The sequence below is a fragment of the Neopsephotus bourkii genome, unplaced genomic scaffold, assembly GCF_033783945.1.
Source record: "Neopsephotus bourkii isolate Nb327-2 ecotype Australia unplaced genomic scaffold, CSIRO-AGI_Nbou_v1 NB_1542, whole genome shotgun sequence".
NCBI lineage: Eukaryota > Metazoa > Chordata > Aves > Psittaciformes > Psittacidae > Neopsephotus > Neopsephotus bourkii.
The window spans coordinates 515,810-659,299 of record NW_026902018.1 but is presented as its reverse complement, the minus strand read 5'-3'; the positions used below and the strand labels follow the sequence as shown (position 1 = coordinate 659,299).

General features: G+C 49.9%; 1 protein-coding gene across 2 annotated transcripts; it reads right to left on the bottom strand.

Annotated features, from left to right (window-relative positions):
• Positions 1–48,607: 48,607 nt before the first annotated feature.
• RTN4R (reticulon 4 receptor) lies at positions 48,608–122,208 on the bottom strand. Of its 2 annotated transcripts, none has more exons than XM_061370461.1 (2): positions 121,589–122,208; positions 48,608–50,639 (listed from the first exon to the last, which is right to left on the bottom strand). In XM_061370461.1, the coding sequence occupies exons 1-2, from the start codon at positions 121,608–121,610 to the stop codon at positions 49,207–49,209; spliced, it is 1,455 nt and encodes a 484-aa protein (XP_061226445.1). In that variant the 5' UTR covers positions 121,611–122,208; the 3' UTR covers positions 48,608–49,206. The 2 variants fall into 2 exon arrangements, with proteins under 2 accessions (XP_061226445.1, XP_061226444.1); XM_061370460.1 differs by lacking the exon at positions 121,589–122,208 and adding an exon at positions 50,995–51,208.
• Between the last annotated feature and the right edge of the window lie 21,282 nt (positions 122,209–143,490).

Sequence of the window (143,490 nt, the reverse complement as noted above, 5' to 3'; positions counted from 1 at the left end):
ACTGAAGCATACAGTGGATTGCCAGATCATTTGGTATCATTCTTGCTCTGTGTGACTTTCACCCAGAACAAATTGCTGCTTGACATGACAGTCATTTAACAAAAGAGGTTTCCTTTCATTCACAGTGATAGAGCTAAATAATTGTTCATCATTGAAGTGTCTTATTTCCTCTTATTCCTGTCTTCCTCTTGCTCACCAAAGAGGCTCATGCTGCCCATCTTCTGGCCCTCCTCACTCCCTCTCAATCTCATTGATACCCTTGTTGATATCCCTGCTGTTTTCCCAGCAAGGCACCAGGCACCAACTTCTTATTCTCCACCAAGAACGTTATTACTTTTTCTGATGCTTCTTCTTTCATCTATTAGACCCCTTTTGACCAAAAAGCATTTTTATGGAAAAGTTACATCTTAAATGGCAAGGTTGTAATTGAAGGAGTATCAAACCTTAGCCTACCAGTGTTGTGAAGAGCAATCTGAAAATAGCCAAAGAAATCTCCCTGAACCTTAGAGGACCTGTGATTTTTAATGGTGTACATTAAATAACCTTCTCAATGCCAGAGGCTTCAGGAGTTGTGATTTCTGCAATAGCTAGCTTAGAACACGGTATTTTTCCTGGGATTTGTGGGAATAACTGTGTGTTTTATTTGACAGCAGCTGTTATTTACATGTAGCTTTATGATGAGGTGGAGGCATTCAAGGAGCTAGAGAAGTATCCTGGAAAATGCTTCACCTCCTGGAAGCCTTCCCCTGAGCACCTTGGCTTGTGAATTACATTGCTCTACTGATACTGTTCTGTCTTAAACCAGCTCATGCTGTGTCTCCTCCCAGGTGAGCATGAGCAGATGACCAGGGTCAAAGATTCCTTTCTCATAAAATGATGCCTAGTGGGTAAGTTTAGCAGCATTAGGGCAAAAGATAAAGAAAAAGTCTGAGGGGATCCAGCCTGTAGAGACCCTAAATCTGTATCCTGGTGCAGGCAGGAAGAATGAGGGTGGTGCAGCCATCCTGGATTTCCACATCCTCTACCCCAACACCATCTTATGGAAAAGTTACCATTTGCTCCTGGGTGCCTTTCGGAGGGTTGCTCCTTCAAGTTATGCAATTAATTAATGTTGCTATAAGCTGAATTAGAGAGGTCTTATTTTATTGCTTCATTACTGGTGAAGAGGTAACAAGAGTCCCATTAATTTGGTTGCAACCAGGGCCATGTCATCCCCCATACTCCCCAAGCCATTCCATCCAGCTATCATCAATACTGCCAAAGAAGTCCATCACCCGCAGCATTCCCAGTGTGCCAAGAGTTCATTAAAATTAACATCATCTCATTACAGCCACCATCAGCTGTGCAAAGGCCTCAGTTCCTATAAGCTTATGGTACAGTTGACCTGGGCTTCCAGAACTTAATGTACTGCCTTTATCTGCCGCTGTTTAACATAATCCTTAGCTGCCATGGGACAGAGCAGCTCAGACTCTCTGCAGTGTGGCAGCCTCTTCCATCATGTCTCCAAACACAGCATTCATTTAATACTTCTGCTTGTTTTACTCCATCATTGCTGGTTTCATCACTGCTGTCTGCAGCAGGATTTGGTTCATTGCCAGACCTACTTTTGGTCCTGATAGATTTATTTTTACTCTTTCATGGATTTTTCTGTGTTAGGCTGGGAGCTGCTGCTATCCGATAACCATCTTTAGCCTTCGTTAGCTATAGCTGAACTCTTAATATTAATTCATCATTGTTAACGTCAGGTCCATTCTTCCTAGTTGATAGTGAAGTATTAGTAATAACAGTAATATCACTTATGATTACTAGTGTTACATATCGCTTTTTATCCCCCAGCCTTAGCAGAAGGGTTTTGCAGTGTTCAGGCCAGAATGCAGGGGTTTATCCTGTGATTCACAGTGCACATTGAAACAAAAGGTAATGTCTCAAGTGCTCAAATTTCCTGACTTTCAAACATCAGAGAGTATGTGGGAATAACGTCAAACCTTCCTTCTGCTGTTCCATGCGACCAGTGGCTCCCTGAGGGATTCATTCTGCCTTAGCTGCTGTTTTCCTTGGGAACATCATTTTTCTGTGTTTGTTTTTTGTTGGGGGTTGGTTTTTCTTTGGTTGGTTGGTTGGGTTTTTTCCTTTTTTATCAAACCTACAATTTACACAATTATTCTTTTTTCTTGCTCCTGGCAGCATTTCATGATGTTACATTTCTTAGAGAAGTGCAAACAAACAAACAAAACCTTGTTTAAACTATGAAAGAAAGCCTCATTAACCTACATAGAGAGCAACCAGCCAACTCAGGGATAAAACTGTCCTAGTTTAGGTGTAAACATCAGGGGAAACAACCCCTAAACCTGTTAGAAACAAAACAGGCTTTTTCATATTCCTAGGTGTTGGTGAGCAGGACAGAGGCAGGGAATGAAACAACAGCTGGCTTATAGGTGGCTGCTGGGAGCAATGAGTGTTTCAGCCCCAGGGATCTGGGTGTAGGATGCTTGGGGAGAGCTGTTGTGGCCACTCAGCCCATTCCCCTTGTCCCTGCAGGACCATAAGGAGCCAGAAGCAGCTGGCCGGGGGGAGTGGTGGGACACCCATTTGGGTTATGGGCAACCTGATGTAGTTGAAGATGTCCCTGCTCATTCCAGGGGGTTGGACTAGATGACTCTGAAGGTCTCTTCCAATTCTAACTGTTCTATGGTTCTACGATTTTCTTGGAAACAGATCAGCTTCACCCAGTTTCTATGAGTTAACTCTGAAAGGCATTATTACCAGCACAATCCTCAGTGAGATGCAGAGGACATACAGTACTGGGCTAGCTACCTCGGCCAGTGCAACTATAACAATGATCTCAGGAATTAACACACCATTCTTCTGAAGACCCTTCAGAGAGCCCAAATCTAGATGGCGATACCCTCAGAAAGGAAGTGCCAATCCTATTACACATGTGCAGAACACTCTGTAGGGTGTGGGCCAATGTAGTTTCCATAGCAAGATTATTTGGACCATGACACTGATCTCCACGCCCCCAAACATCATCCATTCTGAGTCTGTTTACTGTCAAACTTCCCAGACAATGCCCTTCTCTGAGAAGATACCACATGATACCTCTCAAATGAATGTACTCAGCTGGGGAAGCTGGAGTGCATGCTCATAATCATTTTTCTAGCACATTTTTGCCTTCCCGTGGCTAGTTTGTCAACCAACCTCACAAACACAGCTTTATGATGGAGCTTTACCAGGAAAACTCTTTGATACATATTCATAGCAGATTCTTGGCTTATCTCTGAGCAGCATTCACACATGCTGCTTCCTTGAGCTGCCACTCTTTTTTTAATGCTTAACATATAAAAGTTTAATCACAAAATTGTTTAATGTTTGTTTCTTATGAAAAGCATTATTATTGCTCAAGAAAATTCTCTAGAGGTTCTTCATATATACGATGCTGCTTGACGCGTGTTGAATTTAGATCAAGCGTGCTGAGATGCAGCACTGCTTAGCTACTGCTTGCCAGGGCTTCCCAAGGTCAAATATTAGGTGAAAAGTTATTGATGGGACAATAACATGAGCCAGAGGAACTGTGTGCATCTTCTGGCACAGGTATTTCCTTCTTAACAATAATGACTAGGATGCGGGGCTTCTGTGGCCAGAGAAGGCATTCCATCCTCTTCTGGATCCCAAAGAACAGCTCAGCCAAGGAATAAGCCCTTGAGTAGTTAGGACAGAGTAGAGAACAGCCACAGGAGCCTGTCTGCTGGGAGGCAATTACTGACTGGAGTCAGAGCGGGCTCAGGCAGCAAAGTGCTGCTCATTGCACCCGGTTAAGGGCAGTATTTGCCTTCACTGATGTTCACCGCTGCCCTCCCTCCTGGAAACCCAGCAGGCTGATGCATAGGAAGACCTTTCCTTGTATTTCTAGGGAAATACAGCAGCCTGGTGGCTGCTGCTAGAACTGCTGCGGTGGCCCGAGGGCAGGAGCGAGCAGCAGGAGGAGGCTGGAGCAACACGGGAGGTCACATCAGCCCCCGGGGTCTAAGAAACACAGGGAAGGGACACATCCTGGGCATGTCTAATGTGGATATGGGATTTATTGCTGCAGTGCAGAGAAGCCAGATTATAGAAGGTATCTAACACCCCTCTGAAGGGCTCCCAGCGCTGCTGAGTGTGCCCAGCTCTATGTGGCTGCATGTTCTGTGCATGCCTAAAACCTTGCACCTTCAGAAGGAGGGATGGTTGCTGAGGATTGCCAACATGAGCAAACCTTGTCTTAGCCAGCAGCAATGTCATTAGATAGAGGCAAAACCCAGCCAGGCCTATCATGATAGAGGAAAGAAAGGCAGGAAAAGATTACTCATGCTGCAGTGGTTAGGATGCTCTGAGGTCCAGGATGAAAACTTCCAATTGTGGGTCAAATTAAAAGAGAATCTGGAGAGGGGAAAAACTCTCTTGTAACAGCACTAACATGTTTCCATGCCTCTGCCTGAAATAGTGCTGAGAGACACCAAAGTACTCTGGGGCTTGCTACAGAGAGCTGTGTGGTTATAGAGCCCTTGGAGAGATCTAGATAAACTTTTCCATTTACCCACAGAATTGCTGCCCCCATAAGATAGGGACAAGGACACATGACTTATGAGGAGAGACTGAGGTGCTTTGTTCTGGCAAAGAGCAGGAGGCTAGGGGAAGGCATGATAAAAACCTTTGCTTGAAAAGGAGTCATAAGGATGATGCAGGCAATTTCTTTGGCAACAGAGCAATGGATAATGGCCACAGATTGCACTATAAGAGGTTTAGAATAGACACTGGGAAAGAATTGTTCCCTAGGATGGTGGTGATTCCTAAGGGCAAGAGGTTTGTTGTCAGGAAAGGTGGCCCTGAGGAGACAAAACATCATGGGGAGTGTGACGCACATTTCACCTCTTCTCCCAGCTCTGGCATTAATTTCTGATGTCAGCAGTTGCTCCTCCACTCATTTGGGCTGCCCAGATGCGGAGGGTTGGTGATGGCAGGGGAAGTGCTCTCAGCAGCACTTGTTTTGCATAACATCCTGGAAACGAAGAAGGACAAACAACCCGCAGGGCAATATCTGATTTGGTGCTGCCACCAACCCAAAGTGCTGCTCCACGCCTGAACGCAGTCTACAGAGTGCCCTGGTGCTCCGCAGACACACGGTCTGATAGCAGCTCACATTCTGGTTTCTTCTCCCATTTTCTTCCTGCTGGAGGTGTCTCGGCCCCATTTCTCGCATGGACTGGGCAGTTGCTGCTCTCCAGGTGCCCATCTGTCTCCTGCTTGCAGTAGCGAGCCCATGGCACCCAGCCCCTTCTTTCTGGTCACCTTCAGAAGGATGGCATGCAGGCCATAAAAAAAAGGCTGAGTTAAATTAATTGTCATATTACAAACACACTCTGAGAGCTTAAAAAAGGGGGTGGGAGACAAAGTGTTAATAATAAAGCAAGTTACACATATTTAGCAGCAAACTAGCTGTTTCTTGACACCTTGTTGGGTGGTGGTACTACACTGCTGTCTGCTGCAGAAGTCTGGAGCGGGACTTCACAGTGTTCAACCACCGATCCCAGCATCTCAGCCACAGAACAGCTCTAATGAAAATGCCCTTTCAAAGGGCAAATGGAACCAAGTTCCTGAGAGGAGTCAGGTCAAAGGCACTGCTCCATAGCAGGAGATGTGTTGCATAATTCCTGTCAAGTCATTGCCCTCCTCCTCCTTCCCATCTGCTTCCCCACTGCCTCTGCCTCTGTCCTCTGCACACCCTATGCTCTCACCGCAGCACAATGCCCAGAATCCCCCAGCCTCCCTCCCCCAGGGCTCCCATATGCAATGCTCATTTGATTACTATGTATGTGACCTCTCCTGTCCTCAAGCTATTTGTGTGCCTTGGTTGAAGGGTAGGCTCAGGAGGGAGTTCCTGCCAGGCATCTGTGACCTTTCTTGTGGCCTGAGCTTTAAGACATTAAAAAGTAAAGCATTCCTTGCTAATGAGCTGGTCCTGGGCTTGAAGAACAAGTCATTTCTCCTCCTCTTGCCTCCCTGTCCCTCAACACCCAACCAACAGTGGCTGAGCTGTGCTGAGTTGCTGTGTGTTAGCATGGTGCCACGAGCAAGGGCTGGTGCAGATTCCAGTCCAGGTGCCCTGTGGCACAGTGCACAGGTTGGTAAAAGGCTAAAAGCCTCAGCAGACCACTTGAAAAGTCTGTTTTTTTTGCTGTCAGATGATAGCTGATGAGTCTCAGACCTTCCAACACAGAATGGTTGGGATGTCAGGGCACCTCCATGTTACTGTGAAGGGCAGGAGGCAGGAGAACTGGGCTGGCTGCAGAGCTGACCTTGTGGAAGAACTCAAATGCTTCATCTTCCTTGTGACTCTTCCTGAGGATTTTACCCTGATGTAAACAAACTAAGCCCTTCAAGAAGTGAAGGGCAAGCAATAGGGACCTTTGAGGGTGCTGAAAGTCATTTATGAAGCACGATGAGTCACTCTGTGATTTGTGGCTTCCCAAAGTATTTGTGTTGTAGTGCTGTATGCCCAAGTACATCTCTCAGGCCAGCTCTGTGGGCATGTTTTCGGATGTCCTTTTCAGACCTGAAGTAAACAGTAGCCATTCAGTCACCAAATCCCAAAAGATTTCCCAAATTGACAAATGCAGCAATTCACTTGTAGCATCTGTCAGGCGAGAGCCCTGTAATGACTGCACCATAATCCTAATGTCAAGTAGAGCAAGAACTACATAGGCTGTGATGGTTAAAGGATCTGGATGTAATAGACAACACGGGGCTTTACCGACACACACAACTCTACCATATGTTCCTTTTTGCTAGGACACTGCTCCTCAGCCTCCTTTAAAATGTGTGGAATCTCCAAAGGCCACAGTGTGGACCAGAAAGGCAGTCATCTGTATGTTTTTTCTCCCACCAAAACCCATGTAACTAGGTCCAGCCCAAGGAATTAGGAGGAGCAGGTGGGACCCATGGCCAATACCAAGCTATTGAGAGAGGTCTCAAGAGGAGAGGATGCTGTCTCATCAGTTGCCAGGAGAAGCATCTCCATCCCAGGGAGCTGTGAACTTTACATGGCTCATCACCTGTGGCACAGTCTGGCTGCAGCTTTGCTGCCCATGGAAGACCCCTACAATCTTCATGCAGATGCTAAGCAAAAGCTGTAACTAGAAAACCCACTGAAGGGAAGCCTGCAGCACTTCTCCTTGCAGAGGCGGAAAGAGACCATATTCAGCTATCTTTTCCAGCTGCTGGGAGCCAAGTATACCTCCTGCCTCCTCCTTGCTGTCAGCACCTAGGAAATGCCTTGATTTCAGTCATTGCTAGAATGTTTTTTTATCTTTGACTTGCTCTTCCAAGTTGATGCCTCTTAAATGTTTGCATTTTCTGGGGTTCTCCAGTATTGAAGACAAAACTCAGGGCTCCTGGCAACGTGTTCACCAAGCTGCCGCAAGGTTTTCTCTGTGGTACAAGGGTACCACAATACACTGGTAGATGTGACATTTTCATTGCAGAGGCAGAGATGTCCAGAAAATAGCACATACTGTAGAACTACTGGGTCCCCAGTGCTGGTGAATGTGTGGTTAAGGTGCCTCATCCGCCACCACACATGTGCTAACTGCTATCTTTACTTCTTCAGCCATGATCTAGTTTTGATTTAGGAGACATCTGCCAAATGGAATCACAGACTGGTTTGAGTTGAAGAGACCTTAAAGCTCATCCAGGGCCAACCTCCTGCCATAGGCAGGGTCATCTTCCACAAGCAGTGATTGCTCCAAGCCCCGTCAAACTTGGCCTTGATGGAGAACTTTCATGGATGGCTGCAGATTTATTTCCCAGAGATCACCTTCTAAGTTAAAAGATGCTCTGGGTACCACACCTTGAAGATCTGAGGGTGGCTGTATCCAAATTCTTCAAGCCCCTCTCAATACTCAGTACAGATCTGCAACATAATCTCTTTGCTCCTGTGCAAAAACCCCAACAATCTGGCCTTTTGCTGCTGAACAGTCTTGAGCCAAGACCTTGGAAGGAGGTTAGGGAAAAGCCCTTGTTTGCCTGGAAATGCCCCTTCTGCCTCCTCTTAACCACTTTCTGCACTTCCTCTTGCTTCTGCTGCTGGGCGAATCCATTTTATTAACAGCTCTTCATAAAGCTTGGCAGCGTTTGAAAGACTGCAATGTTTGCCTCTGAATATCAATAAGCAGTCTCCTTTCCATCCTAGGGAAGGTTTGAAGGAAGCGGGAGTGAAGCTCTGAGGATCAGTGATCAATGCCAGCCCCATGGGGAGCCCGGGTTTAGGAGATTTGATATTGAAATATTAACTGAATTCCCGCCCAGAGTGGGCTGAGCGGGAGCTCTCAGCTGCTGGGAATGTAAAGCACTTGGTCTCCAGTCACGACAAGCACCAGCAGCATCCCAGGGGCATCTCCTCCCACCCTCTCCTTGATGCCAGCACCCGCGGCCTTGGCCAGATGGGCCTGCAAAGCATAGGAACAGGTCTTGTTGTCCCACTCAGCCTGGTTTTTACATGCAAAATGTTGGCAAAATTGGAGGTGAAATAGCTTTTCCTTCTGCAACGGAGAGCAGCATGGATTTAGGCAATGGCCAGCTTGGTTTCAGGTTATTGTTGCTTGGGCTTAGCTCCAAGAGCCTAGCAGGGCTTAGGAGGGTGATGGTGGCAGAAGCGGGGATGGGCAGGGATTTGTACTAAGTTGTTTTTTGATGCAGTGTGTATTTGATTGGTTGGTTTTAGAAAAGACCATTTCATCCATTTTATCTTTTCTTTTTCCTTTCTTTTCAATGAAATAATCATACAAAAAGCTGCTCTGGTCCAGGCGCAAACTTCCAAGAAGTGAGTGACAGAATCACAACATGTTGCCTGGTGCTTGGGGCATTGACATGGGACTCAAGGGACATAAATTCTAGCTCTCCAGAAAGGACAAGAGCGCAGAGCTTCTACTACATGGCAAATCCCCTGCTCGAGATGCTTGCTTTGTAGGCTGCCCCCAGCTCTGAGCACATTGGGTTTGACCTAAGATCCCATCCCAGACCTTGGCAATCTTCCCAGCTGAGCTTTAATGGAGATTTTCCTGCAAGACATTTCACTTTTGACAAAAATAAACAACTAAGGCTGGCAAAAAATACTTTAGCAAATTCCCCAATCAGGCTCTTGGCTGTCTCCATCCCATCCAAAATCTGCTGCTGTTCCTGCAAATAAAGCCTGCAGGCATCCTCCTTTGGCTAGCTACAGAGCTGCTCGTGCCTGTACTTCTAAATGGATAGAGCTATAGCAATTAGGCATCTGGTTTTTGTGGGTGGCCAGCACCCCTGGGCTGCTGCGGGTAAGGATGTCCTGCTAAGCCTCTCTGCAAAGGAATGATCTGAGCTTATTCCTGCACTGCAGAGACTACTTGGCCAAGAGGGAGCAACAACTTAGAGGTGATGGGGAAGGTCACTTAGAAGGAGCCCCTTGCCTGAGGGAGATCCTGTGGGGCAGCAAATAGACTGTCCTTGCTCACCTCTGTCTGAATACTCGCTGCCATGCAGGTGCTGCTCTCCTGGTCTGAAGGGTTCTGGCAACAGAGGAAGCAGGAACAGATGACACAGGACCAGTAACATAAGCGGCACTGCTACAGTGGTGTAAGTCCTTAGAGAGCCAGGGATTAGGAGCTACAGGTACCAGCTTGGTTTCCAGTGTCACAAACACATCTGCAGGGATGCTTCAGGTCATGTCAGATCAAACCATGACCTGCTCCCCCTTGTGCCCAGGACAGAGATACACAGCATGATCTCCTGTGCCAGTTGTCTGTGTCAAGTGGAATAATCCCAGTGTCCCACTCAGAGCAGTTCCAGGGCTACATGCCTCTGCTGGAACACTGGTATGGCATCAGTGGGATGTGGCACTTCTTGCTTTGCCTGTGTTACTAGCACCACACTGCAGAGGTGCTGTGAAAGCCCGATGCCTCTTCCTTTCCAGCTATTTGTTTTCTTTCTGAGTTTTCCTCATGTCAGACAATGGAAATCAATGCAGGCAGGTTTGCTCTTGCTGCGAGCTGCTGCCTCATTCAGTCCCTTCAAGCTCCAAATTGTGGTTTCCTATGCAAAGCTGAAAAGATTTACTCCTCTATGGGGAACTCCTTACACTGGACTTTAACCTGACTATGGTGGAGCCCTTTCCTGACATCCAAGGAGTAAAAATAAAGATAGCAAGAGCAATTCAGAGACCCTGAAAGCACCGAGAGGGAAAGGGTGAAGTGCCAAAGTGCTGTCATTTAAAATAGAAAAATGCCTCAGGGAGGATCAAGAAATGGAGAAGATAAACATGGAAATACCCAGACAGAGATATGGAGAACACAGTAGAGAAAAGAAAGTAGAAAACACAGAGAAGAGTATTTCCAGTCTTGTTATCAAGGGCTGGAACATGAGCAGGACTGTGGGCACATTTGGATTTGCAATGCTCAGTGATGGGCAGAACTCCTTTGTGCTTCCTGATTCACCCAGCATCCGACAGAAGAACTTCAACACTTCCTTCTGCCACCTTCTGTTGCTGCTGCTCACCCAATGGAACAGTACAGCTGATGGCAGCATTCTGAAGGTCACTTTTCTGAGGAATTGAACCAGGCTTTGTCAGACAGGCTTATGCTGACCTGAGTCCCCACCAGCAGCACAAAAAGGCATCTATCAGCAAAGGTTTGGCCAACTGTATTTGGATAAGGACACAGCAGCAGTGTTCTGCTTCCCCTTCTCTCTCCATGTTTGTCCTGCTCCTCATCTAGAGGATGCACAACTCCAGCTCCACCATCAACAAAGCAGGGAGATCAATGCCTTGCACAGTCAGGTGAGGAACCTCCCTGCACAACATGGTTTCCCCTAGGTTTTGGAATGGCTGAAGCATGCCCTGTGTTCTCCCTGTTTCTAAGAACAGTCAGCATGAAGAAACATCAAAGGGGACTTTCCAGCCTGCATTTCCTAAAACACAGCACTAGGCAACAGTGGAGGGGAGCTGGAGCTATTAAATATGCATCACCTTGCAGATCACAAAGTAGCACTTAGCCATCCTCTAATTAAAAGGCAGCTGCTTCCTAATAGAGTGGAAAAAGCTTGCTAGAAAACACTAGATTTTCCCTGCTTGATGGATGATAGATGAGGAGCCCTTTATCTCATTCCAGTCCAGCTCAGAGACATCAAAGGGATCCTTCAGCCTTCTTCAGCCTCCTGGCAGTGCTGCTGAGGGTCTCTGCCCAAGAGACCCTCTAATGAGGCAAACAATTGGGATGTCACTTGATTCGCTAAGCCAGTACTGAAAAGGTTAATGTAGAGAATAGGTGGAAGCTCTTTTGGACATCCATGCCAGCTACAGAGCTGCTTCCTGCGCTGAAGAGCTTAGAATGAATAAAAGAAATGTTGTTGCACTGAATCAGTCCCTCCAGCGATGAGCTCTGGCTTCCCACTGCTTATTTTCATTAATTAATTACATTTGTATTCATGGAACATGTGAGTGTCCCAATCATGGTCCAAGATCCCTCTATGCTGGGGCCTGAACAAAATGAGACAGTTCCTTCCCCAAAGAGCTTCAAGTATGGAAAAACATGAGAGGAGATGAGTGAAGCCAGTGAGCCACAGGGTGCAGTGAGATTGTTGGGCTTGGACAAGGCTGCAGTCTGATCATATTTTGGGGAACCAGTGCAGTATTGCATGACAGTGTGATGCCAAAGGTGCCTTTTGCATCGTTCCCGTGTGCCTGGGATAAAGAAAGCCCAGCTGGATTCTCGAAGTCATATTCCTCTAGAGGACAGTGGCTCAGATGTGGAAGGGAGCGCTTCCCACCAGGCTCAGCACCCTCTTTTTTCCTCAGTGCAGGAAGCAGATGGTGAAGAGGTACGAGCTCTCAGGACCTTGTCACCTCAGGGCTGATCCTCGTTGCCCCGCTTCGAGGAGCCTCCCAAAGGACAGAGCAGGTTTGAACCCCTGAGAGGGGGAGCTGCATACAGGTTCTCATGCTCAGCACTATCCTCTATGGCATTGTAGGATCAAAGAGACACTGACTCACAGTCAGCAAGATGCAGATTGCATGTTAAGTGGCTGCATGCAGCTCCCAAATGAAGCTTCCTCTTAACAAGAACGGAGTCATTAGGGATGAGCCAGTTATTTATGCTACAGAAGAACAGAGGCGATGCTGAGATAATATTCAGAGGTGCTTCCCATCTAGCAATAATGAATCAGAGCCTCTTCCTGCTTTTGCCCCAGTTCCCAGCACCTAACCAAGAACCTTTCCTGGTGGCCAGTGGAGCTAATGTGCCCCCCTGCACTCTTCCACCAGCCATGAAACAATGCCTAAAAACCAGGCATATGAAGACAGGGATAGGGAGGGGGAAGAAAAAAATCAGCCTTGAATCATACATATTTTTTATGTGACAAATTAAAAAGCAAATAAACTCTGGATCCATTTCAAAGCCAATGGGATGAAAAGAATTTGCAGTCTTTTTTTCCTGCCTTTATATTTATACCATTTCAGCTAAATCAAGGAATAAATTCTGCCCAGTATCTCCCAGCACCACAGAGCCTTCACCGGGTAATCACAGGCACCCAGGAGTGTGGATGGTACTTAAGGTAAAGCACAGCTAAATGCTTTGCCGGAGAGAGGCCTGAGCTTGTTAGTAGATCTCAGATAGTAGCACTCTATGGGAAGCAGAGAGGGCTACAGTGATTTTTGCATAATCCCTCCCAAGGATGTGAGATACTAAATGTGCAAATATTTGTCAAAGGTAAACAGAGAGAAAAGGTTTACTTAAGATGAAATAATGCACAGTGAGGAGCCGTCCTGAAATGAGCTTAAGAGGGAAAACATGCATGGATTAGAGCCTGCTTCAGAGATCAGCTCCAAGGAGCAAGGCTGGGATCTCATAATCTGCAGCACTCAGCCCCGATGGGGATCCCATGTGGAATATGCTGTATTTCTCTGGTAGCTCCTGTGGTGTCCTGGGAAGCCCTCTCCTCTTTCACATGGGGGTGTTCTCACCTGGGCAGATGCAGTAAAATGAGAAGCCAGTTCTCCTGTCTCCCTGTAGAAGCTCCCCAGTTCACAGAACTGGCCAAACAAGCACACAACCCCTGCTTGTGCAGACAGCAGGGCACTGGGAGATGATGCCCTTGGCACATCATGTCATCACCTTATGACAGGAAGGAACAGTGCTAAATTCCCAGATCAAAACAACCTTTCTGATTGGTAATAGCAATCTGATGCACATCCCTTTGCTTTCCACATGTAGGTGAGCTTGCACCAGGTTCCCTTTTACCCTTCCCACCAGGTTAGGCATCAGATACACTCAATGCTCTCACAGCAGTAACCCAGGATGCACCATGTGTATCTTGATCAGCTTCCCTGCACCCAGAGGCAGGAGGAAAGATGCGGAATTCATGAGCAACCTTTTTGTTTTTCCTCTGTGAACTGTTTTCAACATTTAGAAATCATTTGAATATTATGCAAATTGAAGTGACTTGGCTTCTAAATATCATGAAAAATGCCCACTCTGGCAGTCTTTGCCATATGGAAATTACCTCTGCTCAGATGTTGTGAAATAAATCACCATTAAGGGAAGGATGGATTGGCCAAAAGTGAACAGCTGACATGCCAGAGGCGAGGTCTGTGGTTAACTCATTCAGTCTGCAGCACCCCCCAAGGACACATCCTGCTCTGGGGCACCACAGGGTGCTCCCACTGCAGAAGAGCACTGCTCCACCATGGGCAGGCAGCTTTCCTCCGTGCCTTCCAGACTGCCAGTTCACAGACAGGTCGTAGGAAATTGCTGTTTCATTTCCATTTCAGCAAACAGTGTGTCTTCAGCTTGGGATGCTTGGGATATGATTCATCTGGAACTGGGAAACCAGCTGATGTACTGGGCACCAAGTCAGGCTCTTCAGGAAACAGAGAGATGGTGATGGTTGGACTGCAGGCTGGCATCATGAACACAGATGATAATCACTGTCAGCCCCACACCATTTATGCATCCATCCATCCGTCCATCCGTCCATCCCTGCATCCATCCATCCATCCATCCATCCCTGCATCCATCCATCCATCCATCCATCCATCCATCCATCCATCCATCCTCCCATCCCTCCCTCCCTCCCTCCCTCCCTCCACAATTGCAAACATGCAGAGGGACATTGCCCATGGCCAGGACCTGGCAGGGTAAATGAGACCCATGAGTGTGGATGCAGATGGAAGTGGTAATAGCTACCAGGAAATTGGGAGAGAGTGCACAGGAACTCATGGGTCGCCATTCGCATGAATCAAGGCAGGAGCAGGAGAAATGTGGCCAGTTTGGTGCAACTGCTTCCAAACACAGTGGAAAAAACCCTGTTAGAAGACACTAGATTTTCCTTGAATGATGTGGAAAGCAGAGAAGATGGGAAGGCAGAAGAGGAGCCTTGAGGCCCTTTCCTATGGAAAGGGGTGGAGGATCCATACCATGGGGCTACCCAGAGCAGGTCCTGGAGCGGGGTGGTGGGAAGCATGTGGTAAGTGAAGCCACTTGTGTGTTTACTTTATCAGAGAGAATAAATACATCTGATACTATGTTCAGCCTGTCTGCATTCAAAGTAAACATTCTAGGACTAATCTACTGCAGAAGTAATTAACTCTCTCAGCTCTATAGATCCATTAAGGAAATCTTCCACAAGCTCATAAGGATTCTAGTTGTTCAGACATGGGTAAAAGCTGTGTTATTTACACGTGTGGGATGGAACCGTCAGCTCAGTCTGCATGTAGTGAGTGAGCTATAAACAAAATGAAACCCCATCACAGGTCACAGGTCCTGGCTTGGTTCTGCTTTGCTGAAACTGCCCGAAGGACTTTGGGCTTGGGTAAGCTGTATCTGAACCCAGGTGACAAGGAGGAGGTTTAGGGTTTTCAAGGGTAAGAGAGGTTTGGATGGAGAGCCAGCCCTTCTTCAGGGGCTACCTAACTCTGGAAGAACCCCTGGTAAAACACGGCAGCAACAACTCAGGACCTCATCAGACAAGTGATGGATGGGCAGATTGCAGTGCTACAACCGTGCAGTGCTGTTAACACTGCCTGTGTCCCGGCTGCAGTCAGATAGATGGAAATAAAGGTGGAGCAGTGAGCAGGGCTCAATGTATCCCAGGATGGGCTAGCAGCAGTGGGCAAGCCAGGGTGCCCTATAGCTGCAGTAGCTGGTCTCAGTGCTGCCACTGAGGTGCAAATGCAATGGCCAATGCTCAAGGCAGCACGGAGGCTTTCCTCCAGGGCTGGCAAACCCGTTTGAAGTCAGAAAGTGCTCAATAAATGCCGGGGATTATCAAGCAGGTATTTCTGTGCTCATTTGCTAGTGAAAAGCTTTGCATTCCCCTGTAACTGGAAACCCCTTTGATGCAGAGGACAACAGCGATTCTCTGCTTCATTAAACCCCATTATAAACATCCGCCTGCTCTGCTTAGAAGCTGGCTACAACTGAAATTCAGCCTGCCCAAGCCATCAGTGGATCTGAACTCCCACCTTCCCCCTCCCCTGCCCCCCAGTCCTGAGCTCTGTGCTCTGCAGCACCGTTTTAGGGGTTAAAGCAGGGCAGGAGCCTCCCTGAGGAGCACAATGAGCCAGATGCTTCCCCCTCCTGACAAGCAGCAGGACGCTAAGCTGACTGCAGGCACCGAATCAGAAATTGTCATTCTGCTGCTCTGCATCCCATGGGAGCTCCGTTCCCTGTGGCACAGGCTGGGTGGAAAGAGCCCTTCCCGACCCAGGGACTGCAGAGAAAGAAAGGGCTGCAAAGACGCAGGAGGAGGGGACCTCTGGAGTCCGTTTCCTTTCCCTTTTCTGCCCCCACAACATCCAGCAGGCAATACTGCCTTGTAAGGCAGAATTTCTGATGCACTGGGAAGGGGAACGGTTTATTTCGAGGGTTCCAGCAATGGTGTGAAATTCAGATCTCATTCAACAGCAGCTGACTAGCTCAAGTATTAATTGATTTGGCTGCGAGGTTCCCTCATGTCCCCTCGCTGCCTTTCCCTGCTCCTTTGCACGATGTGCCATAATTACTGTGTACAGAAACTGTCCCAGTACTCCAGAACCTCCCCTGCTCCTTTCACTAGCAGGTTCCTCTCCTTTATGACTCACCTGTGCCTTCAATGCTGTACCTGTCTTCCCTGTCCCTTTCTGCTGCTCACCTGAGGTGCCATCTCTGCCTTGCATCTCCCGTTTTGTCTGGAGAGTCTTGGCCTTTTCTCTCCCATGGCTGGAGCTGTTGGAGCGAGTGCAGAGGAGGCCATGGAGATGCTGCGAGGGCTGGAGCAGCTCTGCTCTGGAGCCAGGCTGAGAGAGCTGGGCTGGGGCAGCCTGGAGAAGAGAAGGCTCCTGAAGGGGAGACCTTAGAGCAGCTCCAGTGCCTAAAGGGGCTGCAGGAAACCTGGAGAGGGGCTTGGGACAAGGGATGTAGGGACAGGCCAAGGGGAATGGCTTGAACCTGCCCGAGGGGAGACTGAGCTGAGCTCTTAGGCAGAAGCCTCCCTGTGAGGGTGCTGAGGCGCTGGCACAGGGTGCCCAGAGAAGCTGTGGCTGCCCCATCCCTGGCAGTGTTCAAGGCCAGGTTGGACACAGGGGCTTGGAGCAAGCTGCTCCAGTGGAAGGGGTCCCTGCCCGTGACAGGGGTTGGAGCTGGAGGAGCTTTAAGGTCCCTTCCAGCCCAAACCAAGCTGTGTCTGTGATAACTGTATGAAGCTCCACTGATGCTGGAGCACTGAGAGAGGCCCTAGGGTTGTGCACAGGGTGCCAAGCACCTGTCAAACACCCCATTGTACACTCACACAGCCCACACCCGATGCTAGAGCATGGATGTGGCCTCAGCCTTGCCATGTGCAGGCTTGGCCTCCTGCTCTCATGAGGAGGAGCTGTGGGAGACCCGCCACTGTGTGTGAGTCCACCAGGACTTGCCTGGCACAACGGGTCTCTGGGGCTCTTGGGCTTTTAAGCATTAGCAACCTTATAGAAAAATACAGCCTAAAGAGGTGGAAACAACTGGGGAAATACTGCTCTCAGTGCTGGCTGAGTGATGGGTTTCCTTTGAATGAAAATGCCGATGGAAAGTGATTTTAATGTTTCCCTGAGCATTTTCCATTCTTCATTTCAAAATTAAAAAGAGGGGTTTATCTGAAATGTTTCTGTTACAATTCAAAGTCTGCACAAGGAGAAACTTGGGGGAAAAAAAGTAGTTTAGTGAAAAATATTCAATTCTCAATCAAAATACAGCTTAACAGGGGAAATACGAACCAGCTGTAACAGTATTGGATCAGGAGGGAAACAGCTGCAGATAGAATCTTATTTCTTGGAGCTGACTTTTCACTGAAGCTCTCAAGTTTTATCTACATGATTTTGTGTGCCCACAGGAACCAGGTAACTTCAGAAATCAATGCACTTTATTCAAGAATCCAACTTCCCCTCCAGAAACAGTTGGGGCAGCAAATGTTTGCCTTTCTCTCCACATTTCAAGTGACATCCTCTTCCCCTCTGCCTAGATCCACCTCCTGCACATCACAGAGACTGCTGTTGAATCTGCTCTGGAATACCTGTGGTCCCTGCAGAGGTCATTAAGCAGTTCTTGGTTTTTATCCCCTCCCAGCTGTTTTCTTTTCTTTTTCCTTCTTTTCCTTTCTGAGCATGACGAAAGTGTTCCCTGGGTGGACTGAAGCTAGGACTGAACATGGACTTCCCATACTTCCTGGGACTTGGAACAAGAATGAGTACAATAGTGTCCCCTAACTGTTGATCATTATCAAATTAGTTGCATATGAATGGAACAGGCTTAAAGGATCTGTTTTTTATATAAATCTCTGGGCACTGTTCTGTAATAATTGATGGCATGTTATAAATGTTTAATTGGCATGGCTTTATGATGGTGCATTACAACGCATGAGCTGTGATAGTTATTCCAAGTGAATAACTGTTAAACGTCAGACTGCTTTACCGTATGGACACCACCAAGAGAGCTGCATAAAGAGGTTTCAGGCTTTTGAAAGTTTTCCCTGATCTGTGCATCTGAGTCTGTTCCTATTCTAGCACCCAGGGTGAATTTCCAAGGACAACAAGGCAATGGACAAAGATGTCCTCAGCAGTCTATACGAAGAGTGCACGTGGATTCTCCACATGCAGCATTTCATGTTTCCTTAACATCAAAGAGACTGCTCATTTCTTAATTTGAGTTTTTATGAGAGCAAAATCATGCCCACTTTGTGATGAAAAAGGGAGATAGATGGTGCTGAGATGATACTGCCACTTCCATGCTGCCACCAAAGACTTTACAAAGGAACCCTCCTGAAGGCAAAGATCTGGTCAGCTGCAAAGCCCTTGCCCTGAGCAGAGGGTTTTGGCTTCAGACTTCATGTACGGGGGCTCCAATGCAAATTTATAATTGGAGAATTAGGTGCCGCATGAGCAAAAAGCAAATAGTAAATGCCTGTTTCACCAGGCCTTAAAAGCACTGGAGAGGTGGATTCATATAAAAGATAATGAACCATGGTATATTTGTTACAAAGCTAAGCAGCTAATCTGACATCCTCATGAAGCGACTGCTGTTTGCTACTGCTGCTGACGGGGTAATGTGCTGTGTTTGCTAATGAGATTCTGTATCAGAGTGTTTACCAGAAATCCTTTCAGCACAAGTCTAATTTGAATGAGTTTCAGTCCCTGCAAGACCCTGCCTGCCAGTAGAAGTAGTAGCTTCTACTGAGTATACTGTACTACATACTACTATAGGTACTGTGTGGTGCCACGTGCCCCAGCCATGCACGAGGACCATGTTGCTACACGGCTTACAACGATAACAGCACTGGAAACATCACAGTTTGAACATCTCAGAACCATAGTGCTGGGGTTTGCCCTCTATCTTTGATTGCACTGACTGACACAGCCACTTTGAGGCTTGGAAAGATAAGTCTCTTGTATTTGGAATGTTGCTCCCCTGAGCTGAAGGACTGCCATTTCCACATGAGCATAACCTCTCACCTGATACACTGGATGGATATGCCTGTAAGACCTGTTGGTGATGGAGCCAAAGTGAGAACATGACTAATTCCAGAAAACTTTGAATTTGCTTGCTTTGCCTTCAAGAAACACATATCCATATTCATGCAGCTGAACCACAGAAAGGGTCCTCCTAGACTGCATGGACTCCAGGGCTGCCACATGGCTGTATCCTGTTTAGCTGATCCTGCTTGAAGGAAGACTGGTGACTTATCTCTCAAGATCCTTTGGCTATGAAGAATGGTCCTGGATGATCCAGATACACTTGTCATTACTGGAGCCATCTCCAGGTAACGGGCTGGATCCTATCTCCAGTGCTTGTGTCTCTATGGAAGTTTGGATTTGCCATACGGTAACTCCCAGCACCTCTGTAAACAAAGAGATAAAAAGAATAACATTAGTTCTACTGCAATGTTCTTAAAGTGAGACAACAGAAAGGCACAGGGCCTTCAGGGTGCAAATGCTCCTTGGGTGTTCCAGTTCATACTGCTGTGCTCCTTGCTCCTGTCAGGGTTCACTGACACACCACCCCGTGTCTCAAAGATTGTTCTGAGTCCAGGTGGTCTTAGAAAAGAGATAGTGCAAAAGAAGCCAAGAAATAAAAGGAGCAGCGGTTCAAACTATTTCTACAACTGATGGTTTCTGTGGATGTATTAATCTGATTTGTTTAGTTCCATCAGGAGAGGAGGTACTTACAAACTGCATGCTTGTTGCAACACTCCTTGGTGGGAATTTATGGGAACTCATCCTCTCCCTCTTCGGAAGTTTATCCCGTTTTAACCATGGGGTGGAGAGAAGCGGCAGGAACCTTGTATTTCTCTCACCTCAGTCTCGCCTTTTCCAGGTCACTGGGGGGGTTCAGTTGTTTCCTCGGGCCGTGCAGAGGCGCTTTTCTCTGCCAGGAGTTGCTCTTTCAGCGCTAACTGCACGTAGCTCGCCTCATTCTTCTCTTTGTCTCACTGCTCTTTTAGGTTGAGCACCGGGTCCCGCAGGGCTCCGACCGGGGCTGGTGGAGTTTGCGCGCACCGAGATTCTCTGTTTGCTGCTGTTCTCCATCCTCACTGCAGCAGCCGAGCTGCGCCCAGCGCGGCACAGACGATCCATTCCCCCTTCCCGGCCTTTCGCAGGGCGCTTGTTCGCTCTCTTTCACTGTGCAGATCGGGCCCATGGCTCTGGGCCCCTCTGCCCCTGGCAGAGAGCAGCGAGCCTTCTCTCTGTAACAGAGCACACAGCTGAGGCACAGCTTCACTGCTGCTCATTCCCAATGGGACAATCGGCTCAGGGAGGCAGCACGTTCTGCTCCTACAAAACCCAGCCCTTAAGGCTCCGAGAGGCTCACAGGTAACACCTCACACTTAACGGGACAGTGCGGTACTTTTCACGGGATGCTGCCTGTGAGGCCAATTTAATGTCGGACTGGGATCAATCAGTTTGTTTAGTACAAACAGGCAATTCTTATAAAAAGGGAAATTATTGTAAAAAAGGGATAGCGATGGGACAGATCGGGAAAAGGATGGAAATTAAGCAAGAATTTGGGGTACAGAGAGAGAGATACCGTGGATCCAGTCGCATCCTAGGGGTCTGTGGTCCTTGTCGGAGGTGGTGGAAGTCCACCAGGGTCTGTAGTCGGTATCAGAGCAGTGCCCCAGGAGTCTGCAGTAGTCATCGGAGGTTGGTGTCCACGTGGAGGTGTCCTCCTGGAGTTGTCCCCTTGAAGGTGTGCTTTGGGTGATGCCTTTTTTCCCCCTTTTATAACGAGTTGGGGCAGTACCCCTGTTCTTAATGTCACATACTATATGTTCCTGGCCTTGCAGCCAGCTCTTCAACTGCAGCAATTCCTGGGATAATGAGCAGGAATTCCTCACACAAATCCTTGTGATAATGGAGGGAAGAGTCTTATCTCAGCTCCCCCCACCCCATCTCTGAGACAATGGATTTGTGGAGTCTGATTTTGTTCAGTCTCTCACAGCTCCTTACACTCATCAAGTGCCCTTTGCTTCCTGATGACCAGAGTGCGCTAATACCTCCATAGCTATGTCAAGCTGTTTGACCACCATGGGCTATTTTAGAGCTTGCCATTGTACTGATGTGGAAAGGATTCATTTCCCCATGTGCTTTCTTTTGTCTTTATCAACAGTGGTATGTCCCTTATAACTTCCTGACTTCTATTTTGTTGAATACTGCTCCCTAACAGCTAGTTTCGGATTTGGCTGTTGTCAGTAACAGCACATCATATGGAAATGATGTCTCCTTTTGGTTTGTTCGCTTTTCAGGTAGTTTAGGAACATTATACACCTGAACCTCAGCACAGACCTTTGGGGAACACTGCCAGCAACTGATTTCATTTATTTCTGCTCTTTATTCCCCTCCTTTAACCTATGATATGTTCCCTCCTATGCCAAGGCAGTGAGTTCTTGAGGAGCTCCTAATGAGAACGCGTGCAGGATGCATTTGGGAAACCCATGTGCTGTGTATCAAGCTGGTTCACCCTTCTCTAAGTGCTTGTCAATTCCTTCAAAGAGCTCAGACAAATGTCTGAAGCATTTCTTTCCACTGCACATCCATAACTATTAATTTATTCTGCATTCCAGCTTTTTCCAGCTGTCCCAGTACAGAAGCCAGACTCACAGCTCTGTTGTGCCCCAGCTTCCCCAGGAGTTCACTTGAAAATCTGGCATTTCATTTGCCACCTCTTATTCCTTTGGTACTGGGGCCAATTTAAGCAATGGGTTACAAGCCACAGTGCACAGCTCAGCAATTTCATATCTGAGCTCGTTTATAATGCTCGTGTGACCAGCAGCTGGTCCTAACTGTCTGTCATTATTCACTTTATCGACTCTAAAATCCTCCTCACTGACACTTCAGTCGAACGCTGTTCCTCTGACTTGTCCTTCCCACCACCCAGAAGGCCCCAGTGAAGGACTGTTTCCATATTCCAGTGCAAGGAACTAACAGGGATTTTCTGCTATCCATTTACCTTAATGAACACTTCTCCAGACTTTGGTCACCTCTTACTTCCTCCAGGTCTTCAGCAGGTTTCCTGAAGGCCTCTCCTTCTCAGCACTGTTAGCTGCCAAAGGACTGAGCAGAACTGAGGATTAGAGAAAGATTTTTCTGCCTTTACTTTTTCCAGATGAGCCCAAGTAATATGATGACCCACTGAGGAGCTGCATGAAAATAGTTCCTTCAATCTGGCCTTTGCAGCCAGCTGGGACACCCTCAATCAGCCGTGCATGAAGGAAGCAGGCTTATATCATCTGCTTATATTTCCTACCAGTCCTTAGTGACCAGGCTTGGAAATGAAGCAGACAGAAAATAGGAGCTTTCTAGAGAGTTTAAGAAGTCCTATGGAGTTGTCTATTAGTCTTGAAACTTTTTCCCCATACATTCAAATAAGCTCTGGGGGTAAAATGTAATTCTTCCCCTAATGCTACCTGTTCCCCTTGGGGTCAGTCCTGTGACCAGTCCCTTACTGCAGAGCCTGGAGTTATCTATGAACCCAAAATAGACATTTTCCCAGCCTCAAAGTGGTGTGTATAATTCATTCAGGTGCAGCTTGGCTATGGGACACTGAGTAGGGGAGTACAGTGGGAGTACAGCTTTTAAGCACTATGTATGCACCCCGATCTCCATGATGCCATAGCATGCTTGGACCTCCTCTCCCTCATGGCATCTCTAGAAATGGCCAAAATCCTTCAAAGGCTGGGAGATCTCTCCTCTCCACCAGACTGCATTTAACACACAACTCCTTTTCTACCCAAGACCATGCCTTTCTGGTGCACAAAAGTCTGTAACCCACAATAACTATTATTAGAGGAGCTCTCTGCACCAGTTTATGAGCATTGAGGAGAAATGTCCACTGCTCACTGCTTGCATGACAGTGATTTCATGCTCTATTCCACGCGAACCCCTCTGGACCTGGGTGCTGAGCACACTATGCAAATGCCTTGAATAAAGGGTTTGGATTGGTATGAGCAGGGAGCTGCAACGGCCACCCCATACCGGCATCACATGGATAGCCATTACTCAGGCTTCTCATTAATGTTTAATGAAGACTGATGCTTACTGAATTGTAACTAGAAAGAGGGCACCTGGATTATTAAAGACACTGTCCTGAGCCTTCAGCCTGCTCCATTTCGAAGGAGACTGCTGGGGGGAGTGGGTGACAACAGCAGAGGTAGACAAGGGGAGAATCTCCCCACCTTGCAATCACACACATGCACACATGCTCCAACACACACACACCCTTCTGGATGTGATCAACAGCAAAGTTAGGAGCTTGTGGAAGTCCTCATGGCACAAAGCAGCACCATGCGGAAACCCGGCATCAGCATGATACACATGTACCAGGATGCTCTCAGTGGAAACCACAGTCTGAAGGTCTGGCCATAAAAGCTGTATCTAACCCTTTTCCAGGCAGAGCTGCAAAACCAGGACATCTGTTTTGTTCTCTGACATGTTTTGCAGCGCTCACTCTGAACTGAACGATGCTTTGGCCAAAAGCAGCTTTATCTCTCCACACAGGTCACAGGTGCCCTGTAACAGAACTGAAGCAAAATGTCCTAACACTGGGGAGCTGAGCCTCCGCTGCAGACCTGAGAGCATTTGCCACCCTGTTGGTAAATGAAGCTTTTTGTCTCTCTTCATTTTGTCCCAGAAGGGTGAGAAGGGCCCTTTGGTAGGGGATGAGGGGATATTTGCAGAGTGGTGCTGAGGAATGTGTCAGTGCCTTCACCCCCCGGGTTTCCAAAGCCAGATTTTTTTGCTACCACATCAATTTAATAGTGGGGATAAACTTCCCTTCCTGAGTTACACACCACCAGCACCTCCCCCCCACAGCATTTATTCCTCTGGACAAAATTGACATCCCCCAGCTTAATAAAAGAAACAGAGCATTAAACGCAGCCCCAGCAGCGTGAGAACCTTCACACGAATTCCAAAATGTCACTTTGGAAGTTAGCACTTCATCTTTTTTAGCTGCGAAGGGTAAAGATCCTCCTCGATGCAAATTAGCACTGCAGCAAAGATGCCAAAGCTTCTTTTCCTCCCCCAGCCGTGGTAAGATACAAGATTGCGGCAGGCTGAAGCTCTGGCAGCTTTCCCTCCCCTCCTCTTTCTAAAACAAACATTAAATTATGAAAATAAATGTAAAAAATCCCTTCTGCCGCCACAATCTGGGTGTTACAGATCAAATGGACCGGAGTCGGAATATAGAAAATCAAAAGGTTACAGAGAAATATCAGCTCTTCGTCCTTCATTTCACAGCCTTTAAATCAGTATTAAAATGATTGCGTTAAGAAGGCAGAATATTAGAGAAGGAATTGGCTGAAATTTAGTAGAAATCCTTTTAGTCAGTAAAAATGCAAATGTGTTAACAATAAAAATGGTTTGCAAATCCATACTTGTTTTGCAGCTTGGCATTTATTAAGGACACTCGGGCAATGTCACATTCTTTGGTTTCCAATCCTGTTGCTTTTTAGAGTTTGAGATGAACTGAAAAAGAAAAAAGGTATTTCCAGTTTTAAATTGAAATGTTTGTGGTTTGACAAACAGATTTTCACCTTACCCCCCAAAATTGTTCTTTGAATTTCTGGTTTTCAAAATATTTCAGGTTCAGTTTTGCTTTAGCTTGGAATTAAATTGGATCCCATGAAAAAATCTGGGTCTTTACATAAGCAGAGGTAAAGTTTTCACCAGAACCATTCCTTTTTATCTTCTAGCTCTTGGATTTGCATCCTAATTTGAGGGATCTTTTAACTTTTATTGCTAGAATATGGTTTAGTAAATATTTAGTAAGAAACCAGTCAGGATTTCTTCTTTTCCTTTCTTCTTTCAAGGAAGAAGTCCTTTTGGGATGAGATCTGCAGTAGTCATTGCTGGGAACTCAAGGACACATGTAGGGGCATTCTCCATACACTCAGCTACTTAGTCCTGTTAAAAGCCTTTGCCACACTGGAAAAATGTCATGTTTAATATTTCCTCATGTGCTCCCGATTGTACCTCACCAAGTTCCCAGCATCTTACTGCTCTCATCATGCTCATGTTGCTATACTCCCTCCCCAAATACACTCACCATCTCCATGTGATTGGGACAGTTGTGATGATCCAGCATTCCACTGGGACATCCTTTCTTCTAAGATTCATGGTGTGAAGAGTAGTCCAAGTGGAAAATAGGAGAATTCAGAGGTCTTGAAGAATAAAGGCAAATACTTTTAGTGCTGAAGGACATGGAAGGTGATGGACACACTGTGAGACAAAAGTATGTGGAAGCACTATGCTGTGATGCTATACAGTGATGGAGACCACTACAACCAGTGTGTACTTCACAGCAGAAGGCAAATGGACACCCCTTTTTACAAAGAGTCACATGGAAATGATGAGGGGTGATGGGCACAAGTCACTCCTGGGGAGATTCTGACTGGACACAAGAGGAATTTATTGTGGAAAAAGGCTAAAACGAGTATTTCCCTTTCCCAGGAGCAGAGGACCCTTATTCATGCTCCCAATTCTCCTGACAAACCAGGGCTTCCAGGCATAAAACCTCACAGTTTTATACAGTTTAGGTGCATGCAGCCAAGCTAGAGAGAAACACAGCTTTAAGTATGCAAGTCACTGCTTTTGCCTACTTAGATATTTCCCTGATAGCAAGATTGATGGCTTGCTGGCAGAGAAGATTTCCCACTGTTGACCATAATGGGACTTTAGATGATTCCTCAGATGGAGACATCTCAGTCTGCATCAATGTTCAAGCAGATGAATCCTAACAATCCCAGTCACTGACACATGCGTGTACACCAGGAAGGAGCACTCTGCCTCACCTAGTTCACGGCTCAGCGTTCTGCATGAGTTCAGGAGGATAAGGTCCTATCCTTCTTGCCCCATAGCCCAATCTAGGTTGCGTCCTTCCAGCCTACAGCTTGCTTTTGAGTCACAGGAATGCTGGGCTCCCACCCCAGCTCCAACGTAAGCGAGGTGAGCGTCTATGGAGTAAAATTCCCCCCTCCTGTAAACCAGATTAAAAACAACTCCCCTAAGACAAAATACTTCCCTTCCTGGGAGAGAAGGTACTTCATTGGGCATTTTGACCCAACAGGAACTGTTTTACTTTACAAAATGCTCTGCAAAGTTGTGGGTTTCAGTCAACCTCAAACAATTATTTTTTTCTGGATCACTGGCCAGATCAGGAAAACAATTACTTGCACATCTCTGTCTGTGACAATCAGACAAGGCAGCCTTGCCCTCCGTCTGCAGAAGCAGCAGAAGGAGGTGAAAGATCTGAGCCATCACTATCATACATGCAGTGTTGGCAGCGATTGCCTTCTGGGGCCTAGAAAAACAAGTGGTTTTACAGGAAGCGGTAAAGTTAATTATTTCTTGAGCTCCTTTCCCTGGAGCGCTGAGGATGGGATGGGATTCAGAGCACGTGGCTTGGAGCTTCACGGGAAAGTGTGCTTTGGTGCAGAGGGTACTGAAGCAAACCCACGGCACATCATTGATGCTTCCAGGAAAGTGAGTGCAACCCTCAGAGCAGGCCTGAACTGAGAGCCCAGCATCAATAGAATTAAGGGCTGCTCCCAATTACACTTAGTACAGTTGTGATCTAATACTACTGATTCTGCCCCAAAGCTGTTGATGATTAAATATTTGCAGTTTCTTAGAGACACCCTCATGATTTGTTTTACTACATGCACTGGAGCACAGATCTGCTTTTGTTGCTGCAATTTCTTTTAGTACACCTAAATCAGAGAAATTGAGAACACAGGAAGCAAACACACTGAAAGTTCAGGGTAGGATAGGAGAAATGTTTTACAAGGCTGCTAGTGCAGGTTCACTTCTTTCTATTAGATCTTACAACCCTCCTTCATGTGGGAGGATTCACAATTGCAGACAGCACAGATGATGTGCTGTGCCAGTTCAAGCCACCGATCACCTGCAAAGTGATGATCAGGGCTGTAGATGTGAAGCAGGGTTCATGGGAAGTGTGTTTTCTTGTTCACTGGTCTTTGCTGGGTTGACTTCCATTGTGGTTTCCACTATGTCCTTTGCAGTCTTTGGTGCAATTTTTTTCTCCATGGAAAGGGACAATGTGTGGAAGCAAATTAACTCTTGGAAGGGCAGGACTGACACCAGCAATCTTGATCTTCTTTTGCCCTTGGCTTTTCTATCTAGGATCAGGAACTAATTTGTCATGGTTTGTGCAATAACGCACAGGCAGCATGCTGCACCCAGTGAAGATGGAATATTTGGGACTTGGAGTAAAAGTATACCCATGCAGGCCACAACGCTGTTTGACTTTACTATTTCTGCCTGAAATGTGAATTTACAGCTTAGCATATCCTCCCTCTTTGAGCAGGCTGAAAGATTAGGGTTCACCAAGGCAACACCCAAGAAAACATGGGTGTTAGACATGCCTCTGACTCTAACAAAGGAGTATGTATCCTAAATTTCAGTCCTAAAATGCCATCTCAGGCTGCTGCCTATAAAATCTGCTGCTTTGGACTTCGTGCAGCTGCAAAGCACTGATTTTTTTATGGAAGATCCAGCCCTTCCAACCTGGTCCCCACAGTGCACAGCTTCAGTGTGTCTAATTTTTGACTGGTTCTAGCAAACAGTCCAGCACTTCTTAAATAGCAACATTATCATCAATTGCAGCCTGTGCGTCATCTGCAGACGCAGTCTTCCATGCCTGCAATTTCCTACCTCTGGATCTTGATTTGTCCTTATCTGCAAAATTAGACACTGTTTTGCTATCAGTGATCTGCACCTTATGGCTGGATTTTTATGCTGTGACTATTATTCATAAACTTCAATTTAATAAACTGAAAGATGGAGCCCTTTCTGTTTGTCACAGGCAGGTTTTCCAAGACTTGACTCATCCTTGCAATTCTTTGTCTACCTTTTCCAGATTAACAATGTGGGTATCAGATATCGATACAGTAGTTTATGTTGCTCTCCCTGATACTGTATGCAGAAATCACACTGCCTCTTTCTATCCAGTTAGCATTTCCCTATGAATGAATTTTTTGGCTCATGTTCACCATCCCAGTTTCCTTATCTTGGAGTGAGCTTCCATTAGGTGGTTAGCTCAGATGATCTCCAAGCCATTTGTGGGGTTATGGCTTTAACATTTCTCATATCACAAGTATGATGTGTGCTGTTTGAGCCTTGATTTAAGTCCCTGCATGGGTTAAGATGTGCATTGTTCACCTGAGCCTGCCTTATGGGATTTGCCCTTGACAACTGACCTGCCATTTCTCAAGTTTTTTGAAGACTACTGTACATCATTCCAGCTCCTGTTGAATGGTCTGGGGATGAAGACAGACCAGACCCCACCAGAGCAGCTGAGAGGAGAGGGTGGTGGGCAGCTTACTCTGCTGGGACTGGGCAGCGTGCATGGTGGTTTCCTACCTGGTATGGCCAAAGATTTGCCATGTGGCACTACTCCAACAGGGGAAGCAAGTAGCTTCCTCACCACCTTCCTCATCAAGACTTTGAGCAAACCAGTCTAGTGGAAGGTGGGCACATGGCAGTGGGTTGGAACTGGAGGAGCTTTAAGGTCCCTTCCAACAGAAACTCTTCTATGATTCTATTATTCCATGATCCCACTATTTTAAGTGGTTTCTGTGTGCTCAGAGTTTTTCTCTCTGCTGCAGTTTTTCTCTGTGCTGCCCTATGTTTTCCTCCACTGCCCTGTGTTTTCCAACATCAGTGAAGTGTGGCTTTTGTCAGTATACTTGATTCTTCCCTTGTCAGTGGAGAAGAGCAAGTCACAGAGCATCTGGCCAGTTTACTGCTGCTTCCCAGGCTTTTGGAGGAAGACTGAGCCAGTTGACAGCTAAAAATTTACACCCAGCCCCTGGTGCTGCAATCTGGTGCCTGTGGAGCTCACAGAGAGCTACTCTCTTCCTATAATAAACCTATCAGAGCCTCAGTGTGGGCTCTCCCTGCTCTTCACCCAAACAAGGGTGGACAGGGCTGTTGTGTTTATCACACCACTGTGCAGGTGTGAGATTTGGATGCTGTACAGAAAATACATCCAGCAGCTGAAGGAAGATGCACCAGAGGAATTTCTAGCTTTGCTCTGAACGGGGTAGAAAGACAGGCTGTGCAGCAAAAACATTTTGCAGCTTGCTGAGTGCATCACCATTGGGGTATGATTAATGAAGGCGCAGCTGCAATGGGGCAGACACGTGGCTCAGATGGACACAGAAACACCTCAGCAGTACCAAGGAGTGCATGTTAGCCAGGCCTTTTGAATTACCACTTGCAAAAAGGCAACGATAGAGCAGCTACTTGGTGGAAGGCTTGTGCAGAAACAACTGCACTGGGAAGGAAAAAGCACCCAGGGTGAATAGTGCAGCAGCAGGGCAGTGCTGCTCTGTTCAGCTGCAGGGCACCCGTCACAGCAGCACCACCACTGCCAAAACCATCTCTCAAGGTCAGAACCAAGCTTGAATAGTATTTTAGTAAAAGTTCAGTCACATTAGGAAAGAAATATACTGACTGCGGAAAGAAATAGGAGCTAATTGGTTTGCAAAAGACCCCATAGCCAAGGCCAGAAACCCAACATGTGCCCCTGATGGGTGAGCTATGGATGAAACAGCAGCTATAGACACAATCCCAGCAGTTCTTCACTCATATTAGGGCTCCTCCTGCCTGCCATTTGCCAGTGGAGACCAGTGAATGAAGTGGTTGCACTTCCTTGTTATAAATTCATAACCAGAGGGGACTATTATGCTGATCTTTTCTGATCTCCTGCTGATCACAGAGCAATAGCCATGCAGCCCCGGTATTATGGCTGAAGAACAGATGGTACAGCAAGATGTTAAATCTTCACCTAAATCTGCACAGAATCCTCTACGTTTAAAGGCTGTGGGATAAACTTGTGCTTTGCTAGGGAAGAGCTAATCCCCTGCCACCCTTTGCTATGTTGAAGGGCCCTTGCTCTGTGCCCAAGAAGCCTCATGGAGTTCCATCAGTGCTGGCACAGGTAGGCTTTGCACTGTGCTCTACTGAGCCTGGTAGAGATGCCCCAATACCCTTGTGGTTTGTATGGCCAGGAGTATTTTGCAGTGTGCAGAATGATACCATTATCACTGGGATTATCCCATGATTTCCAAGCACTCCTGGAAGTAGTGGCTTTCTGCTACCCATCCCTCCAAACACAAATAATGTATCATAAGCATTTCTAATTCACATGAATAATTTATGCAAAGTAATAAGTTCCTGATACCAATAAACAGAATAAATACAACTCCCAGAGACCACATTATGAACTGGAATTCATTTTTACACAGATATAAAACTGTTATGATCAAGTAAGGGGAGGAATAATCTCCATCAATATCACTTCCTTATTTCTTCATTGTTTTATTTGCACAGTGCTATGTCTCGGTATAGCACACAATCCATCCAGCTGTCCTGGGGATGCCTAAGAAGCTATTCCAGCAGGTATTATATTAATCATTTCTCATCACTAGACAGACATTGTTGGGAGGCATTTCTTCTTTTGCTTGCAACATTAGATCACTTCTAGCAACAAGCAGAGTAAGATCTAAACATATTTCCCCCTGCAGATACTGAGACACAGTGTCTTATTTGTAAAACACATATTTTCACTGTTAATTCCATACTGGCATTCACTGCAAAGACATAAAATGCCATTATTGGACACAAGGAGCAAGTCTGAATTCAGGAACTACAAGTCAGTGGGAACACTCCATGTCATGTCTTATTTGTTTCGATGTTTGCAGGTATTTTTTGTTCCATTCAGGTCTAGATCATCTTTTCCCATTACTTCCCAGCTTCTACCATTTTATCATTCACTAAAGGATTTGAGAGCTCAACAGAAGCATTTTGATGCACTATTTACTTAGCAGTGTTACTTTTATGGCTGTATGCTCTGGGCAGCCCTAATATCCTACTTTTCATGTAGCAACCATTTCCTTAGAACGGATGGGAAGGAATCCTTTATTGGACAACTACTGGTTTTCCTCATTGTTTATCTGATTTTCTAAACTGCTCCACAGCTCTGAAGAGCACATTTTTGACAGAAATTTGGGATTGTCAGTAAATAGTTAAAAAAATCTTGATTTAATACTTCACAGCTTTTCAGACTTAGCTGGCTGCATTACAGCAAGGACAATATTCAACTGCATTTCCTAAGCAGCACAAATTAGCTCCCTCAGTAGGAATCTCTCTCATGCTCAGCATGGAAAACATCATGTCCCTTCAAAGGGGAAACCTACCTCTGCAACTCTTAATTGCGACTGTTAATTGTTGGGCTGGAAGTGCTGCCTGGCTACAGGTGGGAACTGAAGATGATAAAGGGAAGATGAGAAGAGAACAAAGGCAGCAGTCAAGTGCAAAGCCTGTGTGCTCTGGGGGACAAAGTCATGGGGACAGGCAGCATGGGGACCTAGCACAGCCTTGGTAGAAGGGCCAGAGTTTGAAAGGCAGCAGGTTAGAGCTGAGTTTGGAGGCAGAGGGTAGGCTCAGCCTAAAGCACCCATGGGGTTGTGCTCCTCTGGGTCCGTGGTGCTTTCTTCTCACACCTTAAAGCAGCCAAGCCTGGGATCTGCTACACAAGTGGGGATCACAGGAGGGTGAGGAAGGCGCAGTTTGGGGTCTAGCCACACCGGATCCAGTACCAGGAAGAACATTGCAGGGCATGCACAGAGCTGCAGGCTCAGCTGTGCAGACCCAACCATGCTGCCTAGCTGTGGGTGCAGGCAGGGAATTCTGCATGGGTTGCACCCAGGCCACCCTTCCAAGGGTTTGATGTGGTGCAATGATGAAAGCTGCAATGCCAGGGCAGGATTTTATTGGCAAGAAAGGATGTCATAGCAATAATCTCAGATACCTATCAAGGAACCTTGATCGTACAGGTGCTGGGAATAAATCTCACTTGGTTTCTCTCCATCGCTCTTTTGATGAAATCTTTCAGCAGAGAAAAGTGGTTCAGGGAAAGAGTAACACTGAAACCACTGAGCAAATTAAGGAGGTCTCTGATTGTTTGTTCAGCTACTGTATTTTCAGGAAGAAATCTCTTTACAATTACTTTTATATGAAGAATTTATTTTCCCAGAGTCTGTGATATTCCCTCTTACTTGATCTTTGTCCATTTCAAAAACTTGGGCAAATGGAAGAGCCATTTGAAAAGGCAAACCTTTGTTTTTAATTAGTCATGATTGCACAGAGAAAGCTACCCTCGGAAAAGGTTTGATGTTATCAGATGGCAGGAGCTGGGAAGCTGGTATCCATGTGGGAGAAGCTGAGTTTTCTCCATTCTCACAGGTGTTTGGTGGTCAAAGAGAAGAAAATCCACACACTGAACTAAATGCCCTCTTGGAGTATTGTGGAGAAATTTTGTTTCTTAAGCATTCTGCTTAAAAATAGAATGAAAAAGTAATCGAAAATCAGTGTCAGTCCTTCAAAAGCCATTTCCTTCAGAGAAACACTGGCTCCTGAATGAAAAAAGATACTGATTTGAGGATTTTTTTCATGCTACTCCAATTAACACCATCCAGGCAAATACTCTTCTTTTGAGTATAGGACAAATCTAACCAAATCCACACACACTGATTTGATCACATTCTTTGAATCTGGATCTTTCCTGCCCTCTAGCAGACCTACTGTGACTATTTAAAAACCCCAATGGCAGTTTTCCTGGGCAAAGTCTATTTATGACCCACCTCAACACAGAAGGCATATTCTTCTTGTTTTGCCAAGGTGAGCAGCTCCAGAAGGGATGCTTCAAGGCACAGCATCTGGGAGCCTCCATCCTGAGGAGGACGGGAGGCTGCAGCGCAGGACTTGGAGTGTAGAAAGTGCCTCCACTGGTCTCTTGGGGAGAGGGTGCACAATGGACAGGGCTGCTCTAGGCACAAACAACCTTTATGCAGAGGAAGTTCTGCAAGGAGCAGCTCAGACCGGGATAGATACCTTTAATTTCTCAGCTTTTCACCCACCCTCTGAGGATATCAGTGCTCTGTTGCCCATGCACATCCATTCTAAGTGCAGGGTGTGAAGAGGGGACGGTCACTGCCTCTGGTGTGAGCATCACGCACACAGTCCCTTCCGGGATTTGGTCTGTGCCAGAATTCAAAGCAGCTTTTTTCTTGCTCCACGAAAGCATGATCAAAGCTTCCCTCCCTTGAGCTGATTCCAGCAATATTCCTCATCAAAAAGCAAGGGAAAAAAACCCCAAACCACAACATATTTGCCTGTGGTTGTCTTCCAAATAAATCCCCCTATCTCAGGCGGCTTGGGGATGCTGTCTCATCCCCAGTCAGCATCGGTGCTGCTGGTAAGATTCTGCTTTTCTCGTTGTCACCTTTGGATAAAATCCCCCTATTGTAGGTGTTTACATCTACTTATTTTCCTTCTGATCTCAGGATTCCTATAATGTTTCAGCTCCCTCTTTAGCTGTATCATTAGTTCTGCACTGATCACTGAGAAAAGCCTTTTTGCAGAGCTTTGCCTCTGAAGCCAGCCCAGCACTGGTGCCCCAGTGAGAGCATTTCCACCTTCCTCTCCTCTGGCCTCAGCTCCCTTTATTTATCTTATGGCTTGCAAAAGATCTCAAAGGCTGCTTTATTAAGCAACCTTTGTGGCAGTGGCTGTAGCCAGACCGTTTCTCCTGTATATTAGAGTAGTCTGCATGGACAGGTCTTGTAAAACATGACATTTCTACTCAAGCTTTCCTTCCAGAGGCACTTGCACTGTTTTCTTCCCAGGCATCCCACTGCCACTGGCCTGTGCTGAAGGCCTGTATCCATGACGGTAAATGGCAGTGTCTTTCCATCCATGTGCTGATCATGCAGAGTGGAGATCCAGCTCTAACCTCAAACCTAAGCACATTGTGCTTGATGGCACCTGAACTCCCTCATGGGATATTTATAACCTCCCCCAGAGCAGAAGCAGGTTTAAAACATACCTGCAAAACTGGGGTATACGGGTGTCCTGGTGCACAGCTTCAGCCAGGGATGCTCTTGCTCCCAAGCCATTTAATGCAAGAAAGCTGAGACAAAATAAACTGTCCAAAAGCCTCCAAAGCTACAGTGGCTGCAGCCAAGCTGAGACAGAAACTCTGAGTCCAGAATGTGTTGTGGTCCTCAACCCTGTTCCAAATGAAGCATCATGATGCTCAGGAAGGTGGCAGTAATCCCACAGCATCAATATTCCTTGGGACTCACTAAGCAGAGAGTCTCAAAGGAAGGACATCTTTCCACCAGTCTCATCAGTGTCTTATATAGAACTTAAAATTACCTTCTCTACCCTGTCCTCAATCCTTTTAAATCCTACCTCCATTTGCTGGCCTGGGAATGACGGCCAGCACCTCACCTCCTGCAGATCCCTGTCAGGGCTGGTGCCTTCAACAGCTCATGTCTGCCCTGTGCAGAAACTGCTAACACTCATCTGCCTGTGTGAAAACACATTTTAATTGAGCAGCCCCACTCAGCCAGGAACTTGGCTAAGCCTGGAAAGCCACCTGCTTTTCCCTGTACGTGCCACTCTCCTGTCCTGATGTCATCTGCAAATTTCAGATTTATTTTTGGATAATTGATATAATGTTGGAAAGTACACAGGTTTCACCATTTCCTTGAGATCCCCACACAAACGTCCCCATTCAGTGACAGTTTTGTGTTGATTCCTAGCGTTTCGTAATCTGTTGTCACTTCCCAAGCCATTTAACATGGACTAGGTAATGTCCAATACTAATGTTTAAAACCAGAATATGATGTCAGATCCTTTGCAAAAGCCTTTTATGGGTTATATGTGTCAGCTCCATGCTGAGAGAGGCTTCAGTGCCATGAAACCCAGCTATTTTGACAGTGTGCCTTGCTTTGTTCACCCCATTACACAATGATCCCAGAACCTTGTGACAAAACAGCACAGAAGCAAAATTCAGATCTCAAGGTCCAGGACCCTTTGTCCAAAGGGGAATTCACTCTACCCTGAGGGCTGGCCCTGCTGACACAGAGCTCTTGTATTCTGTATATGATGTATTCTGTATACGATAGGACAAGGGAGAATTGGGTAAAACTTAAACAGGGGAGACTGAGCTGAGCTCTTAGGCAGAAGCTCTCCCCTGTGAGGGTGCTGAGGCGCTGGCACAGGGTGCCCAGAGAAGCTGTGGCTGCCCCATCCCTGGCAGTGTTCAAGGCCAGGTTGGACACAGGGGCTTGGAGCAAGCTGCTCCAGTGGAAGGGGTCCCTGCCCGTGGCAGGGGCTGGAGCTGGAGGAGCTTTAAGGTCCCTTCCAACCAAAAACAGTCCATGATTTCCAGTCACTGCTCCTCTGGAAGGAAGTCTTGTGGTACTCCTGGCATAGGAAAACCTTGCTGCAAGATTTTGGCGTGCTCCCGTTGTTTTTTTTGGCATGCCCCATGATGCTGCAAGCACAGTGAATGGGCTATCCACAGGGAAAGGGGGAAGGAGCTCTGCAGGGACCATGCTCAGCTGTTACCCTGCTCTCCAGGGTAGTTCTAGCTCTATCCCTGACAGTGCTCAGCATCAAGCGATGCCTGATGCATCCCTGCATCCCTCCATCCCTGCAGTGCCCTGCTGGGTATCTCCGCTCTCACTGTCCTGCCCACCCCAGGAGGGATGAAGGCAGCTCTGATGGTCTCCCTCTGGCAGCCTCATCTGGGCTCATGGCAATTAATTCTCCCTGCTGTCCACTGGCTCTTCAGAGGTGTAAACACGGGGCTGTAGGAGCACTTGGCAGCAGCCCAGGAGGAGCTCAATGTGTCAGGATGCAACAGGCACTTGCAGCGGGGATTTTTATCTTCCTTTTTTTTTATCACCAAGCTGAGCTGCAAACAAACCTTTAATTAATTCCTCCACAAAGTTCTGCTGAGCTTGTGGCCTCCAATCTTCTGGGAGGCTCATTAACCTGATCCTCTCCCTCCCTGCTCCTTGCTCAAGACTGGCAGTTTTCACTTGTTGAATCTTAATGCCTTTCACTGGTGTAACAATCTGCTCTTGTTCACCAGACGCCTCTCGCCCCCAGTGCACAGGCTCCGGTTCTTTTTTGCTTATATGAGCTCATGCTACAGCTGCTTAAAAAACGACAAAGCTCACACTTCTTTGCAGGAAAAACTGACTTTCTGCAGAACTTCCCCTCAGCTCTGGGGAAGGAACCATCAGGAATATCAGTTTTCCACTAAAATCGTCAGTTTTCAACAACGGATGTTGGGGTTTTTTTCCCTCTGTGAAAGCTGAAGTGCTCTGAACATATTCCCGTTTCAGTGTTTTCAGTAAAAACTGGTGGAGAAAGAAACCAAACCGCTATCTGCACAGATGTACTCGGGCAAAATGGGCAACAGCCCCTTTTATTTACTGGGGAGGACTGTTCCGTGCAGCTCCATCTTGATCAAAAGCCCATTGGTTTCAGGCAAGAGGCACCCAGGTTGTCTTCAACGTGCATCTCCAGCCCTGAAAATATTCCCTGATTGAAAAAGAGAAGCTCATAGAAGTAACTGAGATGTTTTGGAGACTGCTTTTAGTCCTCTTCTGACTTAGCTCCCCAGGGTTAATGCAGGAGCAAGGAGCTTTCTGGATGGCCCCGGGCAGCTGGGCAACCTAAAGGGGCTGCAGGAAACCTGGAGAGGGGCTTGGGACAAGGGCCTGTAGGGACAGGCCAAGGGGAATGGCTTGAACCTGCCCGAGGGGAGACTGAGCTGAGCTCTTAGGCAGAAGCTCTTCCCTGTGAGGGTGCTGAGGCGCTGGCACAGGGTGCCCAGAGAAGCTGTGGCTGCCCCATCCCTGGCAGTGCTCAAGGCCAGGTTGGACACAGGGGCTTGGAGCAAGCTGCTTCAGTGGAAGGGGTCCCTGCCCGTGGCAGGGGTTGGAGCTGGAGGAGCTTTAAGGTCCCTTCCAGCACAAACCAGGCTGGGATTCTGGGATTTCTCAGCAAGCCCACGTACACACACAGTGCAAGAAGGAGCAGAGGGGTGCCCTGGGACCTTTCTTTGCCTCTAGCATTCCTCTCCCCTGGCTGGTGAGATCACTTTCCTGAGGGACAGATTCAGAGGAGGGACCCAACCTGCATTCCTCACTTTGCTGGGAGGAAATGGGATGGCCTCTGCCTGATCCTCCTGGGTACCAGTGCTTAAGTGCAGGCTGCTATTTCCAAGCTTTTAATTCTACTCTAGAAACCTGAAATAGAATCAGTAGAACAGATTTTGGTTTGGGGTTTTTTTGCATTGAACACAGTTTTCCCTCTTTTCAGCCCTCCTGAGGAACAAAACAAAAAGCAGAATACCACTGATATTTCTGTTGGGTCCAAACTCTTTTGCCTACTTTATACCTCACAGATTACTTACATGTTGGTACCATTTACACCACTCTCATTAGAGATATTCTGGCAGTTTGCTGCTCTGACAAGCCAAATCCCATGTGTGTTTTGGGTGGATCCCAGGGCAGCAGCACCACATTCTGCTCTCCCACTGCCCTGCTCTCCAAGCACTGGGGAAAAGCTCTGCCTCCAATGCTGTTAAAACAATCTGCCTATTTTACAACAGTCTTGAGAATATTCAGGACCAGCTGGGAAGCACTCGGATACCATAGCAATAAGCACCAGGCCATTTATAGCTTGTATTCAGAGCAGGGCTGGGTGAAACAGGCCACACATTAAACAGTGCCTGTGGAAAGGAGAACAGAGGCTCCAACCAGGTTCAGTGAGGTGAGGCCGTGTGGTAAAGCCATGAGATCATTCAGTTCATGATCCGAAGGCATGCTTGCAAGGAGTCTGCTGCAAGCCTGCACGTGGAGGCAGCTCTGGTCTTCCTGCCTCTATAGCATTTGATGGAGCATCACCCTATTGCAAGGTCACTCTTCAAACCAGGCTTTCCAGCTACCGCTGCCCATCTTGTGTGGGGGAAATGAGCATCTCTAAAATTGTCTCAAACCTGCTGACTGCCACTGGTGGTGATATAAGAGGCTAAATGCAAAGAAGCAGCCAAATATAAATGATTATCAGTTTTCAGCCTTATTCGGGAAAGATGCCGATTGATGCTCATTTAAGGATTTAAATTCTCTGCATATTATTTGATGAGCCGTGGACAAACATGCAGCAGTTTGTGTTCAAATCCCTCTTCTGTTACCACCCTTTAAGGACACCTGGGACATCCTACCCACTCAGAGCCTCCCTTTCTCCCACTGAGTAATTGCAACGTAGGGCTGAGCCCTTCTTGGAGGCACTGAGGTCTGGAAGTACTGCGCAGGAACTCTGCCTTTCTTCATAACTCCTGTGACACGGGGCTCTGGTGATTGCCAGCCCCTCTACTTTGGCAGGGTTTTGTTGTTGCTGGTTATGGCAAAGGGTAGAAAAGGTCTCAAGGGTCCTAACAAAACATCCTGCCAGCACAGCAGCATGGTCCCAGGGCTCAGGGTACAAACACCCTTCCAGAGACTGGTCCCCATGCCCTGGTGGACCTCCTACAGCTGCAATAGCATTCGGGCTTTGTGCCCACAGGCAGCCTGCCGCCCCCCCTTCCTAAAACAGGAGACAGCACCTCCAAGTGCAAGTGCCCAGATCTGCAGTGGGCTCACACAAGGCAAAACAGACCCGGAGGAGGGAAGAGGGGGAGGACAGACTTAAAATAAGGCTGCTGGGGAAAGTGAAAAAGGGAAAAACCCACCTCACACCCTCTGAAACTTGAAAATGTGTGAGCTGCTCTGAGGCTGCAGGGATGACAAAGAAGGAGCTCCAGGGAATGGGTCTAGGGAGGGGGCCTTTGTTGAAATGAGGAAGCCCCATCTAACAGCACCACTTTGCAAAGGCCCTGCAAGGGTGAAGAGGGATGCCTGTTATCCCATCACAGCATATTAGTGTTCTTTGTTTCTATATTATTATCCTCCTGTTGCTAGAGCCATTAAAGACTGGCTCTAAATAGCTCGGTGTGGTGATTTGCTAATTGAGTTAACTTGGCTGCAGCAGCTGAAGGATGTGGTTTGTGATTAGATAAGACCATTGCCCCTTTCAAAATGAACAACCCATTAAGAGGGTTTTCTAGGTCACACTACACTGCTCAGCACAGCACTTTGCCAAGCACTGTGCAGCCCAGGGCCTGTGGCCCCAGCCAAGGCAGACAGTCATTACAGCTAATGAAGGTCTGTGCTTCCCTTCCTTTGGAGGATGTAAGGAGCTTGAGAAAAACCCAGGCCCTTCTCCAAGCTGGAATCAGTTCCTTCTGCCTCCAAGCGCAGGGAAGACCACCTCAGGCTGCTTGGACTTTCCAGGTCCTGCTGCACAGGCAGTGAGAGGGGTCCCCATGCACCCAGGGAAGGCACGCACTCAGATATCCCCACAAGATGAAGCCCTGCTTGTAGACCTCAGTTCAGAGTGGAACAACGCTGTGCCATGATGGTCTTTCAGGTCAAATCCCTGCATTTCCTGCTGCTGTTCCACCCCCAGACCTGCCAATACCATGCTGACCCTGGCCAAGCCTCTTGTTCCAGAAGCAGCAAATGAGACTCTTCCTCACTAGGACACATCTCAGATGTATCTTCCAAGCTGTGGAGAGCCAGCCCAGACTCTCAGTGAGGATCTGGAGCTACAGTCTGTTTCAGTTGTGCTGCAGTTGTGCACAGAGCACCTGGGATGCCCATGGAAGAGTGGATGGAGTTGGTGGATCTCATTGCTCTTCCATGCACATGGCTATAGCTTCAGGTGAGCTAGCTCTTGGGTGTACATGGGGGCCAGCCCCCTTGGTTGTCCACAGCAGCTGGCACTGCTGAGCATTTATCTCAGCTTTGTTGGGACTTCCCTTGGCAGGAAGGCTGCATGGGGCTGAGTCGCAGAGCCAGCAACGCAACCTGAAACAAGCTGTGTGATGCTGTGGTCCCACCAAACCTCAAGAGCTGCATCACTCCATAGAAAGAGTCAGCCCAAAGGGAAAATCAGATGGTAGCATGCAGAGATCTATGTTCATGTAGAGATCCCTGCTTTCTCAGACCCTTGTGTCCTCCAGCTCAGGCTAACACAAAGAGTTTGAGGCAAACCCTACATTTCTAACATCCCTGAACTCAATACAAAGGGATTCTTCTTTCCTCAGTATTGCTGGGGTTTTCACCTTTGCCTGCACTCTTATCCCAAAGGAGCAGCCAAGAGAACTGGAGGGAACAGGCACGGGGGAAAGCAAAGGTAGAAAAGGATCAGGGATAAACTGTGAGAAAAGACCACTGCAGCCATTTCCTGGAGCCACCAAAGCGCTTTCAACCATAGAGATGCACCTGAGAAGACCTCCCATGGGTGACCAGCCCCTGTGTCATGCCTGCCTGTGTCTGCATTGCTCCACAGTGGTCGTGGCAGCGCAATGTGCCCAGCTCAAAGCACAGAGGGGAGCTGCACCAGATCAGAGGAGACAAAGCTGCTGCCCCTGCAGCTCGAGCACCGGCCAAGCGGCTGTTCTGGAACATGAAATAAAACCCCATTTAACAAGGACCTGAAAGTTTTCACCAAGTGAAATGGTCTCGGATGGAGCCTGGTTCCCCCCTGTCAGCCGAGAGCTTCAATTGGCAGCCAGACGAGTACCTGTCAGGGCTGGGCTGGAGTCATTAGCGAGATCAGAGTCCTGGCAGAGCAGCGGGAGGCTGGACTAGATGACCTAATTTGCGTCCCTTCCAGCTCAGAAAGGTCTGTGATGTATTTTTAATGAAGCACACACAATAAACTGCTAACATAATATTAGAGGCTCACTTCAAAGCTGGAACGGGCAGGGAAATCAAGGTGAAAGTTTCTGTGAATTCATCATTACGATGTGTCACTCATCTTCACTATGACAATCCCTGGGCACATCAGATGCTTCCTTTCCAGTCTTTGGTACAACGGCTGGAGCCCGCTCTCCTCCTCGTGTTTTTTTCAAGCAAATCAGAAATAACCTGGGAAGTATCAAGCTCTACTCGACACCCCCCATTGGTACATGCATTGTTGCAGCCCCACAAAAGGTTTTGCAAGCAGCAAAATTCCATGACTCTGAAGAAGGCTGAGGTCATACCTTTGACAAGCTTCGGGCCACCTGGGCTGCCTTTTGTTCTGCTGGCTGCTTCTCATTGTACAGCTGGTGTCTGTGAGGTTTAACGATTCCATGAGATCTTCTAGGGAGCTGGAAGAGCAGGGCTGCTCCCTCAGGGAAGGCAAGCCAGGAGCTGAGTGCGATCCCACAGCTGGAAGGGGCCCCACCAGCCACAGGCTGCCCCACGGCACCTGAGTGAGGGAACAAGAGCAAGAGATGGCGGCCAGGTCCAGCCCAGGGTCCACATCATAAGGCAACAGCAATGAGGCAAGTCCAAGGTGAAGCCAGAAAATGGATCCACAGGTCAGGAACAGGTTCAGTGACCACCACACAGGTCTATAGCGAGGTGACAGTTCCAAGGTCAAGCCATGAAGTCAGCCCTCAGTGAGGGTTCAGATCAGCAGGGCTCCGTAGCCAGACAGAGACATGACTATGGCCAAGCTGTAGAGCAGTGCTCCTCCAGCATGACTCCAACAGGGGCTGAAGGCACCAGGCTGAACATACACAGAGCTCCTGGGCCCACAGACTGGGTGGAGACACCAAACAAGGCTGGTCAGGACCATTAGGACCCATTATTTAACTTGGAGCCCTGGCAACATGTATGAGCTTTTCCAGAAATAGAGAAACACACAGTGGAAAATGGGATGTCTGTGTACCAGTTTTCTCCTTTCCAGAACTATTAAGCCACTGTGGCAAAAGAAAACAGACATTTTCCCCACAAACACCCATTCCTTCTGGGATGGCCCATGTTTTATCCAGTGGCTGGATATAATCTCTTAGGTTCTTTAAAGACCACAGCTCTAGTAGAGATAAATAATATATTCCAATGGTGGAAACATATCAGAAGCTGAAGGCAGTGCCTCTGACTGCACCTCAACATTCCTGACCTCTCCAGCTTACAAAACCTGACCAAGATCAAACTGGTCAAGGATCAAAGAACCTCTCAGCTCCAACCAAGCCAACAACACTGCAAGAACTTACCCACGTGGAGTCTGGAGGACCTTGGTATTGAACCCCTTTCGTGAGATGCCACTGCAGGAAACACACCTAAAAGTGACGGACAACTTCAAAACATACATAGTAAACATCCCACCCCTGATTCACAAATCACATGCACATTTGAATGCATTCCAAGACCTCCTTTTTGGGGAGACTTTAAGTTGCTTTCCCTTCATAGACTCATAGACTGGTTTGGGATGGAAAGCACCTTAAAGCTCCTCCAGCTCCAACCCCTGCCACGGGCAGGGACATCTTCCACTGCAGCAGCTTGCTCCAAGCCCCTGTGTCCAACCTGGCCTTGAACACTGCCAGGGATGGGGCAGCCACAGCTTCTCTGGGCACCCTGTGCCAGCGCCTCAGCACCCTCACAGGGAAGAGCTTCTGCCTAAGAGCTCAGCTCAATCTCCCCTCGGGCAGGTTCAAGCCATTCCCCTTGGCCTGTCCCTACAGGCCCTTGTCCCAAGCCCCTCTCCAGGTTTCCTTCAGCCCCTTTAGGCACTGGAGCTGCTCTAAGGTCTCCCCTTCAGGAGCCTTCTCTTCTCCAGGCTGCACCACTCAGCTGTCTCAGCCTGGCTCCATAGGAGAAGACAAGCTTCTTCAATACCCTTTGTCCTCACAGCCTCATCCTCACAGCCTCAGCAAGCTGTCTCTGACAGCAAGGGAGAGTCAATGAGGAGAGAAAAGGATTTAGCAAAATACAGAATTTAATAGTCCTGCCTGGAAAACTTGTTAGAATTTCCACTTTTACCGCCCAAAGCAAATGGGAACATTTAGTCTTTGCATCTTGAAATCAACTTGAAATTTGGGTGAATGACTGACACGGCTGGTTGAGGAGCGTGCCTGTTACCCAGCCTCGCTGCATCTTGTCTCAGTCTCTAATTGTCATGCAGAAAGGGACTGAGCCTTCCAGGTAAGCTGGTGTTAATTTCACTGTGGGGCGGAGGGGAGGATGGAGACAGCTAATGAATGAGAAGCAGTGATTGATTCCTGTCTCGGTGTCAGGACACTGAACGGCTGTTTGTCAAGAAACAAGGAAATGTCACTGGGATTTGTAAGCGCTTGTAACTATTACATAAAGCACTTTGAGTACGAAGCACATAAGATAACTTTCCGATGCTGCTGCTCTGAGAGAGTGTTAATACAACCACTGGCTCTTCTTGACATTTCTACAAACAACTAATAAATATTCCATGGGAGCGGCTGCTCCTGCTGCCGCTGTTGTTGTGGTTTGAATGGAAATACCAGGGGAGAAAAGAGCAGCTCTGCCCTTATTTAGCAAGCGTGCAACCAAATAAGAGTCCTCAGCCAGCCCACACTAGGGCTTTGCTCCACTGAAAACACAAAGCAGCTGAGTATCCTGCCCTTCTCCTGCTGAAGGAGAAGCTTGGATGTGTGTGAAGACCCAGAGGTTAAATGACTCACCCGAGGTTTCATATTGTGCATGTGACACTGGTGGAGGTTGCAGCTCAGCCAGAGCTGTCTCTGTTGCTTCATCCCAAGGCTCAAAGGCTAAACAGAGTTCCTCAAGCAGGCCAAGGCATTGGTGGGCAGGCTGATTTCAGAGGGTATCAATGTGGGAGCTCCGTATGTATTTGGAGACTGTCCGTGTTGGGTGCTGTAAAGAAAGATGCTGTACCACTCCTCCCAAACACAGACATGCTGGTGCATAACATGCCCTGCTCCCAGGCAATGGGGTGGATCACACAGCAGATGTGGTGAGAGATGCTGCTGTGTTCCTGGGCCACGTTGTCCATGCCAGGAAACTCCCGGTCCTGCTCTTGAGGTGCTGGATCCAACTGCACTAGAGAAGCTTGTGCAGAAAGCAGAGCAGGATCTCACAGCCCAGGCAGCAGCAGCCGCACATGCAGTGAGTTGCAGGAGTGTTGGTTAAAACCCCACTGACCACAACCAGCCAATAGCTGCATTTTCAGTGTTTTAAATTGTTAGCTACCTCCTCCCATGGAAAAGTCCAGTACTTCCACCTCGTCCCAGATTCTGCAGTTGTTCCCTTTCTGCTTTAAATCCAAGTAATAATACTCAAACCCAGCCACAGAACAACAATTACAAGTAGGAGCCAGCCACAACCACACCACCACAAAGGAGCTGAGCCATGAGCAAACTGCTGCCAACAGCCCCGACCCACAAATAAACCACTGCAGATGGACCCTGACACAAGTAAACCACCGCAGATGGAGCCACCCACCACTGAAACGCTGCGAAGGAGCCCAGCCTGTGACTCATCCGAGCTGTGTTGGTGCTGTGAGGACTGCGGCAGCCTATCAAAAGCTATGATTTCATCCCAAAAGACGTTACTGTTTTTATGCCTGGTGACAGCTGGGCCTTTTTGGTAGCTGCTGACCTAGAACAAGTCTCTCAGCCTGCACTGAAGGTGGGTCATTTAAAGATCTGAAGTGCCTCATCGTTCAGTGAGTGGGCAGTGGATACCTTTATTTTCATTGTGTGTCTTTGCCAAGTCTCCATTATCCCTATTTATAGATGCCCTGGGAAATATTCCACTAAGTCTTACCCGCATTTACCCATCCAATGCCCTAGTTATGGCACAAAATAAGGGGTCTTTAATTGGTGTTTCTGTCCTGAGCCATATTCAGATGTCTGGGCTTGGCTTTATAGGGAAAGTCTCTGCATAATTTCACAGGTCCTTTTCCCTCACCGTGGTTTTACCCAGGGTTCATGTTATCTCCAGAGCTTCCCACCAGCCAGCATGATACCATGGTCCAATATCATCCCTGAGAAACATTTGCTTCTCTTGCCTGATTCCTGTTTTTCTGCCTACCCCCACTCCCAGTGACTCTGTGTGTGGGGGTTTATCCTTTTCTGAGTTTGAGAAGGAAGCAGAGCAGCAATAGCTCTTCTTCCTCACTGTCTAATGACAGGGAACTAATCCAGAAGCACAGCTTTGAATTAGAAAGCCTTCCAGACTTTATTATTTCTATGCATCATGCTTGTTTGTAGCAAAACTCAGCAGCTCAGATAATCTGCTCCGTATCAGTGCAGAGATGTGGGAACGCCACTTGTTCACAAGTTTATGAGAGCCTGTTTGGAAGAAGAGATCTCATCCCTGTGGAGTCACAGGTTGGGCATTTGCCCTATGATCTGTGGGGAAAGGATGGGACAGAGATGTCATTTGCCTACAACCCAGGGCCAGGGTTACAAGCAGACAGGTACCACTGGTACCTGTGTACCTGGTTACAAGCAGCAAGTACCACTGCCAAAGCAGGTTCCAGTAATTGACACAGCTCTCAGCACTGCCCTGGGTCTTAAGAGCTTTGATGTTTCTCCACTTCTCAGAGGAGGAGTGGGGACACTTCAGCCTCAGGTGAGAAAAGCTCGGAAACATGGTCTCCAAACCAGTATGAAGCCAAGCAGAATGCAGAAGAGCTTTGTTAAGAAGTCCCATATACTTAAACTGATTTCACTCTAGGGACCTGAGTATTGTACTCTAGCAGCTGGAGAGTCAGTGATTCGGAGGACCAGCTTGGAAATGGGCCCCTCCACAGCAGAAATACAGTCCCATCTCCCTGCCATCTGCAGGAGGATGGGAAGAAGGAGGGAGAGAGCAGAATATACTTGACATGATAAGGAAGGGAATAATCATCTCCTTGGCTAGCACAGAGCCTGGCAGTGCTTAAAGGTGGACCTGAAAACTTGGAAGAGTATTTCTCTTTTGGTACTGTTCCTGCTTATTGCGAGCACAAGTGTGGAGCTGGCAGCAACTGAAAAGTGTGGATCTGTGGAGGCAAATGCCATTAGGGAAGTAAGCTTGAACACAATGCGTTTCCAGCACTTGAAGGCCTTTATTTTTATCACATCTTCAAGAGGAGGCATTGCATTATCCAAGTGGTGTAAAAGCGGAGAGGACACCATGAGCAGAGTTGTGCAGCTCTGTAATGGTGAGTCCATTCTTCCCAGGACAGTCTGGACTGCATCCCTCATCCATCCAGAGCTGTCCTGGCTTCTTTGTTTATTTGATTTCACTCCTGGCATCAAGGACATGAGCAGAAAATTGACTGTGACTTTCACAGTGAGAAGAGAGAGAAAGTATCATGAGATGGGGAAAAGTCAACAAGGTCCTGAGTGCTGCTGTGTAAATTCCGTTCAACTCAGTGATGACTGAGTGTAAAACAGATCTTCTAGGGATATCTGGAAGGTTTGTTCCAACTCCAGCAAAGCACAGAGGAGATGTGAAACTGCCTTCCTTTGAAGTTGTCAAACCCCCCCTATCCTCACCAACACCACAGTTCACCCTTTGCCTCTTCAGAGTTCCAACAGGTGTTCCTGCTGTCCACCGAATCCCTTTCTTCAGTTATTTGTCATTCAAATGGCCTTCTGATGCCTGTAAACACAGGAATTGGCATCTGGACAGCAGGAAATCTAGGAAATTAGCACAAGGGACTCCTCTGGGCTTGTGGCCAATAAACAGTCCAAGGAGCCACTGAAAGCACAGCAGAGTCAAGCTTTAGAAAGCAGGAAGAGTGTCACTGTGTTGGCATAAAGCAACTCCTAGTCCATTCAGGATAAGTGACAGTAATGCACTAGTCTGCTTTGTGTTAACCACAGGGAGTATCAAAGCCAAAGCCAAACTCCCCTTGATACTGATTTGGGTATAGGCAAGCCCAGATCTTAGGTCTGCTCAGGGCCCATTTAGTTGTTTCAGGAAATGCCACAACACACAGCTCTATTCTTTTTTCTTTCTCTTTTCAATCTTTTGTCCAGGTTCATCCTGGATTTTACACATCTGATTTTCTCATAAGCATTTTGACCACAAGGCTTGCTGACTGCTGTATAAGAGAGGCATGGGTATGCCCTGAGATCATGACCAGATGGGGAGTTATCACAGCTGCCCATTACAGCATGAGGAAATTCTCCTTCTGGCTTTTCTATGGGCTTGGAGTGGTGCTGACCCCGTGGCCAAACCAGGCTGAGTTGCTCTCTGCTACTGTGGTTCAGCTTCAGGTGTTTGAATCCCTCAAGGGTTTGAATGATGCTTTTTGGGTGAGTAGGAGGTGCCAGGGTCTTCTTTGGCCATGCAGGATCCCAGATAATCCTCCACCACTGGCATGAAGGGAATAAATCCCAGCAAGTGTTAGAGAAAGCAGCTGGTAATGTGCTGATCACTAACCTGTCTTTACAGATAAGTATGCACTTAAACTGGACACGCACGCAGGCATTAGAACAGTCAAGGCTGTCTAGCTTACCAAGACACTTAAGAATCCCAGCAGGACACTGTATTTGCACCAAAATATGCCTGGCTCCTGTGCAGAGGCTGATGCTGATTGTGGAGCTGGAATAACAGCACTCAGATTTGCTGGGATCCCAGGGCTGTGAGGCATGGCATCTCCTGCCCAGCCATAGGGCTGGTGCTGACAGATCAGTCTCCATCTCAATGCCAAGAGTGAACTGTTCACTAGTACAGGTCTATGCCACATCTTTTTGGCAGCTCGTGGTGGATTTGGAAGAGACATCACAAATGCACCAGTTTGGGCATTGCCATCCGTGTCATTCACACAGGTGGAAACTGGGTGTAGCAGAGACACAAAGTACCCCATGAAGTTATCGCAGGTGAGCCTCAGATACTGCTATGTTGTCTGCTCAACCTGCGACAGCACAGTCTTCCCGAGACACGAGCCATCCAACAAGCAACCTCCCCTGCTTCTGCCCATGGTTACTGTTCCCTTCTCATCAACCATCAAGCCCAGAGCAAGGCTGGCACTAAGTCATAGCCCTGTTGGCATCCTTCACTCCTGGCTTGGAGATGGTGCCTCCCTCTTCCACTTGTGGTTATTCTATGAAGCTGAGAACCAGTGCTATGAACCTCAAGGGTGGCCAGGGCTGCCTGGAGCCCCTCAGCCTTGACTTGCACACACAGTTCTCTAGCACATATTCCCAGGACATTGGGACCATGATACTGCTCTTGCTTTTCTCTAGCCTCCATTACATGCCACCTGCATGTGACAGGCTGGTCTTGCATGCACCGACCTCAATATCTCAATAATCTTCCTGAAGAGAGAAGCACAGAAGAAAATCTACAGGCCAGGAGTTGCGTGTTTGGGGAGATGCACCCTATTTCATAATACAAAGCCTGAAGTGCTGCTCTGATCTGGAGCTACCTTCTACTTCATTAATCACAGAGCTGAATCTAGTTATCTGTGCATATCAGATGAAAAATGGCCCTGCCTAACTTGTTGGGATTGCTCATTAACGTTCTTCTACCTGCAGCCTGGAGTCCTCAGTTCCAAGGGGCTGGGCTATTATCTCTTGCTATTCTGAGCATCCTGAAATATGAATGACGTCGGGTGAATGCGTGCAACAGTTCGAAGGGGAACAGGAGCATTAGCAGAGCATGTTTCAAGCAAGGAAAACCTTTGCTGGCACCAGTTAAAGGTTGCATAACCACACCGAGTATGTCTTATTTATTACTGTCGTGTTAAATGCTCAACCTGCCCTCGGATCACAGATTACTTGGCATCCTGTGACTGTTCCAGCTCTGTGGCCGGTTAGTGAACTTCATCTCTTGCAGATGACAACCATTTAGGAAAAAGAAATCTTTATTTTATATTTTTTTTGTATACTTGTACACAAGTAAAATAAAATGCATATCTATATATACTGCAATCTTGTGGAGAAAAAGGCAGCATTCTTTAACAAATGCTGCCCGTAAACATGGCGTGATGGAATGAATACAGAAAAACTGCAATATTCATAAACATAGGATTAAAACAGCATCAAATTCATTACCTCTGCAAATGGGAACCTGCAGTATTGTTCAGTGAGATGTCAAGTTACAAACAGATTTTAGACATTCTTTTCAGAGCATTTCTTACACTTTTTTTTTTTTCCCTGTAAATAAACCGTATTTCTTTACCATCTGCTGTAGCAAAAGCTGCTTTGGGGCAAGTGCAGTTCCGAAGACCAAAGGTATAATTCACAGGTTTTAGGACAAATAAATTATGTACATCTTGGTGTTTGTCTTTGTTTTTGATTTGTGGTTTTTGTTATAAAGGCATCCAGTTAAGTTTTGTGTAACAAAGCTCTCTCAGGGTGGATGGTAGTTCTGCTTTTGTCTGCAACGTTTACGGAGGTCAGCAAAAGTCTCATATTAAAGTGTCATCAACCCAGGAAAAGAGTTTTAGCAGAATAACAGTAAGCTCCACACCAAGGGGGGGATCAAAAGGCTTAGACTGAGCTGTAACGTGGAGCTGTTTCCTGGCTGGGTGAGGCGGCACTGGGCCTTTGATCTGTTCTTTTTAGAGCAGCCCTGCCTCTTTTTGGTTGGGACTGTGGAAGGTTCAATAGGCTCTGGAAATTCTGGTCTCAACTTGGTCAATGGAGGGTCTACAATGCTGGGGAAGGTCCCAAAGGGGGAATCATTTATCTGCTTGTTGCTGCCATTTTTGGAACGGTCCGTCTCAACGTACTTGGTTTTGGACATGTTCTCCTTATCCTTGAGAGGGTTGTTTGAGGATGGCCGGCTGCTGTGGGAAGAAGGACCTGCCTTGCCTTTAGCTTCATAAATAAAAGACTTATCTGTTTCTGGATGGCAGCACTTGGAGGAGCCATCATGGGAACCGAGAGGGGGGATCCCAGTTGGCAGTTTACCAGATCTGGTCTTAGTGCTAAAAACACTTGTTCGTATCTGGTTGTAGGAGTCAACGATGCATCCTTCCAGGTCAGCGCTCTGCAGCCTCTTGAGGTCTCTCCCTGCCAGGCGGGGGGGAAGGTGGCACTCGAGCTCTGAAGATGATCCTTTAAACTGCTTAAACCAATTCCAGAGCGAGCGAGCCTGGCAGTCACAGATCCACTGGTTGCCGTTCAAGCGCAGGTACTGAAGGGACACCAGGGGAGCCATGGTTTCCCCTGTCAGCACGGTCAGGTTGTTGTTAAACAAATACAAGGTCATCACTTTCCCAAGGTCATGAAAAGACCGGTGGTGAACCAGGCTGACCCTGTTCTGGTGCAGCAGCAGCCGGTCAAGGTTGATTAGCCCTCGAAAGACGTTCTCTGACAAGCTCTTAATTTTGTTACCATGCAAAAACAGGTAGGTGAGGTTTGCAAGATCAATGAAGGTGTCATCCAGCAGATTCTGAAGTTTATTATCCTGAAGGTAGAGATACTGCAAGGAGAACAACCCTCTAAAAAGCCCTGTGGAGAGCTCCAGGAGCCCACAGCGATCCAGGTGTAAGGTGTGGAGGTGAACAAGACCCCGGAAAGTGACAGGGTTGATAGATTTCAGGTTCGTGTTGTCACTGAGATCCAACTCCTCCAGTTTGCTGAGCCCATAGAAGGCTCCAGGCTCAATTAGGCTGATGTTGTTGGAGTGGATCCAGAGAATTGTCATGTTGCGGCAGGAGGTGAAGCTGGTGGATCTCACAAGGGTTATCTTGTTGTTGTGCAAGAAGATGCGCTGGCTCTGGATGGGTATCTCCACGGGGATTGCTGTCAGTCCTTGCTGCTGACAACTTATTGTAATCTTCGGTTCACTGTAGCACACACACGCCCCGGGGCAAGACTCCACTTCTGACTGGATGTTCAAGCAAAGCACCAAAATCAGCAGTTTGCTTCCTAAAGAGTAACAAAAATAGTATGCAAATTAAGCAGGGTTATGGGAGAACGCTTTTCTTTGCAACTAATAGATGAGCCTGAAAACCACCCTTCTAAGTGCATTGCCGCTAACCACAAACAACATATGCCAGCGGAGCCAAACAATTAAAATGCAGAATTAAAAATGCTCTATCACTCAACACAAGAGATAAAATCAGTACACGCTTGTAGTGGCAAAGTCTGAGCACTTCTCAGCCTTTCACTCTTGCACTCAGGCCTCTGACTTCAGTGGCGAAAGAGAGCCACCATCATTATGTAATTTGCATCATGGGTCCTGGATGCACATCTAACATATGGCCTATTCCAAAGAGCTTACCTCTGAGCAAAGGAGCTGTCTTCAAGGGGGACGTTTGTCTCTGCCACAGGCACATTTAGAACAGTTCAGCTTATAGGAAAGCATCTGCCCAGCTGTGGCTGATGCCTGCAGCCACAGGGTTGTACTAAGCAGCTCTGCATCCCATTCAAGCAGTGCCACCAGCTCCTTCCTTTTCCAGATCATTGGACAACTCTCCAAACCAAGCAGGTGTCTCCAGATTGCACCCAAAATGTGAGATGGAAACCTGTCTTTTGCGACTTTCCGGAACAATTCAGGACTGATCTAGTCTTCCTGCAAGGAATAACTGTGAAAGGTTTCCGGAATAACTGTGAAAGGTTTCCCGAATAACTTAGAGGTCAACCTGCCTGTAGAGGTCTCAGGTACGAGCATCCTTTCCTTCTCTTGGTCAAACCTTTATGCCACATATTCTTCCTTCCATTCCTCTCTCCTCTTTTTAATCCTTTCAATCTGTGCAGCCACTGAGGAAGAGGAGAAAACAACATGTTTTTCCACAGAGGGCAGTGCTGCTGTTGGAGGAGATCACACTCAGTGTTTGGTTCAGGGATTCCTCAAAGGCTGCAAAGCACAAGTAGTTTCCATGTGCCCGAAGCATGCAGGCAGCCCACTGGGGTCGAAGAGCCCTGGAGAGGAACATTTTCCATGGTGATGATCACCTGCTTCCCCAGGAGCGGGGCTGCATAGGAATCACAAGAAAGCATTTTGATTCACCACATTCACCAGCCCCATCCGGGATGCTGGAGAAGGGACAGAGATGGGCAGAGGCTGTGCACCAGCATCTTCTGAAAGGGAACCTGGAGGGAACCTCCATCTGAGACACCTGCACAAGGACCTGTTTCCTACCCATGGAGGGGAAGGCAGGAAGAAAAGCAGCTTCAGCAGTGCTTTACCAGCAATTAACAGCAAGTAATTACATTGCTTCCTCTAAACCGCAGACAGGAGCTAAAATGAATGGGCGGCAACAGCAGCAGCAGGAGGCTCCATTTGTGAAATACCACATGTGAGCAGGGACACGTGTGTCTCCTTCCCATCTCATCACAGTATCTCTGGCAAAAAGAGCACGTTCCTCCAGCCCAGGAACCACAGCAGCTTCCCCTCTTTGCTCATGTGGGAGGTTGTTCTCTTCCTTGAGAGACTGAGAATACTGTTCAGGCATGCTGATGCCTTGTTACACCTTCAGGTAAAAGAGTGGAGTTCAAAAAGACAGGCGGAAAAGGACAATGATGCAGAATGGGATAAACTGGGGAGACTGGAGAGAGCCTGATTGCATCCAGCCGTGTGTACACTGTGCAGCACATGCGGCCAGATCCTGCAGACAAGAAGCTGCATCTCATGGAAAAGCCTAAAAGGCAATTGCATTGCTAATGAAACCACATCATCTCTGCACCGAAATAGCAACTTCCAACCCCAGTGATAACGGATTAAACCTCACCAAACTTTTTACTGAAGCAAGAACAAAAGGTATTGGAGAAGCCAAGGATGGAAAGTCGCTTTTCTGCAATATGCGATCCCAGGTCTGAGCTTCATTCTAGTCAAAATAATTCACTGTGTGCAGCTAATAAATCTGTGGTGATCCAACAGTCCAATATAAGCGGGAGACTTCTATATCTCATAGTCCACATGGGAGAAAAAATAACAGCTCAGCACACAGAGATAATTCGAGCCTGATATTATTAGCTGCTGAGCAACCCTGGAAGGCAGTGTGTTGAGTGCAGTATTATGACACATCCTGGCTGGCATGTCATGTTTTGACATATCACGTCCCATTGTATGGAGCAAAGTAACACGAGACAACTGAAATTCCCTGCTGGAGACATGTCACACCAAGAGGAGCCTCCTGGGAAATCAAAACAATGCTGGCAACCCTCTGTCCTGCACGATTTCTCTCCAACTGATAACGAAAACCTGTAGCCAGAGAAATAGGACTTCCTGCAGCCTCTTTCTCCAGTGTCATGATTCAGATGATGGGGGCCGGGGTGGCACCGGAGCAATGGGATTCACCTCACTATGCAACTGCACTCAGAAGCAGAGACCACTGCAAGCTCCATGGCTTTTCCCAGCTGAACCTCCCTGCCCTGGCCATATCACAGCAGCTACAGCCTGCAGACCAGATGCATCTACATGCCTTATAACTATGTGATACGCTCACAGTGGAGTGAATGCAAAGAACCATTCCTGTGCTAGAGGAATCATGATGACAACACTCGTGTTCCAGCACCAGCCAGGGGAGGCAAGTGCATAATAATTATGTATATACACGGGGAGAGAAAGAGAGAACACAAAGCAGTTGGCTGAGAAGAAGCCGCGCATATAGATACTACCCTGCCCTGTGCCACCCCCTCCTGACAGCCATGCCCCTGCATCCTCTGCATCACTTCATTGCTGTGCTCCAACCATTCACCACCAGCCCTTTCCTATGGACAGAGCAAGGTCCTGTCCCAGCTCCTGAATGTGTGCAGGGCTCGAGGCACGCTACAGCACCTCCCCAGCACAGAGGAGCAGAAGGAAAGGGGCAAATCCTGCTCCACTCTGAGACATAGATTTTCTGCTGCTGCTGCTGTCTCTGAGGCTGCTGGGAGCTGTGAGTCAGTGGCACTGATAGCCAGCTGCCAGCCGAGCAGCACAGGGAAATTAATTACAGGCAGGGCTGGCCTGTGTGCTTTAATTAGGGACCTGGTGTTCACGAGCTGCTCAGATTAGCTCCTTCCACAGGAGACAGTTACTGCCAATCATCCTGCAAAGCCTCTTTCCAGTTAGTTTCCTGCTGTGCAGCTCAAGCATGTTCTGACTGATCCATAACAAGGCTCAGCACCCAGCAGTCATCAGAGGGTTCCCAGCTGGCTCAGGACCTCAATCACAAGCAGGAATGGGTGCAGTGCACAGACAGCCTTGGGAAGGCAAGGTGACCCAGGACAGGTGCCAAGTGGCCACTTTAGGACAGGGATGAGCAGAAGGCAGGGTCCTGGGACAGAAAGGTTGCTAAGACCTGGCATCAAACCATGTTAACACAGACACGGTTTTAGGATGGTTTGCACTGCAGCAGAGCTTCTTCCTATCTGCATGGAATATACACCCGTATTTTCACTTTCACCCTACACCAAGCCCTGCAAGGTTGAGATAGGTCAATGGTATCACTGCCCCGTGCCCCTGGAGCTGGAGCCCATCAGTTGGAAACAGGAACCTGTTTTGGGGCCCACTGTCACAGAATCATAGAATTGTTTGGATTCATCCAGCTCCAGCCTCCTGCTGGGACCCCTTCCACTGGAGCAGCTTGCTCCAAGCCCCTGTGTCCAACCTGGCCTTGAGCACTGCCAGGGATGGGGCAGCCACAGCTTCTCTGGGCACCCTGTGCCAGCACCTCAGCACCCTCACAGGGAAGAGCTTCTGCCTAAGAGCTCAGCTCAGTCTCCCCTCTGGCAGGTTCAAGCCATTACAGCCAGATGCCACAGAGCAAAGCACAGAACCAAGCCCCTTTATGCTGCAGCATGGTGTGGAGCATCACTTCACTGAGCCTTCTGCTCTAGCACAAAGCTGGGGCTATAACACAATGGAAGGAGCTGGAGCACTGATCTGGTGACTGTATTGCACATATGTGTGCAACCGGACACCCCCACACCCATGAACTGGGCACCCAGGTACAAAACCAGGTGCTCCGTCTTCTTCCATTGTCCTCCTCACCTCCTCTTGTTCCTCCCCTTTTCTGATGACCTCTTCCTTTTCATTATTGTTTCCTCCTTTACAACCACCACGTCACAGGGCTCATCCAGCTGAGGTGAAAGCAGCACCCAGACAACCCAGTCCATTCCCAGAGGGGCTGGGGCACATCCTGGCTGTGCCCAGAGCCTTTATAATGTCCTGTGCACCATGCAGGAGCTTGTTTCCCTTGGCAAAAAGCAGAGAGGAAGGATGAAGCCCTTGAGAGGGTGGTCAGCTAAAGATCACACAGAGATAGCTTAAAACTGGCCAGAAATAGCACAAATGTCATGGGCTCCTGCTCCTCTTGGGAAGCACCAATAATCCATGATGCTGAGGGCTCCAAGCATCAGGGTGCTGCCCCGAGTGGAGAGCTCAATGCCCTGGTTTGAGCAATAATCCAGAGGACCTGTGCAGAAAGAGCCAAGCTCCTCCACAGTCTGGTTGGCAGAAGCAAACAACATCCCTTGTTTTCCTGAAGTCGTGGATCATCCCTGGCTGTGGGCTCCTTCCCTCTGCAGCCAAAACACTCCCTGTAAGTACATGCCAACCCTTCTCCCAGCGGGGAGCTGCAGCATCCTTCCATCAGATAGATCCACCCGGAGCTCTGCATACACAGTGTTCTCTACCACCACTGCTGGATGACTGATGCCAGACCCTCCACTCCCTGAAAAAGGGTCCTGGTGTGACACCCATTCCCTTCTTTCCCAAACAAGAAGCCATCCCACCCCTTCCAGAATATGATTAAACCTTAACTGCATAGTTCCCGTCAAAAGCAAAAGATGAAAGAAAACCCCGTACCTGGAACCTTCAGTCCCTCCAAAACTTTGGCTTTGAGTTTAGCATTTATTCCTCCAGAGCTTTCTTAAAAGCCAGAAACCTCCTTCAGTCAAACTGCCGCACTTCCCCTTTGCCATCTCAGAAGTGTTATGACTCATGGAACTGGGAAGCAATTAAAGTGGGTCCATTATCTGTCTTTCCACTGGTCCCCTGTGCGATCGCATTGTCAAACATGGCAATTAGAAAGAAAAGGCTCTGGGGGCCTCTAATAGATGCTTTGCAAACTTTGTAAGAGGCCAAAACAAAATGCAATTTTCAGCAGTTTGCAGAGCCGTGGCCTTTCTCTGCTGTTCTGCACTTGTCTCGATTGATTTGGAGATATTATAATGTGCCTTTCCTACAGTGGAGGGTCAATAATAATTTGAATTCTCTCCTGGTTGGACATAAAGGGAGCACTTTACAATACAAGGCATTTTGCTGATGCACACAGCATTCTGCCTTTGTTTATAGTACAGAGAGACTCGAGCTGCTTAATTCCCTGTTCTGAATGGGTATCGTTTGAAATTCAGCACATGGCTTCGGAAGACACTCTGCAAAGCAGCTTCAGTGTCTGCTGTTTTATCCTGTGACCAAAGGTGGGTCTGTGTGTGTGTGCGCCTGTGCGTGCCAAAAGGAAGAGGGTAGCACTTCTATGCATTTCAAGTCAAAGGAGAATTGAGAGGTGAAAGAGAAAGGAGAACTGGTTTGGATTAGTACCACCCCAGGTGGAGTTTCTCTCCCTTCTCCTGCCTTCTGCCTTCTTCTGTAGCAGAGAGGAAGGATGGCTCGTGATGGTGCAGCTGGAGTGGCGCTAAGAGTGAGGAGGAGAGGAGTGATGCTCTGTCACCACACAGGCATCTGGGAGAATCAACCACTGTTACAGCTCTGGGGAACTGAGGACCCAGAGCAGGTATGAACAGAGAAGGTCCCAGCTGAGGAGAACACCCCAAGATGTCACTGCAGCAAGGGACTGCAGCTCCATGTCTGTTCTGGGGCACACTCCAGGCTCAGGTGACTGGGTCAGCAGCTCATGGGCTGGAGCCCCGAGTCCTGGCTCACACCAGAACACCTCCACCTTGTTCCAGTGTCAAATCCCAGCTGCCTAAAAACAGGCGGCTAATTCCATCTGGGGGTCTGAGGTGCCAACAGGAGTGCTGGCAGTTGACACAGCTCCTCCAGCAGACCTGTGCTCCTCTGGCAGCTGAAGTTTGCTCTGGTATAAATCACAGACTGGTTGAGTTGGCCTTTTCTACAGGAATAGTCCATGTTTTTCCTTTAAGTTCATAGGTTTTTCCCTTTGAAAGGTCAGAAGCTTTTCCCTTCCAGCTATGCAATAGATAGTTGGAAACAGGATAGATGGAAAACATGCAGATTTATTACATCTTACACGAGAACAGCTGAAAATTCTGCCTCTGCCGATAGAATTGCCAGAGTTTTAGTCCCACTAGGTGAGGTGGCAGAGCACAGAGCTGGCAAGAGCACTCACTGAAGAATGGCCTAGGATATCCATAAGGTTTTCTTATGCCTATCCATAAGAAACAGTGATAACTAGGTCAGCTTTTTAATGCCTAATAACCTCATATCAAAGATTCAAGCAAAGTTTATTCCTCTTTTTATGTAAACCATTTTAAGGAGCATCTTTAGGCTGTGTGGATAGGTAGGGATTACCAAGGCCTTGTTTCTGTGAGCTACTGCTGCAGCTTGGCTGCTGGATCAGGAAGATGTCACTGCTTACAACCAGCTCACATTTTAAGACTTGGGCACAACTGTGAACTATGGTAATATTTCTGCTTGAAAGAAAGTGGATATTTGGGCACATGATTTGTTGCAGCGAGGGGTTTCACGGTAAAATTCATAACCACAGACTAGATGGCAGATGCAATTCAGCATTTATAAATACAAAGTAATGTATCCTGGCAAACAGCCCAGAGCCTTACCTAAACAAATAACATGAGCTATTGCCACTCAGCAAAGTGATCCTGGGCACTTTGTGGAGGGCTCTCTGAAAAGCTCAGCCTGATGCTGAATGATAACAGGCACAGTGCAGGAGCTGCAAGGGACAGAGCAGGACATCTGAACCTCTCTGCATGAGTCCATGCTGCAGCTGCATCCCAAGTATCATCCTCCCTCCTCTACCATGAAGAGGATCTGGAAAAGATGCTGAGAAGTACAGCAGAAGTGTCTAGAGCAGCTTCCATACAATGACCTAGGGCTTGGAGAAAACCTGCTAGAGTTGAAAGAAGGTTCCATAGTCTGTCGTAGAGACAGGGACATTCTGCTGCAGGCAGGTCTTGCATCATCACTGTTTGCCTGGGGCGTGGGGACTATGCCAGGGCAATGTTCCCACCGTTTAATTTTGCCTTTCCTTAAGCATCTGCTTCTGACCCATGCTGGACCAGCCCAAATGGTCCCTTGTCCGACCCCCTGCAGCTTTCCCACATTCCTCTGTTATAACAAGGGCTTTTCTTTTCCTCATTCCCTGGCCTCACAGGGCATTACTAGGCTATAATAATTCATATTAGTGTTATTGTTATACAGGGACCTAATGACTCCACTATTTAAATCCCTTGATATTTTCTCCTATGAAGGTTTCTTGTGACCTTTTCTTTGAGCTGCTCTCACACCTCCATGGCTTGCAGCAAGCCTTTGAAATTCAGCAGGAGGAAAACCCTCTGGCTACAGAAGAGAGAGGGGCTTTTTATTATTAAATTCATATTCAAATTGCCTGAAATGTAAACCCTTAACTATCACCTTTTCCTTTCTCTCCCCGATGTTGCTGAGGGAAATGCTGGCAAAGCACCAGCAATATAACCCTGCCCAAATGTTGTTAGGCTAAATCCATGCTGTTGCCAAAATACTGGGAGCGCTGGAGAGCCCCTGGCAGGGATGGGGCTGGGAGCTGCTTTGGCACGTGCCCATGAATGGATGGAGCTGCCCTGCTTCAGGTTTGTGCTGCACTCAGCTCACATAACGAGTCGTGTAGCTCAGCCTGAAGCACTGCTGAAGAAGCAGCATTCAAAGCCCTCTGGAGGTTTGTGAGGGTGGATTCTAAGCGTTGCACATGACATAACTCGCTTTTACCTTCTTCCCTTAAAAATATCCTCACAATATTAAGTCCAAAAATCACATTAAGGGAGCATGATTTAGGTGGAAAAGATGAATGGCCAGAAGTTCGGAAATGTCGCATGTATTGCCTCCATTCCCTGCCTGGATGCATCACGGAAATAACCTTTCATTTCTGACCACATACGATATTTTTTCTGCTGAAATCCTGTGTTGTTTGTGGTAGAGGCTGGATATACCAAAGAGTAGGGCTATTTGATAATGTACTGCCACAGGGACTGAAGAGCATCACAGTACCAAAGGTTAATGGAACTGGATGTAGTACCAGAACAAGTGGCCATACTTATAGAAGTTAGGGGTTAGGTTCAGATGCCTAAACGTTCTGCATGCTGGGCAGCATTCAGAGGAACATGAGCAGCAGGTTAGGGAAGGGCTTCTCCCCCTCTACTGAGCTCTGGGGAGAAGCCCCCCTGAAGTTCTCAGATCTTAGGCAGAAGCTCTTCCCTGTGAGGGTGCTGAGGCACTGGCAGAGGGTGCCCAGAGAAGCTGTGGCTGCCCCATCCCTGGCAGTGCTCAAGGCCAGGTTGGACACAGGGGCTTGGAGCAAGCTGCTCCAGTGGAAGGGGTCCCTGCCCGTGGCAGGGGGCTGGGACTGGATGAGCTTTAAGGTCCCTTCCAACTCAAAGCATTCCATGACTCTATGATCATTTGTGATACTGTCACCATTCAATCCTCATACTGTGAAGAAAGAGGTGGGAAGATACACACCGTGAATCACAGCTAGCTCCTACAGAAGTTAGTATTATCTGTGCCTTATCTGTAAAACATCAGGGACAAACAGGTCCCCAGAGGAGGTAAACTTTGGTTCCTGAGATGACTTAGATCTTCTGTGGAGCCCAAAGGAATGCTTTGAAACACCATTACGAAGAACAGTTTCCTGCATATCCAGCCCTGGCACTGGTGACAGCACCGAGTGCGAGTGACTCATAGAAAGGAGAGGTAAAGCTCCAGATGGCATTTACACCTGCTCCCCCAGCCATCTGGGACTGCACCCCACCTCGCAGCTGCAGTCCCACCAACACATCACCAGCACTGCAAGTGCCCCGTTGCACCAGGCAGCGTTCTGCTTGGTTTCCCTCTACAATGGCACTTGTCTCAGCTTTTGCTTCCAGACCCAGCACCTGCAGATGATGTGGAGTGGAGGAGTGAAGCCCAGGAAAGAGCCTGGGAGGAAACGCTGCTCCAGTAGTTTCCCGTGACCTCAGTCTGGCTGTCTGCATGGACGCAGACAACCCTTGCAGCTCAAGGAACAGCTCAGGAGCTAACGCCCCAGGCAACACAACCAGGATGGGGAGAGCGAGAACATTTTAATTTCAACTTTAGACACAAGGTCTTTTTCAAGGAGCAGCCAGAAGTGAAGACATGAGAGTAGACACATCACTGAAGATCCTATTCCTCTACCCTGCTCACCACATGATGCTCTCCTTTCTGAACCTGGATGACCAGAGCTCTCTAACCACCCCTTGAGTTGTCACCCTGAGCATTGGAATAGCAGAAAAGTAAGGTCTCTACCATGAAGCTGCCTTACAGCAAGCTCTGTGGTGCTGACAAAGGGCACTTCCCAGTGCTCTCCTGGACTCCTGACCCTTCCCTGCAGGCAGTGGGACAGAGCCCAGCCTAAGATCCCCTCTGCCTCCTTTCCGCTGTCTCTCCTGGCACCCCTCCCAGCAGCCTGGCATGCATCCCCTCCACGTTCCCGTGGCTCATCCTTTCATTCCCTGATAAAAGCTGGGACTGATCTTTAATAAGTGTGCAAATTCAACTGCCGCTGTCTCTATCGAGTGCCGGCTTTGTCTCCATTGCAGTTTCGGCATTAGACATGCTTGCCTGCCCTTCTGCAGCAATCTCATCCGCTCTCAGCAGATAAGACACAAACATCCACGACTCTATAAACACGTTTTTCTGAGCTGTGCAGCCTCTATGAAGCTAAGCCAGGATACAATAGGACACTGGTGATACACTCTGCTGTTTGCATGGAAGTCAGGAAGCGAGCAATGGGGAAAAGATCCCAGCCTGCAGCTGAAGCAAAGCTTGAGCCTCAGTGAAGGCAGCAGCCCCTCGTGCCTGGCTGAGCTGCCCACGTCTCTTACAACACCCACCTTGGGTTCGGACATCCCATAGTTCACCACCAAGGATTTGCACCAGGTCTCCATGCCAAAAGCCCTTGGTTCAACTCCCAGCCTTTGGGTCTCATTACAGCCAGAGCAGATTACAGCGCCTTCCTGCTTTTTAATCAAGGTAGATGCAAACTCCCTATTCAGACTCTGCCTTCCCCTCCTTATTCGGAGATCGTGTTCATCCATTTCACCACTACAGGGCATTAAATGTTCATAATCACCTGTTACCCAGTATGGCCCTTAAATCAATTTTAGAGCTGCTGCCCTCGAGCCGGCAGTCTCCCAGCCTGACGAGTGGCCTACATTCCACACTCGGAGATGGATGAGAGAGCATTTAGCTGTATTAAAATTCATGTTGCTTCAGTGTTACCAGTCTACCAAGCAATTGCCATTGCTCTGCATTAGAGGCTTGCCTTTATCATTATTTATCATGGCCAAATTTGAGTCGGCTGCAAACTTTGCAGGCAACTAATTTACAGATGTTTTCCGGATCATTTATGAAACATGTGAAATACACTGGGGTGAAAGCTGAGTCCTGCACAGCCACCATGCACGCAGCTTGCTCAGCAGTGATGCTCCAACAACAGTCACATTCTGAGAGTGTTTATCTGCCTGTTTCTTAATCCATCTAATATAATAGCTCTCCATTGATTCTATAGACAGTATATTTTCAACCAAGTAGATCAAGTGCCCAAACTAAGTCTAAATATATTATGAAAATCCAGATACATGAGCAGAAACTGTTGGGATTTTGGTCCACATCCAATACACAGAGATGTTAGTCCATGCCTGAGGCTTGTTGGCATTGTGGCAATATGATTAATAAATAATAGTGACAGCAGTATCTTTAAAAACACTATCAGAAAAAATTGAGAACTCAACAGGGTTCAAGAATACTTTCTGGGAAAGCTACCCATTGAAATTAATGGTATTTCTATGCCTTTGATCTGTAGCTTTGTTAACATTTCCTTTTTCTCCCGCAGCACTGAGATCGACCCGAGCAGCCTCTCCTCACCTCCTGGGCTTTCCCACATGCTGATTTAAAGCAGTGATGGGCACTGGCTTTCCCTGTCTCTGGGACTCCCCTGGTTTTCAGATGTTGAAAACCGATTGGGACCTTGTCATCTAATTCTGACAGCGCTCCCATGTGCACTCCTTATGAAGCAGCATGCACGTCCACCTATGGCTGGATTACAGTCACTCTCCATAAACCACTCCTGACGGATGGGGTCTCACCTCAGCTGGGCATCCCTCTCTGGAGATGCTACTTCACAGCCTCCACAGGCAAGTTGCTTAAGGATCATTCAGAGAAAACAAAGGATTCCCTTAGCACTGACTCTGACAGACTCGTTTTTCTCCAGGATCACTCTAGTTAATACCATTCTACCACTGCCCTGTCAAACCAAACTTCCCTTTAGTCTTCCACAGCAGGCAAGGTAAGCACTGGTGTCCCACTGCTGGCCTTGTCTGAGAAAGGGATGTTGTAGCAACACATTTTACTTCAGCCCCTGAAGCATCTTATTTAATTAAAAGAACCAAACCATGAAGCTTATTAGAAGGCAATCTTCATCCTATAGCGTGGACCTGCAGATCTCTACAGGGACACAAACCTCACACCCTGCCATTCAGCCACTCCATGCAGAGCAGTCTTAGTGCAGCAGGACTAATTTCCCCTAAGTGGCTATTAATATTTCATGGCACTAAGTGAACTTTTTTCCATTTCATTTGCTATCTTTATTTGTTTAATTCACCCCCTTCAGCACTGGATGGACCAGCTGCTGATTTGGGGGAAATATGAATCAAGTTACCAGAGGAATTATATTAAAGTGAAAAAGGCAAGAGATTCATCAGATTATGAATAGAAAAATACATCAGAATCACAAACATGCACCTGGGAAGCTCAGTGCTGCAGAATAACCCTGAAGTTCAGAGCAATAATATCAGGCATCAAAATGGCACCTGATAGGAAATACACACATTTACAAGCAGAATATCCCACTTCCTGCAGCCTGGAAAAAGCTCATCCCAACACATTCACTGTTACTTTCGTTCGGATTCCTCACACTTGATGCAAACCAAGGAAAGAGAGGAGTAAATCTTGAGGATTTGAAGACACAAAAAAAATCACTCCTCATTTTCTGCTGCTCTCTTTTCCCTGCCAAAGTGAAAGCAAACTCTTTTCTCTAGGGAAATAGCTTGTGCAACTTCTGACAGGAGCAAGGACAAGGAAAACAAGCCCTGACAGTTCCAGCAGGCACTATCCAGACCACGTGGTTCAAAACTGGGTTTTGTGCCAGCTTTGGCATACAAACCCCTTCAGTACTGTCACATCCCAAAGCCAGAACTCCACAGAAACTGCCCTACAAACCACCTCACCCCAGCAAACCCCCTCCAGCCTCGGGTTAGGATCAGGCTGGGGATTGCACATGGGGAAACCACAAATGCTTCAGAGTAAAGCTAGGAATGTTGGTCCGTGCTTTTCTTATCCATGGCAGGGGTTGGAACCGGATGATGACCTTTAAGGTCCCCTTCAACTAAACCATTCTGTGATTCCATGATTCCAATGACGTTGTTTTTGCCTTCCCTCCCCTGGGGATTTTTTTCTTTAGAGATGTAGCATTAAGCAAACTGAGACAATTTCACCTTGATTCCATAGACCAAAAGGCTCCTGCATTACAACCTTCATCCTCATGGAAACCTATTTCTACCCAGGATTTAGATACTACTAGCTCTGCTTCAGCATCCTCAGCCCCTGGCTTATTACTTTCCTTTATGATGTTACTGGGGTGACATCCCTTCACCCCACCTTTTTCTGAGAAACCATCCCAAACATCTTCCTCTGTTGGACAGCTTGGTGAAACCAGCACCACGCAGCAGTGCATGTAACAAGCTGCAGCAGCCTGACACACCAAGCAACTGAAGAAAGCACGTAGAGCAAATCAGGCTGACAGCAAAGTAAACTGTGGACAAATTCTTCACTGAGTGATAAAATGCCAGCTCAAGGAAGGGCGTCTTCCAGTGCTTCGAGGACCAAGCCTATGCTGTTAGCAGAGGAGGACAATCTCTGCTTGACTTCACACCACTTCTATCCTGACCTCTGCTGCTGTGTATACCCAGCAGCTTAGCACTTCTGCCTAAGAGCTCAGCTCAGTCTCCCCTCGGGCAGGTTCAAGCCATTCCCCTTGGCCTGTCCCTACAGGCCCTTGTCCCAAGCCCCTCTCCAGGTTTCCTGCAGCCCCTTTAGGCACTGGAGCTGCTCTAAGGTCTCCCCTTCAGGAGCCTTCTCTTCTCCAGGCTGCCCCAGCCCAGCTCTCTCAGCCTGGCTCCAGAGCAGAGCTGCTCCAGCCCTCGCAGCATCCCCATGGCCTCCTCTGCACTCGCTCCAACAGCTCCACGTCCCTCTTGTGCTGCTGCCCCAGAGCTGGATCAGGGCTTCCACAGCACCTTCTGGATATTAATTCTTCCCAGGTGATAGCATCCTTTGCTGAAGCCACTCTGTGTCCCTCATCCTTAAGATAATGCTTTCTGAATCCCTAAATCCCCTTTTTTATAAAAATATTCCATCTCTTTTCCTGGCAGCCTAGAGATCACCTTATGTTTTTTCCATTCCCAGATGTATGGTTTGACATTTGCTAATGTTAAAATCCAGCAGCTATTTCTTTCTCCTCTCCTCTTATGTGTTTAAATCCTGCTGAAGGTGATGCATGCCTCTTAGCCCTCCTGTTATTGCTGGTGCCCAGAGGCTATTATCAGGCAACCGGCTAATCCTGGATTTGGAACATCCCTCTGGGGTTTCCAGTGACGGGGTAGGAGGGTCGTCTGCTGGCTGGGTTTGTTTAAAATCACTGCCTGAACTGATATCAAACAAGTTCAATGTCCTCCCGTTCATCTACCCTAGGACTCTGGCCAGTTCCCACAGCACAGCATCCCCCTATCTCCATCTGGCATGAGCCAGCTTGTGCCCAGGCAGCCAAGAAGCCCCCAGCATCCTGGCCTGGATCAGCACCAGTGCAGCAGCAGGGCCAGGGCAGGGATTGTGCCCCTGTGCTGGGCACTGGTGAGGCTGCACCTCGAATCCTGTGTTCAGCTCTGGGCCCCTCACTGCAAGAGAGACATTGAGGGGCTGGAGCGGGGCCAGAGAAGGGCACTGGGGCTGGTGCAGGGCCTGGAGCCCAAGTGTGATGGGGAAGGGCTGAGGGACCTGGGGGGTTCAGATGGAGAAGAGAAGGCTCAGGGGGGATCTGATGGCTGCCTCCAACTGCCTGACAGGAGGATGGAGCCAGGAGGGGCTGGGCTCTGCTCCCAAGGAACAAGGGATGGGACAAGAGGAACCGGCCTCAAGCTGCACCAGGGCAGGTTTAGATGGAGCTGAGGAACAATTCCTGCCCCAGAGGGTGCTCAGGCATTGGAACAGGCTGCCCAGGGCAGGGCTGCAGGCACCGGCCCTGCAAGTGTTCACACCCCGTGGAGAAGAGGCCTCAGTGCCATGGGGCAGTGGTGGCCTTGGCAGTGCTGGGAAGGGTTGGACTGGATGAGCTTAAAGGGCTTTTCCAGCCTGGTGGGTTCCATGATTCCATGATTCTATGACTCCATGATCCCATGATTCTAGGGTGAGTGAACCAGCCACAGTGGCCGGTTGCTGGGGCAAGGGTAGCAGCTCTTGAACTCAGCCACCTGCGAAGCTGACGGCACATAAATTCCCTTGCCTCCCTACCAGCTTGAGGGTGCACTCTTCCATCTCCATGTGCTGATGGACCTCAGCATGCAGGTGTTTGCTTGGCCAGCTGATTATGGAGAGGCTTTCAGCAGTGCCTGTTGCTGTACAATTGTTTCATCCATAAGCCCAATGTGGTGAGAAACTTTGTTGTATCCCCCCAACATCTGACCTGAGGCAGAGACCTGCACCTTTACCTCCAATTGGCTGGGCAAGGCAGGCAGATGGACAGCACACACCACAGCATCAACCACCTCACTCCTGACACGTTCCATGTAACAGCAACTCATACTGGATTGGAGGAACAACTACTACCGGCTGAAAGATCCCAGTTGAAGCTTAATGTTAACTGGTTGATATATGGAGAGGAGGATGTGTGCCGTGATAGGCCATTGGGACCGCTATTAGACCCAGACTCATTAGGCACTCTCATTAATGATCTAGATGAGAATGGGAGAAAATAGCAGGTTAATTAAATTTGCCCCTACTGAGCTGGAGAAGCTTTCAGCATTAGTGGGGAGAGATAAATGACAGGGAGGGCTGTGGAAAAAAAGAAGTCAGATTGATAAAGGCTTGAGAAATGCAGCTACTTCTGGGGAAAATGATCAGCCTTCCAACTAATCAGTGCGAAGGGAAAGACTATAGACAAAAGAGCCATATCTGAGGAGCTGCCAGAGAGCTGCAAGATGATGGCTGATAATGAGAGAAGGGAAGGTGGCTTACTTGGGAGTGAATTTTTACTCTGTGCTTGCATTGTTGAACCTTTGATCTGGTTTGGGGCTCCTGGAGGCTATCAGAAAGAATACAGTTGTTATTATTGATCGCCACTACAACAGCTCGTAAGTTCTTATGCTCTTCTTTATCCAAAACACCAAGAAATTTATGGAAGTAGCAAGAGAAAGACCATTATCCAGAGGTGGACTTGGGGGACTAGCTCTGTGCACAGGCTGAAATGTCTTAATTGCATGTCCTAAGGGCTGTAGAATCCCAGAAAAATACAGAAGGAAGCAGACTAGCACCGTAAATTAACTGAGCTGAAGGAGGAGCAACTGCCCTTCTAAGGACTGGAGCAAGGCTCATCCGCAAGGAGATATGGGAAGACCACAGGGGAAAGCATGTTGTCTGTCCTCTCTATTTCATATCTGAGCTTCAGAAATGAGCTGTGCAATGACCGGCTACCCCATGTGGTCAGGTTGGTACGCATGTGAAGCCAGAGCCGCAGAAAGCCAGTGAACCAAACACATGCCAGGGCAACCCCAGGTGGGTTAAACAGAACCAGAAAGTTTGGGACAAAATAGTTCCAGCCCCATTTCTGTATTAGGGTGGAACAGAGCATCTAGATGTAAAACCATCACTCAGACCAGCACAGGATCACAGGTCAGTGCTAATGGGCCTCCATTTTGTCATCCTTATGCAAGGAAAGGACATTCAGTGCTCCACAAAAAGGGTTCTTTTTAGGAGAAAATGTTTGGAGAAAAAGGGATATCAAAGCATCACCTTTTAGAGGTACAAATACTCCCAGGCCATGACAGATGGATAAAAGTCCCTCACCCCAGCTCTGCTCCACACGAGTCGGAACTTCACAGGAATCTGTAACTTAAACCAGCTGCAGTCCGAGTGGTCCATGAAATGACAGCAATGAAAGTCAGGTCCCATGACACACACACTCCAGTGGGGAAGCAACTGTGAGACAAAGCTCTTTGAGAAAGAGGGAGACTAAGTGTACTTAAAACCATCTCTAAAGGGAGTAACTTCAAACAAGAGTGAGATATTCAAGGCAAACGTGGAAGTCTGACCGCTTAAAACATCTACTGAAGAGCAGAGACAAGGCAACATGGCAAAAAAAGTGAAGGCTTCCTAGGAGTATTAATGCACAAAACCAAAGCAATTCCTTCAACGCTGGCAAAATAATTTGTGCGTGTCGGCAGGGGCAGACCCCAGCTTCCAAAACAATGGGAGCTTTTATGGCTGGAGGGGAGTTCAGCCATTCCTGAGGACTGGAACAGTACAGAAGCCCATTGCTGAAAGACATTTACAAGAGACTGAGATGAAAATCTAAATGAGAGAGCTGAAAAGCACTTGCAACATGGGACACAAGATTTTTGCTAAGATGCTTGTAAGCTTTGGTGCATCTGACACTTTCACAGCCTTGGCATACTAATAAATGGGTGATGTAGGGTACTAAGTTAAAACAATAAATATAGCTATAAATAAATGGTGATCAGCTACAGACCACTCATTTGAATCCGGATTATTAAACACTGATCAGATCACATCCAGACACAAGCAATTCAGCAAAGGAGACCAAGGAAAACCAAGAGGCATGAAATCAGCGTTTCTAATTTATGAGCTAGTTATACACCACCTAATCTGAGAGAAGAAATCCTCAGGATAATAGGGATAGACCAAAGGCTTCAATTTAGTTCTGTGTTGGTGAATATGGAAGACACTGAGAACGTGTGGTACTTTAACGTACAAATTTGGTTTGTGATGGAACAGAAGATCCCACGCAGCCTTCCACCCCAGTGACATATCCTCTAAAGGAGCACATTATCACCCCTGGCTCTTCTGCATTTGCTTCACTCACCCTGCTTGTAATAGTCGGCTGAACCTCAATGTAAATTTTCCATCAATCACCCTGTCTCTGTGGACTAGCTGAAATAACACACAATGGTGAGGAAAGGTATCAGAGCTTTGGCTAAGATCATCAGGAACATTTGCATGAAGGAACAACCTTTAAGAGAAATGGTCTGAGCTGAACTTCAACTGAAGTCACTGACCCATTATCCTCAAAAGAAAGTACAAATAGGCTGACATTTTAGAGCATGGATTCTCCAGTGACTCTGACATTAGAAAGAAAAAACAGCTTTAAACTGCAAGAAGCATTTATAACAACTCCAGAAATCCAGGCTGACTGGAAATAATCAGTGTCATCCTAGTCAGATTCACAGCACTGCTGTGCCAGTCTGGACACTGGACAAAACAAGTTAAAAGAAGGTGGCCAAACACAACACTTTCTGAGCAAAAACAGATGTTGATGGACTGCCTACCTAAGTAAAAATGAAGACTTAAATTGGGATAGAATAGGATTATTGAATGGTTTAGGTTAGAAGGGACCTTAAAGATCACCTCGTTTCAAACCCCCCTTGCCATGGGATATGCTTGCTAAAAAAGAATATTATACTTTTCAACCACCTTCAACACCATGAGTTAGGGGACAAATCAGAGAGAGATGCCAGGAAAATAGAAAGACTATTTGGGTGGAAAGCCTGTTCCAATGCTTGACAACCCTGTCCTCTTCTTCTCCCTCAGGATCCTTACACTGCTGGCTGCATCTGGGCCCAGAAACATACATTGCAGAGCACCATCCCCTGAGCTACAGTACATCACTTGAGTAACTGTTGAAAGCCAGGAAGCCAGGCAGCATGGACCATGGGGCTTTCAACTCAGTCTTGGCTCCTAAATCTCTCTCTATCCTGATGGCAGAAGCACAGGCAGGAAGGTCTGGTTGGATGGGGCTTGGAGCAACCTGCTCTAGTGGAAGGTGTTCCTGCTCATGGCAGGGGATTGGGACTGGAGGAGCTTTAAGGTCCCTTCCAGCCCAAACCAGTCTGTAATTCTATGAATTATTTGGAGTTCGTTCTTTGCTGGCCTGATTTTCAGAGCTATCCCAACCCCAGAGCTGCAGGTGGTGCCAACAGGATTGACAGGAGCTCATTTATGCCTGCACTTGTAGTCAGAGCTGCAAGGCAGGGGTGCTTCCTGCACAAGGATGCCTTGAAGACCCAATAGCAGCCTGGGTGCTGCAGCCTTGCATGTCACCGTGCCATAGAAGCATACTCTCCCTCACCCAACGCTGAAGAAACCTATGGGATTCAGAGTTCACGACTTTTCATGTTCACTGAATACCAAGAAGCTCTAAGATTGCACATGCCACATCCCCTAACAGCAGGAATATCTGCTCTGCCCATTATAAAGTGGGGTCATATAGCTCAGCACACTGCAGGCAGGGGGTTGTGCTGGTAGAGTGACTGGGTGAGGCACCAAAGGTGGCAGGCTTCATGTTGAGAAGTAAGTAACAGATGCTTGAGGGAACAGAGCCCCAGAGGGGAAGGTCATCGAGGATTTCCCAACCTTTTCCCCTAAGATAGCCCCTAAGAGCTGCCACACAACTGTGCAATATGATTGCTACAGCAACCTCTGCCCTGGGCTGAACTCCAGTCCTTGCTCCACTTTCTGCACCCATCAAGGCCCCAGCCTCACTCAAAAACCAAAACCACCCTCATATTTTGGGGAGGGATGACATTTTGTCACGACTCCTTCGCACTAACGTCACAGACAAAACAGGAGGGAACTCTGAAATGCTTTAAAGCTTCCTTCAAAGAAGGAAGTCAAAACTTTACCTGTGGTTTCCTTGACAGAATATGACCCACACGATGACTTCCCTGAGTGAGATTATAGAACTGTCACTGCCACTACACAACACAGATCAGGACAATGACTTGTCCTCACATTAAATGGAGGTTGCTGTGATCCCATTGCTCCCCTCACTTCAACAGCTTAGGAAAGACAAGGAGAGGAAGAGCAAGGGGCAGGAGTTCCACCTCAGCCATAACCTGCTTGCCAAAGGCAGGGAGATGTGTAGGCACTCACGCACTGCAAGGCTTGATAACATTTAGGATTTCATCACTGATCTTACGAAATTTAGTGAAAGTTCTGCAGTTCCAGCTTTTGCACCCAAGATTTCAGCACAGCTTCCTTCCTAGTGCTACTTCTGTTCTTTTGCCTGGCAAAGAAGGTGAAAACGCTAACTCATCTATCTCCCAAAATCTCCTAAAGGAGGTGAATGAAATGTTCCATGCTGTGTTCTCTGAGAATTCCCTTCCCTATTCAAAGCTGAGGTTTGTAGCTGCTGTTTGCAAACACAGCGGATGAGGCTCAATGAAAGCTCAATGACAAGCTCACAAATCACAGCACCCCCCTGAAGAGAGTGACATCCCTTTCCCAAGCCATTTACCATGATCTTCTGATTTGGGCTGGCCTCCCTGTGGCTTCAAGCAGGGTAGCATGGAAAGAGCTTGTGGAGGTCCCCAAACCAGCCAGAGACTGAGTACACCCTGTCCTCAGGCTGAAAAACAGTTCACAAAAGCAAGCTTGAAAAGAGGGAGCAGAACACACGACGATCATACTGAAGTAGATGGTTTGAAAGGGCAGCAGGGAGGGAGGAAGGTGCTGACAACCTGCACTCACAGACTCTGCTCAAGGAAGCGTGGCAGAGGCTTTTGCTTAGCCTGACCTGTGGGTTTTGATTTAAAGGGCTGTGCCTTCTGGAGTCCAGATGACCAATAAGTGCTCGTTGCTTTTAAGAAGGCCCTTGTGCCTTGCAATAATTCACCACTGATTGCCTACATTTCCTTAAAAGAGCTCATTTAGAGTTGATTTAAGTACTCCTGGGGAGGGCAGGCAGGTGGGGGGGTTGCAGTGATTTACAGACCTGGTGTCACCTGTGGAAGCAGGACAGGCTCTCCTGCCTGCAGCAGCAATGGGGACTGGCTGGAGGGTTGCTGTGGGGCCAGGGACCCCCCAGAAAAGGTCTTGGAGATGATCCATGGCAGCCATAAATCTCAGGAAATCCTGTTTCACTCTCTTCAAGGGCCAGCTCCAATGCAAGCATGGATTTGGTCACACCAACAAATCTCAGATATGAACTTATATTTGCAGTTGTGTTTCACTATTCTAATTCTGGGGAGGGGATCCAACCAGTCTGGTCTACAGACTCAATTCAGCTGAGGAAGTGGAAGTGTTAAAGAGAAACATCATGCTCTGGACTCCATCGTCTGTAAAGAGTACAAAGATTATTAGGTTTAGTCAAATAAATGACGCTGGACAACCAGCTCAGATGTTCACATCCATACGGGCTGCTCTGCCTTTGTTTGAAGTAACACCTCTGCAAGGACCTTCAGTGAGAACTTGTGTGGACACTGAGCACAGTAGGTTTTGTCCTGCTAGATGCCTTGCTGCTTTACAGACCCTCCTCTCTGCTATCTCCTCCTGGCTCTGCAGATACCTGCTCAGACACGGACACTCTTGGAAGCAGAGGCAGGCAGCTCAGTAATGTGTGTAGGCAAATACCCAGTGGCTTCCTCCATTGCTGATCATTGCACAGCATCTCTGCTGCAAGTGCCCTGCAGGACTGCCCTGCTTTTCATTCTCACCCACAGCCCGCTGCAGAGCACAGTCATCCCCAGGGGCCGAAGGGCAGGTCCCTGCAAAGCTCTGTCTCCTGAGAAGTAGAAAAGCAGAATAATCCAGAAGAGTGCGAACTTTTAACTACACATATCCTTGTTTGTAAGTGCGCTGCCTCTTTAAAACACTGTGGGTTATATTTCTATACACTCCTTTCTGTCAGAACTGAAAATGAAGAAAAATAAAGAATAGGATTAGAAAGGAAGAAAAGGATCCATTTAGAAATAAGCAGAATGCTGAGCTTTATGATGTGCTTTCTTCGCTGTGCTGAGTACCCCTCTCCATTACTGCCCTCCCAGACTGAGAGCAAGGCCAACCAAGCAGGGAGTTAGTTGCCCCAGCTAGGTGCAGAAGAGGTTCAGTGCTTCTCACATGTTCATTGTTTCCAACCCAGAAGCCTTGTCTTTGATTCCTCGCTGGATGAGGACTGGAGAGCTGTCATAACAAGGACTGGTTTCCATAGCAAACCCAGTGGTTTCAGATGGAGAGGCTCAGCCCTGCATTCACTAGAGCTGAAAAGAAAAGCATTTATTCCCCCATAAGCATGAAGGACAGGGAGAAGTCTACTGCCATGTGTGGTTTATATTTCATGAGCTTCCTCAAAGCAGAAATAGCCTGCTAGTGAGTGCCTGCTGGCAGCTTTCTCCCTCTAATTCAATGCACGAGTTGAAGCCTTTGCGATTCCGAGCTGAGTCTTGTTCCCTATTTATCAGGCTGCTGGTTTCATGCAGTATCCAAGGGTCAGCAGTGGGCCAGGCTGTGCCACAGAAGGTTGACATGCTGCTCCTGGACCACGTGCATTGCTGAGAAGCAGAGATAGAAAGCAGCACAAGGGCAAAACTGAACTGAAGGCACCACAACCTCAACAGACAGCACAGGAGGATGAGACAGAGGGGCGGTGGACATGAGATGTAGATGACCAAGAGTGCTGCATCCAATAGCAGGCAGGAAAAGAGAAAGCAATGCCAGGGATACATGGGATTAAGATCCAGATTCTGGAAAGCACCTGGGGAGGTGTTGGGCGTTGCCAAGGCCAAAAAAGATGCCAGCCCATGGATGAAGAGTGGGCACCCTCATCATCATCAGAGCTATTCTCAGCTCTGCTCTGCATCACCCTGCCTGATGGTGGAGCTGGTGCTCCATGCTCCCAGGGAAGCTGAACCTGTACCCTCAGTATTTTACAGTCCTACAACTATGACAGCAGAGGGGTCATGCTAACCCTCCAGCATCTCTGTTTCTCATGTGAAGCTATTTGAACAGAGGCGTGCCCACGTTCCGGACTTTAGCTGCATGACTGCATGGAAAACGGTGGAAAGGCCACGTGAAAGGACACTTTCCACATTCAGCACCCCATGCAGAAGTCCATGTGATACACTAGCACTAAAACAGCATGAATCCAAACGGGTGAGTTATTTCATCTTTTTCCACAGCCATCATGACTACAAAACCATGTTCGAGATTAAACCCGTGCTCGCAGAGGCAGGGTTCCCAACAAAGGGAAGGTGTTACAGAAGGCTGGGTGGGAAAACTTGTTCAGGTGACAAAGGAGAGGGAGAGAGCAATGTTGCCAAGGGCAGCAAGGGTTACAGAAAGCAAGAGAAATGATTTCTCTGTTTCTCTGTGACAAGGGATCCACAGCTCACTTCACACAAGCACTGTGCAAGTCAGTCACTGCAGACTCATCTGCAAGGGAATGGAAAGAGCTGGAGGCCACAAAGACATCTTTGCCTGCACTGGGGCCAGAGCCATGCTCCTGGGGCACAGGAGAATTGATTCTTTTCTGGACTGGTCTTTTGCTTGCAGGAGAAGAGGGATCACCTCCCCACCCCTGACCTGGAGCAGTGAAGGGGTTTGCCTGTAGTGTCCTTCATCAGCACTCATGCAAGTGCTGCATGGAGTGGTGCATCCCTGTCCTCCAGAATGAGTTATTACATCTATGCAGAGCAGACAATGCAGGCACTTGTTTCTCCTCCAGATGGAGAGATCTGCGTTTGCAGTGGACATTAAATTCATAGCAAAGAAGGAAAGAAAAACCTTGCTGCAGCCATAAACTTCCTTCCCTCATCTGTGTGCACACAGTGCTTGCGGGACAGTAGAAGAGACACTGTCCAGCCCATAAGAGACTGGGGCTGTCCTCTTAGGTCTCACCTTTCTCATTGCAACACTAAGGGAAGGACAAGCAGAAAATGCACCAAAGTGTTTGTAAATGTGCTGGCAAATGTCATCTCAACAGCAGAGCATCCCTCCCATTGCCTGCTGCTTCTTCCTGGTTACAGAATGAACACCCCCTGTCCCAGGACAGGGCTGAGCATTCTGCAGGTAGAAGGGAACAGTATTTCCCAGCATGGTGCTGGCAGCCTGTGGCCTTGTGCCCAGCTGCATTGTGGAGTCTGTCAGCTCCATCCTTGCCTCTGCTCTGTCACATTCCCTTTCCTGGGGGAGGCAAGAACAGGAGCCTCCCTGTTGTGCAGCCATGTGCCCTCTGCCATGGGCAGGAACAGTGCCCAATGCCTTGGTGCAGGAGGAGACTTCCAAACCCGTTTGCAGATGCCCATTGGCTAAGGGGAGGCAATAAAGGAGGGGAAAAGCTCTTTTATGTATTAATTACATGTCAACTCGTTTGCTCTAGAACTACCCCGGGAGCACATGAAGAATTACTGAATTAATTAGAGAATGAATGACCCCTAACTCATAACAGCAGCCTCCCAGCTTCAGCAGCCATTTGTTAATAGCAATGAAAAGCACCAGATTTCATTACAGAACATAACAATGGAGAAATCCCTTGTTCCAGGCCTTCAGTATTCCCCTGACAGAGCACAGGATAGTTATTGTCCCATTGAAATCAGCAAGGGTTGCTGTGTAATGCTCCTAGCATCTCACCCATTTGATTTGGGGACCAAGATCTTTTTCCTCTAGCTGCAATGTCTGTAGCATGCTGTCGATACAGCACATCAGAGCAATGACCAGGGGCAGCTTTCGCTCTTCTGCAGCTCTTCCCAAGCCAGAGCCCCAGCAGCCTGTGCATTCTTAATTGACAGAATTAGGAAGCTTATTTGAAGAGTACTTGAGTCCTCAGAGTCTAATTTCCTGCTGTATAAATAATACATCTGCAACAGCAGTCCCCGAGAAAAGGAAATAAATAAATAAGAATAAAGCATGAGAAGCCCAGATGAATATTCTGGCTTCCATCACACTGTGAGGATCCTTCATCCTTCACAGAGGTTTTTCACAATAGCCCCCAACTGCATTGTACCATTTCTCACCTCATCCGCTTTAACAAGGGGATAGGACCTGGAAATTACAGGCGCGGGCCTGGCTGTTGCAGGCGTGATCACACCTTTTGATGAGCACAGCGAGGGGCTCTCCCATCTCGCAGCGGGAAGCCTTCAGCTGTGTACCCATTGAAGCCCACCACCAGCAGCACCAGCTCCCCCAGCCCTGACCAAAGGCAGCCATAGGGCCCAGGATAGTGAAGCACTGTGAATGTCCTGCCCAGGTCAGCCCCATCACTGCCTTTCCCCCCCATGGCAGCCCGAGGCTGACACAGCCCCAGGAGATGGAATAGCAAGTGCTTATGTTATTAAAAGCCATGTTGCTGAACATACATATTCATGGGTGGGGAGAGGATGAGAAATGCGCAGAGCATCTGCAGTTTTGGCAGATCGCAACTTTTTAGGGCTGAGCTATGGGAAGTTGCTGGGTAGAGGAATAAAAGAGAGAAGCCTCGTTGCAAGGGCTCTTCGAGCAGAACATGGCTTAGTTCTTAAACGTTTGGTTGAGGCTTGGAGCAAGATGCTCTAGTGGCTGGTGTCCCTGCCCATGGCAGGGGGTTGGAACTGAATGAGATTTAAGGTGCCTTCCAGCCCTGACACCTAGATTCTCTGATTGACTCAGCACTTGGGACCTTTGCATTTTGATTTCAAGTGTGCTTCACCCCCCCTTTACTCTGCAGGCATTGCTGAGAGATACAGGCAAAGCAGCTGCATCTCTGCCCATACTTCCTGGGCAGGACTGGGCTCCTGGTTCTGTGGATGCCACCAGCAGGGAGCCATCACAGCCATGGGCTGGGGAAGGAGCTGCAGCATTTGTGTGTTCACAAAGTAGTTTGACTATCTGCAGGGCTCACACAGACCGAGAAGCAAACAGACCTCTGAGAGGCTAAAAGGAATTGAGAAGGAGAGCTCCAGGACTTCATTGGAAGTGTTTTCACAGCACAAATATTTGTATTCCTTTGATGTGGGATTTACAAGCACACACTCGACTCCAACAGGGAGAGCCTGCAAATATGAGAGAGGTTTCTATGTACACACCACTTGCTCCTGCCTTTGTCTCTCTGGCTTTCTCCCTTGTGTTACCTGTTATTTCTTGTGTGCCTGAGTCAGGGAGAAGGGGGTTCTGGCATCAAGCTGGTTAACTGGTACTCTCACCAGGAGAAGGGGAGCACACAGGAGAGCTTGGGGTGGGGAAGCCCTTTGCTTCCCCAAGTACTTGGGGCTGGAGGGGTAGTGTAGCCTGTCCCATGCAAAGCCCTAATGTCCCAAGCAGGGGCAGAGGTACCATTTCCTTCAGCTCACATTTCTTCCCTCCAGGCAGTTCCATTGTGTCAAGGGAATTCCCTTGTTCTCACCTGATGGGCAGAGTGAAAAGAAGGGCTGTGGCAAATGGAGTTGTTCCTTTCCCCACGCTCTGCCTCAGAGGACCACAGCATCGTCTCCGCCTCAGAGAGATGAAATCTGGAGCAAACACAGCAGACAAAGGGGCCCGTTTGAAACAGCGCTGCCAATAAATAATTCATGGGAGAGAAGTGGTGATTCTCAGGGGAGCCAGCGCGGGGATCTGTGAATCTGGATGAGTTTGCAGTGCTTTAATTATGCAAATTGACAAATGTCTCTACACTGAGAAATTCTGCTAGTCCTGCAAAAGAGCAAGAGCTGGAAAACAGCAAGAATTTCCCAAGGCCGCGTGCCCAGCCAGCTGCCAGCCACAGCTGGCAGGGGAATCTCACCGAGGCCCCTGTGGAGGTACCTCCAATGCTTTAAAGGGCAACCAGTCAGACCCCCCATGCAGAAGGCAGAGCGCAGTGCCTCGACAGCTTCACCACATCTACATAGCCATGGCCTCAGCCCTAGCTCCAAACCTGCACCAGGCACTCTTTGCTCCCAGGATGACCGGTGTCAGGGAGTGGGAATGAACAGCCAGCTCAGGGCTGCTGCAGGATGACAAATGATGAGCTAACATCAGGTAAGATTGGCACAGGGTGCCCAGAGAAGCTGTGGCTGCCCCATCCCTGGCAGTGTTCAAGGCCAGGTTGGACACAGGGGCTTGGAGCAAGCTGCTCCAGTGGAAGGGGTCCCTGCCTGTGGCAGGGGTTGGAGCTGGAGGAGCTTTAAGGTCCCCTCCAACACAAACCAGCCTGCGATCCTGTGACCTTCAGCAAGGACAGCTGGGGATCCCCGTAAGATCTTTCCTACCAATGAGCTCAGCTGCAATAAAGGCAAAGGCTTGTATGGGGAGATACAGCCTCTGCCCCCCAAAACACGAGGAGTAATATGGAACACGTTCTCTCACATCTCTCAGAAATTGCTGCTTGCTCCTCTGTTGCTGTCTCATGGCTGCAGATAAGGCGCTGGGCTCCCCCATGCTGGCCCTGAGCCCTGCATCTGCAGAGCCAAACACCCAAAGGATGGAGGACCTGCAGTCTTCTGCTGAGGAATGCTCATCTATGCCTGGCAAGTACGTAGGGGGTATCATAGAATCACAGAATGGTTTGGGTTGGAAGGGACCTTAAAGCTCCTCCAGCTCCAACCCCTGCCACAGGCAGGGACCCCTTCCACTGGAGCAGCTTGCTCCAAGCCCCTGTGTCCAACCTGGCCTTGAGCACTGCCAGGGATGGGGCAGCCACAGCTTCTCTGGGCACCCTGTGCCAGCACCTCAGCACCCTCACAGGGAAGAGCTTCCGCCCAAGACCCCATCCAAATAGACAGACATATGGATAACATAAGTACTAAGTTATCCGTAATGGCTTGATCAAGTAAAACCTTTGCCTTTGTCAGACTTTTGTCATATGGAGCTTTTGAAAAGCCAAACCTTCCTTGGCCTGTCAATGGGCCAGGCAGAAGTGGGGCAGAAGGAATCCAAATCTAGGGCACCGGGGCTGGCAATCTCCCCAGCAGCAGCTATCCCATGTGGGGTGCACAGAAATCAGCTCCATTACAGACCAGGCATCCCCTGAGACCCCAGACACCCTCCTGTTCCTGTGCCCATCATGTTGTTCGTCACCAGAGTAGATGAATTTGGTGCCTGATCCAGGCTCACTGGGATGAAGAGGAGGACCGGGCACTGCCTCCTGAGAGCAGAAGATAGTCTCAGTGAATCCCATCATGGAGAAGGGCATCTTGGCCTTTTGGCCATGAGCAAGAGGAGGAACCCAAGGCCACTGACACTGTTGTCCCTGCTTCCCCTGTGGCTGTGCTTGGTCAGGGCTGTAGAGCCCAGGGTCTTGGTGGGACACAGCATCCCCCTCCTGTGCTACAGGCAGCCAGTTACAGACCCTGACTTCTCTGCAGGTAGTTATAATTCCCTCCCTACATTAACAGTTGTTGGTTTCATTTCTGAAAACCGACTTTCCCTCAATTTTGATGAAAAATATTTGATTTTCTCTCAAAATATGCAGCCCTCTGTTACTCAAACCAGACACTTCCACTGAAAAATTAACACTGCTGCTGAATTATTTTTATGCCTGTCTCTTTGGAAGAGGGTGGGAGAAGAGAGGAAGGGAGCTGCATCATTGAAAAAAAAATGGGAAATGTCAGTGCAAACAGTATTTTATGCAGAAATGCCTCGTTTGATTGAAAATCCATTTTCTCACAAAATAAATTTTTCATTAAAACTGTGTCACAGCCAAATCCAAAGAGGGACAACCTGGAGCAGAGACAAGCCACCTTGTTCCACTGAGCTGATTGATGCCACGCTGTATGGAAGCAGGAGCTGGTGGAAGCTGTCTTGACCTGTCAGGTGCAGAAAAAGGTTTGCTGAACCTCCCCAACCCAGCACAAAGCAGGGAACACTGGGGCTATGGTGTTTGCTCAGGTTCTTCCCAGCACCTTGGCAGGCAGAGCATCACGTTGCTGTCTGCACTGCTGCCTCCCTAAGCAAGCCATCCTCACCCCTCGCGTTCTTGGCAGCTTGATGGTGGGGCAGGGTAAGGGTGATGGTTGAGGTGAAATGCAAGATCTGTTCACGGGGGATCTGCTCTGCTGCAACCCAGGCTGACACAACTCAAGGCAGGAACAGTGGAGCACAGCCCAGCACCACATGGTCACCAGAAGCCTGCTGTTTCTCATGTTCTCCACCCCAAAAGAGATGGGAAAGATGGCACCAAAAAGTAATGTGCTCCACAGTAGGGCTGCAGAGCTGCCCCTATAAGGTTTGTCCCTTCCCCAATGCACCCATCGCTCTGCTAATGGAAAAAGCAACTCGTGACTGCCAGCCCTCAGGGCTGCATCAGCAGCGTGTGACACATCCCACTCTGCACATGCCTGCAGAGCTGTTCAATACAAGCAGGATGAGCAGCCAGCCCTTCAAGGGACTCGGGATATTCTGGGCCCAGCTCTGTACTGGAGACAGGGCACTGGCAGCTGGATGGGATACCCAGATCTCCTCCTTGCCTTAAGGGTTTGCTAACTGAGCTGCTGGTGTGTTACAGACTCATCGCTCACATCAGTCACCAGGTCATAAGCTGGTGTCTTGCAGGGGGTTATCCCCTGTAGGTTTGGATACTACTACACTGTACCACCCATAGCTTGCAGCAAGCAGGAGCCTTGGCTGGATTTGGGTTATTCTTGGTTAGATTTCTGGGTGTATCTTCAGGTCTTTGTGCTCCCATTCATCTGCCACAGTCATCAGCTCTAGGAACATGCCAACTCCAGCCACCCTTCCAAGTGCCCTTGACATTGCCGTTGTGATCTGAGATCAGAGCTGAGACCTTCCCTATGCCAGCAGGACACGTCCCCATGTGCAGAGAGCAGCACAGAGGACAACAGAGCTTCTCACGGGGGCACATCCAGCCCCAGACCTGCCATAAGAGCATGGTCCTACTGCTGAGACAGTATTTTGTTGCACATATCAGCTCCTTTGCCCTGAAACCAGGTAGAGACCATAGAATCACCAACTGCTTTGGGTTGGAAGGGACCTTAAAGCTCCTCCATCTCCAACCCCTGCCACAGGCAGGGACCCCTTCCACTGGAGCAGCTTGCTCCAGGCCCCTGTGTCCAACCTGGCCTTGAGCACTGCCAGGGATGGGGCAGCCACAGCTTCTCTGGTCACCCTGTGCCAGCGCCTCAGCACCCTCACAGGGAAGAGCTTCTGCCTAAGAGCTCAGCTCAGTCTCCCCTTGGGCAGGTCCAAGCCATTCCCCTTGGCCTGTCCCTACATCCCTTATTCAAAGCCCCTCTCCAGATGCATGGCTTCTGGCTGCACTACAGCACCAGGTCCAGCCACGTTTGTCTGGGACCAGGGGAGCCTTTGCAGGGTTGCACTGCAAGCTCTGGCTCCTCTGTAGCGCAGCCAGAGTCCATTCCCCTCCTCTTCCATTGGGATCCATCAAGATCCCTGCCAGGTCCTTGGCTTTATTTTGCAGGTATCTCTTTGGGCAGCTTCTAACCTTGAGTCAGGAGATCAGAGGTCGGTGCAAACCCACTTCATTCAGCATGGCCCGAAGAGGTGAAGAGGCCCCACTACTTTCTGCCTCAGCACTGGAGACAGACAGCAGCATCTTAAAACAGGATTCTCTCATCAATCATTTATTGGATTTATGCAGCTTCACTTAGAAACCTGATTTATATTTCCCCTCAATTTACTGCATTTGAATTGTTTGCAAATAGGCACGTGAATCATCGTTTGGAGCAGAAAAAAAAAGCTATTTTCAAGCTTCATTTAGGCCGTTTGAAGCATTAATTTTTAGTTGCAAAGGCTATTTTTTGCTAAATTGGCTTTTAGATCTTGTCTTCCTTGTGCTGGGTTATAAATTTAGTGCTGTTGGAGCAAAAATGATCAGAAGGGGATTTTTTTCAGCCTTTTGAGGCAGGTGCAAGGGCCCCATTCTGTGCTGGGTTGCACTGCGGCAACAGAGAAGGTAATTTGGCTCTTGCTGTTGAGACAGAAATACCTGCCCTACCTCTCCAGCACAATTTAGCTCTTGAGGACAAACCGAAGCTCTGTGCACACTCTCTTGTCTTCCTCTGGCATCAGGACTGGGTTTTTCCTTCAAGCATCTCCTGACTCCTTAAGCTACTCTCCAAGGTAGCTTTGGTCTTGGAAAATCACCTCTGAATCTCACAACGGAAAAGCCTTCAACTCAGCTGTTTTAAAGGTGAACTTGTTTCAGGGCCACCACATCCCAGCAGCAAGTGTGGGTGGCTGGTGGATGATGTTTTATTTAAACACAAACGCATCAGATTCCAGCTCATCTCAAACAAATCCTTTGCTGGGAAAATATGCACATATTTTTGACACAAATCTGTCCGCGGCTCCATTAATTCTGTGCCAAAGTGCTTTACCTGCTGGAGCAGATGATAATTCAGCAGTATAAACAGAGCCTTTTAATTTCATTTTGGGATCACGAATGGAAACAAACTGATTAACAAAAGCAGGGTAAACAATGGCTCTGCCTCCTCCTCTTAGTATTAATATTCACCTCGTATGGATGCTGTTTTCCCAGGAGCTTGTGTCAACACACGGTTAGGTGGGTGCTGTGACGCCTGCGTTTTGTGCTGAGCCATTCACATCCAAGGACAAGATTCAGTGCCAGGAGTACGGCTTTTGACTTCTCCATAGGGAAATACACCAATGGAGACGGGGATGCATTCTCTGGGCTCCTGCTGCCTTCCCAGGAGCTCTTTCTCCCTGCTGCCAGGGGCTGCCCCCCCATCCCTGGGGCTCACATCCTCACTGCACGGGAGGCACTCCGAGGTGGGACATGAAGCTAATCGGGCAGGTGTATCTTCAGGCATCCCAAGAGGGTTTTGCTCAAGGGCAAGGAGAAGGGATAAGCCTGTGACACCACAGAGTCCCTGAAAGCAACCCCAGCCCACATGCTGACGTGCATGCTTTGTGTTGCTCCAGCACCACAGAAAGCAAGCAGTGTTTGGGAGGTGACATAGCACGTATAAATGTGTTGGTAATCTCCTATAAATGACTTCAGTAAAGCATGGGGGAGTGAAAAAATGTTATCCCAGCTTGAGCAAGGGCAGAGGGAGGTGTTCAGAGCTCCTGCACCCACGTTGCAAACCCAGCAGAGACTGAGAACCCATCAGCTACAGAATGGCTCGCTACAGGAAACACTGTGGGACTGAGGACACTGCTCCTTTCCACAACACCTGATAAAACAGATGTATGGTCAAGCAGTTAAAAACAGCCAAGATGTGTCTCTGCCTAGACACCACCATCACCACATCCAGCTAACTGGAATTTGGTCCGTGCTGGGATGCACACTGGGGCGGCAGATGGCTTGCAATAAAGGTGCCACTGGCTCCTGGAGCAGGGGAAGGGCTGCAGGACAAGCTACACAACCATGCTCAAGCCACAGGGTGTTTTAAACTGTGATGATCTGGTCTGTGCGCCCTCCCAGCTGCCAGAGAAGAGAAAAGTAGAAGACAGCAAAGTTTTGGTGTTACAGACACAGGGTTTTCTTGCTGCACTAAACACAACAGCTGCTGGTTTAATCTTTTCTTTGCGGAATGATAGGCTGGAGCTCTGCAAGGAACTGGCACATGCAGGTCACTGCAGGGACAGAGTAAGTGAGCATCTGTTAACACACCTTTCAACCCAGTCAGAGTCATGAGAACCATGATGCTCATGACAGGGCAAGGGGGAATGGGTTAAAACTTTAACAGGGGAGAGGTTCTAAGGCAGAAGCCCTTCCCTGTGAGGGTGCTGAGGCGCTGGCACAGGGTGCCCAGAGAAGCTGTGGCTGCCCCATCCCTGGCAGTGCTCAAGGCCAGGTTGGACACAGGGGCTTGGAGCAAGCTGCTCCAGTGGAAGGGGTCCCTGCCCGTGGCAGGGGCTGGAGCTGGATGAACTTTAAGGTCCCTTCCAACACAAACCAGGCTGGGGTTCTATTTGCTGACCTGGGTCAGAAATCCGGGAGAGATCAGCATGCCATCTTCATGCTCAGACTGTGACAAGTCAAGGTCAGGAGACAACTCCCATTCCTGATGGAGGGAGTAAGGAAATGAGTGGAAGTAAATTCAGGGTGAGTGGTGAAGTGCAGAGTTGTTTGTTAGGCAAAATCGGAGCTTTGCAACAGGAGGACTATGAAACCATGAAAAATAAGGGTTCCAGGAAGAACCCTTAGAAACTGGGTAATGACAGAGTAAGCACCTGTGTGCTCATTTGTTGCAATTGGAATTGCATTCTGAGGTTGTCATAAATATTGAATAAGCAATGATTTCTGAAATGCTCTTTACTGCAAGTTCTTTGTGAAGTGGTGAAAAGGTTCATGGTGTAGGGTGTGCTGGTAAGGAGAGGGAAACCCGAGTTCAAACTCTGAAAGGACACCAAGGACCTCCTATGGTGTGTAATCTGCAAACTGGCACAGTATGTTCTTATGGCAGCAGCTCAATTACCTCTTGCAAGAAGAGGTGAAATCAAGCACTTGAGGGTCCCTTTTTGTTTATCAAAGAGATTTGTTCTCAAATCATCTTAAGAGCATTTCATTAGGAGGCCTGCAGATGCTCAAGGGCTGTCAGCAAGACCCCAGTGTAAGGAAGCTCCAACAGCACTACAATAAAAAGATCCTGGAGATGGTGTCTGTGATGTGGACGGAAATGACTGGAGTCCCCAGGACATGCCTGTATCCTGTATTTGAGCTCTGTGCTTCCCCAGCCAAGGCACATGCATGGAGTCCACCAGCCTAGACAGACACGTGGTGTCTCCATGTTTGTGTTGTTCTGGAGGACACGGTAGGAGGTTGTGGTGGAGCAGAGACCAGAGGAGACCTGGGAGTGGAGCTGGGTTTGCTGGTTGGCTTTGCCAGCGAGTAACCTTCTGCCAACTTCTTGTTATAATCAAGGCTGTCCTCAGGAGGACCCCTTTGACTTTGGTGAAATCAGCCAAACTGAGTGTTTTAACCCCATCAAGAGGTAGGTGTGATCTCCAGGTCAGGCTGGCACACGCAGGACAACAGTCCCATAGGGACAACATCTTGCTGATGGTCCAGCCAGAGCAACTCCTTCCCCAGCACACATGATGGGAGTCTGGAAAGCTGGGGCAGACACTCATCACCATCCTGCATTTGCGAGGTGCAGGATCCTGGGATCTCACACTAAGAAGTTATTTCCTCCCAGAATGAAAAACATCCTTGGGAGGAGGTAGCCAGGCCCCTCCAGCTCAGAGCTACCTTGGGGAAGGCAAATTACTGTTCCCATCATACTGGCAGCAAAGCTTTCTGATCCAAGCACAATGAACAAGGACAGCCAGTAATACTGTTATTTGGGACCTTCTCTATACAAGCAATTCATAGTGTTTCAGAACATCTGCAATGATTGATGCTACTTGCATTTGCTGTGTGATTTACACATGATGTACTGAGCAGCTGCATGGGCTGTCTGTCTATGGAAACTAAGCAGTTAGCAACAATACACTGTGCATTTCCACACACGTGCTTACACACACACAGAGAATAAACAAACCAGGGGAAAAAACCCCAAACCTGTGGGATGCTTTGCTAAATCCCTGTCTCTGCAGCACTTGAGCAGCTCCGAATCTGGGTCTTAGCTGCTCCTATGAACCTGGTTTTTACATCTTTTTTCATGCAGGAACTGGCACATTGAAGCAGAGCAAAGGTCAGCAGGGCTTTCATCCCATCTCTAACACAGCCAGCAGCCTCCACTTAGGTAAGAGTATGCGAAGCAGGGCAGGAGTGTGATAAGCCTTCCCCTAACACACTGTCAAACATAGGAGTCAGCAGTTTGGAGGCTTCCACCATCAGGACTGCACAAGAACCATCCACTTTCTGTCCACCAGTGGATCCCAGAGACCACGCTTGGCTTTCCTCTCTTTAAACTCTCTGACTCCCATAGCATCCTAGGCAAAGATTTCCAAAACCAATGGATGTGCCACGAGACTCTGCCCGTTCTACCGCATGCTGCCAGTGTTGCAGTGACTGATGCATTAGTCTCTGCTCATCTGCCCTCCCTCACTCATTGCTTTGGAGATCTCTGTGTAAAAGGTTCCTGAAAGTGTAAAAAACTCTATGTGGATCCATCCCCACCTCAGACCTATTTTGTACCTGTCAACCCAAACCATTCAATGGTTCTATGAGTCTATGATTATTCAAAACATGGATGTACCATAGACTTAATATACACATATTAAAAAATCTATTCAGTGGCATAAAATCTTTGCACATTCCAAACAAACTGATTCCTTTTTGACATTAAAAAGTGATCTCGGTTTTTAATGCACAGCAAAAGTTGCTGTAAATTACTTGTACACACAAGTTGACATTTCCAAATGAACCTTGCACCCCCAGCCCCAGAGAATTAGGAAGGCCTTTCTAAAGCATTTAACTGCTTGAGGAGACAAAGTCACAATAAGTTCAATCTTCAAACTCTAATGACAAGATATGATCAAATCAAAGCCCCTGGCCATCTTGCTAGGAGACCACTCAGTGCATCAGAAGGTGGAGTGTGTTGCTCAGCAAACGGGTCTGTATTATAGAATCACAGAATGGGCTGGGTTGGAAAGGACCTTAAGATCATCCAGTTCCAACCCCCTGCCATGGGCAGGAGCGCCTCACACTAGACCATGTCACCTGAGGCTCTGTCCAACCTGGCCTAAATATATTGTTCCTATAACAAAGATTTTCCTTGGGCTTTGGCACTGCTTTTCAGTATGGATGAGCATCTGAAGGACTAACCTTAAAAATGAAACTCCTTCAGAAGCAGAAGCCTCTATAGAAAAGCTGGGAAGCTACTAAGAAACTAATTAAAGAACGCAGCACAAAACAACGCTGGCAGCAGAGAAGCCTGTGAGAAGAGAAGGAAAAGCAGCCGTGCAACAGAAAAGGAAGCAAAACTGATTTAAATTTAAAAACTATCTTTTTTTTTATTTATATTTTTCCCCAACTGCTTTGTGCTTTCCCTGGTTTCTCTGCACAGAACAGCCCTTGGCCACAGCTCAGCCATTGCCGTGTCACACATACATCGACAGCTCTCTGAAGTGCTGCCTTTGAAGCAGATCTGTGCTCATTCAGGCCACCAGATCCTGCAGCAGGGTCAGGAACAGCGTCCAAGCCATGTATGTGCCTTCACTGAGCCCCTTCCTCCTCTGAGCAAGCAGTGCACTGCAACCCTCTGCAGGGCAAGGGATGGAGCCCACAAACCTGGTCCAGCAAGTGCAAGGGGTGAACAAGGATCTGGCATGAAGGAGACAGGTCAGGGAGCTGAAGGGAGAATAAACCTGCCCCTGAGGCACATCCCTGCCCTGTCCATGGTCACTGGCTGAGCAGCCCCAAGAGACACCCGTGTTCTCTGACCTGCTGCACTGCAGAGACAATAAAACTGCCTGGGTTTAATTCTGCTTCAGGCTCACAGCAGGAGGCAAATGCAAAACCTGCCCCCTTAACCTGCCAGTGACACCAGAGCCACCATCCCCCTTGGCACAGCAGCTAGGGCCGGCTCTAGCTAACCAACACATGCTTTAGCTCCAGCTCCTGACACCAGCCCTTATCTCACCTTTTCCCACCAGTGCACTCAGGTGTCATCTCCTGCATTGGCCTTGGTAGCCATGAGCCATTCCAGCTCAAAGACAGGTATCTGAGGTGGGGTTGGCATAGCCACAGTGGGCCTGGGACCCACAGCTCTGTGCAAGCCCCTCTGCAGGCAGGTGACCCTGCTGGCTGCCCCTCATCTCCTGCCCCACATAGGTCCCATCTCCTGCATGGTGCTGGTGTGACCTCCTGCTGCTTGAAGTCCCTCAGGTCTGCTCATGCACAGACCTCAGGTGCTTCTGCCTCCTCCTGCTCTCAGTGTCTGCATTCCTGGTGCCACTTGGCTCCTCTGGCTTCAGCCAGAGGAACTTACAGACCCAGCACACGCCAGCCAAGCACCATCACACCGTGTCTCCCCAGAGACAGAGCACCACCAGTATGGCACAAGCCAAGGCTGTGGCCTGACAGCTCAGAACTTTCCACCAACACCACCCATGCAAGGAGTGGGACAGGTCTTCATGAGCCCCATCGCAAGCACCGGTTGTGGATGCCAGGGCAGGTCCTCTGGCGTCAGCAGCAGCTCCAGGCACTTCACAGCCTGAGCCTCACACTCAGGGATCGCAGTGAGATGGGAAAGGTTGAGCACTGAGAGTCCTTGATGCAATTCTTTCAAAACCACTCTGGTACCTAAAACCTGAGACATTCCCAGGAGACAAGCTTGGCACAGAGAATAGGAGAGGAAGGAGTTATTAGCCTTCCTATACGTTGTCTAGGAAAGCTTTGCTCCTTAGGGTAGCCCTGTCCTGGCTTTGCCTGAAACCCATGGAAATGGGCATTGCAGAACCTGCAGAGGAGGGAACTCCAGCAGAAAGCATGGCTAAGCATAGAAAAGGAGGAGAACAAGCAGTGCCCACTTGGAGGCATTGTGCAGACCCAAGTGTAGCTCCCTGTTTGTCAGCTGGAGTAGGAACAAACTCCTGGCTAGGGGAGATACAGACCTGAGCATCTTCCAGCTGAGCAAGGGCTCATACATGCTTTCTGCATCAGCCATGACATTACCGGTGCCTCTGCCCACTGCTGCTCACCTTGCTGAGGGGGGCAATGGGGAGAGAGCTCAGCATGAGATCATCTATGTACCCACATGGGCTAGTGAAGCTCAGTCACCCTATGCCTTAGGAAGGAGACAGACACCAAGGAGCTCAGCACAGGAGGACAGCAGGATCAGGCTCCTGTGGGTGGACCATGGACGAATGTGTGCTGCCCCTCCTAGGGTGACCCTCCCACCCAATTTCAGGACAGGGTCCTGAGCCAGAGGAGAGGTGCTGACCTCTATTAGCAAGGCTCCTGGTCCATCCCCAGCCCTGCTCACATGTTCACCCCCCTGCTCCAAGTGCTGGAAAATGCTGATTTTTCACTGTGCCTGTGTTTTTGCAGTGAAAAAGAGTATTTCTGCAGCACTTGTGCAGCTCAGTGTGAGCAAAGAAAGAAAAGTCAGCAGAACCAGAGGGTTTCCACTACAGAGGTTGCAGAGCAGGAAAAAAGGAGGGAGAAACTTATGTGCACATTTACCCCTGCCTTCACTACACTCCACATGTCCTGCTGTGCACGCTCGCCTGCAGCTCCCACAGTGTCCCTACTATTCAGGCACCACCTATTTTTCTCTCAAACTCAAAGCTGGCAATTAAAACTGTCACTGCCCTGAAGTCAGGATCCCAAAGGACACTGGTGGCTGTAGCCATGTCCAGCAAGCTCCTGGACTTACCATTGCTCCCAGTGATGGAACAAAATAGAGGGACATGCTAACCCACCCATCTGATCCTGGCTGCAACCCACATGGCACAGAAAAGACGATGAGAGAGGTCCAGCTTCGGAGGGAGCAGCAGGTGGCTGAGGGCGCACGAGGGCAATTCTTGGTCCCTGCAAGTCGGAGACAGGTTCCAGGTCAGTTCTGGTCCAAGCCTTGGCACTGTTCTCCCTTGCCACTGGTGCATTATCCTTGTTATCCTAGCGTCAACTGCCTTGGCTCTGCCTGCAGAAGTGAGCTGCGATGCTGGATCTGCTGCAGGAGAGGCTGGGTACCAGCTTGTCTTTGGAAGACTCACCAAGTTTATGCCTTTGCACCTCAGAGGATTTGGGGGTCGGTCCTTGGTGTGGGGAACTGCGACTGAGCCCAAGTCCTGCCTCTGCTACTCTGCATTAGGTGTCCAGGGATGAACCTTGAGCCTCTCACTCCTGCAGCCCTGGGGCAGTTGCACAGGAAGGGAAAGAGCCTGCAGGAGTTAAGCCAGTTCACCCCTGGTCTGACCATTTTAACCATGTCCATTCAGGACATCCACTAGAGCAGGTTGCTCCAAGCCTCGTCCAGCCTGGCCTCGGACATTGCCAGGGATGGGGTAGCCACACTAATCTTTTATGTTGCCCTGCCTCAGAAAAGATGCTGTAGTAAAGGAAAAGCTTGGGAGGCCCAGGCATTAGCCACAGCTTGTACCCTGCAGTGGGAGAGCCAAGGCTGCATCCATCCAGGATGGCACAAAAAGTCACTGGCACTGGATAAATGCAGAGGAAGAAGGGAGCGGCTGCTGCTGTCCAAGCAGAGGAGAGCAGAACTGCTGGCACAAGGTCAGCCAGCTCCACACAGAGAGGAACGAAATAAACCAAAACTTCATTGTCCTTGCCCAAACTCACCAGATCCAACTCTTCCTGTTCCTCAAGTCTGTGGACCTGCCAGGGCATGTCCAAAACCAAGAACTGCTCATCAAACATGCAGCATCCAGCCAGTGTCATGGATCAAGTCACAGCGCTGGGAACCAATGCTAGCAATAAACGTGATCACACTTCAGCGGCCTTCTGCAAGTCCAGAAGGGAGCTGGCCCATACTGCAGCAAAAGGAAGGCAGGATTACAGTGTCACTGCATGTAAAACCATCCCAAGTGAGTTCAGAGAGAGGCACAAGCCTGAAGAGGGGGACCAACTGTAAAGAAGAGCCTAAAACAATACCAACAGCCAGGAAAAATGGTGAGAGGAGGACACATAATCTGCCTCTCCTCTGAAGAGAAGCCAAAAGAGGTGAGCTGATAACAGCACCTAAGCACTTTCAGAGAAGAAAACTACAGGGTACTCAAAGGCTCTTTAATTCATCAGAGGATGGCAAAGCAAGATCCAGTGGCTTATGGTTACAGCCAGAGAATTCAAATCAGAAATGAGTCACAGTGATGAACCTCAGTCACGAACAATGAATGGGAACAGCAGCTCCTCCATCTACTGGCACTTTCAAAGGCAGATTGTCCAAAATACGAGCTGCATTCCCACACCCCATCCCGCAGAGCCCATGCACCATCACTCTTTTAATCGATCCCCACGGGAAAAAGCCACCATTGCCTCATGTGAGGGATGTGGCAGCCAGTCCAAGGCTGTGCTTAACACTTGCAGCTCTTCCATTAGTCATCCCAGCTCTGGGTCCTCAGGAGGATCCTACAGCCTGTATACAGTTACAGCCAGTGCCCGATACCACCCAAACTGGCCTTTTCAAGGTGGGACTTCTACGTTCATGGTCCCTTCCCCTCGTACAAGCAGATTGTAACATGCATACCCATGCAAGGGCAGACAGCACCCTCAGCAATGCAAACAGCACACATCCTGCTCTCTCCTGCTGTCCTCTCTGCTCCAGGTCATCAAGACTTTGCTGGAAGCCTGACACCAAGTGCATCCAGGGCTGTGGATGCACATAGCTCCCCTTGCTCGAGGAGGGCTTTGCAGCACGTGCAGCACATGAAACCTGCCACCCAGCCTCCTGAGCACGCTCTCCCCTTGGTCTTCATTGCTGCTTCATTGCCAGCATCGCCCTTGGCCACCTCTGTGCTGGGCCATTTGCTTGTGAGCCGTCACCCTATCGTGCCTCATTTCCCGTCCTCTCCCAGGCACTGCACACTGAGCTGTTGTTTGCAACACCCCCAGCTCAGCACCATCTGCGGCTCCATCACCGCGCTGCCTGCGCCTGCCTCAGCTCACTAATGAAGCTGTTAAATAAGGAACGCCGCTTGCCGCGTGTCCCCTGCACCCACACGCAGCCGCAGCACCCACCATCACCCATCCCTGCCCTCTGCTCACCGCCCCACAGGCAGTCTTTGCTCTTCATGACAGTGCTTACAAGCCAGGCTGTTAAAACCCAGCCTGAGACCATAATTTCATGTGGAATCTGCACCAAATGCTCCCGTAAATCTCAGTCTCGCACAGTCTCTTCATTCTGTAATTCCAGTCTAAAGGGTAGAGCCAGCTGAGATGCTTTTGACAGAGCATTTAGAGAATGCAGCACTCCTGAAAGGGACTACTACAATGAGGAATCACATCTATTTTGACAGAGCTCCCCAAACAAACACCTCAACACAATTTGCTTTAATTGCCCTGTTTCCTGAACATTCAAATATCTATTCCAAAATGGATCCTGTAGCTTCGTTTTTATTGCTGAAAAGAATATACAGCACTCTGCATGGGAATTACAGAAAACAAGATGCTCCCATATTTGCAGAGCAGCCAGGATTGTATTTCCATGGGAAAACTTAAGAGTTATTTCTGTTCTTTCTTGGGAAATCTGGGGTGGGGAGAAGAGGGGGCTAACACTGAAATCTCCCACAGAATACAAATGCTGGGGTTTCAGCATCTCTCCTGAATAGTAATCCAGTTTTCTTAGCAGGATTAATTCTTTATAATCCTTGGGTGCAGTTTGCCCTTGTGTCAGCTCTTTCCTCAGCCCTGGCTCCTGAGCTTAGCTGTGCCTGAGTAGCATTGCCATGAGCTGCCACTGAAGCAGGACTGGGTTCCAGGTCTCTCCCATTACCCTTTGTATGGTCTGGCTTCACAGGAGAAGGGCCCTATACCTGTTGGGAGGTGCACACAGCACATGCACAGCTTTGCTGTGTGCCCAGTCCCACAAAGCTGGAGACAGCGTGCTTCTCTCTTGCACAAAACTCTAGTGCAGGGAGGCTCCAGTTGCAGATCTGGACCTACCAACCTCTCCCATAGGAGCGTGCATCCAGTGGGTCTAAGGGACTAAGCAGTCCTGCTTGCATCACCAGGACAAGTCCCTGTTTCAAGGACACAGGTCTCCCCTTCCCCATTTAGGGAGTCTGGGTCTCAGCTTCACCAGTGGCTTCCCCAGAAGGGGCCACTCAAAGCTGCATTGGAGGAAACTGTCCTCTTGGACTTCATGTCACCACCTGAATGTTCATCATGCAGTCCAGTGGCTCAGCAGCAGCTCTGTGCTGATGGGACAGTTAAATTTACACCCAATTTCTTCCTGTTTCCTGCTTCAGCAGGGGGTAAAGTTAGCACCCAGGCATTCACTGCTGCAGTGGGTCATCCTGCCTCCCCAACCACATCATATCACCATAGCACTGAATGGGTTGAGTTGGAAGGGAGCTGAAAGCTCATCCAGTCCCAGTCCCCTGCCACGGGCAGAGACATCTTCCACTCCAGCATCTTGCTCCATGGCCAGGTAAGCATGGGCTCTGCAGCTTTACAGGCATGAAGGTGGTCCAGGGCTGCCCATGGCCTGTTTGGATTCCCAGTGCAGGAGAGCTCCATGACAAGATCACAGAGGATTCCTTGGTCTGGAGGGGGAAAGTGAACTCACAGCTCAGCAGAATACAAGAGGCATCCGATTGGCTAAAGCACAACTTCTGTTAGTCAAAATAAACTGGAGATGCTTAATTATTAATCAGCTGATATGCAAAAGAGGTATCATAGCAGGATGGGGGAGGAGGGGACTCATTGTTCCTTAAGAATAAATATTTAACATGATACAGAACAGCATGAATTTTTAAAGAGAAGTTTTTGTAACTGCTGAAGCTCTTGATCTGCTAAAGCAGCAGAATATCTTCTAGCAGCAACGCCAGCTTCTGGAGTGGGCAACAGCCATTTCCACACAGGGACTGCAGAGGAGGAGGAGGAAGGACGCAAGAGCCTGGGCCCCAGGAATAGCAGCTTTGCAGCCATCCTCCTCCTACACCCACAACAAAGCAGCTCTAAAAGTGCAGCTCCATTTGGTGGGGTCAGTGGAACCGCAGAGGGCTCATCCTGCCCCGCTGGGTCCGTGACGGAACCCAACTGGTTCCTCCTGATGGCAGGAGCCTGCTCAGTGAGAGCACAGGCTCAGGAAGCTGAGGTACTCCAGCCACTGATGCTATCTGGGACGTGTGAGGAAGGCTCATGCTCTCCATCGTGCGTGGGGCTGGTGGTGCTGATGGATGCAGGGTCAGGGACCCTGCTTGCACCCACCCATGTGCTCACCCTTCCCTCTTCCCACTCCTCCCAGAGCCTCAGCATTCATCAGCTGCTTCAGGTGCTGCCTGCAGCCTCAGAATGAGTCAGAAAGGGAGTAATTCTCCTGGTCCTGCAGCAGGGAATACAGTCTGCTCCAGCCCGGCTCAGTCCACACCAAGCACCAAACCCCAAGGAGCCTTTCTCGCCCCAGTGCTGCAGCTCATCCAGCAGCTCCTGTTGGGAGGTGGCTGCTGCAGTCAGCTCCCAGACAAGCCATCAGCTATGAATATCTGGTACATGCTGCATGGGGCCAGCTGAACGTGAGCAGCTTGTGCCCAGGCAGCCAAGAAGCCCCCAGCATCCTGGCCTGGATCAGCACCAGTGCGGCAGCAGGGCCAGGGCAGGGATTGTGCCCCTGCAGCATCTCTGGGTGGGGGCAATGGGGCACTGCACAGAGAGGAGGAAAGGGTTTGTGCAGCAGAGATCAAACCCCACAGCTCTATCCCCACCCTCTTCAGGGCCTGCTGGAATAGCTATGGGGAGCAAAGCGGGAGCAGTTCAGCCCTTCCAGCTTTCTGTTTGTCAAGCCAAAGGGCACTGAAGCCATTTTCACAAGGTAGGAGCACTAAGAAGTGGTGCTGGCTGAAGGCACAGACTGGGGCAGGTTCCCAGTGCCAGACCAAGGGGCAGAGAGAGCCCAGAACAGCAGTACCAGCTCTGGGTATGGATGCAGCAATGGTTAAAAGGGCCGAACATGCCCTTGGTGTGGAGGATGAGCATGGACAAAAGATGTGCGTGGGACAGAGCATCTCCGGAAGGTTCCCCAGGCAGGACAGGGAGCCTGGTGGCAATGGGCGAGATCTCTTGCCCCATGTGCTGCATTGGACGAGCTTTGGGAAATCTCCGCTTCTTAAGTTTCACATTCACTATCTGAAGCCAAGGGGGTTTGGGTACCACCTCCAGCTTCCTCTCAGCACAGACTCAGCATCTGCTTGCAATCAGTGCGTGGAGCCAGATGCTGCAGCACTGAGGCAGTGGCACGATTGTCTCTTCCCTGCTCCTGAAATGAAAGAGTTAAAGCAGCTACACCTGTGAATGATCCTGCTCCCTACTTGTCCCTGCTCCCGGGGACTTTAGGATGGTCCCCCCTCTGCTGATGGGCCACATGAAATCTATTACACTCTCCCTTGATATATACCTCCCATAAATCCAGGGACTATAAATTAGGGTAACCTTCTGCTTTAAGGCCTGCCTGAGCTCCGCAAAGACATCCCAAAGTCAGGCAGATCCTCACTGGAGACACAGGAGCTCCGTCCTCACTTCCCTGGGACACACAGCCTGGCTCAGGGGCACAGAGCAGCCCTGCCAACTGCTGCGTTTGCTCAGGGCTTGGGGAAGACCCGGATTTGGATCCCCAGAGGGGAAACCAAAGCTGGGCTCTGTGCCCCTCCTGCTGTCCCTGGGACCTGTCACCCCTCCTTGCTCACAGCTCCTCTCTGCCGCTATCCCCAGGCGTCTGGTTAGGGTGAGCAACTGCCTCACTGGTGAGCAACAGACTGCCCTGATGCTGGGTGCATGGGAATGAGCACCAAGTCCTCACCATCACCTCTCAGAGGTCAAGGGAAAGGACTGTAAAAGAGGCGCAGCACTTCCCTGCTCATCTCTGAAAGCACGTTACCCTGTGATGACTCTGCACTGTGTCTTGGCAGGAGCAGACAGCTCTGGGTACCACAGAGCCTGTTCCTCTGCTCCTCCATGAGACACAGGTGGGCCATAGTGGCCTTATGCCATGTGCTCACACGCAGGATCCAGCCCCAGCACTGACCCTCACCCTACACAAGCTCTCTCTGCCCTGCCTCATCCTCCCACACATCCCACTTGGCATCCCTGCTGCCTGCAGGATGCTCCAGGGTGCACTGTGAGCCCCAGGGCTGCAGGCTCTGCAAACAGACCAAACGGATTTGCCTCCCTGCATCCAGCCCCAGGTTGCTGAGAGGAGTAACAGGAACAGGATCATGGGTCACCCACTGCCCTGGGGCAGCAGAAACCCCTCACAGAGTTACACCCCTTCCACACCAGATCTTCACCTGCTTCCTTCCCACTTTGCTTCCCCTGGGGCATCTATCTCTCCTGCCTGCCAGACACTGAGTCAAGTGTGGGCAGCAGCATGAGAGCTGGACCCACTTCACAGAGCCCACCTTAGCTCCATGAGCCAGTGGGAACGCAGCAAGCTGGGCCCTCCAAGCACATGGGCGTGAGGTTGATTTCCCCCCCACCCCGGAGGCTGGATTCTCCAGGCTGGGGGGCAGCAGAGGGGTGCACACACATGGTCTCACCCCAGCAGAGATGCAGGTTCTGGCTGCATGAGGGCTCCAAGGCTGCAGCAAAGCCAACGTGCAAGAGCAGTCACAAACAGACTTGCAACAGCGTGTCCCAGGCCATCTGTGAGTGCAGGGGTTACAAATACCCGCAGCTCCAGGGATGCCTGTGGTAGAGGCTGTTCTGTGCCTGCAGGACCACGCTGCCATACATGGAGCTGGACCTGCCCTCAGGTCCAGGGAGTGGGAAGATGAGAGCCAAGATCATGAAGACATTTCCATGGCTGCATCAAGAGAAGCATGAGGGAGAGGGAGAGGATCCTGCCCCCCTACTCCGCTCTCTTGAGGGCCCAACTGCAGCACTGGTGTGCCCAACGCTAGGACATGGAGCTGTTGGAGCAAGTCCAGAGGAAGCCACGAGGATGCTCAGGGGTGGAAGCACCTCCCATACGTAGACAGGCTGAGAACATTGGGTCTGTTCAGCCTGGAGAAGAGAAGCTGCTGGAGACCTCAGAGCAGCTTCCAGTGTCTGAAGGGGCTACAAGGATGCTGGAGAGGGACTCTTCATCAGGGACTGTAGGGACAGGACAAGGGAGAATGGGTTCAGACTTAAGCAGGGGAGATTCAGGTTGGATCTAAGGCAGAAGCTCTTCCCTGTGAGGGTGCTGAGGCGCTGGCACAGGGTGCCCAGAGAAGCTGTGGCTGCCCCATCCCTGGCAGTGTTCAAGGCCAGGTTGGACACAGGGGCTTGGAGCAAGCTGCTCCAGTGGAAGGGGTCCCTGCTGTCCTGGGTTTAGCAGCAGCAGTCATTTTTTTTTTCTCCTTCTTGGTAGCTGGTGCAGTGCTGTGTTTTGACTTTCGGGCTCAGAACAAAGCTGATAGAGGTGATGTTTTGGTTTGGCCAAGGACTTTGTGAGTCTCATGCTCTGCCAGGGAGGAGGGGAGGCCGGGAGGAAGCAGAGACAGGACACCTGACCCAAATTGACCAAAGAGGTATTCCATACCACAGCACGTCATGCCGAGGGGGGAACTGGGGGGGAACCCGGAAGGAGAGGGGGTCGGCCGGGTCGGACTGGTGGTTCGGCGCGTGGTATTGTACTCCTTTCCTTTGCTGTTTTCTCTTATCATTGTTGTCGTTGGTGGTAGCAGTGGTGATTCGTATTGTACCTTAGTTACTAAACTGTTCTTATCTCAACCCGTGGGAGTTGCATTTCTTTTTGATTCTCCTCTCCGTTCCCCCAGGAGTAGGGGGAGGGCAAGAAGGGGGGGGGGTAACAAGCTGTCTGGCTGTGGGTTAAACCACGACAGCATCTCACAGCCTCATCTGGGCAGACCATGAACACACACCAAAACCTGAAGCTCAAACTAAACAGATGAGCTTCCCAACAAAAAACACCCCAAGAACCCAGCCTGCTCGTCTGCTTCTGGATGAGAAATCTAATAAAGTCATTGATGTGAGTTAGGGCTGAGCACCATTACTCTCCCCCAATTTGCGCTGTCAGCCCCTTGTAAAACATGACATATGACTCTGAAAATTCATCTTGGGCACCAAACAGAATTTATTCTGCTGTAAAAAAGAAATGTGCAGAACGAGACGGTGAAGAGTGGCCCAGGGACCTCCACAGCCCTGCAAACACACACGCACTCATCTCAGCAAACAGTTTATTCTATTCCCCACCGCTGCCATCCGTCTCTGCTCCATCCATTGCCCGATCCGGCTGACAGGAGAATATGACTTTTAAAGGTCACCACTTAATGATGTTAAGGAGCCATCCTCCTTCCTAGATAAAATACTGATCAATCTAATATTTCTGACTGGACTCTGCTCATGGAGAAGGTGCTCGGGGATCCTGCTCCCCTTTATGTTCCAAACATACTTAAAGCCTTTTTGGAAACCAGTCCGATAACTCACACTGGGGACAGACACAAGCCGCAACTGACACATCATGAGTCCAGTTTGCAGGCAGGAAGCCAGCAAAAGGGGTGATGAGGTGCAGTTTGGACTGCTCTGCAACATAAAGTGCTATTATATCCTTACATAACTTCAGTGTATAAATGTTCAGCTATTGCCTCTCCTGTGGCCTGTGGAGAATTAGAGCAGCTGGAGCAGCCCCGGACTCACTATTTTCCATGCATTCCACATTCGTGGGCTCACAGGTCTCACATGCAGCTCCAATGGTGTACGGCAGCAGTGCCCCATGCTCAGCAAACTTCTAGAGCTGGAGCATCATCTCCCATACAGCACTGGGAGGTCCTGTGCCTCCCAAACAGGGTTAATCCCTGCTTGTCAGTGTCACATCCCAGGGACCTTTACACTGAATCAGTGCTGGGCTGCAAAACGTCCCCGCAGTGAGGTTCCTTGTGGAGCACTCTGACACGTCCTACCCCATCCTTTGCTGAGCCATTACCAGGCCGCTTTCAAAGCACAGTAGCCAAGATCTGGTTTAGAGTCATAGAATCATAGAATAGTTAGGGTTGGAAAGGACCTTAAGATCATCCAGTTCCAACCCCCCTGCCATGGGCAGGGACACCTCGCTCTAAACCATATCACCCAAGGCCTCGTCCAACCTAGCCTTGAACACTGCCAGGGATGAAGCATTCACAGCCTCCTTGGGCAACCCATTCCAGTGCCTCACCACCCTAACAGGAGAGAATTTACTCCTTATATCCAATCTAAACTTCCCCTGTTTAAGTTTTAACCCATTACCCCTTGTCCTATCACCACAGTCCCTAATGAAGAGTCCCTCCCCAGCATCCCTATAGGCCCCCTTCAGATACTGGAAGGCTGCTATGAGGTCTCCACACAGCTTCTCTTCTCCAGGCTGAACAGCCCCAACTTTCTCAGCTGATCTTCATATGGGAGGTGCTCCAGTCCCCTGATCATTCTCTGGCTCCCTACAGCAAAATCCCTGCTCCAAGGAGACCTGGCAGCACCTCTGTGCCCCATCCTTGCCTTGCAGGGGGGCACACGGGGAGCCCTCCCACAGCCCAGGTACAGGACCTGGGCTCCCTTGGGTTAAAATAGCAGCATGATTTAAACCCTGAGCCCTCCAAAACTGGGCAGCCCCAGCACTCGGTGCAGAGCCGGAGCAGCACACACCATCTCACACCAGCACCCCCATCCAGCCCGCTCCTCATCCCAGCTCCAGGCAGGGGGATCCACCTTGTGAGCAGCCTGAGAAGAAGACAAACAATTCGAATACACAGTCCTCAAAATGAAGCAAACGGCTCCATTTGGAATTACACTGAAGAGCACTTCATTGGCTTGTGGATGTGCAGCCTGAAACACGCACTCTACCAGAAGCAGCGTGGTTATCATTTATTCAGCAGGCAGCACATTGCAGAGTCTTTCAGAAGTCCTCACAACGAGTGCCATGGATGGGGCAGGAAGCAGGGCTGTTCTGTTCTGTTTGTACTTTTCTAAGCACAGGGAATGGGGTCAGCTCTGAATTTCTAAAGCATCCCCGAGGTCTAGGCTCCAGAGGTCACATCCACACCTCTGCTTCCATTCTTGTTCATTTTGCTCTGCAAAGTAGATCCCTCCAACTTTGTTAGGACAACAGAACAACACAAACCTTGAGCTGCCTTGCTCCAAACCCCCTCAACAAAGAGCAAATTAACACCCAGACATGTCTTCATTCCCGAACAATTGCACATGAAAATAATGGATCTTTTACCCATCTAGGCCAGTAGCTTAAAGCAGCTAAGGGGACTGGACTGTGTGCACAGGCAAACTAAACCAGGTCAGTTGTCTTCTTCCCCTCTTCCCTCTACCTGGATTTCAAATGGAAGCGGATGGAGTTTCAGCTGAAGCAGGATGAAGCTGCATCACAGAGGGCTGGAAAGACCTTGAGCCCACAGAGGCCTATGGGTGTATCTCAGAGGGTGGGATGCATGGCATCATGGAGCCTGGGATGTGTGGCATCATGCAGGGTGGGATATGTGGTGTGGCCTCCTGGATATGCTGTCCCCCGCTATGCCTTTGTTTCTCCAAAGCCTCTGGAAGAACCTCGGGGACAGTGTGCAGCTAAACCCCACGCTGACACCTTCCAGCTTCCCCAGGAGAGAAGCAACAAAGGGCTGTGGCTGGCAGAAGCTGCACCATGGAGGATGCTGTTGGGATGGGTGAAGGGAAAAATTTCCCCTTTAATTCCCTCACCCAAAAGCAAACCTGTGACAGCACAAACAAATAGGAGCTGTCCCACGGGTACCAGCCTGCCAGAGTGGTCTCCTCACTGGACAGGAGATTTCAGAGCAGCAGGATTCATACAGTTGGGCCTCCTACAACTGTTTGACAACAGGAAATTTTAAGTCAGGGCAGAAAAGGGTTCCCATGAAAATGGGACAGCAACAGCCACACTGGGGAGAGCAGAAAACATGGAGATGCTCTCCCTGATTCTCCCCATACTCAGGGCCAGAGCCCACTGGCTGCATCTCAGGCTTTAAATCATCAAAAACAACTAATATGACTTCTGGTTCCTGAAGTCAGCTCATGGTCATAGACACAGAACATCTGCATATGAGCACAGGCACAGAGCATCCTCCTGCTCAGGAAGGGCAAGCAGAAGCACCACCACTGTCTGCCTGAGCTGGGAAAGCAGCTTAGGGGTAAGCTCAGAGATGAGGGTGGCAGGGAAGGGGCCTGCATACCAGAATTAGCTGCCCAACAGGAAGGGGATTACAGTCTGCAGCATGTCCTGGGAGCCAGCCAGCAGCCAGGGCTTGCAGGCAAGGGCTAGCTGGGGATGGGAAGGATGAGGAAGGGAGGGCTGGGCTGGCCGGGCAGGAGGCTGGGGATGATGGGGCTCTGCAGCCTCACCCTAGCTTGGATAGTGCTGGCTGAGGGCAACTGCTACACAGGGACCAGTACGAAGGGGAAGAAGCAGGTCACGCACAGAGCATGGCCCAGCTGGGCTTTGGGGAAGAGACCACCATTACTTACAATAGCCAGAGGTCTTCAGGGTGCTCAGGAGCTCAGAAGGGAATGAGAGGGTGTGCAACTTGAAGACCCCTTGCACACACAGTGATGGCACTGAGCCACTGAGCAGCAGGCAGCAGTGTCAGCAAACAGGTTTTGCCAGAGGTTTCTGTGATGTGGGCTCTGCAGTGACCTACCCACTGCTTATCCCTCCTGCAGAACAGGAGCTAGAGGCAAGTGGAAGAGATGCATTTACCAGTGACATCTCAACTCTGAAGCAGCATAGACAGGAAAGAAATAGAGGCAAGAAATGTGACAGATTAATGGTCTAGGGCTGAAATATGAGATTAGAAGTTTCAGAATATGCCTGCACATTCCAGGTGCTCTTTAAATTTGTACAATCTAGGGACTCTATTATGTGAAATTTAATTGCCTAAGAAATCCATACAGCTCCATGCTCTGAGCAGCCAGAGCATCGAGTTCTTCTTTTTGCAATCTTTATTCAGGATGGTTTTAAAGATTGAAATACGAGCTCTCCTGGATAAAGGGAGTTTACTAAATCAAGTGCCACAGTTGGGCTGAAGCACAGAAGGATGTGGCTAAACAATGGATGCAGGCAGGTCCTGCAGGGCAGGCTGCACAGTGCCCTGCTGCTACAGGGTCTGTGGGAGGGCTGAGAAGGGTGGAGAGCCCATACAGCCCTTTTGCTTGGGATAATCTGCCCAAAACCAGCTCCTGGGACTCAGAACATCCAAGGAAGAGCTGAGTTTGCTTGGGTGGTCAGACAAAGGGTTTGTTAAACTCTGGGCAGCAGAGCCAAGCTGGACAAGCAGGAGGGTATCATAGAACCACAGCCTGGTTTGTGTTGGAAGGGACCTTAAAGCTCCTCCAGCTCCAACCCTTGCCACGAGCAGGGACCCCTTCCACTGGAGCAGCTTGCTCCAAGCCCCTGTGTCCAACCTGGCCTTGAGCACTGCCAGGGATGGGGCAGCCACAGCTTCTCTGGGCACCCTGTGCCAGCGCCTCAGCACCCTCAGAGGGAAGAGCTTCTGCCTAAGAGCTCAGCTCAGTCTCCCCTCGGGCAGGTTCAAGCCATTCCCCTTGGCCTGTCCCTACAGGCCCTTGCCCCAAGCCCCTCTCCAGGTTTCCTGCAGCCCCTTTAGACACTGGAAGTTGTAATATCACCCCAGAGGCTTCTCTTCTCCAGGCTGAACAAGCGCGCAGGGTTTCTGCTGCTTTGCTTTACCCTGTGCTGAACACGCACTTACAGAGCACAGCCATAGCCCAGAGAATACAGTGACAGCCAGCACCACCCCATTTCTCCCCTTACTGCTGTACCTGTGAGCAGCTTGCAGGAAAGGGATGGAGAATGGGACAGGCTCCGAGCCAGTGTGATCACATGAGATCCACTTTGAGCTCTGGAAGCACTGAGAAAAGCCCTTCTTTTCTGACTGATCCGCAAGGATAGAGGATCAAGGCTGATCCTATACCAGGCAAGGAGCCCATTTGGATGGGAAGGAGCAGGGGCTGAATGTGGAAGGCTGCAAGTCATGCCCATGGGCAGTGCCCAGCACAGCATCTCTCTCACAGCCTCTCTTCTGCAGGGACTCACCTTGTCCGGGTGCTGGTGCCTCCAGGACAAAGCAGGAATTCAGACCTTGACCTTCTGCACCATAGGAGAGACCAAGGAGAGAGAAATGAGGCACCAGCCTGCGGTGTGTGAGCCCAGCAACCACCGGCTCCCAGCGCAGCCTCTCCAGTTCTCCGCTGTCCTGCCCCACTCACGTTCCCTGCGAGCATCCCTGTGGAACCATGAGGTGCTGCACGGCAAGCCCTGAGCTGTGCTGCTCAGGAAACCTCACCTGCAAAGCCATTCACACCCCATACACACCCCTCTTAAAGCGATTGGGCAGAGCTGGGCTTGACACGGAGAGACAGAGGTGAGTAATCCCCTCCACAGACACCCAGCCTTGCAGAAGCAACCAGCGAAGGGATATTTAAGGTTGCTACGGAGCACTTAATACAGTTTGTATTTACAGCTTAATGGCTTTTCAGCATCACTAACTTCCATTCCGACAGAAAGACTTCCACTGTATTGCCTCAGCTTAAGTGCTAACAACATCTTCACGTTAATAAATATTTTAAGCCCGTGGAACTCTAATCTCCTCTGGCACGGAGCTGGCATCTGCTCAGCTGGAGGCTGCATTTGCACATGAGAGAAAGCGGATGGACAAACACCTTCCCGGGCCCCAGGACCACATCAGCACGGAACCTCCGAGCACCTCTGCCTAGGGGGAGCTGCCTTTCCTCCCTCCACCTCCGAAAGCAGGACCCCTGTGGGGCTCCCACGGCCCCTGCAAGACACCTCCTCCTCCTCCGAGCTCTGTACCTGGATGCTGCGCTCACAGCAAGGGCAAACCACGCTCTGTTGGCACATCCTACCCAGGGATGTTTCCTGAGGCTCAGCCCGGGGTTGATGGAGCCAAGCCCCCAGCTCAGTCCCCAGGAGCTCCTCAGAATTCCCTTTCCCTGCCTGTCGCACACCCTCTCCATGCCTCTCCTTCCCCTGCTACTGAGTCCAGCAGATGCCTGGGCACATCAGGGAAACCACAGGCTTTGGGCAGAATCAGCTTCAGAAAAAAAGATTTAGCTCTGTCCTTGCTCAAGCCTGGTGGGGCTCACAAAATAGGCAGGAGATGGAGATTCTGCCATTTGGTGGAAGGGACGTTCATGGAGTAAAGAACCACCTCAAACCTCCTGACCATAGCGCATGCCTTAAAACCACCCTCATCAACGTGAATTAACAGCATGCAAGAAGCAATGCGCATGATGGAGAGTCATTCCTACATGAACTGTCCATGCAGAGGAGGGGGAGACAGAGCAGGCTCTGGGAAGATGTGCACATAATCCAGCAGAGAACATGTTGAGTCGAGGACCTGAACCATATGAGAGTACTCTTCTCATAACCTGTCCAGGACTCTCCAACAGGCACTGGTCCACAAGGGCTGGGTTATCCCACAGAAGGGTCACAGTGTGCAGAGTTAGCACTGGTTTAGGACTGGTTTAGCAGTAGCTCAGTCTGGCCCAGCACAGACTGCACTGCAAGGCTTGGGGCAGCAAAATGGTCCCACTTGCCAAAGCACAGCCCTCAGAGAGGCTGGGCGTGCACTGCCTCACCTGCAATACCAACATATGGGTCATCTGAGGATGCTGCTCCTCATAAAGCTCCTTCCTGAGGGCACTGATGGAGCTCAGCTCAGGGAACCAGAAGAAAATACAGACTGCAGCAAGATGGACCTGCTCAGGGCAGGCATGGGTCCTTTCTGCAGCATCTGGTCCATGGATCACCTCAGTTGTAACATGGACCTGTGGCCATGGGGCACTTCCCACCAGTGTACCTCCAGGCCAGGCTGGGGCTTATGCTGGTCCTCAGGTGAGCGTGGCTCCTGCAGACAAGTGCAATGACTTCAAAACCCTGAGACATTCAAGGAGAAACCTGGAAAGCCAGCCACAGCCTGAAGCCCACCCAGGCTCAGGGTGTAACTTCTAACCAGGTAGGGGCCCTGGCTTCCAACCCAAACCACCCTGGGATTCTGGGATTCTATGACTACAAAGTGCTCCTGGCACAGGCTCTGCAGCTCCACAGACATCCTGCCCCTTGTGAGAACAAGATGCTCTGCCCCTCCAGCGACCCTGCACCATGCAAGCAGAGCAACCTCTCTCAGATCAAGGTCCTGTGGACCATGGAGCTGGGCACGGTGAGTCCATCCACCCTCTCCTTGCTATAACACACGCAATCCTCAGCCAGGAATGAGGCTGCCCCATGCTAACCACATCAGTCCTTTCAAAACTCCCCCTTTGGCTCACAGTGGGGGATCCCTGCTGGTGAGGGAAGCAGCGAGGCAAGAAGGCAGAGGCACTGCTTTCATGTGCAGCAATAGGAAGGGGCTTTGTGTCCCTTCTGAGGGACCTAATTGCACAAGAATCACACACACACACACTCCTGAATCCAGTGAGCAAAGCCGTGGCTGAGAATAGCAAACACCTATCAAGCACAAGCTGGGTCATCTCTGTTTTGAATTGTCTATGTGGTTTGCTACAGGAGGGAGGAAAAAATAATCCAACCCACTTCTGCTCTCAAGGCTCCAGCTCTGGAAATGCCATTATGCCTTGGCTTGTACAGGGAATTTTACAAAGCTCAGTTGAAGGAAAACCTTGACTCGTACAGTGAGAGATAAAAATCCTCAATGTTCACAAATGAATGCACCCATCTGCTGTGCACTGTGTTATCTCCCTCCAAAAGAAAGAGGAAAAAAAGAGGGGGAAAAAAAAAGAGGAAAAAGTGAATTGAACTTTGGATGCTTTTCATTTCCCTACAATGTGCAGCAAACTGTGATTCCTATTCATTACGAGAGAAGATTGACATTCATTATAGTGTGCATTAAATTCCTCATTCTTCTTCTACCTTCAAAATTAGTCTACAGAGGGTAGTAACTAGCAATTTCTATATTGAATTTCTAGTAACTACAGTGGGGGTTTTGTTCCAAATAAGCAAGGCAATTACGAGACACACTTCTTCTTGAAATGGTGAAACAGGCAGTGCCATTTGAAACCTCCATTGCTTCCCTTTACAGCTGCAGTTAGATGCGTGCACAAGCAGCTCACATGTTTGCTCCTGAATGCATTTTGGAAGGAATGCCTCCACCCCAGAGCACAGGCATCACACAGTGGGTGGGAGCTGCAGCTCTGATGTGTGCAACTGCGATGTATTATCAGACATGGGAGAGCCCTCATTTCTTCTTTATTCAAAGTATTTGTAATAGGCCAGGTTGGACACAGGGGCTTGGAGCTAGTGGAAGGGGTCCCTGCCTGTGGCAGGGGTTGGAGCTGGAGGATGTTTGGGCTGGAAAAGCCCAAACCAGGATGTGATTCTATGATCACCAGATGGCAGATGTGGAGAAGCTGACTATCTCCAGAGGCAAGCAAAGCAGTGGTGAGGAAGTTGTCAATGGGGTCAGAAACCCTATGGCCCACACCTCCTGATGCTGGATTCATATCCATAAAGCCTTCCTGGCTTGCACAGGCTGCCCTGGTGGCAGGGCCAACCTCTGAAGGTGTATGGAGGGCCACCCACATCCTATGCAGACTTCTTAGCCATCCTGAGGATAAAAGCACATGGGATGGAGACCCGCTGGCCCTGCACAGTGCCTGTCCCTCCTTGGCTTGCTCTGGTGGACACTTGGCCCCTCCTGCCAGCCCAGGGCACATCCAGGAGGCAGAGCCCTGTGCCCTTGGGCTGCAGCTGAAGCAGGAGCTGTTCCCTCATGCCTGGCTGGCCACAGCCTGCTGAAGGGATTTCTCAGCAGGGCAGGCAGCATGGGGGCATTATGCAGTGCTGGGTCAGTGCTGAGGACAGACCTGGAGTGCTTTAACCTGGTCAGTAACCTATGAAAGACTCGTTTGCATGTGCAACCCCTGTGCAAAGCCCTCCCCATCCATCCCTTTGCTGATGCTGTGTCCATCGAGAAGACAGCACAGCTTTCACGCAGCACGGGTGCCCCGGTAATGGGTCACTGAAGTAGGAGCTGTCACTCTCCCTGGAAAAGGAGTTACAATAGATGGTGGTGGCTGGAACCCTTTAGCATAGGTACCTGAGAAGGCAGGCTGGGGTGATCCCAAGGGTCTCCGTGCTGGGGCTAAGGGACATGGGCGTTTGGTGAGTTGCACATCAGCCTCAGGGACAGCTGGAGACAGCCGAGGCGGGAGAGGTACACATGAGTGCCACTGCTCTCATCTAGACAGTGAAGCATGGCACCAGACAGACTCTCTTTACAGACACACAGCAATCAATCCCTTGTACTTTGCTATTTCCAGGCCAGGCTCCAAAGTCCCAACCTCTGTCCCTAAGGGACAAAGCCAAAGTCATTGGAGCTGCCCTGCAAGGTGCCAGAGAGGAGCAGGAGACTCTGCAGCATCACATGTGCTCGCCCAGGGCAGGGCATGGTCAGGAGAGATGCCAGGATCAGACACCGAAGGACACAATGAGTTTATGAGGGGCTGAAGGCTGCCAGCACCACCAGCAGAAGACAGAGCAGTATTTCTGCCGCAGGGCAGGTGAGAGCAGTCTGTTACAGACACCACGTGTCTGGAGCCTGTCAGGGGTTTAAGGTGCTGTCTGAGGGTGATTCAGGTTTTGCATCTTTGCCTGGCGAGTTCTCTGTTAGCGCTGCCGGACTGTGAGCACAGCACCTGGATGCTTGTCACACACATCGCCCCATCAACCCTCCACTGATGCACACAGGGAGTTAAAGGCAGCTTGGACAAGGCATGGGCTCGAACATCACGTTATCAGCATCAGCCGAGTAATAAACCTTGTCAGGGACATTCAGGCTTCTGAACCCACCAAGCAAGGGACACAACTGCCTTCCTGCTCGTGAAAGACCTCACTATCAGTGCCAACACGTGAATTGAGATAGCTTTAGTAAAAGCAGGCCACCTCCTTTTACTGGCTGCACTCCCACCCAGTAGTATGTCCCCCTTAGCTATTGCACTTGATGTCCTAAAGACAGTGGAGACCAGGAAAACCCAGCCTGGTTGGTGTATGAGCAACATGAGAAAAGGACCAAGAGGAGTGAGTCTGAGACTTCTACCCAGGGTACAGGCATAGTAATGTGGATTGAAATGCTGTGTCCCCAGAGGCAGCATATCACAGAAGTGGGTGACACCAGCACAGCATCCTGATATGGGAGAGGAAATGCTTCCTGAAATGGAAATATTCCTTAGTGGGCATCCTCCCCATCTCATTGCTCTGAGACTTGGTGTCCATCCCTGCCCTGCATTCCCCTCCAGTGCTCACAGCCCTTCTCCCAAGACTGCTGTGTTTATTGTTTATTGATTGAGGAGATTTTAATACACCTTGTGATGGATTTGTAATAGCTCTTATCTGAATGTACAGAGAGTTGCACAATACACGCAGAGCTTTGTCATTCTCTTCATTAGCCCCCAAGCAAATAAGAGTACACTAGATCTGGAGATCCTCAGAGCCTCATGCTCCCCTCCTCAGAGCCACCGGATATGTGAGTGCTAATTCAAACAGTTCAGGCTGCTTGGAAGGGCACCTCCAACGTGTTTGTCATCACTTTCAAAACCTTTATTTACTCTGTGCTGTTCCCAAAAACCCCTCTGGGAGCTGGGAAATGAATCTATTTTCCTATTGAAACCCATCACATGGACATCCTGCCTTGCTATTTTTAGGGATGCTTGTGAAGGCAGGCTACACTCTGTTATTTCAGGGTCCTGCCAGCCTACAGCTACCCATGCTGGCTGATAGCAGAGGGTCCTGGAGGAGCGCCCAGCTGCACACCTTGGCTTGTTCTCTGAGAGTTTCTGCTCTGCTGACCCTGAGGCATTTGTCCTGAGCACAGACAGGTCTGTACCAGCAACCATAATAACCCTGCAAGAATGTAGAGGTGACACCATGCACAGGGCTACACAGCCAGAGCCATTCACACAGCTCTGCTCGTGTATTCTGCCTCCCCAGAGCTGCACCTGAAGCCAGCACAGTCCAGAGAGAAATGGTGGAAGTGCTGCAGAGACAGAAACATCCAACACCTAAAGAGGGCCTGCAAGAGAACTGGAGAGGGGTTTGGGACAAGGGCCTGTAGGGACAGGCCAAGGGGAATGGCTTGAACCTGCCTGAGGGGAGACTGAGCTGAGCTCTTAGGCAGAAGCTCTTCCCTGTGAGGGTGCTGAGGCGCTGGCACAGGGTGCCCAGAGAAGCTGTGGCTGCCCCATCCCTGGCAGTGCTCAAGGCCAGGTTGGACACAGGGGCTTGGACCAAGCTGCTCCAGTGGAAGGGGTCCCTGCTCGTGGCAGGGGTTGGAGCTGGAGGAGCTTTAAGGTCCCTTCCAACGCAAACCAGGTTGGGATTCTGTGATATCCACCCTTGCAGGAGCTCATACAAGCAACAGAGCTGATGTGGCAGGGAAGGCTTTGGCAGGCAATCCAGCAATCAGGGCAAAGCCCTCCAGGGATGTTGATACAGTCTTTGGTTATTCACCTGTCCTGAAATTCATCTGCTTTGCCGGCCACTCCTGTCCACGCTGTAATCACACCTCCTTGTTTGTTCCATAGCTACCTCCCAGAGGCAGCCTCTAAACTCAGCCCCTCATTTCAAGCCTCTGGTCTGAGCTGGGGTTGTCCCATCAGTCACTGGCAGCTGTGAGAGCTGGGATTCCCTTTAGCTCTTCGCCTGTTGCACATTCAATGGAACAGGGAGCTCCCTCCTGCTGCAGCAGCATCGTCTGGATCTGACCCTGCAGCGGTCCCCAGGACAGGGGAGCCTTCCCTAGCATTGGGCTGGCTCCCCCGAGCTGCTCCAGGCACTGTGAGATGTGCCACTGCTGAGAGCTGCCCCAAGCACCCAGCGGTGGGGACATCATCTCCTGACATCACCCAGGAGCTGGCTCAAGCCACTGAAACGCGTTCCACCCATCACATCCCATCAGCTCAGGGCAGGCTCTGCTGACAGCAAGGTCAAGCACCTGAGCTCCCAGCACTTCCACAGCACTGGAGATCCTGCTCTCAGGGAGCACCCAAAGACTCCCCAGAGGACCCAGCTCCCCGTGCTATGGGTTGGCCGGATACATCCCCAGAGACAGAGCATGAGCCAGTGATGCCCATTCCTTCCCAGCAATCCCAGCTTGATGCCCTGAGTGACATTTCCCAGGAAAAGAACAGCTCAGGCAATTCAAAGGTTAGATTTGCATATTTCCTGGTGCTGCTCTCAAGAGCCAGTCAGTCACTGGTTGGAATTGCTGCCAACCTGCTGCACAGGGAGCAGCAAACACCCAGACCCCACCAAGGCTGAGGGACCCTCCTGGGTGGCACCATGCAACTACTTCACATGGGCCTTTAGCTCTGAAAGGGAGCAAAGCAAAGGAGCACGAGCAGTGGAGGGGATGAAGCTCTGGCCATGCATCCGCAGCGCTGCCCAGGGAGCTGAGGAGGAAGCCAACATTACCTCTGTTACTCCCTCTGAGAAGCAGTGAGGACTGCATGCATCCCAAAGCAAAGGAGGCACTTCTGTATTAACTAGCATAACATCTGCTTTCAACACTGTGCCTGGGACTGTACTGCTCCCAATAATGTGCCCATGGAGGCCACAGAAAGTCTCAACAAAAAGCTCCGAAGGCTACAGGCTCAGCAAAACGCTGCACATTAAATACTCTTCTGGTGTGTGCAAAGGACTGTTACCAATTCAAATGAACAAGCCACAAGTGAATCACCCAACAGGGAAGGGTTGGCTTCAGCTCCACAGAAGCAAAGCAGCAGTCAGGGAGGGCTCTCACTGGGACAGGGCTCAGGCTCAACAGCAACACAAGGAGAAGCTCCTCAGCAGCACACTTGGTGGGAGACACAGGGCACAGGACCACCCTGCAGCACCAGCTCCCATCTCAGCAATGCTATGTGGCTCAGCATCAGCCCAGACAGAAACAGAGGCAGCCCCTTGTGCAGCACTCACCATGCCCAGCTGGCTCCAAACATATGCATGGCCCTGGCACACACAGCCCCACATGTGTGCACATGGGTCCCATACATCCAGGCACATCCACACTACCAAATGGGCATTTTGGTCCTACAACCATCCCTACAGCCTCATCATCCAGAAAGGCCTGGGAGCCCCCTGCAAGGCTGCATGAGGGTGCACTTGATGTGAACGGTGGATCTTGCCCATCACCTCATGAGAGGTTATGGGGAGCGGGGGATCAGTAGTGGGGAGCTGGGGATCACAGTGGCAGCTGACTGCAGCCTGAGCTAAAGGTTCAGAGTCAAGGCTCTCATACAGGGGCTGTTGGGGTGCACTTGCAAACATCGTTCATCTCCTTTTCCTCTCTGTCAATTCTGACAGTCACAACGAGGTGCAATTTTCCTTACAGTATCATTTAGCTCCCATCACACTGAGAGAATCCTGTGCCATTATAGCCCTATCCCCCATTATCACTTCCCACTTCTCCTAGTGCAAAGTGTCAGGCTCATTCCTTTAATTCACAACACCTCTCAATTTTAGAGGCAGCAGTAAATGCCTGCCCTGCCCCAGCCCTGGATGCAGGGCAAGCTCACGTCTTCGTTAGCAGCCCAGTGCTGCTTTCCCCACCTTCAGAGCAACTGGACATGGGACCTGCAGTGCCATCAGTTTGCTCTATCTCCTCCCATGGGGATGCTCAGTCTGCACTGGGTCTGTTCTAACACAGGGGCTGTGGGGAGAGGCAGGGGGGAAGCAGACATCACCCCTGGCACCTGGACAGAAGGAGTACGATGAAGGCTGATGAGGAGGGGCTGCGTGCCCGTGGCCTGTGTGTATCACAGGGTAAATCACTCTCCTGACAGCAGGTCACCAGTGGAGCTGGACCTGGTGACCCCGTGCTCTGCTCCTGGCCTGTGCACTGTCTGCATTGCAGCAGCAGGCAGCAGCACGTGGCCAAGCTCGACTACCCCATCCACACAGTGAGCAGAGCAAACCCCACATCCACCACTGCAGGGTTTAGGGGGTTTGACATCAGCAGGTTCCCCCATAAAGCCATTGTTTTACAGGGTGGCTTTCTGAGCAGGAAACAGAGCACAAATGTGCATAGCAAGGGAGTCATGCTCAGATGAGCAGCAGTGAAGCCTTCATTTTAGGAAGAGAGAAGCAAGCTAAAAAGAAACCCAGCCAAAACCAACACAGCTCACACACTCCAGAGTGTCCATCTCAGCTGCAGCACGAGCAGGGAAGAGGGTGCGGGCAGGAAAATGAGCCCACAGCACACAGAAAGCTGCCTTGGCTGGCACCCCGTGGGTGTTTGCCAATGCAGCAAGCTCAAAACGCAGGCACTGAACACGTCAGAGGGCTGGGATCCCCCTCCAGCACCTACAGCAGAGCCGGTGCAGTGCAGGGAGCTCCAGGGAGCCCAGCACAGCTCCCCTGCACTCTCGCCAGCCCTGCAGCCCATCCATCACAGCACAAGCCCAAGACACTTCACGTAACACTGGGCAGGTGGCAAGGCTGCAGCAGGCCAGGGCTCTTCTGGGGGATCCTCATGACAATTAAAGCATGCCAGATGCTGCTGCGTGAGGGGCGAGCCCAGCTCCAGCTCCCACGCAACACGCACTGTGCCAACACGCCAGCAGCTCACGCACGCAGTGACACGCAGTCAGCCCCTTCCCCACGTGCCAGCTCCCAGCAGCAACACACCAACTGCAGCTATCCCAAGAGAGAGCAAATTCCCCTGAGTACCAAGTGGCTCTGCAACCCCTTCCTTATGCAGGCTGCAGCCGCGGGCACCCCTTCTCCATCACAAGCATTGTGTGCCCATGCCTGAGGTCAAGCTCTCCCAAGCTCCTTATAAATCCAAGGTGCTCAGGAAACGACCAAGCACACTGCTTTGAACAGAACTATGTCCCCACAGCCCAGATGGCCACCCAGGAGCTCAGGATTCATTGTAAGCCTAGGAAAACAGCAGGAAAGCCGAAAATAAACAGAGCAAAAGGAGAGCATTTCCCAGCAGAAAGCCATGGCCAAGTCAAGTCAGTCTCTTCTGGCTGGCTCCCAGGAGGCAGCTCACATTCATCTGCTGTGCCACCGGCAGAAACGTCTCTCCCTGGCTGCACTGCTCCTGTGGTGCTCCCATCCAGTCACCCACACCACCAGGGAGGCAGCAGCAGCAGCCCCAGCCCCTCACGGAGCCTCCTGCCAGGGCTTGGGACCCCCCCTCTGCTGCACACAGGGCAGGAAGCAGGCTCAGGGAAATGGGAATGGGGCTCGCTGAGCTGAGGATGCTTAACTGGCCACTGCCTGGTTTCTGGACAGCACATTTCCCCTTAGCACAGCCCAGTGCCCCAACAGCAAAAACTGTGTCGTGATAGAACTGCTTCTTGCTAAAAAGACCAGGAGTTCCAGAGTTTGAGCATTCTGGGTTGAGAGAAAACACAATAAAGAATCATAACTAGTTTATTAATACAGGGGAAATATAGTAACAAAAGATAAAGGGTATCTCTGATGGTTGGTTATCTTACCAAACCCAAGGACCATGTGATGAGAATGAGGAAACCAGCTCTGAGAAACATCATCGCAGTGCAAGGAGGCAGGGTCAACCTTAGCAGGCATCCCCGCAGAGGCAACACTGACGTGGGTGGTATGAGGATCTGCCTCCCACCATCGCATGAGGCTTGGGCTTTTATACTGACCAAAATGCACACCCATTCCGATGCAGGGGGGCAGCCTCCATCGGAAGAAGTGGCCAGCAATATCCAGAAAGGCCTCCAAGGGTTGGGACTTTTCCAGGGAGCTCTAAAGAGGAACTTTGCAGGTAGGAACCAAAGCTGGACTCTCCGGGGAGGAGCCAAAGAGGACGAACAGCACTTCCCCACCGTTGTGTGTTTCACCATGGACCATTATCTATTGTCCCTGACACACCAGGAGAGCTGGCTCATCTGCCTTGTGGGTGACATCAGACCCAGTGATGTTACCTCTTCCCATCTTAGGTTCTACAACCCCTCGGCCAGGCTCTGCCTCCACACCCCAGCTGAAGTCTCACTTCACTGCACGTTGTCAGAAATTGAGGCTTAAATATGACATGTCAAAATCCTGCACGATCTGGCACCCCCATGACTCCCAAGCAGGCTCGGCTGGCAGCATCCCTTTGCTGTCTCACCCAGAGGGGCTCAGATTCATCTTCTGGATTGAAATTGAAGCGGCCAAGTGGGGGATTCCTCAACTGCCAGCCTGCACAGTGCAGAGGGAGCAGGGGCTGGTGTGGACAATGCAGCCCTGCAGCACAGCCTGGGCCCCTGACCATGTGGCTTCCCATCTGCCCCTAACACCAGCCTGGCTGGGACCATCCAGGCAGCACCATCATGAAACCCCATGCTGGTCATGCACTGATGTTGGTCTTTGGAGAGAGCTGGGCTGCTCTGCAGACCTTTGCATGCTCTGTGGAGAGCCCAGCAAGGTATGAGAGGGCTGTTAGAGGAGCATGGCCAGAGCAAAGGGGCAAGGCAGATGTGTAACAGCAGGATCAGGCCTCCTGCCTGCCTGCAATGCAATGCCTGCCTGCAGCTAATGGGTTCATCCCTAATCATCATCAGCTATGGGACATGCCTTGAATGCAGGTGACAGATCTCAGCCTGCTCCTGCTGCTGATCCCCCTCCTGCCTCACATCTGGCAGCAGCTGCTGCCCCAGCCCAGCAGGTCCAACAGGCCATCCCCACATCCAGCTTCCTCCTGCAGAGCATCCCACCATTCATCACTATGCATGTGGTTAATGTTCGCACTCAGGACTGGGAGCTGCTGTAATTACCATTATTCATCCCCCCTCCCTTCAGGAAGTATTAGCTGCAGATTGAGGAAAGAGGGAGGGAGGGAAGTTCCTGGACTTGATAAATCAGCTGCTGGCAAAGAACCAAGCCAAACATGACCTGGATGCACAGGCACCCAGGAATGGACACAAATGCCCCAAACACAGCCGGCACCACGCACGTGGAAGTCACGGAGGGGCTGGTGTCTGTGGGTGCATCTCTCCAGGCAGCTACACCTCTTTAGGGGAAGGTTTGCATTCAAACCAAGGCTAAGTGGAGGCAAACCGATTCATCTTCACACAAGTGAAAGCCAGTTTAGCTGAAGGTGAGTGGGGACAGAACTAACCAAAGCCATGATATGAGTGCCTACACAGACATGAAGCAATTAGCCTTCACAGTGGCCAAGACATCAACAGAGGTCTCAGCCCTGCTGCTAGCAGAAGAGCCAGGGCAAAACGTCCCACCTGACCTTATGGGAAGAAAGCTGCCTCACATCTTCCAGCCCTAGGACACTGAAGACCTTCCTTCTGCCCCCAGTTCCAAAGCACCTCTGGCCTGGGTGCACTACACAGCTTCAGAACAGGATGTGCAAATGTTCATGGGTGCAGCTCCTTGCAAGCAGAGAAAATGCCATAGTCCTGGAAACCCAGAGTGAGCCCCTCCACTAACACTTGGTGCTATTGCTCCTGAACACACAGGAGGGGAAGGGTACCCCTGCTCTGAGCCTGCTTGCTTTTGCATAAAGGCTGCTGACCCGTGCTGGCGGACACTGCCTGCTGGCAGCACCAGAGAGGCTCCACTTCACGAACAGCTCCAAAGTGCCCCCAGCGCAGGACGCGGTGTTCTTGTGCAGCACAGAGAAGCCGCGAGCAGTAAATACAGGCCGGCATCACGTTACCCACCTGACAACGCTGGCTGCTGTCAAACTGTGTGGATACCAGCACAGACTCCTGTCTTTTCTCCGAAGGGAAAGGGACAGACAGCCCTCTAGTGTAAAGCCAACGCTAACCGTGCTTGCACGGGCATGGAGAGCATCAGTGACAGCCAGACCCACACCGGACACATGCTCTTGGGAAGGGACCTGTGCCCATGCAGATGCCTTTGCTCCCGAACTGCTCACACTGCAACTTCCCACCACCCCTCAAAATATGCCCATGCCCTGGAGATGCTCCAGTCCTGAGGGTCCTGGTGGCTTTCAGGCGGTTGTTTTTCTCTGCAGAGGCAAATACAGCATTAACAGCCTCAGTATTTGCTCTTAGGATTCAAAAGGTGCCTTTTGTCAGAGGAGGGTTCCAAAAGACTTTTGAAATCCCCTCTTGCCCCACAGCTGATGGCACATCTCTGACAAACCCTCCCCGCCACGGTGTCTGGGAGCAGGAAAGCTGAAATCGGGACTTCCAAAGATGTTTTCCTTTCCCCTCCCTCCTCAGCTTCTGCTTAAGAGCCAGCCTGAGTTCACATCTCCTCCCTGCTCACGTCGCTGTGTTATGCACATGGGGCATCCCACGTGGCTCCCATCATCACTCACAGCCGTAAGAACGATGCACAATTACAGTCAATATTGAAAGTCATCAAACAAGCACACCCAAATTTAAGCAGTCACACTATTCACTCTGACATAACGACCCCGGGTGCGGAGCAGAGCTGTGCTGGAGCTGGGAGAGCACGGGTCTGCCCACAGGCTTCACAACATAATGAAAACACAGCACTTTTAAATACTTTTCCCAATCCAGCTCACAAAATCTGTCACTTTGATGTGAACGGCCCCAGCCTCAGACTAATCACTCACTTTTACTTTCTCTTTAGTAGCTAAAGAGGCAAATGAACTCCCAGCAAACTGCGCAGCTCCAGGAGAAGAATTCTGTAGCCAGATGGTTCTTGCAGAGGATTTGTTCTTTAAAACAAAAGAGTGAGCCCGTTTCCCCAGTGAGCAGCACACAGGAGATGATCTGACACATGAGCAACCTATTCTGAATGGTTATCCTAGAGCATTGCTCCCACCACTGAAGTGCCTCTTCTTCCTAAATTATCATGTCAATTGTAATCATCACTAATAACTGATCAATTAGTACAAGTCCATGTATGGTACTATAATTATCCCATGCACTCAGGGAAGAAAGGGAAGCATCAAATTTGAATGCAAACACTGCTTTGTTTGCAGCAGAAGGTACAACACAGGGAGATGAAAGAAAGCACAACTGTTAAAAAGGCAACAAGATACAAAGAGCCATCTGAGGGAATATGTCAAACTCCCACGAGATGGAGCAAAGCTGTGATGGGCTGGAAACCCCCATGCAGGCAGCGAACCTCACTCTGCTGCTGTATTTGATTTGCTTTCCCTGGACCTTTTTCATGTCCATGTGGAATTGCAGCTGGGGATGGGGATCAAAGCATAGCTGACAATAAAGACTCTCCAGACCTTCATGGAGATCTCCTTGGATAAAGTACAGAAATGCAAGACAATAAAGTTTTTCTCAGCTGCAGGAACTAAACAGCAAAACAAGTATCATTTGGAGAAAGGACTTTGATCACATAAGGATATTGATGGTGGAAGGAGGAAGACAACCCATGTCAAGGAGTAGCTTCTCCTTAGCTGTCTGGACTGGAACTTGGGCAGTAGCACAGGGAACAGGGAACAACTATTCAGCTTTGAAGAAGCCAAGTGGAGGGTGGAAACCTTGAGCTTTTTCAAGTGTTTCTGATCCACTGCTAAATAACACTTCTGTATAATAAAGATACCAATTTACATGCAGGTAAGCATTTATTTTATTGAATATCCAAGAGTTCTGAATGAGCGAAAAAGTATGAAGTACTCACTTGGTAGAAGAAGTGCATGAGGTTCTGCACCTGAAGCATAATAACCCCATGCATCAGTACCAGCCTGCAGGCTGTGAGCAGCAGTCTGCTGCCAATGGCCTGGGAGCTATGGTGGACACCAGGGTGAACATGAACCATAGAATGGTTTCGGTTGGGAGGGACCTCAAAGCTCCTCCAGCTCCAACCCCTGCCACAGGCAGGGACCCCTTCCACTGGAGCAGCTTGCTCCAAGCCCCTGTGTCCAACCTGGCCTTGAGCACTGCCAGGGATGGGGCAGCCACAGCTTCTCTGGGCACCCTGTGCCAGCGCCTCAGCACCCTCACAGGGAAGAGCTTCTGCCTAAGAGCTCAGCTCAGTCTCCCCTCTGGCAGGTTCAAGCCATTCCCCTTGCCCTGCCCCTGCAGGCCCTTGTCCAAAGCAGCTCTCCAGGCACTATGTGCACCATCATGCCTACTCCACCACTGCCAAGCCTGGTGATGGACAAGAGGTATCCCAACCTTGCCAAAGGAACATGGGCCACTTATGGTCTTGACCTAGGCCAGGGGACAAAGGGCTTGAGCAGCCTTGGCCAGACAGGCCAAGAAGTCTGAGCTAAGGCAGAGCATATCTCCACCCTTGGAGATGACATCCATCCCTGACAGCCCCTGAGCAACCTGATCTAGCTTTGAGATGAGCTGTGCTTTGAGCAGGAGGTTGATTAGATACCTCCAGATGTCTCTTCCAAACTATCCTATGTTTTATGACAGCAAAACATGCTCTAAGCCCTGCTTTGCCTGTCTCTAACACTGGACCCTGACACTGCTGGCTGGCTGGGGGAGAAGGGTTGGAGCCTGCTACTTGTGAGTCATGAGGCTGATGCTTCACACTGCTGAGCTACCAAGAAACTGTACTAAACCCACCAGCACTGGAATACTTCCTTGCTTCCAGTTTCCCCAATGTTTTGCCCATGCTTCTGTAATGCTTCAGCTTTTCTTGACAACCAGGAAGGCTACAAAAATCAAACTCAAAGTACTCTTCTAATCCCCCGATTCCAGGAGCAGAGACTTGAGAGGGACAGTAAATACTGTAAAATCTGCTGGTGCTATTGATCAGCTCCAAGCTTCAATGCAAACATTGTGAGGAAGGCAAGGCCAGACCAGAGATAAACCTGCTGGTGATGCAGCAACACCCCTAAGGGGAGCATCATCGGTCTTGTCACCTGGCACTGTGTCACTGCTCAAGGAGTGATCTGTAATTGCACAGACCTCCACGTTTTAGCTCTGGACTGACCTTTAAAAGCATATTCTGGATCCCCTGGGAGATAGCTCAGCATCACTCTCCTGTCTTAGAGCTGGAAATGTGAAACTAAATCACAGAAAGGCTCATTGACCTGGTCAAGGGTACAGAGAAGTCAGAAGCAGGGCCAAGATGAGACTCCTGAAGCCCTGGCTCCCAGGAGCTCTCTAAAAGCCAAGTAAACACGGACAGGGTCTATGCAACACATGCAGATGTGTTCCGTGTTACACAGAGCCTTTCCACACATGCTGCACACACCCCATAGAAGGTACTTTGACACCAGTCTGCTCTGCATCTACCTGTCATCCCTGACCACCACCATCAGTCACCCAACACTCATGCTGCTGCATGTCTCAGTGGCCACAAAAAGATACCAGCACAGGCTGAGGTGAGCTGCACATTTTAGCAAAGTCTGTGTGAATTGCTTTGGCATCTCCATGCAAACACAGAAGGATCCACACTTTGCTTCTTTCAGCTCATCATGACTTTTCAGTACAGTTGTCTCCTTTGCTCTCAGTCCCTGGAAACCTCCAGGAGTTGCAACCACAAGCATGAAAGGGGAGGAGAGGCTGGGCTTTGTAGATCACAAGCCTTGCTCCTCCCTCCCACACCTCTGTGTGTGTCTGTGATGGGGGAGCCTGAAACCCCATTACTCACAAATTCCAGATAGATCCATCTGGCTCTAGGACACAGCACCAGGCTTTCTGCATGGGCAGGAGGGAGAAGCCCTTGTAGGCACCCTACTATAATGCTGCCTGCTGCCTCTTACAAGGCCTCGTTGCAGTGGTACAGGATACTGCTATTCCACTGTGCGCGTGCCTCCTGCATAAAGAAAAAATCTCTCTAAGAACATCAAAAGAGGAACTTGGCACTCAGATACATCTTAATGAAGGTGACAGCAGCAGAAAGCATTGCAAATCCAAGGGGAAGAGAATGCACACCTAATTAGACTGACTCCTTTCTTCTGCCTGCGGCTGGATGCGCAAGGTGAATCCTGCTCTGGGACCGCAGCTTCAGCCCCTGCAAGAGGTTTGCAGGGTCAGAGCAGAGATTGGAGCTCAGAGATTCACAGTGTTCCTTGTCCTGCTTTATGCTGAGGCTCTGGCTCAACTGATCTTCCCTCTCCCTCAAGGCTCGGGAGGATGGGAAGGGAAGGAAGTCACTGCACTTTCCAGGGCAGGCAGCAGCTCCGCACAGCCAGTATCACCATGCCTGCAGTGTGTGTAGCAGTAAGCCTGAGAGCTGGCCTGTGGAGCATCCTTCCCCTTCCCTGCCCCCACCTGATAGTCTCCCTCGCTGCTTTCAAGCCAAAGAAGGTGGAAAATTCACACAAGCACTGCTGGATTTTGCAGATTTTGCTTATTCCTCCAGAAGGTTCAATGGCCAAAGTCCTCATTAGTGTCAGAAGAAGATGACATGGACCCAAGGCCTTCAGTCCCAGCACGCTGGTTGTCACCGAGTTACCAAGACATCACGTGAGTTGTGGACCCCCACGTCTTCTGTGCCAGCTTCCAACTCCACGGTGAGCCACCAGGCTGAGTGAGACAAGCATTCCCTTGTCCTCTCCTTCCAAGCCCTCTGAGCAGGGCAGGTAGCACTCAAAAGCAGAGGGCACACCTCCGTTGGGTTGCAGTTTATCCCCTTGCTCCCTCCCACCACCGCTGCCTCCACACTTACGAGCAGCAGGAGGCTCCCGGGCGGGTTTCACTCAGGTGAAGCCCAAAGCACCCGAACACGGAGGGAGGCGATTAATGAAGGACCGGGCTTGCCGAGGCAGGTGAGCGGCTCCGGTTCCCGCAGCCGCCGGGAGAGCAGCGGCGCCTTCCCCGCCGCTCCTCATTATCTTCCAGCGAGCTTTGTCTGGCGCTCGTAGCGGGGAGAGCATCGCAGCGGCAGCAGGGCCACAGCGGCACCCGCGCGGACGCAGCTCCTCCGCCTTTCTGCCCTGTTTCTCTTTAGAGACCTGCTCCAAAGCGCCTCTCTGATGGTCCCACAGGGGCTGCGGGGTGTGCTGCCTGAGGGGAGAGGGGGGACCAAGCTCAGGAAATGCTGCAGCTCCTTGACACGAAGTGAACATTATACAGAAATATAAAATAATAGCTGATGAATCGTGTTTTCTGAAATTGTTGCTCTCACAGCAGTGAATAAGTGCGGTTGATGCAGGTTCTCATAGCACCGACCTGTCAAACACAGCTTGTGTTTGGATTTTGGTTTTAAATATATTTTATAAGAGAGTAAGTATGGAAAGGCCTCTTTCAACTGTTAATAAGGCAGCAAGTGCTGAGAACAGGCAAAAGCTCTGCTGACAAACTGCCCCTGGTGGCTATTTCTGGCTTAGACTCGAAGTATCCTGGCAGGCCGCGGTGGGAAATGTAGTCCACATACAGTAAGATGGGCATTCATCTAAACATCATCTCCCAAGGTTCATGAAGACTTTACAGTCGCAACTAGCAGCAATCCAGGCTGCCCAGCCTCTCACGGGAGCAGTTCATAAACTGCAGGGGAAAAAAACCCAACCCAAACCCCTCGAAGCCTGTTCTATAAATAAAGCTGTTGTAACACAGTTTTTATATTTCATTATCTCTGCGTTGTTTCACATTATGCTGGTAGCAGCCGGGAGTGTTACAGTGTAGAGAAAATGCTGCAGCAGGATGGGGGAGAGGCCACCCTGCTTGCCTGTACCACACCATCACCTGGGTACCACGCCACACAGCCCACAGCCACCCCACAGCATCACTGTACACAAACAAGGCACACCACTGGCTTGGCACACAACCACGGGGTTCACATCACCAGGTAACCTGTATACCAGGCTACAGCATAGCACATAGCAAACGTCAGTATCTCCCTCAAGGGCCCATGGAAGAAACAGTCACTGCAACCTGCTCCCAGGGTGTTTTCCAAACAGGCATATATTGGCCGTTTCAGGTTTAAAACCGATGCAAACTCTCTAAAGGAGGTGGTGTGTCATTTGGGTCAGGGCTTGGAGATGTCTTTTGATCACCACAAATAAATCGGCCAGAGTGCCCTCCAAACCAGAAAGGAATAAGGAATAAATAAATCAACAAAAAGACTGTATTTGTGTCACTGATGGGAACAGGAAGCAAGCTGGAGATGGCACACACGGGAGGAGGCTCTGCGTGCCCAACACTGCCTTGACCAGCAGCCTGGACGGCAGCAGAGCTCCTGCACTGGGCTGATCCCACCAGCTTAAAATCGCAACCCGTGGGCTGGGTTTCCAGCCACCACACCCGGGTGGTGGCACACGCTTCTCCGAGTGCTCTGAACCTGCAGCGTGAGCGCGTGTGCTCCTCCGAGTGCAGATCTTTATTTCGGGTTCCACCCGGAGCCGCACGGCGGGGCGGCTCCGACAGCAGCCGCAGCCCCATCCCTCCACACCGGGGGCTGGGAAGCGCAGACCATCGCCAGGGATGCCAGAGCAGGGCCATTTCCAGCCCCAGGACCCTGCCCCGCCGCATGCTCTGTGCCTCTGCTCCAGAGGGCCGAGCCCATGGGGGGGTCTTTCCCGCGGCACCCCCGCTCTTCCCAGCCACTGGCTGAAGGACCCCGCACCGAGCGGACGGGAGAGAGGAGCGGCCCCGCCGCACCCCGGTAACCGCCCTCCCTCCCCGAGGAGCCCCAGCGAACTTCCCCGGTCGGAGGCTCCCGCTGGCGGCCGGGCCCGGGGAGCGGAGCCGGGGCAGCAGCTCCGAGCCCAGGCGGGGTGCGGGATGGAGAACAGGCGGTGCCGCTTTCCCCAGCGGTACCAACTTGGCCCGGGCGCCCCAAGGCCGATCCGAGGCAGGAGGGCGGTTACCCCGCTAGCGGGGGCTCAGCCCGCTGCCCTCCATCCATCCCGCTGCCTTGCTCGGCGGATGGAGCCGCGCCGCGCAGTGTCGGGGATCAGCGCGGTGCTCGCACCCGCTCCGGCCTCGCCTCTCCTCCGCTCCTGCAGACGCGGATCTGCCGCTCCCCACCGCTCCCCACCGCCTGCCCGGCCCGGCCCGGCCCCTGGGGGTCCGGCCCCTCTCCCCCGCAGTGGGACCGGGCCGCTCCAGCCGACCCCGCGGGGAAAAACTGAGATAAAGATCCCGAAATAAAGGCAAATAAAGTTGCAGCGAGGGAAGTTCCCGGCACAGCGCGAAGTTGGGGACGGGGCCGCCTGCCCCTGCCGCCCCCCGGGGGGCCCCGGCGGGGGGGGGGGGGTGTGGGGGACGCGGGGACGCACCTACCTTCAGCTATCGCCCTCTTCATCTTAGGGGTCGGGGAAGGCACGTCTGGAGGCGCAAAGTCGAGCGGCGGCGGTACAATCCTTGCGGGAGCGGGGCAGATCCTCGTGCGAAAACTTCAGCCCGAGCGCGGAGCGGCGGCGCTCGGGGCTGGGGGTCGGGGTGTCCCTGTGCCGGCGGCCTCGCTCATCGGGGGAATGAGCAGCCCCCGAGCTGGAGTCAGCATCCAGGCGAGGCTCCCCCTCCCTGCCTCCCTGCCTGCCTCCTCCCTCCGTCCGTCCTTCCTCCTTCCCGCCCGCCCGCCGCACGCACGGGGCCGGGGCTGCGGCAGGAAAGAGCCGGCGGCGGGGAGCGCGGAGCCCGCTGCACTGTATCCCGGGAAGCGAGCGAGCGAGCGAGCGAAGCGGGGCGCGGGGATGGAGAGGCGATGAATGTTTTATGGGATCATGTGGTTTGACGTGAGAGGAATCAGCCTAGATCGGATTTACTGGCTGGAGGAGTGAGAGGGAGGACGGGGGAGACGGGCACGGGATGGCGGGAGGGAGGGAGGGGCCGCGCCGGGGCACACGGAGCGCGCAGGGGACGCTCCGACGGCAGCGGCGGATCCTCGGCGGAGCCCCCGCGGTGCGCGGCAGCGGCCGGGGCAGGGCTGCGAGGGGCCGGGCGGCGCCGGGCGGCTCATTCCTGGAGGAGAGGTGCCACCTAAAGGAAGATGCGGAAAGGGAAGCCCGGGATGCTGCGGGCATCGGCCCGGCCCGTTCCCCGCCGCAGCCGAGCCCGGCGCTGCGATGCCAGGCCCGGGCGGTCCCGGGGATGCAGCGCAGCCGCGGGGTGCTGCAGGATCGGCGGGTGTTTCCCCCCCACGTTGTGGTCCCATCGGAGGCGGCGGGAGACCCCCGGCAGGGCCGCATCCCTACACCACCACCACCCCCCCCCCTCCCGGTGCGGAGCCGCTGCGTTCCCTGGAGGAAGCCTGGCACAGACAGGCCCTTTGGTAGGGTCCGGAAGCGAGAGGTCTTCCTCTGGCATGTCCGAGCCCTCTCACCGGGTCCCACCCCTGCTCTTTGGGATCACTCTCCGGTGTATGGGAAGGATAACAGCTTACCTCAGTTTACCCAAAAAGCATGAGGCTTATACTGGTCGTGGATGAGGCAGGGTAAAGCTGGTTTTCCCATCCTCCTCAGCCCCCCTGCAGCTTCCCTCCTTCCCTGCCCTGGAGCGGACAAGTGCTCACTGCATAGGCGGCTCCATCTGCAGTTGTCCTGGGAGGCAGAAAGAGAGACTTTTATTAAGTGAACTCATTTGCTCGGTGGGGAAAGGAGGAGGGAAGGATGCTGCCAGAGAAAGCTGTACATGGAAACTTAGAATCCCAGATTGGTTTGGGTTGGGAGGGATCTTAAAGCTCCTCCAGGGCAGGGACACCTTCCCCTGGAGCAGCTTGCTCCAAGCCCCTGTGTGCAACCTGGCCTTGAACACTGCCGGGGATGGGGCAGCCACAGCTTCTCTGGGCACCCTGTGCTTTTCCCCTGGTCTGCTCTTATACTTTGATTGTGGGTGTCCAATAAAATGTCAGCAAAAGGTATCTAGAAGATACCTGGAAGCCGCCCTGGCACCTGTGGACAGCTGAGGCTGTTTTCATAATTAAAGCCTACACGTGGTAGACTACCTCAATTTGGCTCCAGTGTCCACTTAGGCCTTCCTTGCATTTCTTTCTTTGTTTCTATAGATGATTGTAGTGTTCAGCCTGGAGAAGAGGAGGCTCCTGAAGGGGAGACCTTGGAACAGCTCCAGTGCCTAAAGGGGCTGCAGGAAAGCTGGAGAGGGGCTTGGGACAAGGGCCTGTAGGGACAGGCCAAGGGGAATGGCTTGAACCTGCCCGAGGGGAGACTGAGCTGAGCTCTTAGGCAGAAGCTCTTCCCTGTGAGGGTGCTGAGGCGCTGGCACAGGGTGCCCAGAGAAGCTGTGGCTGCCCCATCCCTGGCAGGGTTCAAGGCCAGGTTGGACACAGGGGCTTGGGTGCCATGGTTTAGTGTGAGGTGTCCCTGTCCATGACAGGGGGTTGGGATTGGATGATCATAAGGTTCTTTCCAACCCAAACCATTCTATGATTCTGGTTGTCAGGGATAAAGGAAAAGTGAGGCCTGAGAAGATGTATTCTCATGCAATTTGCTGGCAGCATGCCGCCTTGTTGATTTGTGAACATCTTCTGGGGAAGGAGGATGCTCCTGCCCTGCTATTTCTGCAGTGACAATCCAGCTACCGCAGATTAGGAATATGCTGCTGCTCACTTTTAAACACACCTTCAAGCACTCATGCTTCAATAGTGCCCTCTGACTTTGCCATCATGCGTGGCGCATCAGGAGGGAGATCACCTATGTGCAGAGCATCAAAATTGCTGCAGATAAAAGGACCCTGGAGCTGGAATTGTCTGGGAGAGAGCTGGAAGGTGAACACAGTCACTGAAGGAGTTAATAAGGCTGAAAACGAGAGGTTCTAGCAGGAAGGCAGTGTCTGCGTGTGGCTGTTGGGCTGACATTTCTGAAAGGTTAATCTTGAAAAGGAAAGAGCACATCTGGAGAGGGCTGGGACTGGCTTTTCCTGTGGATTCCTGCACCACTTTGGGATGGTTTAAGAACCAACACTTCACCAGACACAGGCCACCAATGAAGCAACACAGCAGCTGTGACCTTGGCATGTGAAGCAAGTGGCACCACAGTAGGACGGGCATCCTCCTGCTAGCTTGTATTACCAGGTAGAGGACACTGGCTCGCCCCCTGTGCCTGCATGTTGGGTGTTTGCACTTTCCATTTTCCACTGTGTCTGAGCATTGGCACACGAGGATAGGGGAAAGGAGAAGGTGTCTCCCAAGTAGGAGGTCTGGGGAAACTGGGGTAGCTTGGAGTTACAGTGCAAGTAATTCTGTGTAGCTCATTTGCAGCTTGGAAAGCAGCCAGCTCACCAAGATCAGGAGGCACCTTGCTTTGACTGGATAATTACATGTTCGTCTTTACCTAATGCTTAATCACACTTAGATCAATTCTCTTCCTTTACAATGGGAGTCTTGTTTGCAAAGTCTCAGCTGTTCACTTGCTCTCTTTAACCTACATTTGTGGGTAGAGTGGCTCTGATGTGTTCGGGGCACATTTCTGGGCCCAAAGGTGCTGAGGAGAAGGTGGAAGAGAGAGCTGGATGTGGAGAAGCAGAGAGGGCATGTGAAGCGTTGCCAATAAACAACCAGCCCAGCTCTCTCAGCCTGGCTCCAGAGCAGAGCTGCTCCAGCCCTCGCAGCATCCCCATGGCCTCCTCTGCACTCGCTCCAACAGCTCCAGGTCCCTCTTGTGCTGCTGCCCCAGAGCTGGATCAGGGCTGCAGGGGGGGTCTCCCCAGAGCACAGCAGAGGGGCAGGATCCCCTCCCTGAGCTGCTGCTCACGCTCTGGGGATGCAGCCCAGCACACAGGGGTCTGGGCTCAAGCTCTCACTGAAGCCGGGTCATGGAGACCTTCTCCTCACCCAGAACCCCAAGTCCTTCTCCTCAGGGCTGCTCCATCCCATCTCCACCCAGCCTGTGTCTATGCTGGGGATTGCCCCAACTGGGGTACAGGACGTTGCCAACTGCAAGGTCCTGCAAATCACACACACACATATATAGATGTATATATATAGATGCACATACACATGTAAGATCAATCTCAGGTTACACGTCAGGTCTCATTTCTTTCCTGCATGAGGACACCCCACTGAAAAGAGGGTCCTGGGTACCAGAACACCTCCCGTGGCTGTATGAGCAACCAGTGCACTCCTGTAGCCAGGAGACTGAAGAGGCTGGCCACTCCTATAGTCTCTGTCATACCAGAGACATGCTGATTGAGTCCTGGGTCCTAGTGTGAGCTTTGTCTGGCTTGAACCATCCACCCGCTATGGTGGACACAACACTATCTCTGCAACTGTCTCAGCTCATTGCCATATCAATGGCACTGAATATCTGTTGTTCTTATGTGTTGTTTTGCTCTTACTGCTGTGAAAAGCTGCACCAGAGCCTTGCAGAGCCCGGATGGGCAAGGCAGAGTGAGAAAAGCTTCTCCACTGTCAGTGCATCCATCCCCTACACAGCCAGTGATTCCCCATGGGTGCTGCCTCTCCCTGGAAGGTAAATTATGAGCCTTATGGCTTCTGCTTCGTGATTTCTCTCAGATTCAGGCCTCTTCTGCCTGAGCAATAGGGTCGGCTTGGATAAGTTGTTCCTGTAAATCATCTCAGCACTCGCTTCAGCCTGACACATCAGTCGCCTCTCATCACGCAGTAAAAGGTTCCCACCTGGTCCTGGCACTGCTGCTGAGATTGGGATGCACCAGGAATCATTCTGAGCATCATAGGGCCGTGCAGGAAGGGCCACAGATTTGTTTAAGTATCTCTTGCAGAAAGCTGCTCGATTTCAAGCCTGAGTGGGACTTAGCTGGATGAGAGCTTGTGCACGGCTTGAAGCCACCCTGAGTTCTCTCTGCACTGACTGTGAAGCAACTGCAAAGAGTCAAAGATGCTAAATGGACTTTGAAGAGAGGGAAACACAAAGCCCTAAGAAGTTTCTTCAGTGACTTCTTGGCCAGATTCTTGATTTGAAGGAGGATCCTCCATGGTGGATCTGGGTGCTTGTAGGCTCTGCTGCGAATGGCTCCACATCCTGAGTGTCTGGCCCTATTAGCAGCTCAGGCAGTAGATTAGGCGCTGGTTTCTGGGCAGGATGAGGTTTTTCCCTTCCAAATGATGAATAGGATTTGTGACTGCATGGACCATATGAGGGTAGGGGATTCTCATCAGCATGTGCAGAGGGAACCAAGGGAAGTGGGGAGAAGGGCAGTAAAAGTCCAAGCGTGGACCAAGGGTAAAACTTGCTCCTCTTATGAACCTGAACCAGGTGACCCCTGTGCATTCTGGTTGTTAACTGCAGAGTGAACGAGGCTGGGTTGAACTGGCATAGCTGTGTGGCTCAGGCCCACCCAGCAACCTTGTCCAGAGGAGAAGAAAAGAACCATGGCCTTTCCATTTCAGTACTGCTGCTCCCTGGCATCTCTCATCCACAGAGGGGAGACTGAGCTGAGCTCTTAGGCAGAAGCTCTTCCCTGTGAGGGTGCTGAGGCGCTGGCACAGGGTGCCCAGAGAAGCTGTGGCTGCCCCATCCCTGGCAGTGTTCAAGGCCAGGTTGGACACAGGGGCTTGGAGCAAGCTGCATGGAAGGTGTCCCTGCCCGTGGCAGGGGTTGGAGCTGGAGGAGGTTTAAGGTCCCTTCCAACCCAAACCACTCTGTGACTCTGTGATTCTGTGCTGTGGGCTGTAGCTCATACGTTTTGTAAAGGAGTCAGCTTCTTGTTTTCCTCCAAGCTGACAGTGTCTCCCCATGACGGTTACCAATCCTGAATGGATGTTGCTGTGTGTTGTTTCTCCTGTGTTACTGAGACCTGGTTTGTCCTGGTTGGTTTGGGGTTGGTTTGTTTGTTTTCCAGTTAAAGACAAGACAGGGAAATTCTTTATTCTATATTTTTTAGGCTGACTCCTGTTCTCCCAATGCTGGCGCTGTCCTGGCAGGGGCAGTTGTAGGGACATGTAGAAGGGCTACTGGAGAACAATGGCAGAGAATGAACACTTCATTCGTGAGTCGGAGCACCAGCCTTTACAGCCTGATTTTAAACCTCACATCTATTTCCTGGAGGAACGAGAGCATGGCAGTACCACATGACCAATGAAAACAGCTCCGAGTTCAGAGCTGCAGCACTCCCAACAGAGTTAGCAAATGAGTTGCAGACCGGGAACTATCTGCAAATAGTTTCCAATAATGAATCGAGGTGCGAAAGCAGCAATCTGCTCCCAGACAATCTGTAAACAGAGGGAAGGAAAATTCACCAGAATAAATTATTCATCTCAGATTACTCTCCTCGCTCATGTCTTCACTTGCAAACCTCCAGCACCTGCAGAGATTTCCAGGGATGCTCCTATACCTTAAGCAGTGCTGTGTTCTGGGGCAGGCACAACGATGGTGAGGCAGATGAGGGTGTCCTGTCACTACTTGGCCACTTTTTATCCCTCCCAGTTGATGTGGGTTTGCTAACAAACATGAACTGGCTCAATGGGTTGTTCAGAGAAGGTGAAGGTAAGGCTATTCCAGGCTGAAAATGAGACCCTTTCCCTGCTGTCATCATCACAGAGAGATGGGGGAAAGGGAACCACCCTGGAGCAGGAACCAAAATAGAGGTAGGAAGGGAGGGGATGGAGCAGTGGGCATGGAGGGGAAAGGAGAGCACATACCAAAGAGATAGAGGAGCAGGGCAGGCTGAAGGCAAAATATAACTTCAAGCTGGGCCAAACCAATGGGACATACAGATGTGCCACATCATGGGATGGCATTCCTGAATAAGGGCATGTGTGCTGGATGCTGGAGCCCACCTGTGTGATGAGCCAGGAACTATGCCCAGCCATCCTTTGGAAATCCTTAGTCTTAGAAGCAATTGGCCCTTAAGAGGAGTGAGTTCCCTAAGAATAGCTTGAGTCTGGACAAACACCACTGATCTCAGGCAGACTGTCCAGGCAATGGAGACTATGAGCAGGCTGTGTCTGAATGGTGTGGGTGATTCAGCATCCCATGCCCATGCACTCTTGCTGATGAGTTTAGGACTTGGCATGGCTTGATGCATGAGAAACTGGCTAAAGAGCAGAAAAACTATACATGCTAAAGAGAAACATATGGAGCTGGAGGAAGGTGCAAGATAGGAAGCTGGGATATGGCACTGATTGTTCAGTCATCTACAGAGATTGCTCCCTCTGAAGTGACTTGAGCTGTTTATGGGTCCTCCTATGCAAGACCTTCATCTGGGACAGACCAGGTTTAGGTAACTTTGTCATCGTAACTGTTGGTGGCTATGGCTCTCCAGATGCCACAGTCTGTTGCTTTTGCTTTCTAAAAACTGGTGCAGTCACACATCTTTCAAACTCAGCATATGAAACAGTAGGTTGGATTGGAGTGCATTCAGGTGCTTCATAGAGAGGTATGAGGCACTATTGTCTTCTTTTATTAGAATTTAACAATTAAACAGAGTTCTCCATGTGCTCCTGAAAGCACAGTGTGGGAACATGGAACTGGGATGTGGAAGTGCAAAGTTCAGAGCAGAATTTTCCATCCATCATCATGCCAAGTGGGGCAGAAGACTGGAGGAGCATTGTATTGTTCACAACACAAGAAGGTTTTAGATGACTGCAGGCATCACCTGGAGAGAATGAGTGGACTGTTTTCAAACCTCATTTTCTGTCCTATATGTTCTATATTGGGGAAGTACAGTAACACTTGAACAGTGAACTCAAACCTGGTGGATTTGGCCTTTATCCATTTTGGCACTTACTGCCCCAAACTACCATGATATCCCCACATGCCAGTGTTTGGCCTTTTGGAGCTGCCCAGCTAACACTAAGCACCAAGCCACAGTGTTCCTGTGGCTCTGGACCACAGTGATTTCTCAGGAAGATCAGCACTGAAACTACTGAGGTTTTACAAAGGCAATGTCAGCTTTCAGAACTAACCCAAAGGAAACGATTGTTCAACCAGCTCTTAATGAAGACTTGACAAACGTTGCTGTCGAGGCTTTGCTCTATTGACAAAAGGCAGGGGAACATTTGGGCACTTGATTCCCAGGAGGAAACTGGAAAGTGGTGAAAGGAGCTCATGGAAGAGAGCACTTTGGCAAAATACTGCCATGTTCAATGAGAGAGACGTGGTGGCCTGAGCTTAGAAGACCTTCTGTGGTTGGACAGCCTTGTGAACTGCACTGACCTGGTGGCTGCATGTTCATCCATCCTTTCCTGTTTCAGTGAAATGACTAAAAGCCTGCTCTTGCACAGTGCATCCCCCTAAAAATGAAGTGCCCGCATAGATTCCTAAAGAGAGTGGTGTTCAGGAGAAGACAGAAGGCTGGAGGTAAACATAATGCTTCTCTGGGGGAAGACTTAAGTGTCCCATGAAATCAGTTCTTCTCAATGAAAATTTGGCTGTCTGGAAACCAGCTGCTTGATTTATGTACATAGCAGCAGCAGTGAAAACTGTGAGTCCCATGTCTCTTGTTCCCATCTCCTATAAAGCTAGGACTCCTCAAGGCTGTGCTGATCAGTTCTTGTCCAGGTGAAGACAAGGACAGTCATGCCATGCTAGCTGCTTATCATGTCACAGTACACAATAAGAGGTGATGTCCAGCGATGGATGCTGGAGGATGCTGTGAGAACAAGACTCAGAAACCTCATCTCCTTCAAAACCTATCACAGCATTTCTGAACTGAAGGGTGTCCACACTTGCCCCCATGATGTTCCTCTTTGCCTTGGTTCCTGGGTGCTGGTGTTTGTGCCACCCCTTGTTTAAGGATCACTCCAGAGAGCACCTCACAATTCCCCATGCTGCAGGCAGAGGTTCAGAATCTCAGGAGAGTTGGTGCAGGCACTGCAGCCATGCCATAATGTGAGCATGGGGCCTCTTGCTTTACCTGGAAGCACCTCACCCTGCTCTGGTGTTGTAGGTGCTCTCCTTGGACTGTCACTAACAGCGCTCTGCTGCTGCCTTGAGGAAGATGCCCCATTAGATGAATACCCCCTAAGCAAGTGGAAGATTGCTTGCACAAGGGCTGTGCTCAGAGCAGGCCGTGTTTGAACTTGGGTGCCATATGTTCCAGAGACAGCTCTGTCCATTACTTTGCAATGCAATAATATTTTGGTTTGTGATTGTTTGCAATTAGCCTCCTGCAGCAGATGAATAATCTGTTCTTGTTGATTCGACAGAGACGACGTTTGGAAAGGGGACAAGCAGCATGTTCCGCCTCACCCAGCAAGCAGAGGCATTAAAGGAGAGAGATACGGACACACCAATAGTTCCTAGCGACAACTCCAGTAAATTTAGCAACGCTGGCACAAAGAAAGCAATAAATGCAACAACCAGTGAATGGAGGAGCCACGAAACCCGCTGCCACCATGCAGATGAGCTGCTTGAGCATGGCTGGAGAGAGGGGTCAGGAGGGGAAGGGGGCAGAGCCCTGCCCGAGGCTGCTCAGCTCTGAAGTGTGACAGCCAATGGCACCACAACCCCCGTGGGAGAGATGCTTTCTCACAGTCAGAAAATATAAGCCATTTTCAGAAGGCGAACAGATTTTGGTTGGGAGGTGAGGGAAGCGCAGGGCCAAGAATAGAAGGGAACAGTGGGCGTAATTCTGACTCCCTGCTGCATTCAAAGTAAAGTACAGGACAAGTTTCAAGGAAACAGCAGGCCAGACCTTGGGGGAGCTGGCAGAGAAAATCCAGCCTGGCAGGGTGCTGGTGATCCGACCATGCTGCCCCAGAGGAAGCAAGAGAGCATCAGTGCAGGCACATAGCTTGAGTAGCACAAAGGCAAGGGGCATCACTGCACTTATCTCAAGCAGGTACAAATGACAGTCCCCTTATTAGGCACTATAAAGGTGGTACGTGAAGCAGGAGATGATCCTGGGTGGCAGTGGTGAAGTGGATCAGAGCATGAGCATGAAACAGAGACAAATCATTCAAGTCACTGATAATCGATCACTACCAAAACATAACATCTGAAATTATGTATATATATGTATATGTTCTTTAAATTATGGATATATATATATGTATGTATATGTTCTTGGCCGTGCAAACCCACGCACCCGCAGGTGTGCTGCTGCGCACGCTGGTACACAGCAAACAGCAGAGCAAAGCTCAACGCCATCTATGTGGTGAGAGCAGGAATTGCATTAGGCCTTCCCGGAGCGGGAGAGATTCCAGGTACCAGTTACCAGGATGCTGGGGCCATCAGGTAAAGCCGTCGGCCACAGGGCACGAGGCTGTTTCAGGTGCCAGGCAAAGCAGCCCTGAGCATTTCCGTGCTGCAGGAACTGTCGCTTTGGCTTCTTTTCTTCACGAGTGTAACCTGCAGGGCCAGGGGTTTGCCCACAGTATGCTGGAAATAACTGCTTCTGCTGAATGTGCTCAGCACTGCAGCTTTGGCTTGGACACAGGCTGAAGCAGTGATAGACAGGCTGGAGGGAGAAGGCACTGTTAAAGATATGCTGCTGTCCTGGGCATCTGAGGCACGATGGTCACGGCTGAAGGAGCTTTTCCTGTGAATTGGTGTGGAGCAGGTGAACCACAGTCCTAAGGGTGTCCATGACTGGAGCTGCATCTCTGATTGCGAGCAGGAGTGATGCTCAGGGAGCAGTGCAGGAGCCCCTTACTTATGCAAGCAGCCAAGGAGAACAATTGCACCAGTGAAAGACCCCCTGTGAGTCTGCACCCCATCCAGCTTTACCTCCTCTTGTGCACTTGATCACATAGAAACTGGAAGAAGGCAGGTCCACGGGACTGATCAGGTCCCCCAGCAGTTGGTCCGCGTGTCTTGGTGGTTGTTTTGCCTACACTAACCCTGCCTGTGTTCCCACCAAAGCAGCAGGGGAGGGCCTCATGTAAACACTCCTCTATTTTCCATGGCTGCTTTCATGGCAAACATCTCTGATCTGGTCTAACAGATGCCATGTGGAGAAAGGCTCTCAGTCATGTGCACTTGAGAACTGCAGGATGGAAGTTCTTGCACCACTGCATGGCTCTGGAAGGACCTTCAGTGTCTGGACTGGGGCTGGTCTGTTCCTCAGGCTCCAGAGGGTCTGTGAACCATTCAGATGATTGAAGGTGTGTGCTACAGAAACACCAAGCCATCTCTGAAGGGCATCTTCCTGTATGTGTGTGATACTGTTCTCTGAAATAGCACAAAACGGCTTCAGACTGAGGAAGACCGTGGACGGATTTGCCAGAATTCACTCAGAAAACTGTTTCAAAGCATTTCAGATGTAGCTTGCAAATATCTGGTTGTGTTCTCAGGGGAGTGGGTGGTAGGTGACTGTCTGCGGTGCTCCCGAGGAGCTGCTGTGAATATCAGTGCTTTACTAACCACACTTCTGAAGTATCCCTGAAATAACAGCCCTGCAGCCTGCACGTCACTGGAGAGGGAAGATGAGCTCCAGCAGGACAGGAAAGTCTTCTGAAATCAGGCTGAATCCCATCCCACCGGCCCTTCACAGCATTGCTTTTCCACTTTAAATTGCACAGAACATCTGCTGAGCTGTGCTGTGCCCCAGACCAGGAATGGTGCTGCTTTGGGAAAACAGAGAACCAGGGGAGGCAACGTCCCTTAGGGTAGCCCTGAGGGATGTCTGCAGCCATCTCCCAGCCTGGCTTGGTCTGTTCTGCACCACATGGGTGACGAGCAGGCTGTCTGCCTTGTGGCTCCTGACAGTCACAGCTCCCAGTTCACTTTTAATGACAACAAGCAGAAAAGGACTGATGAAAATGGATCTCTTTCCCCCTTTCCTTTCTCAGGAAGCCTGGCAAAATGTCCAAACGCTCTGCAGCCACCCTGTGCATGGAGAGTGTTGCCCAGCTCTTCCCTGTGCCAGGCCTGGAGCAATTGCAGATCTAATTTTCAGCAGCGTAAGCGGGAGGAGAAATCTTGGCTATCAGTCATCAGGAGATACTAATCACTCCCACAGAGGTGTTTACTGGAGGGGCGTGTGCGTGTGCGTGCCTGTGTATGTGAGATGGGAGATGAACTGCCATTAGAATTGCAGATCGTGCACTTGTTAGCAGAGTGCCCAGGCCCTGCTTTACAATTTGCTAATAATAAAACATTTGTTCCCAGCAAACAAATGCCCAGATTTATGTCTTATTCACAAAGGACTCCAATAGATATATTGATACCTTGTGAATCTAAAGCAGAGAGGGGTATTGAAAAGTGGCTGTTTACTTGACTCCATCAAGCTCCCCTATTGATAACTGGGAGGCATTTATTTCACTATGGATAGACCACTTTGAATTGCTAACTCTCTGTTGCCAATATGTCCCATATTTAGGGTTATTATATCACCATAAAGTAGCTTTATGGAGCTATGAATACAGGCGTACATCAATATCCACAACTGCAGCCACTGCTGTTCCCTTTGCCTGACAGTGCTGGGAGAGCCCAGGCAGTCCCAAAGCCCAGAGGGCAAGGACCAAAGGTTCCAGGGGATGAATACACAAAGGAAGAGCTCTTGGTGCCTTTCACTTGCCTTGGGTGTAGAGCCCAGTAATGCTTCCTCCCTCCAGACCCGGCTGCTTTGGCACTGGTGGCTCCATTTCCCAGCACATCTGAACGCTGCAGTAACTCTGATGTGCTCTTGGGCTGGCTAGGAAGCTGTTAGGCACCCAAAACCAGATGCAGTGGCTCTAGTCTTCCTCTACAGCCATGGCTACACAGTCTCGGTTAGGCTGCTAACTGGAGCGTACAGGGATGGAGACTGTTTGTGGTGCTTCCAGGTGAGCATGGGTAGGATATGTCATAGAATCATAGAGTCATAAAATAGCTTGGGCTGGAAGGGACCTTCAAAGGTCATCTAATCCAACCCACCTCCATCTTCATGGTGGGGATGTCTTCAACTAGATCAAGCTCCCAGAACCACATCCAGCCTGGCCTGGAATGTCTCCAAGGATGGGGTATCCACCATCTCTCTGGGTAACCTGTGCCACTGTTTTACCACTCTCATGGTAAAAGAAGGACCTCGGGTGTCAGCAGGAGGGGATTGTTCTATAGGAGGAGTTTCAGACACAGGAAAGACACAGAGTGCTGCTGGGATTCCACTGGGGGTTTTGAACCAGCCATAGCTAAAACAGCCATGTGAGTCTGGGGTCTCCCTTCCCACCCCATTCACACATTCACAACATCTATCCGCATGCCCAGCTGTGCCCATATTTCTTGGAGAATCATTAAATCTGGACTAAGGTCTCTGGAGTGCATGCTCAGCACTGTAACTGCCACGGGAACAGACCTGTCTGAGGATGTGTTAGGCATTGCAGCTTACATCCTCTGTTACCTTTTAGCTGCTAAATAATGCACTAATGGAAAAGGAAACCTCAGCCAGGACGTCTAGGTTAAGATGCAGAGCAACCACAGGCTTTAGCTTTCGTTTTCTTGCTCCAAGTGATGCATTTCTTAGTTCTATTTCTACATGTCTATGTTTTTCTTGTGGGGTTTTTTTACATAAGCTTCCCAAGAAGAGAGAGAAACAGATTTTGACTGTAGAACTTGAACTTTTGCTATTAACATTCTCCCTCACAATAAACCTGCTTCAGAAGGAAGCTGCTGGATCTAAGAAACTGAATGTAGACAGTACTGAATGCACAGGGAAGGCTGAGAGATGTCTTTTCAGAAAGCTCTGATAAGGGTATAGGTGATTGATGATACATTAGCTCTATCAGCCTATTTATCTTTCTGTTTACTGTTATGTCCACCTTTGAGGGGAGTGGCCTTTCCCTTTATGACCTGAGAGATTTTTACTCTGACTATTAAATTAATAATTAGTGCTTCATTTACTTGGGATCTTCAAGGCCCAGACGTTATTGATTTACCAAAGGTGGTACAGCGGAGAGATGGAGCCTCTTTCTCTGAAGTTTTGGGCAGAGAGTCAACAGGGCTTCTTAGCTATTAAAGGGTACATTTCCTGCGCTGCAGCAGCCTGGAGAACAGGCAGGCAGGGAGAGGAGAGCCAAGGAGGGTGTACTGCTGCAGGCTCAGCCCTGCGCTGGCCTGCCCAAAGCCCTCCCATGGACTGCCTCTGGCCAGGGCACTGGAGCTGGTGGCACCACAGGGCTCCCGGTTGCATCCTGTTCAGCATGGCACTGTCACCCACTTTTCCCCATAGGCAGCCCATGCTGGGAATCCTTTGGGTAGAAATACCTTTCCTGTAAAGTTATGCTGCCTCAGGAGGACTCCAGGCTCAGGACCCTCCCCATGGCTGGGCAAGGAATAGCTAAAGTCACTGCTTTGGTTTAGTAAGAGAGGAATATGGCTGCTTCAGGGAAGTAGATGCAGGAATTTGGCAGGGAAAGCAGTCTTACTGACCTTTTGTATGTCACCATTACTGTCAGGTGACTTTTAAACCAGAACATAACTCCCCACAACCACCACCCCCCCAAGAGCTGGCTGCTCTAATCCCAAGCATTAACAATTCTTTTATTTGAAGCAGCCATTTAGGAACCAATAAAACATCACTAAGACATCATGGCAAACTCAGTTGAAGAGACTACCAGTCACCAAAGCAAGAGACAAGAAGCTCTCCAACTCGACATGAGCACAGGGTATCTTCTGTCAGTTCCTTTCAGAGTCAGGTTGCAGAATGCACCCAGGACCCAGTGCACTGAGAGTACAGCTCTTGGGAGAGTTCAAGCCCTTGGGAGTGCACTAAGGGCATGAAACAGTGAAGGTACAGCAGGAGGCTCTGCTTATTCCAGTTGGAGCTGAAATGTGGGAAGGAGGATGCTCTGAGCAGCACAAAGGCTTGGGCAGGGAGGAGGAACTGCTGTAGATACAGCAAGGGGCAGAAGCAGCACGTTGGCACAAACAGCTCAGCAGGGGATAATCAGACTTAGTGAGGGTTTTGCCCACAGCTGTCCAGCACAAGGAAAAACATATGTAAAAAAACAGTCTTTACAAATTATCTTAATCTAATCTGTAGCTACAAACTCTCTACACTTAACCACGTGTCACATGGAATGGTGCAAAGTGACATTTCAGTGCCATGTGCTGTTCACGTGCTGTCTTGCAGGGTTTGCTTGTCCTCTCGGGTCACAGCAACTGGGTCATGGTCACACAGGGTATCTGCAGCTCACCCCAGGTACTGCCAAAGGAAAGGTTAGTGAATCCACATTGCACAGGTTTACAACATGCCATGTTGATGCCTTGTGAGGCTGGATTCCTGGCTGGGAAAGCATCCTCCCTTTTCCAGCTCAGCTCCCCCACCTCACCAGGCACCAGCTCTGCAGTAGCAATCAGTTCTGCACTACAGGTCTGACCAGCTCACCATCCTGAGCAGGGGCAAAGGAAGGGACCAGGCTGGCTCAGAGAACGCAGCCAAACCAGGTATGGTCACCAGGGCCACCAGCAGCATCCAGAGCGCATCCAGGAACACAGCAGGTGGGGTAGGGGCAGAGACTGGAGTCAAGGGATGCCAGCTGTACCTCTTCTGGGAGGTTTGCTCTATACAGAAAGGATCAAAACCCTGAAGACCTGACTATCAAACAGCCTCAGGAGGTTTAGGAGGTTCAGGGGGACCTGATGGCTGCCTCCAACTGCCTGACAGGAGGATGGAGCCAGGAGGGGCTGGGCTCTGCTCCCAAGGAACAAGGGATGGGACAAGAGGAACCGGCCTCCAGCTGCACCAGGGCAGGTTTAGGTGGAGCTGAGGAACAATTCCTGCCCCAGAGGGTGCTCGGGCATTGGAACAGGCTGCTCAGGGCAGAGCTGCAGGCACCGGCCCTGCAAGTGTTCACACCCCGTGGAGACGAGGCCTCAGTGCCATGGGGCAGTGGTGGCCTTGGCAGTGCTGGGAAGGGTTGGACTGGATGAGCTTAAAGGGCTCTTCCATCCTGGCTGGTTCTGTGACTCTAACGGCAGAATGCAGAGTTAGAGCCCCAGATGAGCAAAACCAAGCAGTGCCTCCACCTGAACACATGATTTTGAGGATATCTGGCATCTGACAGCTTGGTTCTAGGAGCAGAGAGCTGCAAGAAGAGTCAAAGCCAAGCAAAGCTGGCACTCCTGCTGCTGCTATTTGTCATTCATGGGCAGCACATGCCCATCCAGCTCAGAAGAACAGGTACCCAGGCGAGGAGAGTTCCTGCCTGGAGCGGAACAGTCAGTCCGTGGGGCACAGCATGAGGAGCTGTGAGAACACATCTTCTCTGCTGGGGTGTCCTGCTCTCTCAGGTGACCCTCAGGCTCCTCTCATAGCCCTGCTCAGTGACTGGCACCCTTCCTGCAACAGGCATCATCTGCTGGCTGCCACCTGAGCAGTGCCCAGCCTGGCAGGACCAGCTTTGGAAGGCTTTTCCCTTGAACTGTGGCTGTAATGAGCTGTTTACTGCACAACTGAGGAGAGAGAAGCACTGACTGCATCGCCCCAGATGCCTCCCAGTAGTGAACAGCATTGTGAGCAAATGATGCCACTGGGAACATCATTGAAAATTCATGAAATGACAGAAAACCCCCGAAACTTTTTGAGTCTGAAGCTCATCAAAAGAATATTAATTGAAACAAACCCAAAAATACAACCCCAGACTCCAGTGCTGCACTTAGGGGACTTCTTAGACGTAAAGAGAAGCAACCGGTTGTCTGGCAAGAGGGGAGCTGAGCAGCATCCAGGATGACCTCAAATAGGAACCATTTACGATCTGGCCTCATTATCCCAGATGGACACAGGACCTCCACAGGCTTATGGAGAAGCCAGGCCCCAGCTGGTGCATGGTGCAGGCATGCTGCTCCATTTCTGCTGCAGGGGCCCTGGCTGCTGCAATCAGGAGAGTCAACACAAGTCCAACGAATAGTCCAAACAGCCTGGAGTTACATTTACAAAGGTCCCTGGCTACCAGGGAGTTGCTTTCTCTTTTATCAGTAGGGCTCAGTGTCAGGAAAGGAAGGAGGAAAAGAAGCAGATACAAAAATATCTGTAAAATTCAAGGATATTTGGAACAGTCTCTGAAAAAAACAACAATTTTTAAGCAACTTTCATAGTTTTTGAGGAAATTTTTAAAATACTTTCTGAACTCTCAGATTCCCTGTGTTTTCCCAAGGGAAACAGAAAATCTCTTGGTTTTCTGGGTAAGTAACAAAGAAAAATGGGATTTACCTATCAAAATCTATGCATCTTCCATCTCTGTGCAAGCACTAAAAAGTAGATTCTACGCTAAAGTGATCTCACCAATGTGACTATCCCGAACACTGCTGAAATATTCAGGATAATGTTGAACTTGACAAAACCCAGCTTGGTGAGTAGGGACCGTTTCAATTTTAATGGTGAGATAGGAAATTTGGATTCAGATGCTGGGCCTTGCACTGCTGCTCCTCAGAGGGGTTCTGGCTGCATGGCTGAGCCTGCCAGTGCCGAAAGGGAGATAAATGGCACCAGTGACCCTGGCCTACCACTGTCACTGCCCTGGGGGCAGTTGGCAGTGAATTTGGAGGCATGACCCGGTGTGTAATCCAACGAGAAAGTAGTCCAGGGCAAGTGTGTGTGGGGAGAGAGATGGAATGAAGCCCCAGGGCAGTAGTGTATCTGAAGAGGGCAGTCTAGGCTGAGCTCCCCTTGAGGTCAGTGGAACAAATAGGGCGATATCTGACTCTGCCACACCTAAATGCTGCTGCAAACCCAGGCTTTAAAGCCAAGTCATCTTCGCACAACCAGACGCCCTCCAATGCCTCTGGCATCAGCCTTTCCCTCCCAGATACACTCAGCACGTTGGGTACTCACAGACAGTTTTTAACACTGAGTTTGAGGGAATCCAGGCACCTCGCAGAGTTTGGGCTGAGCTTTTCTTAACTGAGCTCTGGCTTGGCTCCATGCTTGGTGTACCAGCAGCTCTGCAGCATGGCTCAGAGCCACTGTGGGATCCCAGTGGGTTGAATGCAAAACAGGAATCTTTGTCCCATTCACATTAATTCGTGGAGGGTTTCCAGGGGATCTCTGATCCTGGGAAGAAAAGCTTTAGGGATAACTGCCTCCTTTCCCAGCACACTGACAGTAGCATTCACCTGCTCCAGACAGAGGTTAAGAACATTCAGAGTAAATGTCAAGGAATTGCAAGGAGAGTCACCTGCTCATTATTTGTATAAGTTCTTGCTGGAAAAATGCTTCTTAGGCAGCAAATGAAGGTGCCGTGAGAAGCATAAATGTCAGGTCTTTCCTTTCTTAATTCACACTAGGCAGAGGAATCTGCCTGTTACAAGCTTCCAATAATGAAGGGCGTGTAAAAGTGACCACATATAGCGTAAGTGAGCCCTGTTTAACATGCTCATGCTTCCCCAGGTGTTCATTATGCAGCTGACTGTGCCTGATGCAAACTCATCCATTCCATCAGTGCTCTGCTGTTTATTAGGGTATCACTTAAGCAAGTCGAGAGCTTTGGTCTTTGAGGGAATATGTTTACACTGGAAGGAAGCACTTGCACATTTATTATAAGGGCTGTTTGGGGCAGGAAGGTCGTGGCTTCAATCAGTAAGATGCAGCTGGATATACAAAACAGGATGAAAGAGCATTGCATGCACCCAGTTCTCTCCATCCCAAAGACGGGGCATTTGTAAGGATGTGGCAAAGTTTGTTCCAAATATTACTGGCAGAGGAACAGTGCACAACAAGGCACTGGTATTAGTGAATACACCTTGGCATGTCTTTCACATAATGAGCCCAAGACTTCCCTGGAACCTGGCTAGGCTTTGCAAAGCCTAAAGTGCCACTGCACCATGTAGCTGCTCACTGGCTGCAGCATGCCTTCCTCTGCAGACAGGCTCCAACATCTTCCCTGGTTTGGATTAAGGGATGGGAGGTGAGGAGAGAATAGGAAATGTTTCCCATGGGTGCTGGAACTGATACGATGCAGGAGCTGTCCGAGCTCCTTCCTGCTCACCACCAAAATGAAGTTATCAGTGAAAGTGTGACCAACAGTGAGGGATGAACCAGTTCCCCTGGTCTGTAAATAGCCCCAGGAGGCCTGTTCACCCTCCAAAAGCAAAGCACAACCATCCTCTGTGCCACAAGAGGCCACTTCTGCAGGCAAGAAGTGATGAGAGCTCTGAGATGCCATTTGCCATTCCGTCTCGCTGTCGCCATCCTCCCCTCTCCCTGCAAAGGTTTTGATTTGTTTTCTTCTCCCTTTACTGGGATTCCCAGTCCTCGATGTTGATTTAAGCACCTTCAAAGCTGTCTGATGGGTTTTCAGGAGTGTTTGATCCCTGCCTGCGTTTGCGCACTGTTCTTTCCTTCCCTGCTCAGATGCTGCATCTAGAGGTGGCTGAAGCTGTGAAATGGCACCACAGCCACTGCACCTGGTGTTGTTTCTGTTGGACCTGACACCGGACCCTTCCCCACCATGCCTGTGTGCCTTCCATCAGCGCACAAAGCAATGTGAAATGCATCAGGTTTTGGTCATGTTGCCCTGTCCCGAAGCAGAAGTGTGTACAGGCTGGTATTTCAAGGAGGAGCTGCCGGTACTCAAAGCTAAGTGTGCACTTTTCTGTGAGAAAGGAAAGCACAGAAATGTCCCTAAATTGGAGCAGAAAGCAAGACAGCACATGCTGCTGCAGGTCGCAACAGCTTTGGTGGCTCAAAGGAAAGCTCCATCATTCATCCAGTGCTTCCACAATAGATAGGCATGACTAAACAAGGTTTCATGAGACAGGGAATGGGTAAAAGTGTTTGAAGTCAGAACAATTCTGATAAAATGAAAGATGTTTGGAAGCTATTATTTTCTTCTCATCTTTCATTCAAATGTTTCCAAATTTCCTTCTAATTCCACTGCATTTCTCAGTCTGCTTATCCTGCCCAGCTTCCCAATCCGGTATTGCCATGCTTTCTGTGCTCTTCCTATTGGAGCTGTGAGAGCCACCCCCTGCTCCTCTTCTGCAGCCAGGGACACAGAGCCTTGTCCTCTCCCACCCAGGGAAAGGGCTCCTGGCTGCTTCCAGCAGGATGTGGAAGTCGTGTTAGAGGCCAGCGTTACTGCGGTTGGCAGTGAACACACAGTAGGGCCAATGATGGAGAAGGGAGTATTTTAGCAGCAGAACAGGCACCTTTTGGATGTGTCCTGCCTGCATCCTCTTCCAGGTTTCTGGCTCACAAGCAGCTTCCCCTGCAGGCAGGGAGAAGAAAGCTGCCCATCTCCTCCTGGAGGCTTGTAGATGCAGATGCTCCAGTGGCAGTTCTGGGCCACACTGGTCCCCAGGAAGTGGGGAAGAGAAAAGACAGGCGGCATTTTCTTATGGCTGACAGCTCCAGGGAAGGGACCTAATGCCTTGCTGCCACTTCCAAGCAGAAGTTGCCTCTTGTGGGAATGTCAGAAGGGGAGAAGCCAACAGGGTGTTTCCTGCTAATCCAGCTCTAATGGGGCTCCTTCTCTTGGAGCAATGTGTCATCGCCTGCATCTCTGCAATGTAGCCTGTAGTGTGTTCTGCAGGTAGGAAAACTCCAACAGTGCCTTTTATCCAGCAGAAAACATCAACAACTGCAGTTCTGCTGACTCCCAGCACAGTCAGACAAGTACTGGTTTGCAAGAAAATACCTGACCTGTTTCTTGGAAGAAAGTACTGTCTTCCAAGGCAGGTGCTTGCTTTTGGACCTCCTTCCAGTTCAATAGCTGGGGAAATTCCCTTGCAGTTGCCACCTGTGTCCACGAGGATGTCTTCTAGGCTGTGACCCTGAGCAAGAGCCATCACACCTGAGAACATGCATGGCACACAGTCAGCTTGGACATGCCCCAACAGGCCCGAGCTCCAGAGAACTTCAGACTTGCTTTTCAGCCACCCAGGACCTGATGCTATCAGAACACTGCGATGCCCACAGTTACGTCACCAACAGCAGTCTTCAGACCTTTCTGCAGCTTACAAGGGGTGAAATTGGGCCAGCAACCAGCATGAAGGAGCTGCAAAGGCAATGCAATGTGGGACAGCAGCCATCCCCACCTTTGCCTTGTGGGGTATAGTGCGTCATCAATGGAGACAACTCCAGCCCCGTGTGTGCTCTCTTATTTTATCACCCCCCTCGGGCATCACTGTGATGCTCTCTGCAGATGGGATGTCTCTCACCAGCAGACAGCAGGGGAGAGCTGGGGAGCTCATGCTGTCCATCACAGCAAGGAGTCCATGCACAGCCAGGCTGCTGTGGTGACTCCTCTCAACATCACTGATTTCATTATGGATGAAACCTAGCTTCAGCTTTTGTCCACACATGAACAAAAGCACCTTAAACTTCCCCCTCTGAAAACAAGTTTCTTTCCCAAGCTTGCTAATTCACCCTCTGGGGCTGGTTTGGAGGAAGATGCTCCCACACTGTCCAGTCCCAGCACCCAATGGGACACCCTGTGACCAGCCCGTTCAGGTCAGCATCATTCCCAGACTCAGTCCCTGCCAGCACGTCCTGTTGCTGGCATTCTGCATTTGGCCAGAGCCTCCCTGATAGCTCTGGAGTAGATGGAAATGTAACATTTGAATGAATGGCCCTTTAATTACGCTTTATCTGCCCTGCTCTTTCGCTTCCCTCTGCAGAGAGCCAAGTGAATGTTAATGGGAAGTGGCTCTGCAGGGTAGCTCACAACCTCACACCTGCTTGCTTTCATGCTGCTGGATGCCTGCACAGAGTATTAATTAAGCAATTAAGGCAAAGGAGGTGTCTGCTGGTCTGCAGCCTTGCTGGAACGCTCCGGTCAAGGGCTCCGGGCTCTTACAGCACCTGCCATTAGTGGAAACCCACAGTAAGCTCCTGGGAGCGGTGTAAAAGGCTGGCAGGAGCCGTTGTGTCTTAGTCTGGCAAATGCAGCATTTGAGCTGCACAATGAAATCGGCTCTTTCAGGGATTTCATCTGTGCCGAGGTTTGACTTGACCTTTCCTTCCCTGTTTTTTCTTAGGGGGAGCTCGCTCTGCTCTGAGAAATGCACCACTGGAGCAGAATACAAAAGCTCCAGAAAAAACTCCCATAGCAAAACCCTTCTAAGGCTGTTCTGTAATGTGTGGTTAGGAAGCGAGTGCTGTTGTGCTCCAGCCCGGCTGAGCTGCCTCTGAGAGCCCCAGTGAGGGGCATGTCACACAAGCTGTCCTTGGGCTAGGCTGGTGATGGGGTGGTGCAGCTACTCCTGGAAAACATAGGAGATGCTGTGTGTCTCTAGGATTCATCTCACCCCTGTAAAGATGGAGAAGGAAAGGGAGATAAGCCATCAGCCAGGCTTCGAGTTGAGACCTTGGAGAAATCACTGCCATCCGCTAAGCCAAATGAAAGAGGGAAATGAAAAAGAGCAAAGACTTTCAGTAGGGATTTA

Excerpts from the sequence above, each read along its gene's own strand:
- RTN4R (XM_061370460.1), bottom strand. The coding sequence starts at position 51,049 with ATGTGCCTGTGGCAGAGACAAACGTCCCCCTTGAAGACAGCTCCTTTG. Across the intron at positions 50,640-50,994 it reads GACAGCTCCTTTGCTCAGAG|GAAGCAAACTGCTGATTTTG; the intron begins GTAAGCTCTTTG and ends GTTACTCTTTAG.